The sequence below is a fragment of the Solanum verrucosum genome, unplaced genomic scaffold (genome assembly GCF_900185275.1).
Source record: "Solanum verrucosum unplaced genomic scaffold, falcon-dt-bn FXZP01000118.1, whole genome shotgun sequence".
Lineage (NCBI taxonomy): Eukaryota > Viridiplantae > Streptophyta > Magnoliopsida > Solanales > Solanaceae > Solanum > Solanum verrucosum.
This window is the reverse complement of record NW_026020568.1, coordinates 2,466,450-2,610,628: the sequence shown is the minus strand read 5'-3', so window position 1 is coordinate 2,610,628 and position 144,179 is coordinate 2,466,450. Positions and strand designations below refer to the sequence as shown.

Genomic DNA, 144,179 nt, shown 5'->3' with positions numbered 1-144,179 from the left:
CTTGATACAAGGACTCTTTAACTGTGTATCAACTATGTGAGCAAGGTATGCCCTACAACCTTGACGCATCAGCTTTATTGCCAAGGTCGCAGATATAATGCTAGATGTCAATGATCTTTCACCTTGTACAATGATGTGTGAAAAAGTAGGATCTTTAAAGGTCATATGCTTTGACCTACAATCTACCACTACATGATATTTATGAACCCAATCCATCCCGATAATAACATCAAAATCCTTGAAGGGCATTTCAATCAAATCAGTAGGGAATACCAGGTTTTGAATCACGAAGGAACAATCATGATAAATTCGATTACACACAACCTAATAACCCAAACGACTTTCAAGCAACACATCATAATTAAGTCTCATATATTTCACATTTTCAGGAAGAACAAGTGATGAACAAATATAAGAATGTATAGAACCAGGATCAAACAGTGTAAACACACATAAACCAAATAAGTGAAATTTACCGACAACCACGTCTTGTCCATCTTGCTCATCCTCCTGCCTTATAGCTTAAGTGTGTGCAGTAGCCCTTTGTCCACTAGCTTGATTAGCTCCACTTGTACTTGCTGCCTGGGTGTTTTTAGGTCTTGCACCTCTATTAGTTTGAGGAGGATTAATTGAAGGCTTATGAACTGAGCCTTCAGTTTTCAAGGAAGGAGCATTATTAGGATTAGGACAATCCTTCACTTTATGATCAAAGCTCCCACAACTGAAACATGCACCAAAAGCTTTCCTGGAAGTACCATAATGATTCTTTCCACATTGCGGACAAGTGGGAACACGAGGCTTGCCTTGGCCATAATTTGGAGTGCTAGCTGTAGAAAAATCTGATCAGTTTTGCTTTTGTTGTGGTGGCTTGTTATCACTGCCAGCCTTAGAGTTGTCAAACCTTCCCCTTTTTAATGGACCCCCAAAATCTAGTCTAGGCTTCCGGAATTTGTTTTCATTGCTATTGGCTTCTTCTTTATCAAGTCGCTCCCAAGTAAAAGCAGTAGACACTAACTTACAAAAGTTCTCATGTTGCAGGATCGCCACATTCTTTCTAATGAAATCATTTAAACCATCTTCAAATTTCCTGTACTTGTCTTTTTCCTCTTTAATAATACATCCAGCATAACGGGAGAGCCTTAGAAACGTCTGTTGTTACTCAACAATAGACATGCCTAGTTACCTTAAATTCAAAAACTCATTTCTCTTTGCATCACAATAAGTAAGTGGGACATACTTCATACGAAATTCCCTAAGAAAATCATCACAAGTAAGAACATGAGGTTTTACTTTGGCATTTGGAACACTTACCCATCAATCGTAAGCATCCTTTTGTAATAGTGAAATAACATACTTAAATTTGGCAACATCTGAACACTCTAACTGCTCAAATACCCTCTCCATGCGCTCCAGCCATTGTTCAGCATCTGTGGGATCCACGGTGCCTTTAAACTCCACTCCACCTATTTTTCTCATTTTCTCAAAGTTAATCACGTTGGGATCATTCATCGCTTTAGCCATGTGGTGGAATAATTCAGTCATTTGTTGAAAAGGAGGATTCATGGCTTGGGTACTACGACTCATGTGAGGATGTGAACACGCTCTTACACCCTGATGGTTTCCTACTTCAGACCCACTAGTGTGGGACACATACTGATTCGAGAAAGGTTCTCCAACCTTTTCTAGTGCATGAGGTTGGGAAACAGAGGCACCTGAACTTTCACGAGCAGCTTCCATAGGTCGGTCAGAAGAAGAGGCCATAACTTAATTCCTTCAAAAGGGAAGATCACATTGCATTAGGGACATGTACATGATGCATGTGCACTCTAATGTGACAAAATTTTTATAAACCATGTAAGTGAACAAATAATCCAAATAGAACTTTTTCGAATGCGAACAAGTATACAAGTAATTCACAGCAAAAGTCCTAGAACCACAAACCTAGGCTCTGATACCAATACTTGTAGCGACCCTTTCAAAAGGATACTACCACTTAAACAAGAAATCTAATTAAGTACTTGCGACATTTAAATGAGATTAACTAAGGCCATATTGATTATAATTTTGTAGAGGGATTAGGTTAAAAAAAAATAAAGTTAAGGATGTGCATCTTGTTCATTTAAACATTTATGTGATGTCAAAATTGATATGGCGCGAAATTTCAACTTATGACGGAAAAACCCTCCGAAAAATAATTTAAGCAAACAACCGACGAGCTTTTCATGCATGTATTATCCTCACTCTTAAGGATGAAATAACAAGAATATTACCCACTTCCGAGTACCCAAAATCATCCAGTTCATGCTTCACACAAATATTCTAAACAAATAGTAAATTTAGTATATTACAAGACTTGGGCTTACATACCCCAAAAGAACAATACATAGGGCCATACTTATATTACAATCCATGGTGACATGATCAAATTAGTCTTCAAAATTTCATGTAAATATACAACACATAGATCACGTACAAGTCCCAAGGTTTATACAAAATATAGATGCCTATATGCAAATGTGATCTTTCTTAAAGCTCTCAAAATCTCCATCTCCAATTGCCCACTTCACGCCTCCTCTCGATCAATCCCTACGATAGAAACAACTATCTCTAAGCATATAGCTTAGTGGTGCAAAAACTATAGGTTCGGAGCCCTCAGATTCACCAAGCTACCTTTCTCAAGTCATGGGCAGAATATATAATCAAACATAATAAATAAATCAAGTAAACAATATATCAAGAGTATCAAATTCGATATTTAAAGATCCAAATGTCAAGAACGTTCATAGCGCCATTCTCCAAGAGATTCAATAACAAGGCTCGCCCAATATGTACATCATGTCTTCACACCAAGCACAAACAAGTATCAAGAAGGGCCGACGCTCTGTATCAAGAAGGGTCAAAGCCCAATAATCAAGAGAACAAAGAACCATATTAAAAATGGCTTTCTAGTTCGTACTTAAAGTGGACAATTTCCATTCTTAAGACGAACTAAAAATCTAGAGTCAAGATGAAAAATGATATGAATCAAGAGGCATGCCAATAGTGACAAAGTCATAGCCACAAGAAGGACAAGGTCCCAACAAGAGTGTCAAGTGATCAAACAGTCCGTACAAGTGGGCGAGTTACACGAGTATCTTTAACATCTTAAAGGATACCAACACGACAATGCAAAGTGCCAAGAGGTAATCAAGGTACCAAGATAACTTTTAGATATACCAGAAAGTAAACAGAGTACAAGTACAAGTTTATACACAAACCTCAGTGCTTTAGCAAAGAAATAGTCCAACACAACTTCGCGAGTTCAGACCGTAGACCAACCAATGTTTCAAGGTCCTCAACTTGTTCACGAATATATACAACCTTAAAAATACAATTAAATAGCTTCTTTAATTCCTAGCAGCTCAATAATGTTGATGTAAAACAAGATTATCATCACAAGTAAGCTTAGCCTGTACAAATACGACTATGCTCCCAAAACAGTGATTCTGGCCAGCCTAGTACCTCATGTCGCAACTTAGATTTGAAAAGGAAAACGGCAAAACTAGACTTTACAACCTTCATGAAAGATGTAGCTACATCTCTTAAGGTTGCAAACAAACAAGAATCACCGCAAAATATATTCTGTACAACAAGATATATTCAAAACACTAACAGGGGTTCATACAGGATTTGAAATTCCAAAATCTGGACAGAACTTGTCCTATGTTGCGTCTCATATTTCGAATCCATAAAAGCTAAATTAGAGTTTTACATAAACATAAGACTTGTAGGTCTACGAATTAGCTTTTCAAATCATATTTATTCACTGTGAACTAAGTTTTAGAGACAGATATATGCATAAAATACCAAACACTACCCAGCTCCGAAACATATTTCGTCACTTACCAAAAGAAGTGCGTGTCTTCGAATTCCAGCCAAAAGGGCCTAGTTTTTCTCTTGTGATTTTGAAGAACAATCTGTTTAGCTAAGGTTCTAATGTTCTTAGACTTGAGGTAAACGAATTTAATTAAAGGAGGTGTGAAAATATATAGTTACAAAAGTGATACTTATCACATTTACAGATGTCACCAAAAGGGGCTGCCCAAACAAAAAGTTGGCTGCCTAAAAAACATACATATATACATATATGTATATCCTTCACCTCCCTTTAAAGTTATACATAATTTTAATTAGAATATTATGAAAACACCCCAATACAATACCGTAAATTACTATCACAACTTATGTTAAGCAAGTAAGCAATTCTCACAACATTTCAAGTTCCCAAAATGAGAGTAAAACATATTTTAATAATTAAGCTATGGTAAATCAACATGTGACTCTTGATTAATATTTAGGGATGTTACAGTGAGTATACTTGGGTTAATGCAATTGAAGATTTTAGTTAGAAAGTGTGTATAAAATTTGGGTTAGTCTTTTGGATCTGATTGATATAACTGGGTTGAGGTGTCATGTCGATGAAAAGGTTAACTCGTGGTGATGACAAGGGCTTACTGAGCATGATGGTAATACAAGTTAGTGATGTATTGTGATTGAGATGCAACTATAGAATACAGATTGTTGGTTAAATAAATTTTGTATGGTAATAATGACTTGTGAGTATCTATGGTTGCGATTTTCTACTATTTAGTGAGTAACGTGGTTGTATGGAAAGTTTTGAGAGATGTTGGGGCACGACTCGAATAGAATTTAAAGGAGCTGGAGTCATAATGAAGATGAAATAAAATTAATGGGATGAGTGTAGCCTTCGGAAAGAGGTGAGAGTAAGAATATTTTCTCCGGTTGCAAGGCCTTAAAAGGTATCTTCAATGGGATTTAGAATTGGGTTCAAAGATGCGTAATTTCATCTGTTTTGCTCTGGTTATGGTAATAGTGTGACATGTTCATCATATTGGTTAAAACGATTGAAAAAGACTTGAGAAAAGAGTGTACCTACGTTAAACTCGAGTGTGACGATAAGTTCTTTTGTGGTTTTGAGTTCAGTAATGAGTACTATTGAATTTTTAGCGAAGGATATGGTAAGATCTTTGAAGAGGAGATCAATGATAAGCTAAGATACATGAATTCCTAAAAATCTTCAAGGTATGAGCTAATGTTGATAGATAAGAGGATTGAGTTACACAATTGAATTTACAATTCAAATCTTTTTTTTGTCATTATACGTCTACATTTATGGTAATATGTTTTGTCAAGATATGGATTGGTAATATAAGAAATGATTGATTGCATCGGTATTGAGCATGTGAAAGAACTTATTCATGTTTTGGACATAAAGTTTGTTACTTTTATGTAGAAATTTTTTATTTTTTTTTCTTAATTTTTTTGGTCAAAACTATTATCTAAAAGTCAAAGATCAGAAGGAGGTTTATCTTTTTTTCAAGTCATGCTTATTAATGAGTTAGAAAAATTCTTTCAAATTTATATAGATTAACAATCTAAATCCTTTATAGTGTCTCGTATAATGTCACATCACTTACAAAATTACTGTTTTAAAATGTAATTTACTAAAGTTGTTTGACTTAGTTATTCGTTACATATTTTTTTCGTCAATTAAATTTTATCTTACTCTATAAAAACCTATTTATTAAAAAAAGATTATACTATTTATTTTGATAAGGCAAATCAATTTTAATAGGAATTTATTTTATTAAATAAATTTTATTAATTATATTTTGAAATTAAATTTGGTAACTATTACTATAAAAATAATTACTAGAGCTATTGGACTAAGTTATTCATTATATCTTTTTCGTATATTAAATTATATTTTACTCTATTAAAAAAATTATTCCAAAAATAAATTAGACTATTTATTTTGATATATAATACAAATATATTTTATTAGGAGTTTATTGGAATTTCCTTGATATTTGATTTTATCGATTCAAAATTAATAGAACTCATATTGCAATACTTAAATGAATAATTTTGCCTACTGATATATCCTCACAAAAATATAGTGACTAATGAATTTTGTGTTTGAGGAAGTTTTTGGGTGTGAAGCAATTGAAAAGGGTGTGAGTAGGAATGAAGTGGGAAATGGTGAAAACTGAAAAGAGCGGACAATGAGAGAGAAAAATCATACTGTTTTTCTTTGTATATTATTTATCTTTTTAATATGTAATTTCTGATGTGTCATAAAAAAGAATATAAGATATATAAAAAATAACGTTGGAATACCATGTGTAGTTGGTTGTATTATATACCCAATGATCAAGTGAGAAAGGAGTTTAAAATATTGTTCTTTATCGAACTTAAGTATTTATTTGACAAAATGATAAGTAAGAAGGTTCAATTAACAAACGGAACCAAATACAATAATTTTTCAAGTCATAACGCCCCTAAATATTCACAACTAACATTTTTGCTCTTGATAATGGGAGTGACCAAATTTCATGTCACCCTAAATAATCACGGTTGGAAAAATAAAAATTTCACCCAAAAATAAAATTCATGTTAAATAGCAATAATAAGAGAATAACAACAACATCAAATACTCTAATCAAATAAAAATATAATATCCAAACAAAGTAATAAATACCATTGCTTACAGCTTGATGGTGTTAAGAGACTGACCACACTTTCTAACTAAACAACATTCTTTTACGTCACACAACTCATCATAATATTATTCTCGCACTATTTTCTTATAGAGTATAAAAAATAATCTATAGATTACTCTTTATTGCTCTCTTTGATTTTTGGTGGAAATATTTTTTATAAATGAATAGAAGCTCTCAATTTATAGAAATGAAAATTAAAATGTCAATTTTTCTCTGTAATAATAATTAGTTGGTCGCTAATTTTCAACAAAGTAGATTTGCTTTCGTCAAAAGATGGTGCATTTTCTTCCTCATTAATAGGTATGGACCACACAACCCCGCCTAATCGATTTTCTCTATAACGTTTTTCACCTTCAAAATCTTTGATGGATGCTTGAGTTTTAAAAAATTGCTTCAGTAGCTCTTCATATCCTTTTCATATTTTCTTTGTGGAATTATAAAGAACCTTCCAATTGTTCTATCGTCGTAGAGTCTAAATTCTTAGACTCCTCAATAGCACACATCACACTATCAAATTTAGAATAAAAAGAGCAAAGGAGAAGATCTACCACACAGCCCGCAGCCCGCAACCCATTTACTTGTGGGTTGGGCCGACTGTTTTTTGGCCCACAAAAAAATGGGTCAGCTCGGCCTAGTCCGTCAAATTTTAAAGCCTGTATGGATTGGTCCGAATGGGATGGGCTAGCCCATATTGACATCTCTACAAAAAAATAGTTTGTAGATAACTCTCTGTTGCTCTCTCTAATTTTTGGTGTGTTTTTTTTTTTTAAAAATGAACAGAAGCTCTCAACTTATAGGAATGAAAAATGTCAAAAAAAATCTTGTATTAAATAACTGGTTGCCAATTTTCAACATAGAGTTCCACGAAATTTCTTGTAGAGTTCCACATAATTTCAGTGTCTACGGTCATGATGATGATAGTGGTAAATTTTTTGCACCCTATCTAATTACCACCACGGCACCACCAATTCAAATCTTTGTAAAAACAAAACTTTTTGTCACGACCCAAAATGAGTCGTGAATGGCACCCACACTTAATCTCCTAAGTGGGCGAACCAAGGAATCCGAACCCCAACATGTATCAATAATTCAACTACGAATAACAACAACAATAATAAGGAAGATCAAAACTTATTAAAGTAACCAATCAAATAAACCTCTAAAGTCTAACACTTATTATCCCCAAAATCTGAAAGTTATCAAATCAAGGACATCTTGTCTTCAAATACTAAGTCAGAATATTAAAGACACCAAAATAAATGAATAAAATAGTTTATGTCGAAAACTAAGGACATCATGCCATGACCAAAAGTATCCAACACGAGCTAGAATGAATAGCTCACCCTAGAACCTGATGTGCTAGAGACTGGCTAGAGATGAGGGCGAGTCAAAGTCACTGATACACTAGCTGCACTCCACAAAAAGAAAACAAAGAAAAACACAAGTAGGGCTCAGTATAGGGCAACATGTACTGAGTAGATATCATCGGCCAACCCAAAATAGAAACTAATATGTAATGAATAATAGTATAAAATCAACTATGACACTTAGCAGGTGGCAAGCAACAAACACATGAACCAGTGTCAACAACACTAAAGTAAGTACGTAATTAGTCAACAATATCAAGATCACACATGAGGACTCATGCCTCCAAACCAAACTAATTTGGGAATTGAGTTCTTTGAGATTGAGTACATTAAGTTAATTCAATATCTTTTTCCTTTAATGTTACCGTGTCGGAACATGACACTCCGATCCAATTATATCGTGTCAGAACATGACACTCCGATCCAATAATACCGTGTCGGAACGTGACACTCCGATCCAATTATATCGTGTTAGAACGTGACACTCCGATCCAATAATACCGTGTCGAAACGTGACACTCCGATCCAATTATACCGTGTCGGAACATGACTTGCGATCCAATAATATCATTAATTTATCATTTATTATCACCACTTTTCAATTCATTAAAAATATTTCATCAAGCCTTCTTTATTCAAGGCATTACTTCGATAGAGAGGGTTCAAGATTATAAATTCCACGGTCTCAGGATTTTAGACCAATCACAAACCACACAACCAAACTACACAATCACACAAGCAAGTACATAGAGAACTTCACAATATCATTCAATGCATATCAATCACTATTAAGAGTCTATCTATCAAATAGAATAAACCATAACCTACCTCCACCGAAGAACCGAAGTCAAGCAAGCTACTTCTCCAATACTTTTCCTTTCCTCAATGCCTCTGAACCTTTCCAATCTATCAAGTATATATGCATAATTTGTAAGTTAACGAGTCTATAAACACTTATATTATTCTATGTCTAAGCCTAGACCCAAAAACTCACCTAATTCTATAATCAATTTACTAAAGTTCAAACCTAATATAAGGGTAAGTCTTAATTCCTCCAATTGGCATAACTTTAACTATATTCGAATAATATAATATACCTAATATTTAATTACCTATCTCAATATATTAGAACTTACCTTATATTATGATAATAAAATAATATTAATTAAAAATGGAAGCTAACTGGTGATGAACAGTGGTGAACTACACTTCACTGGAGTATGTAGCCAACTTCAATATATTACTATATGATGGTTGTCACGACCCGAGAGCACCCCTTAGTCGTAACCGGCGTACTCGACCTCTCGGAGGTCTAATACAAGCCTCTTAGCATTCATTCATCGCATAAAACAAAAAAAAAACCATAATGAATTAAAAACTTTCTTTACAAGGAAGACATTTCATTAAAATAGTAAGCGGAAGACTTCTAGACTTTATACACTTATGTCTCAAACCATCTAATACTTTGAATACAACATTGGGATTTAGCCCATACAAAATTTAAGCAAATACTAGAATGACATAAAAAAAAGGACATATGGGGTATTGTCCTCGAATATATGAGGACTCACCAAGTCTTCATTTTCAACACTTAGAAACCTATCAAATAGCCATGACATGTCATCATCTCCAAATCCCTACACTTTAGTCCAAAAAGGGAAAGAAAGGGGTTAGTACAATTAAGTACTAAGTATGGAGACCATGCAAAAACATGACAAAAAGGACATTTTCAAGGAAGTAAATGCTTTCATATCATTTGATAAAACCTTTCCTTTATAAGTATAAGAGACATAATATAAGTCAACATTAACATATAAGACCATAGCCAACCATACATATACTCAACATATGTCCATATACAACCCATGCTTAACTTTAAAAGAACACATGTCATTTCATTACCATAGGACCTCTACCTAATATAATCTTAAGACACACTTGAGTGAGACAAGAAGTGACCGCCCATACAACCTCTTCAAGCACACTTAAGTGTTCCCCAAGATTATCTTAGATAAGGACATTTCCTTCACAACCTAACATCAATAGACCAACATTCTTTAAGAAACCATTTTGGAGACATTCAAGCACATAAGGGGACTTTCACATAATAGTCGTTAGACTTAGGGAACTCACTTTAGTATCTTCAAAGCCTACTCGTGCCATGTGTAGAAAACATCCCATACTACTACCTACACGTTGTAGAACCTATCCAATAACTAGAGTGCACATCCCACATTATGGGAATAGGCATTAACCGACATAGACCATGCGAGCTAGACATGGAATCCGGTGTCATAAAACCCTACACCGTGGAAGGTGTTCTACTTGCCAAGGGTAGAACTAGGACACATCCCATGTAGGCACATGGTTTAGGGGATATCCAAATATGTTCATTGTACTCTTGCCTCATACTCGGGAGAGCTACCATCTTAATCATATCCACTCGGTGCTTAGCCTTAGTTCCCATAAAGTAATTTCATTCACATGTATGTGCTAGAGAGGGCACCATCATTAGGTCTACCGACCCATAGCACATCTACCAAGAAGGGCACCACAAGGATCTACCGATCAAGGTTCATTAAGGATAGCTCATTAAATCCCCCTGGAAGGGTGCCTTAGGCCTACCAATTTTTCATTAACCCTAACTTAAGCCTACCGGTCCAAGGTTCATCATTTCACACATGAGAAGGGCTACCACCATTAGGTCTACCGATTTCATGGTTTTACATTTACTTAGGAAAGCTAGACTTATGAAAGGGCACCATTTCTTAGTTTTGCCGATTCAAGTCTTGGCCTAGAATTCCTCTTTTTGCATTTATAGAAAGGGCACCATTTCTTAGTTCTGCCCACTTCACACATTTATGCATTCAAGACTTTAAGTAACAAGGAGGGACACTTTAGTCTACCAACCAAGTCATAACATTTTCATTTAAGGATACTTCATAATCCAACATCATTTCATATATACATCATGAGAAGTCATACTTTAACTCACAATGCTATCCACTTTACATAGGATCATCACAAGATCACATAAAACTCATTCACATCATACCTTCACATAAAACTCATTCACATCATACCTTCACATATAGCTTCACATAAAACTCATTCTCATCATACCTTCACATATAGCTTCACATAAAACTCATTCACATCATACCTTCACATATAGCTTCATATAGGACTTTACATATAGCCTCATATAGGACTTTACATATAGACTCATATAGGACTTTACATATAGCCTCATATGTGTATAATAATACAACAATATAATAACATTTATATAATGCCCTTCATGGCCTCAATTCACAATAATACAACAAATAACCACCTCCACCAAAGGTGGATCAAACCAATCAATAGCAATTATATCAATACTAAGAGATTAAGCCATCTTACCATTCTCCAAAGCCATAACCAACATTACTCAATTCCCTACTAATTCAACATTATTCATAAAGTAGGTCAACTAATTACCATCCTTTCCAAGCCACCTTCACCATTCTCATGATCAAACAATTCACAATAGAAAGCATAGGTAATCCTGGTATTCAACTATACCATTTAAGCTAAGCATAAGCCCATAATCAACATGAAGACAAATTCACAATTTTTGCCCATTCAAGGCCAACATTCCACATCCTTCAATTCAATAAAGATTCTTAACAATTCACATATATAATACCATATATGAACAACCCATATCATACTAAACACAATTTTTATAATCATCTACTCAAAATCAATACACCCACTTTATGGTGAAATTTAGAGAATTTGGGAAAACATGGGTTCATGGGGATATCTTTCTAAACACCATTAATAATCATTAATAACAATGTAAATCATCATTTAAAACCTTTTTTATGCAAGAACCCATCCTAGAATCGAAATTAGGACTTTAGGATTTTTGAAGAACTTTGAAAATACTTTGAATTAGCTCTTTGATTGAAAAGGGATCAAAGATAAAGAGTCCCCATACCTTAATATTGAGAAAGCCCACAAAAATCGATGAAAGAAGCCTCCAATTGAAACCCTAATTCTTCACCCTTCTTCTTCCTTGAACTTGAAAGAAATATATGAAAGGAGATGGGTTTCTTTTTAATTCTAAGAGGAGTGACTTAAATGAAAGGAATTAAGTCATAAAAAGGTCTTATAGTTGCTAGGAAAAGAATAAAATAGCATAGGGTCAATTTTGGAAAAGGACTAAGGACCCATAAAGTCTTAACTTAAAAATTCTGCCCCTTCCCGTCTTAGTTCGCCCTTTTCTTCAGCCTGACAGTGCTTCAATATTTCGGGCATAACTTTTTACTCCAAGGTCGGAATTGGGCAAACTCAGTGGCGTTGGAAAGAGGACTCAAAGACCTTTAATTGGATAGGTAAAGGTCCACCTAATTCATTTTGAGCTAAAAGATATAACCATTTAAAGTTGACCCTTACAACTCACTAGTTCAAATGACTAGTTTCCGGACGTCACGGTCATTTCTCATCATTTCATCAAGTTCTCAACTCCAAAATCACATGTGAGGCTCTAGTTTCACTAGTTCGTTTTTAGGGTCGTTACAATGGTAATAACTAACTCAATTATTAATCATTAATTGGTCATTTTCTAATTCTTGTATAATAGTTGATATACCAATTATTCTTTTGTTGGCATAAAAATTTGGTATCTCTATTTTGCATATCTCTTCTTGTTGTCCGATGTCCTCGGGTATAATCATATCTTTAGTTAGTCCTATCTTGATAACCTGTATTGGAGGTTTTATTTCCTCGTATAATATCTCCGTTGGTGCTGTATAGAATTTTATATATAATAAATTTCCTTTTGTAACTCTTTTGAATGTGATGAATGTCTTGTGTAGTTCTGGTATTCCACTAACTTCTTCTCCGTCGTATGTGTATACGGTATTTAACAGTCCATAGTTGTAACATATTCTTACTAAATTAGCATTAGTTTTTGACCGTGCAATTAGCTTGTAATATCCTTGTAACTTTTGTGTCAAATAATCTTGGTTTGGTTCTTTTGTAGTTGATCTGGGGTTAAGGTTTAAATAAGTTTGGATTTTGTGTATATTTTCGATATAGGTTCGTGTGATGTAGTTATATGTCTTTTTCTCATTTTGGTTTTGAAAACTATCTGCGTATGTAGATGTTTGTGGTTCCATGGACATGTGTCTAGGTGTCCTTTGGGTAAATGGTTTTTCGAATAGCTGGTTTAAGTTCGCATTTTTATGTTGTTTATCACTAACTTGTTTGCTTGTACCTGCAGTTGTATTTAAACAAACATTATGGGTTTTAAGGAGTTTCCCATCGTCTCCTTTTAGCTCTGGGTTTTTTCCATCTTCCGATCGACGTAGCTCCGCATTTTTATAGTCATGCTGCTGACTAGCTTTAGACTTCAGATTATCTTCATTAGTCTTTAGCTTTTGTATCTCGTTGTCCAAACTATCCACTTTTGTACAAAGTGTAGTAATGGCTTTGAGTATCTTTTCAATTGTATCTTCTTCCTCAGTCTCAGTCTGAGTAGCTTTGTCGTAATAGGTAATCTGCAATAACATTCTTATCAGTTTTTATTACTTCAATTGTAAATGTAAAATTTAATATATTTAATACCAATCTCTTTATTTCTTTTGTTGTTACCGAATCTTGTATTTTTCTTGTTAACCATCATTTTACTTGTGTATTATCTGTTCTTATAATAAATTCGTAATATACAATATATGGTTCAAATGATAATAAACATTTATATACCGAATATAATTCTTTCCTATTTATTTCCCATCTTATTTCTGCATTAGTAAATGTTCTTGAATAATATCTACAATGATGTTCTATTTTTCCTTCTCCATACCTATATTTTAATACTCCTCCATAACTTTTTTCACTGGCGTCTAATTCTACCATATAAGTAAATTTTTTATTTTCATCTGGAAAATATAGTTTAGGTAGGTTCTTACATAATAATTTTATTTTTTGTATTTGTGTTTGGTCTTTCTTATCAAACTGGTATTCTACATCTTTCTTTAATTTTTGTTGTAATGGTTTTAAATTCTCTGCTAATTTTGGTACGTATTCTCTTACTTGATTTACTAGTCCTAGAAATAATTGTAATTTCTTTTTCGTATCTAGCTGTTCATTTGAGTTAATTATATTTTGTACTATATGTGTTTGCATTTTTATTCCATTTTTATCTATTTGTATTCCTAAGAATTCTATTTGGTTTTTCATTATGTCTGCTTTCTTTTTACTTAGACTTATGCCTGAATATTCTATAATATGTATGAATTTTTCTAATAATCTTATGTGTTCATCTTGATTTTTAGAATATAGTAATATATCATCAATATATCTACCTGGTGCATTTTATATCCAAATGGTAATACATTCTATTCATAGAATCTTTGTGGTACAGTGAATGCTGCTAGTTTTTTAGATTCTTCTTCTAGTTTTAAGTGATAAAATCCTAATTTACAATCAAATTTGCTAAAATAATTATATCCTTGTATTTGTCTTATCTTTAGTATTTTATTTGGTATCGGATAATTATATGTTTTAGTTTTTGCATTTAAATTTCTATAATCAATAACCATTATGCTTTTTCCTCTTTTTTGTTCACTATGTTTATTTACGATAAATGTCGGGCTTGTGTGCTTACTATTGCTTTCTTGTATATATCCTTTTTCTAGCAATTCATTTATATGTATCTTAAATTCGGTTAAATCATTAAAATTATACTTTAATGGTTTTTGGGTTATTATACTATTATTATCAATTAGCTCAATTTTTACTTTTGCTTTATGTTTTTCCCATCCTTGTAAAGGATCCTCACTATATAATAATTCTAATTTATCTTGGATTATTTTTATTTTATCTATAGAGAATATAATTAATTCTATTTTAGGGTCTTCTTCTTTTATATTTTCTAATTTTTGTGTATTTTTTTCACTTCCTTTTATCCATTCTGTTGTTTTTTATTTTTTATTATTTACTCTTTTTGCTCCTATTTTTTGTTTACACGGTGTTGTGAACCACCAGTGTGTTTTTGTTATTATATGTGGGTATAATTTTTCTAAAAATGGCATTCCTAATAACATATCTTTTGTAGTTAATTCAAAGTTATATATTTCCTCTATAGTTAATATCTTATCCCATATTTGTACTTTTATATTTTTTGGGCAGAACGCATAAGCGGCCCCTTGAACTTGTAAGGATTTTTCGTATAGACACCTTAACAAAGACTCCTTCCTATTGAACACTTAAACCACTCAAAAAGTGTACCTATCAAACACACTTGGCTGACTTGGCACTTATCGTGTGAGGCATTTGTTTTAAGGTGGAGCGCGTGACATTACACATCTCCTATGTGGAAAATCTAATCCTACGTGGTAATACACATCACAAAACACCCAACCCCACACCCAACCCCTCAGTCATTTCTCCTAATCCCCAAAACGTGTTCAAAAAAACCCTAGATATTCTTTCAAGATTCCCGCTCAATATGTGGTCGATTCAAGAAAGTTGATCAATAATCTTCATGTTTTCATCCTACGGCGTGGTCGATTCAATAAAATAATTCTTGTTGTTGTGTTTTAGGGCAGATTCGAGAAAGCAAGGAGATTTTGTGTTAAATCTTGTGAAGTAAGGTCATTTTCGAATCTTTATGACTATTGCTATCAAATTCCCCTTTAAATATAGCGTCTCTTTTGTATATTACTACAGTGATGATGTTTTGTACATATGTGAATAAAGTTTGAATTTTTTAGGGTTTCCTTGTCAGTAATTTGTCGGGTTTATTTGACTTTTTTTCTAGGGAATCTTATGAATATTATTATAGTAACTCGCTTTCACCATGGTGGTAAATTTGTGGAAGACACATCTGGTGGAGGTCTCACTTACATAGGGGAAAGTGAAGTGGACTATGTAGGTATCGATAAAGACCACTTTTCTTTAATGGAATTGCTTTTTTATACTAGAGATCTAGGGTATGTTACTGTGGGTGGGTTTTATTTTAAAGACCCTACAACCAATAACTTTGTCTTAGTGGATAACGATTTCAGCTTACTAAACCTTATAAAAGACCTAGGTGATGGTGACTTTTTGGACTTATATGTTCAACATGTTATAGATGAGGTAGAAATTATTAAAGATGGGGTCCTTACAGGTTATCTTTGTGGGCCAACAGTTGGTGAAATTATTAATGAGGATGGGGTAGAAAACTCACATAATATTAATGTGGATGAAGAGTTACAACAAAGAGCTGCCCAATCTGAGAATATTAGTGTTGAAGTTGGTGTTGATGAAAGGTTACAACAAGGAGCTACCCAATCTGAGAATATTAATGTTGAAGTTGGTGTAGATGATACATCAGATCTTGAAGGTGTTGAAACAAATTGGGATATTAGTGATGATTCACAAGAGTTTGCTATTCCAGATGATGATGACTCAGAGATTGATGAAGAGTTGAGAACTCTTAGAAATGAAAGAAGAACCAAATTGCAGAGGAAAAAACCTGATTCTACAGAGGAAATAATTCTTGGAGTAGCTGGTGTTGATAGAGGATTTGAAGACATTGGAAGGAACAAGGCTGCTAGGTATGTAGGAAGATTGGGGGGAGATGAGCAATATATTGATAGTTCAGAACTGGATAGTGATGACAGTAGGGATGAATTAGATCCTGAAGCTGTGGAAGGTGTTGATTTACCAGCTAGAAGAAAAAGTAAAAAGGTTAGATTTGATCCTGATTGTGTAGTTGCTATATTTGAGCTTGGTATGGTATTTGAAAATGCCATAGAATTTAGAAAGGCTGTTGCAGAGTATGCTGTGGAATATAAAGTCAGATTAAAATTGAGGCCTAATGAAAAACATAGAGTCAGAGTTAAATGTCAGCATAAGAAATGCAAATGGTTGTTGTATGCTAGTCTAGACAAAGACTCTGGTGACTTTATTGTTAAAAATTACTATCCTGTTCATCAGTGCCCTACCACAACCAAAAACAAGTTGTGTACATCTAACTTTATTGCGAATAAGTTTAGGGCCATAATAGTTTCTCAACCTTATATAAAGTTGTGGGAAATTCAAGAGTTGGTGAGGAAGACGACAGGATTGTATGTTGGAAGAACTCTTTGTTATCGGGCAAAAATTGATGATTCTCAAGGAGTTTATGGGTGATTGGAAGATGGAGTTTGCAAGGTTGTGTGATTATGCAGACATGATAAAACAGACTAATCCTGGTAGTTCATGTTGGGTGAGGACAGACATGGAATCTACTCCAGGAAAGAATATGTTTGTTTACTTTTATGTTTGTTTTGATGCATTAAAGAGAGGTTGGTTGGAAGGATGTAGAAAAATCATTGGTTTTGATGGATGCTTTCTGAAGGGTGCTTGCAAGGGTGAATTATTAGTTGCAATTGGTAGGAATGGAAATCAACAAATGTTTCCAATTGCTTTGGCAGTTGTTGATCAAGAAACAAAGCACAGTTGGAGGTTCTTCATCAACTTCTTGATACAAGATCTAAACTTAGGCACTGGACATGGATTGACTGTGATGTCTGATATGCAAAAGGTTAGTTTAATGTTCATTTTATTTAATTTTGATCTCATTGCCTATTTATTTAATTATTATTAGTCATAAATTTCAATTATTATGATATGTATGGTCTTGTAGCAGCCATAATGGAGTTGCTGCCAGATTGTGAGCAGAGGATGTGTGCTAGACACATCTGGTCCAATTGGCAGAAGAATTGGAGAGGAGAAGAAAGAAGAAAACAGTTCTGGAGATGTGCAAAATCAAGTTTTGAGGTAAAATTTCAAGATGAAATGGATAAACTTGATAAACTTGGTAATAAGATCTGTGGAGACTTGTTACATTATGAAAAAAAGACATGGTGTAAAGCATATTTTAAGGAGCATGCTAAGTGTGATGTTGTTGAGAATAATATGTGTGAGACATTTAATTCTTGGATATTAGCTGCTAGACATAAATCAATTATCACCATGTTAGAAGAAATTAGACATAAGATAATGGATAGAAATGTTGAGATGAGAAAATTTGTTGACACTTGGATATCAGACATTTCTCCTATGGCAAGTTTAGTACTTGAAGAAAACAAAGATTATGCTAGAGATTGTCAAGTTAGGTTCAATGGCCAATTTGGATATGAAATTTTAGATGGTCATTATAGGCATATTATTGATATCAGAAAGAAGACATGTACTTGTAGAACCTGGCAGTTGAGAGGCATACCATGTCAACATGCTATTTTGGCTTATCAGCATGCAGGCCAAGACCCTGAAGATCATGTTGTACATTGGTATAGAAAAGATACTTTCATGAAGGCATATAATTACTTTATCCAGCCAATACCTAACATGAAAATGTGGCCTCACACTAGTGATATAGTGATTGAGCCTCCTGAACCAAAGCAAATGCCTGGAAGACCACCAAAATGCAGAAGAAAGTCAAAGGTGAGCCAAGAAAGAAGTATGGAAAGTTGTCCAGAAGAGGTGTAAACATGACTTGCTCCAAGTGTCATCAACAAGGCCACAATAATAAAGCCTGCAAATATGTGGTAATACTCAAGCAAACCTTTAATTACTTCAATTAAATAGATAAAATGCAATACAATTTTTCTTCTTCTTATTTACACTATTAAGTCTTCTGAAATGGGTCAGCCTGGAAGCTCAAGCCAACCTGCTAGCTCAAGTCAGCCTCAAAGCTCAAGGCAACCTACAAGTTATAGCCAACCACCAAGCTCAAGTGTAGGTTCTAGCTAGCCACCAAGCTCAAGGCAACCAAGAAGCTGTAGCCAACCACCAAGCTCAGGCCAACCTGTAGGTTCTAGCCAGCCACCAACCTGGAGAACATCACAACATGTTAGCTCAAGCCAACAATCAACTTCTATCTGTGATGATACTTCAATTGTTAGAAGAGTTCAACAAGCTGGAAAAGGCAGGGGAAAAGGCAGGGGGAGAGGAGGTGATGATACTTCAACTGTTACAAGAGGGCAACAAGCAGGAAGAGGTAAGGGAAGAGAAGGAGCATCAACATCAACACGAGGAAACAAAAGGCCTAAGACTGTGGGATTTGGCATCTACACTGATGATCTAAGTGGCAGACAAACATTAAATGTAAGAGTATAACCAACTTCAATTATTTATAATCCACTTTTATAATAGGCACTTAGTTTAGTTTCTTGTATACAGCCTGGTACAACAGGTGAAAGAGTTGTTACTCCAGCTGTTTTCAAGTGTGCAACGCCAACAAATATTGATATTGGTTATAAGCCTCGTGGACTGAAATGGAAGGGTAAAGATGCTGTCACCACTCCACAATTACAACGCATGAGTAAGTCCAAAGGGGGTGGATCTGCAAACGTCTAGTGTAACAAGAGCAAGAACAGCTGGGTGTGACTACTATAATATGTTTTAGGTGTTTTTGATGTACACTTGGGGGTTGTTTTATTTGAATTTGTAATGCAAGCAGGAAATAATACTAAGACTGCTTTAATATGTTTTGTGATGTTTGTGATGTTTTTGATGTACACTATAACTAGTGGTTTAAATGTGGATATTTTCTTACAAGGAAATGCCAAGAATTTTTTGTCAATCATTCATGCTTGTTTGGAGCTTAATGTTATTGGTTGTTCACTTAGTATGGTTATTGTTCTTTGGAGGTGAAGAAAGCAAGGAAGAAGCTTGAATGTCACTTAAGGCATCTCTGTATCCTCTTTGCGACGTGGAGAGGAATTATAATTTGGCTCATGAAATCAAATTCCAGGCAGAGCACTCCGTTCCCTCTCCGCGAGGGATTCCTAAATTGATTCAACAAAGCAAGTTTGAGGCAGAACACTCTGTGGAGTGCCCACGTCGTTGAGATGAGCAATTGTGTGCGAATAGAAATTTAAAGATGCCTCCGCGTCGCGGAGATGAGCAATACGATAGATTAATGAACAACTTATCTCCATTCCTTCTTCCAAAATCAGTACAACAAAAACACAAGACTACTAATACAATCACTCTAAGACTACTAACATAAATATTTCCATATAGCAAAAATCACGAGTGCAATAACGCATATGATCCTGATTTTTCTTGCTTGCTTCCTCTCTTGTTCATAGGATTTGATTCTTTTCAATAGACCCCATATGATCTTTTTTGCTTGAGGTGGTATTTCATCATCGTACCATCGAAAATAATCGCATCCATATTTTCTCTACATAAATTATCAAAATAATTAAACTATAATTAGTGATTGACAACGATTTGTTTAACCAGATTAGAATAATGATAAAAAGCTTACCTTTGTGTTTTTGCAGCAAAAAAATCGACGTCCTGTATTAAGTTGTGTCCATGAAATTTTCAATTCAGCATTGACCCCACATCGACAGAACACATTTGCATCTGAAGAAGTTGAAATCGACAAATTGGACATTTCCTTCGCTGTGAAGAAGACGAATGAAGAACTTTTTTTTATCTCCACTGTAGCAGCAACAATGGTGAGATGTGGAGAAGAAAGAGATGAGAAATAAATAAGGGGAAGAATCTAGGGTTGGATAAATAAAAGGGGAAGATTTTGACCATATGTTAAAGTGTGCCAATCAGACACATCAGCTTTTTTTTTCTCACTTCACGCGCTCAAAAGGAGTGCCTCACACGATAAGTGCCAAGTCAGCCAGGTGTGTTTGATAGGTACACTTTTTGAGTGGTTTAAGTGTTCAATAGGAAGGAGTCCTTGTTAAGGTGTCTATACGAAAAATCCTTACAAGTTCAAGGGGCCGCTTATGCGTTCTGCCTATTTTTTGCCTTATATGTGATCATGCTTCCTTCATTATTAAATCTTGTTACTACTATCGGTGCTTTTAATTTTTCCCATTGATCTTTTGGTAAATAATTGTATTTACATATATTAGTTTCTGCTCCCGTATCTATCATTGGTGTATAATATCTGTTGTAATATCCCTCTATTATTATCTTTGCAAGTATGTATATTTTCATTCTAAGGTTCTTTTTATTATTACTCTTTTATTTTCATATTTATTGTTAACTGTTTGTCTTCTAGATTATATGGTTTTACTTGTTCTAGCCATTTAATTCTAAAATGATATTTTCATCTCCTTGGTATATTTTTAAATTTTATCACTATTGGTACTCCTCCAATGATTATTTCCTTTTCTGTAGTTTCTTCGATATAGATTAATGCTTTTGGTAATTCGGGGCATGATTGTTCAATAGTTATTATTTCATCTTCCGTCACTAATTCTCTTGTAATATAGTTTTCTTCTCGTCCTTTATCTATTAATATTAAATATTTTCGTTGTTCCATTATTCCCGTTGTGTAGTAATGATGTGGTTTTATTACTTCTTCCATTCATTTTTGTAGAGTTTTATCTATTCTTCTTGAGGTACTCATTTTTGATGAGATTTGTAGTATTTCACAGTTTATGTTTATTCTTTTTAATGTACTTAATCTTTCTTTTACTATTTCTAAATCATCTTCTATGTCAATCTCATTATAACTATAGTCATTCTTGTCTATGACTGTGACTATTCTTTCAAAAGGATCTTCTATTTTTATTTTTTTTATTTTATTTTTTGTTGTTATTTTATGTTCTGTTGTTAGAACATATAAGTTTTTACATCTAGCTGTAAATATTTTACTTCCTGGGCTAGTTCTATCCCTGACATTCTCCAATATAATACTAGTGATTTATCTATATTTCCGTCGTTTATTGCTACTGAGTAGTTAGCACTTATTATAAATTTAATTTTTTGGTATATGAGGTTACCTCTTACTGCACTTATTATACTTTTTTCTATGGGTTGTATAATTCTATCATCCGCTAAGTATATTTCTATGGATGTATCTATTCCTTCTCTAAAACATGCTTTTGTTAGTATTTTTGTTCCTCCTAAATGTACATATTTAATTGCATTTCTAGCCTTAATATCTTGTATTTCTTTATTTATTATTCGTTTATTTATTATTGGTATTTTGGCCTTTCCTTTAGTGTATTTGCAATCTATGATATGTTCTCTTTGACTTACTACATAATATTCTTATTTTTGTCGTTTAAACCAGTTTCTTATTGTTGGTATTTCAAATATTTTTGCTATGCTTAGGTCTAATTCTTTTCCTTTTATTTGTTGAAATATACTATTATCATATATTATTTTTTGTTCTAAAGATTCTTTGTCTTGATGTTCTTCTTTATTTATTATTTGTATATCTGCTTCAGTCATTTGTTATATTATAGAATTCATTGTCTGATTTTATTTCTATATCATTATCTATTTCATTTACTGATATTTCATATATGCTGTCTTCACTTTCTAATTCATAATCTATGTATTCTATTTGTGTATATATTTCATCGTCTATTATTATTTCTGATATTTGTTTTTTCTTTGGATTTTTAGATAATTTACAATCTCTAGCTATATGTCCTAATTTTCCACAATTATAACAAGTACATTCCGTTAGTTTTCTTTTTGGTCTATATGATCTTTTGGTTTTGTAATTTTTTACATTGTACCTTCTTCTTTGTTTTTTATATTTATATTTTGATCTATATTTTTAATTATATTTCTTTCTATTTTTATAATACCTATTCGTACAACCAAATTGAGGTGTTGTTTTATTTTTGTAACATGCCAAGTTTCTTACTAATACTTTTTCCATTTTTATTTCTTCTTTTTGTTTTCCAAATATTTCCATAAACCATCGTTGTAAGAATTTTATTCTAGCTCCTAAGGTATCTGTTAATCCTGCTTCATTCCAACTTTTTATTACTTTTGAATTAAAAGTTTCTGATAATTTTGTAAAATATAATTTTCTTATTTCTTTACTTTCGTCTATGCTATATGTTCCTTTATAATAGTATTCTCTAAATGCACATGTATATTCATCTATATAACACATGTTACATATTGCTAATTTTGTCATTAGATTCCTGTTTATGATTTTTTCTTTATTTTGTTCTTCTACTTTTGTTGTCGTACTACTAAATTCGTTTCTTATAGCTATCTCGTATTTATATAATATTTTCATAGTTGTTTTCGCTATCTCACCATCAAAATTTTTTATTACTTCTTAGAGTTTGTAAACTTTCATCTGATAAATTTTGTAGCCATAATTTTACTGTTACTATAAGTGTTCTTTTTATGTATCCTGGTGCCTCTGTTATTAGTATCTTGTTATCTATTAATTGTTTTGATATGTATCCCATCCATAATTGGATTGTTTTATTTATATCTGCTACATAGTCTAAATCTAAAAAATCATGTTGTCCAGTTATTGGTTTAGGCGTCCATTTTTTACTTAATCTTTTATCCCATGTAGTTTTTTCTTTATCATACTGTTCATAGTTTTCATTATAATATCTTGGATTAAAATTTTTAGGGTTTTTTACTCCTGATGTGCTAGGTTTTTCGTCCATGTCTACGTCTGTTGTATTTACTTCTAAATTTTTTGTATTATCTATGTTTGCTAAAAGTTCCGTATATGTTTCACTTGTTTCCGAATGTTGTTCTAGATTATCGTCGTTTATTTCATCAACTCTTATTTCGGGTAGATTATCTTGGCTATTTTCTTCTTTTTCTTCTAATTCATCTTGTAATTGCAATTTTTCTTTAAATTTAATTATCTCATTTGCTAATTTTGTTTTTTGTTCTTTTTCTTTTTGTTTAATTTCATACATTTCTTTTAATATTGCTAGCTCTTTTTCTAGCTCTATTATTTTAGTATTTTTTACTTCTTCTAATTGTTGTACTTCCTTGCTTGTTTTATTTTTTCAATTTCCATTTTTCTAATGATTTCTTCATTTTCTTTTGTTATTCTTATCATAACAGTTAAACTATCTTCTAGTTTTACCGTTTCTTTTTCTAACATTAAACTTAGATTGTTACCTATTTTCTTATATCTTCTTCCTAGATTGGAAAATATTATATTTATTTTTAATCTGTCATAGTTTTCGTATGTTTTTTCATCTATTGCATATTCTTCTTTATTCATTTATAAATTATGTTGTAATTTATATTCTAAGTTATTTATTTGTATTTCTAGATATAAAATAGTCTTTCTTTGTGCTATTATAGATTTTTTACAAATTTCTGTGAATATGTTATTATTAAGTCTATTCTGCCTATGTTCTAATTCTTGCCTTTTCGTTATAATTATTTCAGTAAGTTTTTCTTTATATTCATTATTCTCGCTATTCATTGTATCTTTAAATATTGAATATATTTATATTCTATTTTAGATATATTATTTATTAATTGATTTAATTTTTCATTATCAGTTTTTGTGATATTAAGTTGTTTATAGTCCAGATATAATTTGTTTAATTTTCTTCTCATTTTTCGTAATTTTCTACTAGTATGTTTCTTACCATGTTTCTTATTAACAATAGCTCTGATATCATTTTTCGTTGCGGAGTTGGTAACTGAGAAATTCATAGTGTAGTAGGTGGAAGTGTAGTATTTATATACTATTTAAGAAGAATTATTTTTGGTAGGTGAGGAATACTTTTGGTAGGTGAGGAGTTCATGTTTTTATGTTTTTACAATATTAATTTTTTCTAAAACTTTTATTGTAATATTCTTTGGCTAAGTGTTTTAATCTAGATATTTCTTTACTATTATTTATGAAATATTCTAGGTATAACATATCTTGGGTTCTTTGGTACATATATAAATTTTCTTCCATTAATTGTTCCAATAGTTTTATATATTCCATAGATTCTGTCCAATATTGTAAATATTCGTAGTTCATTTTAGTTTGAATTTATTTCTAAATCGTACCATTCTATTCTTTCGTAGTCAAAATCATGTAGATCTATTTCATACCATTGTTGGTTCAATATATCTTCTGATTCGTTATCATTAAATATTTTTTCCTATATGATTCTTCTTAATTCGATTATTTTTATATCTTTAAGTATATATAAGATTAAAGTTTCATAGTTTTTTATCATTTCATCATGAACGTATGTAGTCAATGTTCTTTATCACGCAGGTTTTTTATTTCAAATTATTCCTTCCTATCATATTCATAATTGATTAAATTCATATTAGATCATTATGAACTAGATTATCTGTTTATCATGTTCTCCTGTCACTACTAACATCGTACTTTAGCGGATACTTCCTTCTTAGTCGTACAATAATGCAAAGAACTCACATGAATGACTAACCACGTTTTCCATACAATTTTTAATACATCAACACTAACAAAAACAACCAACCAATATTATCTAATCACTGTAGTATCCATTCTTCTCAAATAACAATTTCCTACACCACATATTATAATCATTAACTTTCAATTATTGACCAATACTATGCCATAATTATTCCTCAATTATGTTACTGTCATTACCCAGACAAACCCACAACAATTTATCCCCACCATTGTCATATACAGAAGTTGTCATATCGTCCTTCTAATTCATTATCCAATTTGACCAATCATTACGTTCCTCAACTTTGCACCTTTCAATTCTTTAATATTTTTCCACTATTCATCATACAGACCCACTAACGATAATTAACCAATAATATACAATTAGAATTCTGGAAAATTTTCGGTGAAAGAGTTACCTGAAGCCGTCTTTCCAATCTTGCTCTATGATCGTGCGACTCTTTTGGTTTTCCTTTCTTCTGCACATTAATTATTAACCCTAATTATCATATGACTAATTATAAAAGAGGTAAAATTTGTTCACTATTAATTTAAGTGTTAATTCTTTAATCACCAACTAAATTAATTATTAAAACTACCCTACTAATTTAATAATATAGTTACGAATAGTCCAAAATACTCATTTAGAATCTATCGAAAGAGTCTTTTATGAAATAAAAAGTTCTAGTACTCAAAACAACCAATTGAGTCGTTACATTAGATACCAATTTACCCATCGTTCGTCCTCGAACGATCAAAATAAGGTGAGGGTAAGAAAGGATAGTTGTCTCAACAATTCCTTCAAAATATTAGTACCCAAGGTCTCATATAAAAAATATCAATCCAACCAATTAGAGATCTCTACACCTCCTCCCATACAATGCCTCAAATGGGGCCATGTCAATACTCTAATGATAAATGTTATTGTATGTAAACTCTACTAACAACAAAACTATTCCCAAGTGGACTCTTCAACTGACCGATTCTCCAACTAGACCTTAACACAACCGCCAGGACAAATATTATCTAACATAACCATGATAAAATCCTTAATCAATATTGGCTACAATCAGGAGTGAACCTGAACCAGCCACCACACACTCATAATGCACAAGCCATCATAGATCTCATCAAGATTACATCCTCACAACATAATATTTCCTCAAGCTTAAGCTATAAAAATATGATCTTTAGACATCAAGTAATCATGAAGGAGAATCGAACTCATCTGATCGAAAGATGGAAATGATCAAGTACCACCATCGAGTGATGCACCCAAGCATACAGAACCTCTAACAGCACTGTCGAAATGCTAGATTAGTAGCTATTATAGACAAACCTTAAGAATGACAAAACTAGACCCAATGGTCCTCACACTCAATCACACATAGCCAAAACATGATACCGATGATGAGATAAATCTTAAGTCTATCGAACAACTGTAAATTTTCATAGTAGCTCTCCTATAAATTCTCATAAACAAAGTTGTGCGTGATGAATCACTAGTATACTTCAACTATCCCAAGCAACATCAAATCTTCCATAACTGGAATGAACAAGTCTAACCAAATATGATGGCCACCCTAGATAGTCACTGCTTGCAATAAATTTTAAAGTGATAGAAAATAAATTGTAATCACAAGTAAAATATGAAGAAACATAACTTTATTGATAAATAGTGTGGGTTCCATTTTGTTCCTCCCTTGATTTGAGGATCGTTTGTGGCGTATTTCTCAAACTAGGATAATTAAAATTTGATCTTTTTATGAATATTTCATGAATTCGTGAAATATTTGAGATGCCTTTTAAGGAAATATAATACCCTTTATATAGACATAACTCGAATTGAACACATTTTTTAGAGTTTCATAAAATTTCAATGTCTACCGTCACCACTAACATTTTTGCTCTTGATGATAATAGCGGTCAAATTTCATGTGCATCCTATCTAATTTATCGGTTGCCAATGTTCAACATAGCAGATTTCTTTTTTTTTTTAAATTCGCACCTTTTAAAATTATCAGACAAAAGATGGTGCATTTTTTTCTCATTAATGGGTATAGACCCCGCAATCACCCCTACCAATTGTTAAAAACGACTTATTTTATGGCCCAAATATTTTTACTGTAGATGATGGGAGTTGGGACTTCTCAAATTTCTTGGCCACCTTAAATATTCACCACTAACATTTTTGCAGATAAGAGTTGGGACTAGTCAAATATAATGGCCACCCTAAATAGTCACTGCTGGCAAGTTGCAACAAATTTTAAAGTGACAGAAAATAAATTGCAATTACAAATAAAATATGAAGAAACATAATTTTATTGATAGATAGTGCAGGTTCAATTCTGTTCCTCTCTTGATTCGAGTTTGTGGCGTATTTCTCAAACTAGGATGATTTAAATTTAATCTTTTTATGAATATTCCATGAATTTGTGGAAAATTCGAGTACCCTTTATATAGGCATGAACTAGGGTTTAGGGTTGAATAGTGTCCAAAAATCCTAATTGGAATTGAACACACCATACAAAATCAGTGGCGGAGCCACCTTACATTCAGGGGTTCATCCGAACCTCCTTTGGTAGAAAATTATATTATTTGTACATGGTTAAAATAATTTTTTAGGTATATATAGTAGATGTCGAACCCCCTTCGGCTAATTCGTGTGTCTATTTTTTCAGATTTTTTAAAACTCCCTTCTTGAAAATCCTAGCTCTGTCACTGTGTAGAATCTCAACTCGAATTGAACACATCTGGTAAACCCACAAAATTTCAATGTCCACAGTCACCACTAACATTTTTTCTCTTGATGATGAGAGTAGTCAAATTTCATGTGCACCCTAACTAAAGTAAATCTTTATAAATAGGCTTGTGTCTGTGTGAAGTAGTAACTTAAACAAAACTTCTTTATGTAATTCACTTCTCTTACTTTCTACTACTGTTATCAAAACTTAATTAAGCATATTATTATGTCTTTAGTTTCTCTACTCCAAACTCTACAAAAACTAAGTTGAAAAAATGGATGGATTTGGTGGTGAGAGCGAAATTACACGTCGGAGTGACAATCATCATCCTACTGTTTGGGGAGACCATTTTCTTGCCTATGCTAATCTCTCGGTAAATTTGAATGACTAGTGTGTTCATGTTTTAATTTGATTTTATATTTTATGTGTCGCTGAGTAAAAAAAGAAAAAATTTACTCTTTCAAGGTACTTGAAAATATTTACGGGTAAGATCTTTTAAAATATGGGATTTGTAATTAGGTTATCTTCGAGACCATATAAAATTAAATATGACCTAATGTATTCCCCTACGACCTTAAAACTCTTAATTTTTTTAACATGTATTCAGTACTGTCGATAATATAAAAAATTGAATGCTTTTGTTTTCAGTTGAAACACTCTTGAGCCATATTCTGTTTGCAAATACTTATTGAAGCACAAAGAAATATATATCTATACAAAGTTATTTATTTACGCATATAGGGAGCCAATGAATGGGAAGAGAAGGAACACAAGGATCTAAAAGAAGAAGTGAGAAAAATGCTAGTGATTTCTCCTTCCAAATCTTTGCAAAAACTTGGACTTATAAACACAATCCAATTGCTTGGAGTGGCATACCATTTTGAACATGAGATTGAGGAATCATTGAGTGAAGTCTATAATGGTTATGAAGAATGGATTGGCGAATGTCATGACCTTCATGTTGTTGCTCTAAGCTTTCGATTACTTAGGCAACAAGGTTACTATGTCTCATCTGGTAAGTAATACATCATCCCATCCAATTTATGTGAACAAAGCTTGTTTGTAGATAAGAGTTTTTAACTTTTACACACTACCGTGTGAATACATATTTTGAAACAGATGTTTTCAGGAAGTTCACCGAAAACCAAGGAAATTATAATAAAGCATTGGTTAACGACATGCAAGGATTATTAAGCTTATACGAGGCAGCACAATTCAGAGTACATGATGAAGAAATTTTGGATGAAGCAATTAATTTCACCACCACTCATTTGAAGTTATTGTTGCCTAAATTGAGTAATTCTCTATCGATGCAAGTCAGCTATGCCCTAAAGTATCCAATAAACAAAACTATAGCCAGGGTAGCAACTAGAAAATACATATCGTTTTACCAAGAAGATAAATCATGTGATCAAGTGATATTAACTTTTGCAAAATTGGACTTCAATACATTGCAGAAGATGCATAAAAGGGAGCTATGTGATATCACAAGGTAACTAGCAAGATACACAATCAATAATATCACAACATTATTTTATTAAAAAAATATATTGTCCTTTGGATGGACTAAAAAGAAATGTTAGGAAAATAAACTGAAACGTAGATATAGTATATTTAATGTTTCCAAAAAAAAAAACATACTACCTTTCTATTGCATTTGTGATGAGAGTAAGTTCATGCAGTGTTCCATAGGTATCATAGATGTCATCAGTAATTGAAGCGAAACATAACACTTTGGCTAGTATAATCCTGGCAACATTATATTGGGGCTCAAAGTACACACCCAAAGACCAAAAGTACAACTCAACCACTCTGTCTCTTGCAAAAGGTAGTTCATTTACCAAGTTCAATTCTTTCCACCACCTAAAACGTAAAGTTAAATCTCAAAATCAATATAAAAAATCTATTTGTTTTTAATAAAACAGTGTTGTGATATTATTGATTGTGTATCTTGCTAGTTACCTTGTGATATCACATAGCTCCCTTTTATGCATCCTCTGCAATGTATTGAAGTCCAGTTTTGCAAAATTCAATAACACTTGATCACATGATTTATCTTCTTGATAAAACGATGTGTATTTTCTAGTTGCTACCCTGGCTATAATTTTGTTTATTGGATACTTTAGGGCATAGCTGACTTGCATAGATAGAGAATTACTCAATTTAGGCAACAATAACTTCAAATGAGAGTGGTGGTGAAATTAACGGCTTCATCCAAAATTTCTTCATCATGTACTCTGAATTGTGTTGCCTCGTACAAGCTTAATAATCCTTGCATGTCGTTAACCATTGCTTCATTATAATTTCCTTGGTCATCGGTGAACTTTCTAAAAACATCCGTTTCAAAATATGTATTCACACGCTAGTGTGTAAAAAGTTAAAAACTCTTATCTACAAACAAGCTTTGTTCACATAAATTGGATGGGATGACGTATTACTTACCAGATGAGACATAGTAACCTTGTTGCCTAAGTAATCGAAAGCTTAGAGCAACAACATGAAGGTCATGACTTTCACCAAATTCACCAATCCATTCTTCATAACAATTATTCATGTTACTCAATGATTCCTCAATCTCATGTTCAAATGGTATGCCATGATCTTAGGCATATTTATATACCTAAGTTGTCGATATTGGCCCATAAATTGATTAGATTGAAGAATGATCTTTAGTTACTAACTTGATTTTTGGTATAACTTGTGATGATTGTGCACTAACACACATGATTAGTTGTTTCAGGAGCCTTCGAAGGAATTGGAGTTGGAACGAAGAAAGAAGGAGCAAAGATGTGCAAGAAAATGGCTAAGGCAAAAACCACCAGTGGCTGGCGCACTGGTTAGTGCGGCGCGCCACTGGTGGAACGTCAGAGAGGATTGTGTGGCGCACTGAGAGGCGCGACACGCCAAGGAGGAGACGTTAGAATCAAGTTCAAGGCGCGTTGAGAGGTGCGACACACCCCCTTTTTCTGACTTTTCCAAGTTTTAAACATTAATTAGGATTCCTAATTTTAGTAGGATTTGTTCCCAACTTTTTCTACTATTATAAATAGATCCTTAGGGCTCCATAATTAAGGGGAAACGTTTTTTTAGTGTGCAAGAGAAAGAATTCAAGTTTGTAATCCTTTAACTCTTCTATTTTTCCGAATTTTGTATGAACATTTATCTATTATTGATTTCTAATAGCATGAGTAGCTAACCGCCCTAGTTCTGGGGCTGTAGCTATGAATTATGTGTTGAATGTTTGAGGCTTCATGAATTGATTTTCGGTTGTCAATCAAAATTACTTCTATATACTTGTTTTACTATTTTATGCTTGTGCACCATAAAATAAATCTAGTGTCTAATCTTAAAATCGAATGAGGAGGCATTAGATAGACCAGAGAATATAGAGAGCATTGGTCCACCCATTAGATTGAGGTGATTAGTGTTTAGGAATGACGCCCAGACGAACACCTTGCTTAGTTACGAAATAGGATGAAATATAAATGCTCGCCAGTTAGTTTATCTATCCCCGCTCAACGATGTAGTTAGATGGCTAACTGGGGTAGGCGGCGAGAGGCGAACCACTCGGACCATACTATCAACTCTATAAACCAGTAATTTGACAACTGAAGTGAATTCTAAGCCAATGATATGATGCATGATATTCAATGTATGATGCAGCCCTGGAATTGTTTTTAAACTTGCTTGAAACATATTAACTAAGTCGTTCACTATCGATTACTTTCATTTAATGCATAATTATTAGTAGTTACTTAACTAAATCATCAACTCTTGAAAATGTTATTTGGTTACTTTTAGTTGTAGCGTTAAGTGAATATAAGTTGATGATAAGTCCCTTGGGAACGATAACTCGTTTCTTAAATAATTTGTACTACTTGTGCGACCACGTACACTTGCGTGTATTTTGGGGAGCAACAAGTTTTTGGCGCCGCTGTCGGGGACTTAGAAATTGATTTATATTCAATCTTCTTAAGTCTACAATTAGTTTCTTCAGTTATTAATTTCTTGATCTTAGCTTGTTTCTTGCAGGCATTGAAATTTCAAGTCTGGCTCGGAAAGGTGATCTTGTAGAACCTTACAACGAACCTGAGAGAGTTTTGCGCCAGCGCAGGAAGATGGCAAATCAAGGACGACACGGAGAGTTAGGATTAGGTCCACTGGGTCACGTCGATGATGAAAATCCAGGCAATGCAGATAACCCAGAAAATATGAACGTCCAAGGAAATCGCAATAACGCAGAAAATCTGAATAATCAAGGAGTACCACATTTCATACCTGCAAGACCAGTTCGTGATGTGGCAGTCCCACTCACCGCAAATCTAGCATCCAGTATTAGAAAACCTCCACCAGGGGTAGATTTGAACTAAAGCAGAGCATTGTGCATATTCTCCATACTAATGGGCAATTCACTGGTCTCCCCCATGAGGACCCTCAAAGCCATCTTAGGAACTTCATAGAGATTACCAATACATACACCCCAATAAGAGTCTCATCGAATTATGTGAGGCTGACTTTGTTTCCATACTCGCTGCAAGGTGTTGGTTAGATTTTGAACCACCAAATTCCATCACTACTTGGGATGATCTAGCAAGGAAATTCCTTACTCGGTTCTACCCATCCAAGAAAACTGCCAAGCTGAGGGGGGAGATAATAAATTTTGTTCAAAAGCAGGGTGAGGACATGTACCAAGCATGGGCGCGCTTTAAACAAATGTTGAATGCTTGCCCGCACCACATGCAAACAAATGAGGTACTAGCTCACGCTTTCTTTGAGGGTTTAGATTACAATGCAAAAGGTATTCTTAATAGTGTAGCAGCTGGACAGACTTTAGCTATAACAAGTGAAGAGTTCTTCGACTTACTTGATAAACTGTCTGAAGGGAACCAATGGTATGAGGAGAAATGTGTAGAACCACAACCCAAAAAGCTGCAGAGATTTTAGATGTAGACCAAGCTACTGCCATAAATGCCAAGATAGATGCAATGCAACATAACTTGAACCTATAGTTTAAAAAGTTGGCTCTAAATCAAGCTCTGGTAAACATGGTACAATAGGCAGCCCGTTGGTGTGAGGTGTGTGGTGGTGGAAACCATGAAGCTGAGCAATGTGAGGAGAATCCGGATTCTGTAAATTATGTGGGTAATGCGCAAAGAGGCCAAGGCCAACAAAATTATGGTAATAGTTACAACCCTAGTTGGAGGAACCATCCTAACTTCTTATGGTGGGAAACCAAAACCAAAATCAGGCACAAGGGGTGAATCAATACCGTACCCAAGGGGTTGGGCAGCAGTACCAAAATCCCAACCAAAGTGTAAATCCTAGTGCACCAAAAGGAGGGATGACCAATGAAGAGCTATTCCAAAAGATCATGACTGAAATAGGGACCAAGTTAAGTGCTAGAATAGATAAGCAGGATGAGAACATCAGAAACATCCAAATGTCTCAAATGAGTTTGGAGAAACAAGTGGCTCAAGTAGCTAATTATTTGAACTTGCATCCCCAAGGTGGGCTGCCCGGTGATACTGAGCCCAATCCAAAGCAACTACATGCGGTAAGTACTAGAAGAGGGCTGCAATTACATGAACTAGCTCTAAAGAAGAGAGACACTGAGGTTAGCACCAAAGATAAGAAAGGGGAAGAGGTAGTAAAAAGCTCCAATGTTGAGGCTCTCATTCCTCAAAAGAAGTTACCGCCTCCATTTCCATAAAGGCTTAAAAAATAGAATGAAGATGAATTCTTCGGTAAGTTTCTTTCGCTCCTTAAACAGGTTCACATTAATCTACCTCTGGTTGACATTTTGCAGGGAATCCCGAAGTATGCTAAGTATATGACGGATATTGTGGCGAACAAAAAGCGGTTCACAAAGTATGAAACTGTAGCACTAACTGAGGAGTGCAGCTCCAGGATTCAAAACAAACTGCCCAAGAAGTTGAAAGATCCGGGGAGTTTCACTGTGCATATTACAATTGGGCAAAATATCCATGCCCGCGAACTGTGTGATTTAGGGGCAAGTATAAATCTGATGCCTTTGTCATTGTATCTAAAGCTTGGGTTAGGTAGTCCAAAAAGAACCACAGTTATTCTCTAACTCGCTGATAGATCTATTGCTAGGCCAGAGGGGGTGGTAGAAGATGTGTTAGTACAAGTATGTTCATTAATTTTTTTGGTAGATTTTGTGGTATTAGACTTCGAACCCGATTCTAAAGTTCCATTCATCTTGGGACGACCTTTCTTGGCTACAGGTAGGGCATTGATTGATGTAGCAGCTGGTCAACTAACTATGAGGGCACACGATAAGGTTGAGGTATTTGATGTTTACCGTGCTTTAAAATTACCTTTTATTTATGAAGAATCGTCTGCTATTACTGTGGTTGATTAAATAGGAATTGTATCTGAAGACCCGTTAGAAAGAGTGTTAGTGGGTCAAGAGTTAGAGGGAGATACTGAAGCTCAAGAGACTGAATCATGCTTAAATCTAGCAGTAGTAGAAACTCGTAGGACTCAAGTGGAGTCCTTAGATCGCGAGTTAGGTTCCCCGCCAAAACCATCAATTGAAGAGCCTCCTAAGTTGGAGCTAAAAGCCTTGTCGGCTCACCTAAGGTACGCTTATTTGGGTACTAATGAAACCTTGCCTGCTATACTTTCTACAGAATTGTCTAATATACAAGTTGAGGCGGCACTGAGAGTCTTGAAGCGGAGGAAGAAAGCAATTGGATGGCAGATGGCTGATATTCATGGGATTAGTCCGGCGTTATGTATGCACAAAATTTACATGGAAGATGATCACAAACCAAGTGCACAACATCAACGTCGTCTAAATCCTTTTATGAAATAAGTGGTAAGAAAGGAAGTGATAAAGTGGTTAGATGCTGAGATTGTTTACCCAATCTCTGATAGTAAGTGGGTAAGTCCGGTACAATGTGTTCCCAAGAAAGAAGGTATAATTGTGGTAAGGAATGAAAAGAATGAGCTAGTTCCTACTAGAATAGTGACTGGGTGGAAAATTTGTATGGATTACCGGAAAATTAATGATGCTACCCAGAAAGATCACTGCCCTGTTCCCTTTATTGATCAAATGCTTGACAGGTTAGCAGGGCAGGAGTACTATTGTTTCCTAGATGGCTATTCAGGTTACAACTAGATCTTGATTGCACCCGAGGATTAGGAAAAGACCACATTCACTTGTCCGTATGGTACATATGCTTTAAAACGCATGCCTTTTGGACTTTGCAATGCACCGGTGAATTTTCAAAGGTGTATGATGGCCATTTTTCATGATATGGTGGAAGACTTTGTAGAAGTGTTCATGGATGATTTCTCTGTCTTTGGGAAGTTTTTTGAGGTATGTCTCCAAAATCTTGATAGAGTACTGCTAGATGTGAAGACACTAACTTAGTTTTAAATTGGGATAAGTGTCATTTTTTAGTAAAAGAGGGAATAGTGTTGGGGCACAAAGTATCTAAATCTGGGTTGGAGGTTGATAAGGCTAAAGTAGAGGTTATTGAAAAATTGCCTCCTCCTATTTCTGAAAAAGGTGTGCATAATTTTCTTGGTCATGAAGGTTTTTATAGGCGATTCATCAAGGATTTTTCCAAGATAGCAAGACCCATGTGCAGCCTTCTGGAGAAAGAGGTGAAGTTTGACTTTGATGAGATGTGCTTGAAAGCTTTTGAGATGCTGAAGAGGAACTTAATTGAGGCTCCCATCTTAATTGCCCCTGATTGGGAATTACCATTTGAACTCATGTGTGATGCAAGCGATGTAGCAGTGGGTGCAGTGTTGGGACAAAGAAAGAATAAAGTGTTCCACTCAATCTATTATGCAAGCAAGACCCTTGACTCTACTCAAGCGAATTACACAGTGACTGGGAAGGAGATGATGGCCCTAGTGTTCACCTTCGACAAGTTCAGATCATATCTGGTAGGTCCTAAAGTGATTGTTTTTACTGACCATGTAGCTATTAGGTACATATTTAACAAGAAGGATGTTAAACCAAGGTTGATTCGGTGGATCTTGCTTCTCCAAGAATTTGACCTCGAAATCAAGGATAGGAAGGGTACGGAGAATCAAATAGCAGATCACTAATCTAGGTTGGAGGATTTTTCACATGTGAATGAAAGTGAGCAAATCCGAGAAGATTTTCCAGATGAACAATTAATGGCATTGGATATCTCTCAAGTGCCCTGGTATGCAAACATAGTGAATTTGATAGTAAGTGGTGATTATCCTCCGGGTGCTACCACCCAACAAAAGAAAAAACTTAACCATGATGCCAAGTTCTTCATTTATGATGAACCATTCTTGTTCAAACAAGGGGTAGACCGGGTAGTGAGAAGGTGCATCCTGGAATCTGAGGTTCACAAAGTGCTGGAAAGTTGTCATGCTAACCCATATGGAGGTCATCATGGAGGAGAGCACACTGCTCAGAAGGTACTACAATTTGGTTTCTTTTGGCCCTCGCTATTTAAAGATTATGTTGCTTTTGTGAAGGGTTGTGATAGATGCCAAAGGTTGGGTACTATTTCAAGACGACATGAGATGCCACTAAGTAACATTCTAGAGGTGGAAATTTTTTATGTGTGGGATATTGACTTTATTGGTCCTTTCCCACCATCAAGTGGAAATCAATACATTTTTGTGGCTGTGGATTATGTTAGCAAATGAGTTGAGGCGGTCGCTCTTCCTTCCAATGATTCAAGGGTGGTGATAAAGTTCATCAAGAATCAAATCTTTACTCACTTTGGCACTCCAAGGGTAATCATAAGTGACGGAGGTAAGCGTTTCATTAACCATCTTGTTAAGAACCTTCTTGCTAAGTATGGTATTCGTCATAAGGTTGCGATAACTTACCATCCTCAAACAAGTGACCAAGTAGAGGTGTCGAATAGAGAGGTAAAGCAAATTTTGCAGAAAACGGTGAATGCACAGAGGAAAGATTGGGATGAGAAGTTGGATGATGTGTTGTGGGCATATCAGACTGTGTACAAGACACCCATAGAGACTTCTCCCTATCACCTAGTATTTGGAAAAACATGTCACTTTTCGACGGAATTAGAGCATCAAACCTACTGGATGATTAAGAAGTTGAACTTGGACCCCGAGCTAGTCGGTAAAAAGAGAGTGAATCAACTGCATGAACTTGAGGAGTTTAGGCTCCATGCACATGAGAATGCCAAGTTGTACAAAGAAAAGACGAAGAGGTGGCATGACAAGCACATAATGGCTCGTACTTTCAATCCGGGAGACAAGGTATTACTCTTTAACTCTAGACTAAGGTTGTTCCTTGGAAAACTCAGGTCGAAGTGGAATGGTCCATTCGAAGTGATTAGAATGACATAACATGGGCAGTTGAACTTCAAGGTGAGACTAGCCCTACGTTCTTGGTCAATGGGCAAAGAGTGAAACACTATTTCGGTGAGGATTCGGATCGTGATCGGAAAGCTCTTGAGCTAAATGATAAATGATCCAAGTTGTGTCGTGCCGCGACGTTAAATCAAGCGCTACATGGGAGGGCAACCCATGAACAATATGTAATAGATAGGGAGTTCGTGTTTAAATTTTTTTATTGTTTTTGTTTTAGTTTTGCTTTAAATTCGTAGAATCTAGGAAGTTCTTTTAGTTCTTAGTTTTAGTTAAATAGGATTTTTCATTATTTGTAACTTAGCTTGTAAAAAAAAAAGAAAAAAAAAAGAAGATTAATAATTCTGGAGCCAGGTGCACTGGTTGGCGTGCCGCGCCTGGCATCGAACGTCACAGGAAACTTTCAGGCGCGCTGAGGGGCGTCCCGCGCCTGGCAATGCATGTCAGAACGCAATTTTCAGGCGCGCTGAGCAGCGCGTCGCCCCTTTGCCCAGATTTTTTTTCGGGTTTCGACTCAGATTTCACCCGACCCACCCCTTAAAACACCCATATCTCACATTCATCCCCTATTCTCTCTTCATCCCAACCGACCCAAACCCCTAAAATCCTCCAAACTCTTTCTTTTCCATTCTTCTTCCCTAATTCTTCTTCTTCCTCCCTCACTCTCCAAATTCCTTCATTCCCACACCTCCTCATTTTCTTAAAACTTTTCCTTCTTCCACCTCTCCACATTTCTTCCCTCTCTTTCTTAAACCACACTTTCAAATCTTCTCCCCTCACCACTACCCACCGCCAGCCGACCCCCCTCTCCCTTATTTTTTTTTCTAATTTTTTTTCATTTCTTCACAGGTGGTGATGGCCCCAACAACAAAAATTATGGCGGGTTCCAAGCGGAGTAGGAAAGGAGAAGCTTTCGGGTCCTCTAGTGGCCGGGAGCCTGCGCAAAATTTGGTAAGAAGGTTGTGCAAAGGTATGAATAGGAATGGTTCGAATGTCAACAGGAGGTGAAGTATATGGGCGACGAATTTGTCAATAAGGTAAGGTTGCAATCACAATTCCCTTATATCTATCGGTCTGTTAATAAGTTGGGTTTGAGGTTTATCTTTTAAAATCCGGGGGATTGCAATTTGACATTAGATAGAGAATTTTATGCTAATTGGCTAACTGAAACAAACTATAAAACTGTGCCTGTTAGGGGGAAAGATGTCAAGTTTTTTGCCCGAATTCTGAATGAGTTGTTAGGAACCCCGAATTGTGACCCAGATAAGTTTAATAACTTGAAGGATAAACCTCCTTATAGGGATATTCGACATACCTTATGTGGGGTTGATTCGACTGCTAGGTGGGAGAGGAGTAAGGATACTGGGAGGCATAATACCCTCTATTTTGCTAACTTTAATCAGGTTGCTAGGGTGTGGTTGAAGATAGTGTGCTATTGCCTGCCAAACATTTGACTGAGGTGAAGAGGGATAGGGTAGTTTTGGTCTACATGCTAATGAAGGGAATGCCCATTAAATGTTGGGGTAATCCTGAGGCAAAATATGATGAAATTTAGAAATAATTTGCGGTGTAGATTTTGTTACGGGGGGCTGATCACCTATTTTCTGAGGGCTGAGGGTATTAGAGAGGAAACAGTAGACATGACTGTTGCTTATCACCCGGATCTGACGGATAAGTTAGTGGATGTGACCCAAACAAAGGCGCTAGATACGTCTTATGGACCTATCTTGTCTACTCAAGAGAGGCAAGCCCATGATGACAGCGTCATGGCAAGAATGTTCGGTATGGTAGAGTTGTAGTTACGGATAGAGGGCATCTGGTTACTGACGAGGAGATGAAGACCTTGGCGGATCGCTGTCCGTTGATCGAGAGTGCATCCTTTCTATGTAGGTATGGTCCCACTTTTTTAGAGCCTTTGGATGATGATGGGCCTACTACTTAAGAGGCTATGGAGATAAGAAGGAGGCTGCTGATGCCGCTGGTGAAGCGAATGCCTTAATGGTGTTCGATGGCGGTGATGATGAGGCCTAGAGGCCCGAGGGAGTATTCTTAACTTTAATTGTGCACTGAGGACAGTGCTTATTTTTAAAGTGTGGGGTGGGTAATATGTCTATGTTGTATATAGTTGTTTGCTGCTTTATAGAGTCTAGTGTTAGTTTTTAGTTAAAAATTTTTATTTTGGGTTCCTCAGCGTTTGTTTTCCGTACTTTTGCTGAGGATTGTCCCTTTGAACCGACTAGGACTAGTTTATTGCTTTATTAAGTCTTAGAGTCATCATAGGAGTGACAGTTCCCAATGATGGATGGATGATGACCATCTTAAGGGAAAATTAGTCACATAGAAGAGTAGGATTGAGAAACCAACCTTGGTCTTTTGAAGCTATGTCTGAATAAGTAGCCAAACGTCATGGGTAGTCATATTTTAAAAAATGCAATAGATTGTTGACCTTGTAACTAGCGTGTACTCTTAAGTTTTGACTCAAATTAATATGAAAATGGGCTTAATTGTGTAGTGATACCATAATACAAGTTGAATAAGCATGCTAGTTGATATATCTTTATATGTGTCATGATACCATGTGTGGAAAGTGTTGATTGGTTCTTGCTTAACTTGATATCTAGTACTTGCCTTGTGTGTGTTGAATTAGTAGCTTGTATGACTTAGGGAATGTGATTGAGGCGTTACTTTGAAATAACCAATTCTTAACTCTACTTGTATGCCTACCATTGAAATCATCCCTAGTGAAGCCCCATTGAGCCTTTAGCCTTGTTTATTGATAAACCACATGATAAGCCGAAACATGTTTGTTGATACCAAACCTTTTTGATCCTATGAAAATCCTTAATGCACTATGTTAAAGAATAAGGGTTGAAAATTGTTGGTTGATATAGCTAAGGGTGAAATGCTACATTGTGTGGAAAAGAAAATTCTATTTTGGCCCTGGTCCCTAGTGACAATATGCACCTCAACAAAAATTGAGGGTGGCTAATTTAGAACTATGCTCAAAACATAGGCCCTGATCCTATCAAGGATAATGTGTACCTTACTCGGATGTTAAAATCTAGAGTTTGGATGGCTAGTGCAAAGGCATGAAAAAATAATAATAATAAAAATAAAAATAATATATATATATGATGAACAAGAAATAAAGGGAAAATGTGGAGCAACAAAGGGGGTACATAGTCATGAAGTATGTACTAGGAGGAAAGAAAAGTTATGAAAGAGATTGTTGGCTAAGTAATAACATGTGCATTAGGGAGGTTTAGTCACTGAAATGATCCCCAAATATTCGTTCCCTTACCTTAAGCCGACATTACAACCAAATGAAAGTCCTCTTGATTTCTTGAGAAATATAATGTGAAAGTAAGAATACACTATGGGCAAGCTTATGGTATGTTGAGGAAAGTAAGAATGTCTTTTGTGAGAGTGAGTTGTTTGTTTGAAAAATAGGCCTTGTTGATATTGCAAATTGCTTGAGTGAAAGGCTTTACTAAACAAGAACATGTGAGCGCATTCATGGCATGTGTAAGATTATCTAATTAATGTGTTTGTATGAGTTTGCATTAGCCCGGAAAAATAATAAAAGGGTCATTCTTTGAGCATGTGTTGTAACTTGGTGTAAATGTTGTGAAATGTTGCATCCATTGTGAACTACAAGATCATGATTTAAAATGTTTGGTTGATTTTAAGGTGGGTTGATAAGTCCAAGGATTTTCGAAAAAGAGTTGATAGTCTAGAGATTGTTTTAGGACAAACAAAAGTCTAAGTGTGGGGTGGTGATCTTAGGCATATTTATATGCCTAAGTTGTCGATATTGGCCCATAAATTGATTAGATTGAAGAATGATCTTTAGTTACTAACTTGATTTTTGGTATAATTTGTGATGACTGTGCACTAACACACATGATTAGTTGTTTCAGGAGCATTCGAAGGAATTGGAGTTGGAACGAAGAAAGAAGGAGCAAAGATATGCAAGAAAATGGCTAAGGCAAAAACCACCAATGGTTGGCGCACTGGTTGGCGCGGTGCGCCACTGGTGGAACGTCAGAGAGGATTGTGTGGCGCACTGAGAGGTGCGACGTGCCAAGGAAGAGACGTCAGAGTCAAGTTCAAGGCTGTAACAACTCACAATTTGAAATAACTAGGAAGAAGCTTATAATTGGAAATAGTTTTTTTTGAAAGAATTAAGTTCTGGAAATTTGGGTTAAGTTAGGAAAAGTGAGTTTTTGGTTGACTTCAAACGGCCATAACTTCTAGGCCAGGATGAGTTAGGGGCACTTTCAGATATGTTAGGAAAGCTCGTGGAATAATCTTTCCAACGCCGCCGAGTTTGTGCGATTCCGAATTCGTATGAGTGAGTTATACCCTTTGGAAGTTGGGTTGTTGGAATAAGGAAAGTTCAAACCGGATTTTAGAAGGGTAGTTTGGTCTTTTCCTTACCCTTTTATTTTAATTCGTTTTAGTGAATTAATTAAGGGTCAGAACTGAGTTAGTTCAGTTTACGCTTTTGGAAAAAGAGTTAGGGTTGTGAGAGAAGAGAAAAGAAGAGGAGAAAAGAGGAGAAGGAGCAAGGATCGTCAAGATCTTGAAGAATCGCTTGTGGATTTCATTAGGGGTGATCCCTACAAGGTATGTGAGATATTTTCGTGTTGGGTTAGTTCACCCACACACCAACTTGTTTCAATTCAACGATTTGGAGTTGTTTACATGTTAAGAAGTGAAGTTCTTGAAGAACAATTGTTCAAAATTCTTGTTGGTTGTGTTGTTGATGCTTGGGGTTGATTTGATTCATGTTTCTGGGCTGTTTTTCGAGTTAGATTGGTTGTGCATTAAGGGTACAATTGATCCTAAGTGTTTGGGGAAAGAACTAGGGAAGATTGGAGGGTTTAGAGATGAAAAACGAAGGAGAAAAGTTGGGGATTTTCTGGGCAAGGCTTGGGGCGCCGCGCCTGCCAGAGCGCCACAAAAGTTCCTCTGAACTTTGGCCTCTGACGCGTCGCACCAGCCAGAGCGCCTCAGAAGGTTCTCTGAATTTTGAGGGCTGGCACCTTGCGCCTCTCAGAGCGCCAGGGACGCCAGTTCTCCCCATTCGTTCCCCACCTTTTAGTACTTGTTCCTTAGCAATGTACCTATATTTCCAAGTTGATTCCAACACTCTAAGGTACATCTAAACATCATGAAATCATCCATAAACATGAGATCATGAACCTTGAATCCATAATCCAATTCAAGGAAAGTTAGGATCAGTTATATGTCAAGTCAAGAGCAGTTAGGATCAAAGTCAAGAAAAGTTAAGAGTCAAGTCTAAAAGTTAAGAGCAAGTCAAAGCAAAGTTTTAAAGTTTTCACAAGTCCTTAACAAATGTTTTAACCTTGTTTTAAGACTCAAGTTTCAAGTTAAGCAAATAGTAAAGAGTTGAGTTCATTTCTCAAAAGCTATTAGGGAACTAAGTATTCCCAAAGAAGTTTTTAAATGTTTTCACATTTAAATAAGAATAGAAACTGAGATTTCCAAAGAGCCTTCGAGCTAGTTTTCATAAAAGAGAAATAGCTTTCTAAATGAAGCAAGCAGGGAAATTGAGATTTCCAAGATAGCCTTTGAGCTATGTTTTTGAGCACTAATCTCAAATCACAGAAGAAGTATGTTTTTTTTAAACATAAAGAACTAGTATATTTTTGGGAGTAGTATTGAGCACCGATATGGGGATGCGAGTTCATATTAACTCAAGTCTCCATAAACCATGTAGCCATCATGGGTAGGAAATGGTCATACTTTTTAGATGAATCTTTTTCGCATAGACTAGTGGATCCACTTAGTGAGTTAGCTTCCTATATCATGGCAAGGTATTAGATGGGCCTCGACAGCGTGAGGCAAAGCGCTGTATCATCACTATAGTTCTTAGGTGATGGTTGTCGGTTAGAGAAACTCCCACAGCAGTAGTAGCATGGTTCCTCAAGGGGATCTGCTTAGTGTGAATGGGGGTATGGGACTTCATTCATGCATTGCACAAGTAGACTTTGAGAGGGAGCATGGTTTGTCTTTTTATGATATTATGATTATGAATTGACAACATGTTTTCAACAGCTTTTTCTTTATATTGCACTTGTTTTAAACTACTTTATAATGAAATGAGTTTATTTAAGTATTCAGGAGTTGAGAAGAGGTAAGGTAAGTGTTTCTTTCATAATCTCTTTTGAGCCTATGTTGTTCTAGAATTCCAACTCGCATACTCGTACATTCAATGTACTAATGTCAGTTGGCCTGCATCGTATTATGATGCAGACACATGTAACTAGGATCGGCATTCCGGTGCATCGTTGATCCAGTGAGCAGTTCAGAGTCTGTTAGTGGGCCTCTTTGCATATCGAAGGATCCCTTTTGTTTACTATTAGTATTAGATAGTTCATTAGGATGCCGTGGACTTTCCCGACATCCATCTCAGTTATTAGAGGCTTCATAGATAGACAATCAGTTAGTCATTTATATTTTTCCTTGTTATTGACTTATGTTCAGAGTTGTTTTGTCATTTTGGCTAAGTTAAATGTTTATTCTTAAAACATTATGATTTTCAGTTTGAACAGTTCAGTTTATTCTTTTAAAGTACATTTATAGTGTTTGATCATTATAAATATGCATATAGTCTACCGCTGAGTAAGTAAGCCAGGCCAAGGGTTCGCTTGGGGCCAACAATGGTCTTCGAGTACTGGCCATGTCTAGGGTGTAGGCTCTGGGCGTGACAAAGGCGCGCTGAGAGGCGCGACATACCCCCTTTTTCCGACTTTTCCAAGTTTTAAACATTAATTAGGATTCCTAATTTTAGTAGGATTTGTTCCCAACTTTTTCTACTATTATAAATAGATCCTTAGGGCTCCATAATTAAGGGGAAACGTTTTGTTTAGTGTGCAAGAGAAAGAATTCAAGTTTGTAATCCTTTAACTCTTCTATTTTTCCAAATTTTGTATGAACGTTTATCTATTATTGATTTGTAATAGCATGAGTAGCTAACCGCCCTAGTTCTGGGCTGTAGTTATGAATTATGTGTTGAATGTTTGAGGCTTTATATATTGATTTTCGGTTGTCAATCCAAATTACTTCTATATTCTTGTTTTACTATTTTATGCTTGCGCACCATAAAATAAATCTAGTGTCTAATCTTAAAATTGAACCAGGAGGGATTAGATAGACCAGAGAATATAGAGAGCATCGGTCCACCCATTAGATTGAGGTGATTAGTGTTCAGGAGTGACGCCCAGACGAACACCTTGCTTGGTTACGAAATAGGATGAAATATAAATGTTCGACAGTTAGTTTATCTATCCCCGCTCAACGTTGTAGTTAGATGGATAACTGGGGTAGGCGGCGAGAGGTGAACCACCCGGACCATACTATCAACCCTATAAACCAGTAATTTGACAACTGAAGTGAATTCTAAGCCAATGATACGATGCATGGTATTCAATATATGTTGCAACCTTGGAATTGTTTTTAAACTTGCTTGAAACATATTAACTAAGTCGTTCACTATCGGTTACTTTCATTTAGTGCATAATTATTAGTAGTTACTTAACTAAATCATCAACTCTTGAAAAGGTTATTTGGTTACTTTTAGTTGTAGCGTTAAGTGAATATAAGTTGATGATAAGTCCCTTGGGAACGATAACTCATTTCTTAAATAATCTGTACTACTTGTGTGACCACGTACACTTGCGTGTATTTTGGGGAGCAACATGCCACTCCAAGCAATTGGATTGTGTTGATAAGTTTAAGTTATTGAAAAGATTTGGAAGGAGAAATCCCTAGCATTTTTCTCACTTCTTCTTTTAGATCCTTGTGTTCCTTCTCTTTCCCATTCATTGTCTCCCTATACGCGTAAATTAATATATTTCTTATCCGTAAATATTTTCAAGTGACTTGAAAGTGTTGGAATTTTTTTTTACTCAGCCGACACATAAAACATAAACTCAAATTAAAACATGAACACATGCACTAGGCATTCAAATTTACCGAGAGATTAGCATAGGAAAGAAAATGATCTCCTCGAATAGAAGGATGATGATTGTCACTCCGACGTGTAATCTCTACCTCACCACCAAATTCATCCATTTTTTCAACTTAGTTTTTATAGAGTTTGGAGTAGAGAAACTAAAGGCGTGATAATTAAGGTTTGATAACAGTAGTAGAAAGTAAGAGAAGTGAATTATTACATGAATAAATTTTGTTCAATTTACTACTTCCTCTGTCCCTAATTACTTGTCCACTTTTGAATTGACATATTTATTAAGAAACATTTTAGTCTTATTAATAATGAAGTAGATGAATTAAAAACTTAATATTTTCAAGAAGTTCTACATTTTTCAAAGTAATTAATTGAGGGTATAATAGGTAAGAAAAAATTGTCCTTTTTTGATTTGTCAAAATGGACAAGTAATTAGGGACAACTAAAAAAGAAAAACACATTTGACCATTGACTGAATACATGTGGCACCAATATTGCTGACTTGGAATAATGGGTAATTCCACGCGTGTTAAGGCGAGTGAGTATAATATTGTGTATTAAACATCACTAAAAAAATGTTTAAAAAAAGAACCCCAAAAAATAGAAGAATGAGATGTCATCTTCTTTGTAGAGACGCCACTACCCCTCCATCCATCCAACCCAACCAAATTTCTTCTCCTCATTCCCTTCATTTCTTTCTTTTATGGATTCACCCACTATTTTCACTCCGTTCTTCTTCTTACTGCACCACCCCTAAATATTTTCACAAAAAAATCTTCTTTTGCGGCAAATCAAGACCACTTGTAGTCCTTTTCGTTTTCCACATTTCCACCCTAAAATATCAATTTCGTGAGTATTTTTTGAATTTTGTATGAGCTAATATGAAGGGTGAGAATGGGTTTTGAAAAGTTGGAAAAGTTCATTAATAAGCTTGATGAAGCTTCAAGAAAAATAAATGGGTTTTGTGATTTTTTTATGAAATAAATTCAAAATCGTAATGGAAATTCATTGGATTTGTTTTTGTGAATGTGAAATTAAAGTCAAATAGGTAAGAATTCCACCCATTTGACATGAATTTGGTGCTCAATTAGAGAGCAAATATGGAGAGTATTATGTTCAAAATTTTCAGAATATGAAAAAGTAGTTTTTTTTTTTTTTTGACATTTAATTTCTTATGTGTCATTAAGAATGACATAGAATTTCATGTGTAAACGGGTGTACTACACGCACACACATAGGATGAGAAAAGGGTTTAAAATATTGTCTATCAGTGAGTTTAAGAGTTCAGTTGACAAAGTCGTAAGTATAAGGGTGAAACTTACAAACGGAGCCAAATACAAAGGTATCCCAGGTCATTCCGTCAAAAAAAATGTGGACAAGTAATTAGGGACAAAGGGAGTACCACAAAGACATATGTCTATTTATAAAGATTTAAATTGGTAGTGGTGATTGTGGGGTCCATACCCATTAATGAGAAAGAATGCACCATCTTTTGAGAATTTTAAAAGGTGCGCAAATATTTTTCAAAAGAAATCTGCTATGTTGAAAATTGGCAACCGATAATTTAATACAAGATTTTTTTTTTGACATTTTTCATTCCTATAAATTGAGAGCTTTTGTTCATCATATCATATCATATATCATCATATATTATTATCAGTGGGAAGCTCTTAACCTCAAAGTTGGATTATAATTTTGCCCTTATCTTACCCCTAAAATAATTAAATACTAATTTCTATTTAATAAATTAAATATTAAGTAATAGTTATATTTTAAATTCATGCATCAACCAAGATCTTAATGCAAGCATATATTCATGTACCTCGACTTAATGCAAGATCTTAAAAGGTACGCAAATATTTACAGAGCTGCTTATTGGAGTAATAAATAAACATCCACAATTAAGTGTGAAAGAAATATAAGCATTCTAGATGATTACAATTTCTTTATTTTGTCCTTTTATTTGCTTTCATACTTTAATGGGATCAACAAACATCATAGAAATGACATCTTTTAAGTTATTTTTGGAAGAAGTATAAGCATCTTCATCTTTATAAAAGAATTCTGACGTCCTACTAAGGTTAAGCACTGGCATGAGCAAAACTCTTGGTACTGTTGTTGGTTTTAGGCATCGTTGATTCAAATCCTTCTAATTATTCTCTATTATTTTCCTCATCTCCATGTAAGCTTCTTCCTTTGTGGCATCATATTCATTCATGTAACAATCAATACCTGAAGCTACATCTCCTCTTTCTATTTCTCTCTGCATATCACATGAGCAATAACTATTAGACTAACAAGTACACAAGAGACGAGATTGCAAGAGAAATAAAAAGATAAAAAATAACAATAATATTTCCAGTGTGTTCCCATAAATAAAGCCTAAAAAGATGAATTGTACACAGATCTTACCCGTATCCTTACCTTTGATGGGATAGAGATGTGATTTTCTATAGAACCTTGGTTCAAGAAAAATAAAATTTAATAACTAAAATTTTAAGGATAACCAATACTATAAAAGCAATGACTATTGAATAATAATAATAATAATAATAATAATGATAATGATAATGATAATGATAATGATAATGATAATGATAACGATAATAATAATAATAATAATAATAATAATAATAAAAATAATAATGATAATGATAATGATAATGATAATGATAATGATAATAATAATAATAATAATAATAATAATAAACCAACGAAACAGGATCTCAGAAGACGGGCGGTAGTCCGCACGGTCATCTTTAATCTAGCTTGTTAACATCCGAATAATTCCGAATCTAAATACATACAAATTCTTAGATAATTAAATGACTGTATGGAAGGATCTAATCCTTTTACCCAAGCAAGGGGTCTGTCCAAATTTAAATACGTATTGTCAATGAGCCCATGTGTCTAGCAGTTCTAACCGGGTATGACACGCCCTTTTAACTTATTTTGCGGGCTAACACCACGGCTGGCTAAACGGAGTCACTTAGACAAAGCCATTAACTTGTTGTATTGAATCTGACTGTACCACCATCTCAGAACCAAGTCAAAAAATCATATATGAATTTATGCATATCTAAATAAAGTCTAGATCTTTCATCATAGATATAAAATTGAAGTTAGTTATCCGGCATAGATATAAGTCTTTAGCCGGACATAGTCACGGCTTAAATAGGAGGTTTATTAAAGAAATACGAAAGATAATTACGAGAGATTACCTTAGGAACAAACAGCACACAACTTTTATTCTCCGGCCAAAGTCCGGCAAACTCACAAATACTTCAAACTTTACAAAGTAGAGAGAAGAGAGAAAGTAGAGAGAAGAGTTGGTTTCTAAAACCTGCCTCTTTACAAAATAAAAGCCCTTATTTATAGAAAGATAAAGGCATCTAGGAATAGTAAAAAGGGTCCCTTATGTGGGGCCAAACAGTACATCCACTGTAAACAGTATTTCTACTGTTGGTAGTGCTTATCTTCACTGTAGATAGTGCTTTTGTCCACTAAACTTTATCTTTTAGCTTGGCCAAAAGTTTTTCAGCCTTTTTCAGTGCCTCTGTTGGTTCTTCTTCTTCAATTTGTTGAGCTTCGTGCATATCTTCACTAGTCTCACTACGCATTGAGGAGTCTGATTTTGCATAATGATTTAAATTTGAAAGAAGAGTCTTTTTTACCTCTTCTAGGTAATCCAAGATCATTTGATTTTGCTCTTCTTCCTCATGATTAGAAATCCTTCGAGTCATATGCTTTACCGAAGTTGAGTCATCAGTTACAATTCCTTTATTAAGAATCGATTTATATTCTTTAATAGTTGTTGTAATTTGATCCAACAGTTCTTGTCCATATATTGACTTTGTTTGCAGATCCTTTTTCATTAGTTTATCCCAGAAGTTATTATAATAAGTGCGATACAAACAGGGGATTTGTTCTTCAGTAAAATCCACCTCTGGAACCCATTTGTGGATCCATGGAATAGAAAATTCTATAAAGAAACATATCTATTCAATTTGTTGTAAATAAGAAATGTGCTCTTGATGATATAATCTGTTAAAATCTGGGGAAATCTTCACCCATTCTTTGTATAACTTAAGAAATGGTTCGGGCAATATTTTTATTGTCGGCCCGTGGTATGACCACCAGTTCAAAAACCAATTAGGTATAGGACTAGCAAATATCTTTGCACATACCTTTATAAACCATGTATGTTTATGTCTTTCATTGTTGTAACAGAGGACTTTATCAAAAGCCTGGATATAATCCCAATATGTGAAACTCACCTTCACATTGTTAAGACTAACTTGTCTTTCTGTCATTGAGGAAATACCCCAATCTTCAATGTGGCTAATCTGTTTAATAATCATTTTAGAGAAGTTATAAACATTCTCACCTGTATTGTATCCTGCGAAGTGTTGGAATTCAACACCAGTGCTTATCAGCAAAGTTTCATAATACTTCCGAGTTTTGTATGACTCACCTGGGAAGTATAGTCCATTAAGTAAGTACCTTTGGAATATCTTCCAAGGTTCTTCTCTCCTCTGTATATCAGAATTTTCTAAGAGAAATATCATTTCTCTATTTTCTACCTTTTCATAGGTTTTCATATCATCAATAGTATCTTCCCTGGCTATTGAAGCAAAAGTATTACTTTGCTTTTGGGTTATATATTCTTGTAATTGAGCATATAACGGATTATTTTCTGGAATATCTTCTAGATGTATTGATGAAGAGGTTTTCTCTTGTGTTTTTGAATTTAGTTTAACTAAACTCATTCCTCCTCTCTGTATAATAGGAGTGCTGGATGATGAAGAAGATCCATATGACGATCTTGATGAGACTGAGGATGATATTCCTCTGCCTCTGCCTCTACTCTTAGTCATCCAAGGGTGTTCCATTCTGCAAATGAAACAATGACTTTTAGACCCAATACGCGTCATAATAAGTGTTCGTTTCTTCTATTGATTGGAATAGATCTATCAACATTCCATCTATAATTTTCCAACAAATAAGTTCTTTTACATCTCGATTAAGAGGAAGAACCTTTAGAATAGTAATCAATCTTTTTTCAGTAAAAAACATAGAGATAGGAATATCATTATCTTTCTCTGAAAAACTACTATATTCACTCATTTTGAATGTATTCTCTTGATAAGAAGTCTGAGAGAGAGTTATCACTTCCTTTCTTATATAGAATCTCAAAATCAAAAGGTGCTAATTGTGCTTGCCGCCTTGCAAACATTAATTTTGACGCATCATGTTTAAAGTCTTTGTCAAACATATACTTGACTGATTGAGCATCTGTTTTTATCATGAATTTCTGGTTGTATAGATCATCCTGAAATTTTAAAACATATTTTACGATAGTTAGCATTTCATGAGCTACCGTTGCATATTTTCGTTGAGCATCGCTCCATTTTCCTGAATGAAATCGAATAAGGTATTCATGCTTATCATGTGGGTCAATTTGTTTTAGAATTCCACCATAACCCATATTGGACGCATCAGTCTCTACTATCTTAGGCCAAGCAGGGTTAGCAAGGGTTAAGCAAGGTAAAGACTTAACTCTTTCTTTGATTGCTTTAACAAGATTTGTAAGACTATCAGTCCAAGGTTTTTTATGCTCTCTTTTCAGCCTGTCGTATAACGGAGCTAGATCATGAGATAAGTTCTTGTAAAAGGGAGAAATATAATTTAAACTTCCCAAAAAATGTTGTAATTGCGTCCTATCAGTAATTATATCAGGAAACTTTGATGCGAATTCAATAGATCGCTGAGTGGGAGTAATCTTTCCCTGGCAAATTAGATGACCCAAGAACCTTACTTCAGTTTGAAAAAGACTCATCTTAGGTTTAGATATTACCAAACCATTTTGAATAACTATTTTCTTAAAACTATCCAAATGCTTGATATGCATTTCAAGAGTCTTTGAATAAACTAAAATATCATCAATATAAACTATAATGAAATCCAAATAAGGATTAAAAATATCATTCATGATCTTTTGAAATTTAGAAGGAGCTTTTTCAAACCAAATGGCATTACATTCCATTCGTATTGTCCAAACGGGACATTAAAAGCAGTTTTATACGAATGTTCTTTAAATATTTGAATCTGCCAATATCCTGATTTTAAATCAAATTTTGAAAATATATTGGCGTCATATAGTCTAGATAGTAAATCTCTTTTATTCGAAATAGGATATCTAATCCATTTTAAATATTTGTTTAAAGGTTTGTAATTTATAACTAACCTGGGGACACCACGTTCTTTCTCTGTTGCATTATTAACATAAAAGGCAGTACAAGACCAAGTTGATTTGGAAGGTTTTATCAAACCTTTTTGTAACAGATTATCAATCTCCTTTTTGCAGAATTCAACTAATTCGGAATTCATTTGGCAAGGACAAGATTTCGTAGGAATATTTTCCTCAGAGAAATCATCTTCATATGGAAGAGTTACAATGTGCTTTTTTCGATTCCAAAAAGCACTAGGATGATCGGCACAAATATCAATGGCCATTTCTTCAGAGATTATTTTAATCTTCTCATGTACTTTAGTAGCTTTCAAAGTATCAAATATATTCATACTAAAAATCTCAAGCTGTAGATAATTAATATGCTTTTGTTTCATTTCAATCAAAGCATTATTATCACGAGAAACAGGTTCAGTGATAAAAGTATAACTAATATTACGATCTTTATAAGTGGCTGAAAAACCTTTAGCATTTATATTGGTAAAGGGATAAATAGCATTTATAAAAGGAGTTCCTAAAATTATAGGAGGATATAACTGATTTTTTACCAAGAAAAAGAAGTGAGGAATACAAACTTTATTTTGGCAAATACGAGTGTTAGATAATTTATACTTTATATCTAAAGCATGCCCAGATGCTGATTTACCATATGAGTAGTTTTCTCAAAATATTCAGTAGGCACTACTCCATCCTGAATGCAACTTACATCAGCTCCACTATCAATCATGGCAATATTAGATATAGAAAAAGAATTATCAATTAAAATAGTACATTTAACATACCATTTATGAGCTGTAACAACTTGCATCATTCCTAAAAACATATTTTGTTTAGGGTCAATATTTATTGGATTAGCAAGAGTATTTTCTTCAGCTGGATCATCATCAACATTAGTTTTTCCTTTGCTATTGGTAGACTCAATTTGAGTAAGACGGTGATCACAAATAATATGATTTTGTTTAAGAAATTTAATTTCTTCTTTTAAATGTTCAATTTCTCCTTTTAAGTCATCAAAAGAAGAATCACGAACTACCATAGTTTGTTTAGATGAAAGTCTATTATGAACTTCAGACAAAGAATAGGGAGCAGAATAAACAAAATCATCTTTAACCTTTTTATCATTAGGAATGTTGTGTGCTGAAGAGCTAGTTTTACTAGTTGCTAACTGAATGATCTTTTCACGAAGAGTGTTATCAGTAACTTCTTTAAGAAGTTCTATAACATTGTCTGATGTTATGGTGAATAAGTTCATATCTTCGAACTGAGATTGTAGTTTATAAAACTCGCCATGTTCACAATTACAGATATCACCATGACATTTACAAGAATCATTTGAGTCCTGTTGTTCTTTGTTAGAAGACTCGGGTTGATCATCTTCCGTTGAATAACTTGCTTCAGACTCTTCGTAGTCTGACTCAGAACCAGAAGTATAAAGGAAACTATAAACCTTTTCTTGAATATCTTCATCTAGTTCCAAAGTTTTAAGCTTTTCTAGTTTACAATTTGGAGCTATATGCCCAAATTTCCCACACTTGTAGCACTTGATCTTATCAAGATCTCTTTTTGACCTATTCTTAGTAAATCTATGAGATTTACGATGAGCCTTACACTCTTCTCTTTCTTCTCTAGATCTTCTCCTAGATCTTCTTCTCCTTCGATGAGATCTATGGTGTTCAGACTTAGAAGTCTCATGTTTGGTACCTTTAGAAGCATCTGGTAACCAAATTGTGTACAAAAATCTCCTAATTGAGATTTCTCTCTTAGCTTGTCCATTTTAAGTTGTCTAGAGAGTTTTAACTCATTGCACAAATTTATGCCTTCCTGAGTACAGGCTCCAATAAACTTTCCATAAGTATAATTGCTATAAGGAATAATCCCTTGAGAGTCTCTCAGAGTTTTCTCAACTCTTTCAGCAAATAAAGGTGGTAAGCCATCTATGAATTTGGCTTTCTAAAATTCTAATCCATTTTCGGGAAGTTCCATTACCCGACTTAAATAAGTATCTTTATACCATCTAAACTCACCTAAATGCCTACATCTTAAGACATTAAGTAGAGATCTGACGGTTTCATACTGATTAGTAAATCTACCACTAAAATGTTCTAGGATGGTTAAGACTAAGGTATACACAACGTCTTCTCTATTTTTGACTAAGGCAAATCCTAAGTTATCAACTCCTTCATTGGCAGCTTTAGCATTTATAACCGCTACTTTCGCCTCCATAGTCATATAGTTGTCCCACCAGCCTCTTAGTTGACCAGTAAAACCTGCAATGATCATCTTGCAAATAGTCCTATCAGTGTTATTAACACTTTTGCATATAGTAGCATACCTGAGCATTCTATGAACCAAGATTGTTAACTGCCTATCTGTTAACCCGTCTAGATTCCATTCATAAATCTCACTTCCACTATAAGAAGTGTTAGTTTGACTCCAATCTCTTTCTTCTTTAAGAACATCTTGCGGTGTGGGCCTAGGGTAGTAGTAGGTTTGCATATTAGGTTTTCTAGCATAACCACTATTCTTTTTAGGATACCCACGAAGTTTATTAACTTCCATCTCCACTTGTCCTTTAAAATCGAAAGTGGTTTCCATTTCATCTACAAAATCTTCAGCAATACTTATAGGTTTTGCACTTGCACCAAATTCTGAAAACTTCTTATCAAAAAGGCTTTCAAGATCATGAAGAGATCTGAGAATGAAATCTTGTATCTCAGGAGGCCTTTGAATAGGAACGTCAGGCTGTTTTGACGTAGATGTTATATCAGCAACTGGCTTCGCAGCTTTCAATTTATCATCAATTTGAGTTATCAAAGTAATAAGTTTATCTAACTTATTATCAAGAGAACAAATATGTTCGCCAATGACTTTAACATAAAGACCCAAATAATTATTTTGAGAAATAATTCGATTAATCTCATTGATACTTACTGCAGCAACCTCGTTTTCAATAAAGCTTTGAAATGCAGTAAAGGTTATACCTGTATTATTCGATAAAATGAACGGAGCTTGAGGAGGATAAATAGATTTAATAATATTACCTGTTTCATCTTTATACGATCGTTCAAGAACATTGATGAATAAAGGTAAGTAAGTGGTTATAAACCAGGGTACAAAAAACATAATATGATTATGCAGAGCACAAGTTTCATAAAACTCTTGAGAAATATTATTTAAATCATCTTCACTATAGGTGTCGAAAAACCAAGTTTTAAACCTGTCCCATTTTTTATCTGAAAATTCGTTTTGAATATATTTTCTTGCCAGTGAACCTGGACTAAAATCAATTTGGTGTTTAGTCATCATCAACTATCATTAGGATTAAATTCCATTTCGAAAACAGAAGGAATATCCTTATCAGAAACATCAGATGATTTATCATTTGTTTGAACAATATTTAAACAAGGATCAATTTTAATCTTTTGTTTTTCTGCAGATATAACTGTCGATAGAGTATGTAAAGAAGCAGCGCGATTTCTGGCTAGACCATAACAAGGTTCTATAGGAAAAATATGTTGGATAGCCAATCATCTATCGAAAGCAAAAAAATGTCTATTATAAGGAATACTTTTATCATCAAACTGCATACATATTTTTCCATCTGAATTTTGACTGATATGAGAATATTTAGAATTAGTGACGGCGTTTGCCAAATGTTCTGGGGGTATAACAGAATCTAAAATCCAAGTAGTAGGAAAGTTATTTTCTTCCCACTTTATAGGTCTTCTAGTAGTGACCTTAGATTTGGCGAAATTAGTTTCTACCAAAATAGTTTGATCAGATGTATCATATAATTTACATCTAGGATTCAAAGTAGCGAGTAATTTAAAATAGATCCTATAAGATAAACAAATTAACTCAGAACCAACTGCATAATTATAACCATGCGTTTTAACATTCAAAGTCAAAGCATCTAATATATTAGAATTTTTTAAGGATAATTGCAGATATGGTTGAGCATTAAAATAAACAGGACCATAAGCCACTGTGGATTCTATCGAACCCATTAAAGATAATAATAATAATAATAATAATAATAATAAGGGATAATTTCAAATATAAACAATAAAGTAATTAGTTTAAAACAAATATAGCCATGTTTTATTTACCAAAAAAAAATAGTCAAAAATTATAGGAAGTATATACTGGCTTTCCAAAAGTCTTAGAAAATATATATTGTCTATACAATATAGTGTATCTATATATGAGCTATACACTAACTATACATTATGATACACTCAAAAAAACTAAATATAGCTTAGTTATACGTGAAGTATACACTAAATACACATGAACTATACACTGATTTTTAATTTCGATCAACTCAAAATCACCTCTAAATAGTCTCATATTTAGAAAAAAACTAATATAGCTTAGCTATACGTGAAGTATACACTAAATACACATGAACTATACACTGATTTTAATCTCGATCAACTTAAAATCACCTCTAAATAATCTCATATTTAGATATGAAATCATCTCGATGTTTCGAGTCATACTATATATAATTCGCTCGAAACGTTTCACCTTTAAGATTCGTTAAATTTTAAAGAAAAAGGATTGGGCGAATAATCATATACCTCATCTGATACAATATCATTTAACAATCTTCCAATGATAGAGGAAGCAACAAGAATTGGAGGTTCAGTTGTAATCCATGTGAATGCCTCTTTGGTTGCTTCATCGCCCATGCCTAACCAAGAAGTTGTAGCAAGATTTGAGATAGAGCTACTTTGAATTCCATTCTTCATATACTCTTCCTCCATTCTGGGGACTGTGTTCCCATAATACCATTTTGCCTCTTGAAAATAAGCTCTCACCAACTTTTTCATCTGAAATTAATTAATTAATTATTCTCTCTCTTTAAAAATGAATGACACATAAAATGGGACAGAGCTGCATAAGCGGAGTCAGGATGAGGAGTTTGGGTACGATTCTGAAAAAAAAGATTGGTCTTTTAGTCATTTTATTTAACATTTTCGGAAAGACCACCTATTTGTTTGTTTACCGGGTTGAGCACAAAATCATAAATAAGCTCTACCAAGGATTGCCAAGCATTTGGTTCGGACATTTTTAAAAAAAAGCATCAACTCTAACGTGAAAAGCATTTTCATAACCCCTTTCTTCCCTACTAAAAACTCCTTAATTTATTTGTTGGATTATTAGGAGTAATAATTAATATCTATCACATAATTACCTCACTAATAGCAAAGTTGACTCGAAATGACTTGTTCTCCTTGGCCAACTCTTTCTCCACTTCATTGTAAAAATCTAGGAGAGCAGTGTAAAAAAGTTTCGTATACGGCGCTAGCTTTTCTGCAGCGTCGATGTTCCACCAATTGTATAAGTAAAAGAGATTAACTTTTATCTACGGATGATAGTAGTGAATAAGAAAATTATAGTATCGATTTATATTTAGAAATACATATTCCTCTTAATATAGCCACATATTGTATACGCATTAGGTGGCGTCATTAATAAAATTCTTACTTACACATCATTACATGGAACAAATCTTGTAAGTGCTACTCTCACAAATATTGAAAAGATATATAGTTTAATAAAGGAAGAAATGTTTTTAAATTTTGTGTCTATAAATTTATCATAATATATGTATGGTTATAATATTTTGAAACTTATAATATTAAATATTACATAATACTTGCGTGGCTTTCTCATTGAGGATAAAATAAAAATTTAAAGTAAATTGTAACGACATGTTCCCGTCGTTATAGAAAAGCCAATGGGGAAAAAATTGGGTCAAGAAAACTTTTGAGTAGTAACATTGGATTTCCCAACCTAGTCCAAATTTGGATGAAATCAGAGTCGTTAAGGTGTAGGGAAATCTGGTAACAGTTGGGTAACTTATTTATGATTTTGATTACAAGAGTGGTTAGATAAATCGTTAAGGAATCTGTACGACATTACGAAATTGAATACGGGTGAGTAAAATTCCTGAATCGATCTTAGTGTGAACAGTAATTTCTGAGCATCGTTGGTTAAAGGTGTGTTGTGAAATGGGGGTCTTGGAATTATTAAAATAGCTCACTGGTTCTGTGCAAGCCGCTGGGGCGGGATTACTGCCGCCAGGGCGGGGCCGCTGTAGCGGGGTGAGGACCGTTGTGGCAGGTCCGACGTGACTTAAGGTCGTAAATAAGCCCCAAAATATTTTTACTCTGCATTTTTTGACTTTGAGAGCTAAGGAACGACCGTAGACGAGTTCTTGACCATTTTTCACTATTCTTGAGGCTAAAGGTAAGGTTTTAACTCCCTAAATCCATTTTTCGATCCGTAAAAGGTAGTTTTTTGGGTAATTATCACTGGGGAAATGTTTTGATCTGAAGTTAATGGTGGAAAAATTCCTAATTTGGGTATGGGGATCAAGGTTTGACCTAGGGTTGGTATTATTGATTATGATCCGCGTAATTGGGTCTTGATTGTTGATCCTAGCGTATAAATTGTTGTTTGTAGACCTAGAGCAAGCGGAATGAATCTGGAAAGGGAAGATTCGAGTGCCATAGGGGATTCAAGCTTGGATTCAAGGTAGGTGATGGTTGTGATTTCATGTTGGTGTGATATATGTTTGTAATTTCTTCATTATAATGCATGTATGTATGTGAATGTTGCATTATTGATCACCATAATCATAAATGAGGATAATTGAATAATTGTATGCCATGAATCACGTCTTGTTGTATGATTGTGAGAATATACATTGTGATTGTGATTGTGGTTTGTTGAATGGATCGAGTGTTACGTTTCGACATACTAATTTGGATCAGTTGCTACGTTCCAGCATAAATATGGGATCGATTGCCATGTTCCAGCATAAACATTGGATCAGGTACCATGAATCGGTACACTAACAGTTTGGGTTTGGGTTCCATGAGAGTGTCATTGAATTGGGTTCCGTGAGAGGATCATTGAATTGTGTTGTGTATCTACTTGTGATGTTTACGTTCATATCTAATGATGATTGATATTGGAAGACTGTATGTTGTTCTAAATTGATAACCAATGACTTGATATAACTGTGATATTTAAGAATTGTGAAATTGTAAAATTGTTCGTAAATGTATGTGTATTATTGAGAACGTAGGATGCTACATTGATCCTGAAAAGATGACTAATATTGTATATGTTCGGTAAATGCCTGTTTTATAATGTTGTGGTTACTTGCATGTGTTTCATTTATTGGGATAGTCGTGTGATCCTACCAGTACATTGTGGTTGTGTACTGATACTGCACTCGCATGTTCTTTGTTGAGTACAGGGCATCTTCAGGTGGCTATTGATAGACCTCAGTTAGGTGATTGTTAAGCATGATTGGATTCAAGGGTGAGCCAGTTCTTTCAGGCTGTCATGGATCTTTCTTGTTTAAGTCCATTATTTTCGGACTCAGACTATTTGTTTAAGGTGTTTGTTTAGTTTTGTGGTTGTACCCCTTTTATTTAGACTTGTCGTTAGTAGAGTTTTGGTACATTTACTTTCAGATTCTAGGGGTTGTTCTTCCGCACTAGTTTGGTTAGTTGTTGTTAAAACCTTGGAGTTTATGGGGACTCCACTTTTATTGTCATTTAAACATGCTTCTGTATCTTTAAATGCGTCGTAGTATTCGGTTAAGTTATGTAATTGGGTCGTAGTAGTGGTTCTCCCACCGGAGGGTTAGTGTGGGTGACAAAGTTGGTATCAGAACCTTAAATTCGTTGATCTCATTGTACCAAAACGTGTCTAGTAGAGTCTTGTGGAACGATATGAAGACGTCCATACTTTTTTTCGAGAGGCTATATGACTTTAGGAAAAACTCACTTTTCTCTACTCCTTCGTGCTATGACTTGAATCTAATTAGTATTTGGGTGATACAAATTGGTATCTTTCCTCTTTTACTCTATGGTCCGAACTAGAGCAACAACAGCGGTAACACCATCACTAGTAAGAAAGGATGTGTATAGACTACCGACAGTTGAATAGGATCACCATTCAGAAGAAATATATATTGCCTCGGATAGATGACCTTTTTGACCAACTGCAAGGTGCATCGGTTTTTCTCTAAGATTGATTTAAGGTATGTTATCCTCAGTTAAAGATTGAGGCGGTTAAGAATAAGGTTCGACCCAGTTCTATGATTAAAAAATTAGCAGTTTTGTGGGGCTCGCTAGCTACTATTGTCGCTTGTGGTATGAGTTGAGTCCAATTGGTATCTCCTGATTTCCAATTGGTATCTCAACGAAGTGAACTACACGTCGTAGTCTCGGCTGAAGAGACACAAGCAAGTTAATTGGAACTGAGAAGGTTCCAATTAGTATCTGGCCTTAGGGACGGTATAAGGCATAGATGATCAATAATGGTCGTCTATGGAACAAACTAATTAAAGAATTAGGACTTGTCTGCAAGTTGTACCTGCTTGAGTGTCGTGAAACCTGTTGTGAAAAAAAAGTCATCACGATATTAGGTGCAAGGGTCTAGATAAATTACGATGTGGTTCGTAAGCGAGAAATCTGGACGTGCGGTGTGACCAACTGATAATCGTGTGAGTCTGGGTGTATCCTGAGGATATGTGTGTGGTAGTGTTGAAACGATCTAAAAGGATTCTAAAGTGCATACTTCGTTGGGTTGACCGGGGGGTAGACAATGATTGTCCTAGCTAAAGGTATTTTCTTAAATGCCTAGTTATAGTTGGGGAATCTAAGGGAAATATAGAAAAGAGAAGAACCCCAGAAATTGTGGGCATGGGTTCTGTTTTCGTCAGGGCCACTGGTGCGGGATTTCTCCCGTTAGAGAGGGACAGGGCGAGACAGAATCTCAGCCCTAGTCATAATTATAGACCCCAAATTGTACCCGAACTAACCCTCGCGATCTAATTCAATTTTCAGCAATCGAATATAAGTTATAAATTGTGGAGAACCTGGGCATATGAGGAGGAAATCAGCGAGTCGTAGAGGCCGGGGAAATGGTAATGTAGGTAGATGAGTAGTGCAACCAGACGAGGAGGTTACCCGTCAAGATGACATGGCTCAGTTCTATGCCTTCCGGGCAAGACCGATGCTGAGGTGTCTGATGCAGTGGTCACAAGTACTATGCTTGTTTGTGACTAGATGACTAATGTGTTGTTTGATCCGGGTTCTACTCATTCTTATGTGTCTATTTAGTTTGTCTTGGGATTGATGTGGTTTGTGATATTTTTGATGCCCCTATCTATGTTTCTACCCCAGTTGAAGAGTCAGTCATAGTAACCTTTGTATATCGTGTTTGTCCTGTTGTGTTTAGGGATTTTCAAACTTGGGTTGATATAATGTTAGGCATGACTTAGTTGTCCCCCTGTTATACCATGCTTAATTGTAATACTAAGTCGATAACTCTAATCCCCGATACGAAAAGATTAGAGTGGGAAGGGGTGTACAAGCCTAAGCTAGCTAAGATCATATCCTCCATTCGGGCTAGAAAACTGGTAGGGCAGGGTTGTTTGGCTTATTTGGCTCATGTTTGGGATGTTGAGGTTGAGTCTCCCTCTATTAACTCTATTCCTGTGGTGTCTGAGTGTTAAGGAAATGTTTCCTACGGATTTGCTTGGTATGCCTCGGGATAGAGATTAGATTTCTGCATTGACTTGGAAATTGGCAGTCTCCCCATTTTCATCCCTCCGTATTGTATGGCTCCGAAAGAATTAAGAGAGCTTAAGGCTCGAATCCAAAGGCTACTTGATAAAGGTTTCATCCGTCCTAGTGCTTCACTGTGGGGTGCTACTATCTTGTTTGTTAAGAAGAAAGAGGGTAGTATGAGGGCTGGTGATTTTATCTGAAGCCATAAGGGAGTGGATTGATACCAGAATGACAAGCTTATGGATAAGGAAGGTCCCAATGAGTATACTTGGGTGAAGGAAATTAAAGTATTTTAGTAAGAAAATGCGTATAAATTAGGTTAGTCCTCTGAATTTAATGAGTATACATGAGTTTGAGGTGTCATGTTGTTGAAAAGGTTGACTTCGTAGTGATAGTTAAGGATGACGGAGCGTAATGGTAATAAGAGTCGTGATGGATTGTGATGAGATGCAACTATATAATAAGATTGTTGGTCAAACGAAGTTTGTATAGTAATTACAACTTACGAGTACCTAAGGTTGTGGTTTTCTGATATTTGGTGAGTAACATGGTTGTATGGAAAGTTCTAAGAGATGGTGGGACACCACTCGAATAGAATTTAAAAGAGCTAGAGTTATAATGAAGAAAAATATAGTGGAATGTAGTACAACCTTTAGAGAGAAGCTAGAGCAAGAATGTTTTATTTGATTGCAAAGGCTGAAGAGATATCTTCAGAGGGGTAAAGAATTGGGTTCAGAGATGCGTGATTTCATTTGTTTTGTTATGGTTATGGTAATAGTGTCACAAGTTCATCAAATTGGTTGACAACTATTGGAAAAGACTTGAGAAAGGAGTGTACATACATTAGCTCGAAAGTGATGATAAGTGCTATGTTTTGTTTTTGAGTTTAGTAAGGAGTACGATGAAATTTTTAGCGAAGGATATTGTAAGATCGTTGCAGATGCGATCAATGATAAACAAAGATCCATGAATTCATAAAATCTTCAAGATACAAGCAAATGTTGATAGATAAGAGGATTGTGTTATACGGTTGAGTCGTAAAGTTTATTACTTTTGATTGTTATATCTAAGAAAGGTTTTCATTTAAAAAAGTGTTGGTTTATAATGAGGTAAATGGTCAGAGTGTTTATGATGGTTGTTAGTATTGTGAGTATATTACACTAGTTATGATCACGTGTGTTTTCGCTTTTGTGGGTGGATCCCTAGTGGTGGATCAGGAGTACCAAATCCTGCGATGTTCTCTTGGTTGAGTGGGAAGATTGGGAAGATTTGGTGTTGCGCCGTAATCTTTCTATATGTAGAAAAATCACTTTTTGAAATGTTCTAAGTATAAAACAATTTAAGAAAAATACTTAGAAAAGAGTCGCCACTTAATTTTTTAAAGAAATTAAGAAAACTTATAATTTTCAAAGATTTAAACAGAAAAAATCATTTGAAAATACCAAAGAGGGTTCAGGGTTCAATTTACACTTCGAGAAGGTTTTAGGCATTCGAAGTGTCCGCTAACACGCGGTTGACCTGCGACTTGACTAAAATGATTTTTTGACTAATTGTTTAGAAAATGATTTAACACAAAATAACAATTCACAATAGTTGATTAACTTTAAGAAAATAAATAATGACGCATTTTTATTTCATTATTTATTTTATTTTTTTTTAAGAAAAAGGACCTAAATATGAAACAATTGAAATCAAACTGCATGTGAATAAAGTTTTAATAAAACTAGATTAATTAAAATTCATGTAATTCATATTTGAAACAATACGTTAAACCCATTTAATAAATTAAACATGAAAAACCATTTTTTATTAATTAGCTAACCCTTTTTAAGAAAATGACTAAGTGGGCGTATATATATATATTTGTGTGTATATATATATATTTAATTGAAAATGTTTTGACTAGCACTTTTAGAGTTTCTTTGAGGAAATACGTTAACTCACAACAATTTTAAAATGAAATAAAAAGGTGATTAAATGAAAAAGCTTAAAAATATTATTTTTTAATAACAAAAAGTTTAACTTAATTAAAATGTATAATTTGACCGACATATTTGATTGATATAATGAGTGAACATTAAAACATGAAATATTAAAATTAAACCAACACAAAGAACTAACTCATCTTTTGGGGAATTTAATTAAGTTAATTAATAATTCTAAAATTAGAGTTAAGAGACAAACAATAAATAATCGCAAATAAATAATTAAAGAGTAAGAGAGAAATTAAATTTGGGCCTTTTGGGCCTATCTCGTTGGGATTTTTGGACTTTTGCCCAATCCCGTTTTTGGTATACACTGGCTGTATATCAGTGTATATCAGCGTGTATATCAGCGTTTTTTACGCATTTCTTGCTTCCGAACACCTGTATACTGCCCGGCCCTGTATTTTTCACGTTTTTGACCTGTATTTTTAATGTATAATGCTGTATATTGGTGTATACAAGCCGGATTTCGGCTTATTTTATATCCACGTTCTCTGTTTTCCAGCCTTGTGCTGCGGCTTTCTTTGCCCGGCTGACTCGGACTATAAAAATAAAAATTGAGCCTTTATGGCTCATTTTGAAATGCAAAGGAGGAGGCTTGAGTTCGATCAAACTCTCATAGTGCTCGCAAATAAAGAGAAAGTAAAGAAGTTAGCAAGATCATTCAAGTTTAAACCATATTGACTAAATTAAGTATAGACCCAAATGAAATTCCACCACAAAGATACAATCTTGAACACGAAATATGCAAATATTAGACTAGATACAATTGACGAATTTACCGACCGGATTCAAAGCAAACAAACCACCAAACATGAACTCAAGCCCTAACACATTTTAAGCTTTAATGAAACTACTTGTTAGAGATTAGAATGGAAATTATACACGCCATATGTATATATAAACTTTTTAAAAGAAAAACTAATAATGAGAAAGTAAAACTCATACTTTGTATAAACAAAACATTGAGGATAGCTACGGTAATACACAAGTAATCAAAACTTTACATTTTAGTATGTGCACACCTAATATGCATAATATTTTGATCAAGCAAAAACATAAAATGAATATACCCTTTTATCAACTAAAACAGGGGAAAGGAGGGAAAATAATTTTGTGCCTCTTGCGAATAAATAAGCATTCTTTTGTCAGCGCCGATCCATTCAACAACCTTCGGTTATTTTAAAACTCACATATATTTACAAGCATATCGATAACGATGAACCAACAAACATTCAGCTGCATTTTATGTCCAACTAACAAATATCCATTTAGATTCAGGCGTATACCTTTTTTGGGGCAGCGAAGCAAAGGCAGTAACGAGCTAGCCACAAAGACGATTCCACCACCAAACGAGATCACAAGGATTCTTATGAACGAACAAGGAAACCACACTATAGTCGCACTAATCTCTCCTCGATTTCGAATGTATTTTGTATGTATTTTTGCCGTTTTTCTTGAGTTCTCTTTCTTTTTTCTTCTTTTTTTTTTTTCGTTCCCCTCCCCATCCCCCCAAAATCAAGAACAAGTAGATGATATTTATAGAAAGGGAATTAGGGGAGAAGGGTAGAGTTGGAATTCCGAAATTCAACTCTCAATTTGAATTTTCTTCAGTCCAAAGATGGGAAAAAGCTGTCTATTGCTCCAAATTTCAACCAATATCCCTCAAAATCCGGATGAAAGATCAAAGGGACTGAAGGGGCTGCTGGAACGGTCTCTTTCTCGCGATTTCCGCCGAGGAGGACTGCACGTGAAGAGGAAGAGGGGCTGGTATGGGCAGTGGGGTCACGTTTGGTGCTGCTCTGCGCTGAAGTTGCGTGATTTTCGGGTGTTGCAGGGTGTGGGTCGTCTGGTTTCTGCTGGAGGAGGTGAAGTTGGGGCGGTTCTGGGTTTCTTTTGCTGAGGAAGAAGAAAATGGGTAAAAGGGGTCATGTGGGTTTATTTGGTATTGTTGTTGTTTATCTTGGGAATGGGCTGGAATGTTGTAATTGTTGATTATATTTGGGGCTGGAAATGGGCTGTTGGGCCGTTTCTGGTTGCTGGAAATGCTGTTGTATTAAATTGGGCCATTTTCCAAATGGCCCAAATAGGTAAGGGGTTAAGTTTTTTTTTTTTTTTTTTTTTTTTATATTTTATTTTTTTAATATTGGATTTAATTTAGGTGAATTAACATTAATTAATTATCGAGTTTCTTAATCTTAATAAAATAAAAATAATTAAGTCGGTCATAAAATAATTAGTTTAATTACAAATTAGTGAACTCGAAATTAAATTAACAAATATCTAACTAAAAATGTAAAATCTTTTTGTGATAATTTTCAAATATTTATAAAATACGTGATTGTAAAAAATACACACATTCATTATTAAATTTATTAAATTATTGAATTTATAAAAATACTCTAAAATAACTTGAAAGTATTTTGGATTTTATAAAATTCATTAATTCAAAATTACGACCCTTACTACTAATGAAGTATTTAAAATATAAAATCTTTTCGAGATGAATTTTGAATATTCGTAAAATGCATTAATTATGTACATAACTAAATAAAACATACATATTATTAAAATGACAAAGCTATTTAAAATAATTTGCAAACTACGTTTATTTTATTTTATTTTTGAAATTTTATAAAATAATTCTTTTAAATTGTTCGAAATTGAAGAAACTCGATGATTAATTTATGTTGTGGAGGGTCAAAATTGGGTGTCAACATTTGGTTATTTCAAATGACATTATTGGTGTTGTCTTAGAGTTGTTAAAGTATTTCAGTGGTTTTACATGTACCACATTGATTATGAAATCTTATAGAAGAGCTACCATGCATAATTATGGTTGTCCGACAATCTAATAATTCATCTTGTCGTCGAGGTCATGTATCGATTATTATGTGTGGTTGAATATGGGGATCATTGAATCCAATTCTAATGTTCTTAAGAGGTGATCTATAATTACTAAATCTAGCATTTCGATAGTGTTGTTAGAGGGTTTGTATGCTTGGACATATCCCTCGATGGGTATCTGATTTCTAAAAGACTAAACTTTTATAACTTAAGCTCATGGTAATTTAGGTTGTGAGATGGAGATGTTGATAAGAACTATTATTGTTTGGATATTATAAGTGTGTGTTGGTTGGTTCATGTTCACCTCTAATTGTGACAAGTTTTGATTTAAGATTTTATCATGGTTATGTGAGAAAGGATTCGTCCTAATGTTGTGTCAAAGTCCTTGATAGCATGTGGCAAACATGTGGAGGATCAAACTTGGGTGGTTATTGGAATAACTTTATTGTTAGTTAAGTGTACATACAACAATAATTATCACTCGAGTATTGTGATGACTTCATTGAGGCATTGTATAGGAGGATGTGTAGGTGTTCAACTGGTTGGTTTGAGGTTGAAGATGTGAAACCTTTGAGAGTTGATTTGGTGAAAGATGTTCAGGGTAAGGTGAGAAGTATTCAATCTAAGCTTCTAGCAGCCCAACGTCGACATAAAAAGTATGTGGGACAAGTATCCTAGTTATTCAACGATTCAGATACTACTGTATTCTTGCTTTAGCCCTTTTCTCCTAATTTGTCACTTGGGCACTAGTGATGGGTAAATTGGTATCTATTGTAACGACCTGTTCCCGTCGTTATAGAAAAGCCAATGAGGAAAGAATTGGGGCCAGAAAACTTTCAAGTAGTAACTTTGGATTTCCCAACCTAATCCAGATTTGGACGAAATTAGAGTCGTTAAGGTGTAGGGAAATTTGGTAACAATCGGGTGATTTATTTATGATTTTGATTACATGAGTGGTTAGATAAGTCGTTAAGGAATCTATACGACCTTACACAATTGAATTCAGGTGAGTAGAACTCCCAGAATTGATCTTAGCGTGAGTGGTATTTTCTGAGCGTCGTTGGGTAAAGGTGTGTTGTGAAATGAGGGTCTTGGAGTTATTAAAATAGCTCACTGGTTCCGTGCAAGCCACTGGGGCAAGATTTCTGCCGCTAGGGCGGAGCCGTTGTAGAGGGGTGAGAACTGTTGTGGCGGGTTCGACGTAACTTAAGGTCGTAAATAAACCCCAAAATGTCTTTATTCTGCACTTTTCTACTTTGAGAACTAAGGAACGACCCCAGACGAGTTCTTGGCCATTTTTCACCATTCTTACGGCTAAAGGTAAGGTTTTAACTCCCTGAATCCATTTTTTGATCCGTAGAACTTAGTTTCTTGGGTAATTATCATTGGGGAAATGTTTTGATCTGAAGTTAATGGTGGAAAAAGCTCTAATTTGGGTATAGGGATCAAGGTTTGACCTAGGGTTGATATTATTGATTATGATTCGAGTAATTGGGTTTTGATTGTTAATCCTTGTGTATAAATTGTTGTTTGTAGACCTAGAACAAGCGGTAGGTGATGTTTATAATTGCTTTATTATAATGTATGTGTATGTATGTGAATGTTGCATTATTGATCACCATAATCGTAAATGAGGATAATTGAATAATTGTATGCCATGAATCACCTCTTGTTGTATGATTGTGAGAATATACATTATGATTGTGATTGTGGTTTATTGAATGGATCGGGTGTTAAGTTTCGACACACTAACTTGGATCGGTTACCACGTTCCGACATAAATATGGGATCGGTTGCCACATTTCGGCATAAATATGGGATCGGTTGCCACGTTTCGGCATAAATATGGGATCGGTTGCCACGTTCCGGCATAAACATTGGATCGGATACCACAAACCAGTACACTAATAGTTTGGGTTTGGGTTCCATGAGAGGACCATTGAATTGGGTTCCGTGAGAGGACCATTGAATTGCATTGTGTATTTACTTATGATGATTACGTTCATATCTAATAATGATTGATATTGGAAGATTGTATGTTGCTCTAAATTGATAACGAATAACTTGATATAACTGTGATATTTGAGAATTGTGAAACTATACGTTGTTCGTAAATGTATGTGTATTATTGAGAATGTGGGATGCTACATTGATCTTGAAAATATGACTAATATTGTATATGTTCGGTATATGTCTGTTTTATAATGTTATGGTTACTTGCATGTGTTTCACTTATTGGGATAGCCGCATGATCCTACCAGTACATTGTGGTTGTATACTGACATTGCACTCGCTTGTTCTTTGTTGAATATAGGGCATCTTCAGGCGGCTATTGATAGAGTTCAGTTAGGTGAATGTTGAGTGTGATTAGATTCAAGGGTAAGCCAGTTCTTTCAGGCTGTCGTGGATCTTTCTTGTTTAAGTCCACTCTTTTCGGACTCAAACTATTTATTTAAGGCGTTTATTTAGTTTTGGGGTTTTACCCCTTGTTCTTAGACTTGTCGTTAGTAGAGTTTTGGTACATTGACTTTCAGGTTGTAGGGGTTGTTCTTCCATATTAGTTTGGTTAGTTGTTTGTTAAAACCCTGAAGTTTATGGGGACTCTATTTTTATTGTCATTTAAACCTGCTTCTGAATCTTTAAATGCGTAGTATTCGGTTAAGTTATGTAATTGGGTTGTAGTAGTGGTTCTCCCACCGGAGGGTTAGTGTGAGTGTCAATCACGATGGTCTGGTTTGTGACATAAATTCTTCTGAATTAATTAGTAGGAGTTTGATCATAGGATTTGAGACTCAAATTTGAAGATTTTAATTTATAATTTCGTATATATTTTGAATTGATGATATATTATTGTATACCATCATTAATTTTTTTCTAAATAACGATAAATCTCTCTTTCCTAATAAACTAGAAAATATTTTTATTTCGTAATATTTTTCAAATTGAAATTGAATAAGCATTTGCTGATGTATTATTTGGTTTTAAAGTTAAATTGAAAAATGCATTTGCTAATATATCTAATTTCTAATGAATGATTCAAAGTTATGATCTAAAACATGTTCAAATGGGATCTTAAAATATGGTCCTTTGGATGGACTAAAAAAAATGTTAGGAAAATAAACTGAAATGAAGCTATAGTATTATAATTAATATTACCAAAAAAAACATACCTTTCTATTGCGTTTGTAAGGAGAGTAAGTTCATGCAGTGTTCCATAAGTATCATAGATGTCAGCAGTAATTGACACGAAGCATAACATTTTGGTTAGTATTTTCCTGGCAACATTATATTGTGGCTCAAAGTACACACCCAAAGACCAAAAGTACAACTCAATCACTCTATCTCTTGCAAAAGGTAATTCATTTGCCAAGTCCAATTCTTTCCACCACCTAAAATGTTAAGTTAAATCTCAAAATCTATATTTTTTTAATAAAATAATGTTGTGATATTATTGATTGTGTAGCTTGCTAGTTACCTTGTGATATCACATAGCTCCCTTTTATGCATCTTCTGCAATGTATTGAAGTCCAATTTTGCAAAAGTTAATATCACTTGATCACATGATTTATCTTCTTGGTAAAACGATATGTATTTTCTAGTTGCTACCCTAGCTATAGTTTTGTTTGTTGGATACTTTAGGGCATAGCTGACTTGCATCGATAGAGAATTACTCAGTTTAGGCAACAATAACTTCAAATGAGTGGTGGTGAAATTAATTGCTTCATCCAAAATTTCTTCATCATATACTCTGAATTGTGCTGCCTTGTACAAGCTTAATAATCCTTGCATGTCGTTAAACAATGCTTTATTATAATTTTCTTGGTCATCGATGAACTTCCTAAAAACATTTGTTTCAAAATATGTATACGCACGCTAGTGTGTAAAAATTGAAAACTCTTATCTACAAACAAACTTTGTTCACATAGTAACCTTGTTGCCTAAGTAATCGAAAGCTTAGAGCAACAACATGAAGGTCATGACTTTCACCAAATTCACCAATCCATTCTTCATAACCATTATATATTTTACTCAATGATTCCCCAATCTCATGTTCAAAATGGTATGCCACTCCAAGCAATTGGATTGTGTTTATAAGTCCAAGTTTTTGCAAAGATTTGGAAGGAGAAATCACTAGCATTTTTCTCACTTCTTCTTTTAGATCCTTGTGTTCCTTTTCTTTCCATTCATTGGCTCCCTATACGCGTAAATAAATAACTTTGTATAGATATATATATATTTCTTTGTGCTTCAATAAGTATTTGCAAACAGAATATGGATCTAGAGTGTTTCAACTGAAAACAAAAGCATTCAATTTTTTATATTATCGACTGTACTGAACACATGTTAAAAATATTAAGAGTTTTAAGGTCGTAGGGGAATACATTAGGTCATATTTATTTTATATGTTCTCGAAGATAACCTAACAAATCCCATATTTTAAAGATCTCACCCGTAAATCTTTTCAAGTAACTTGAAAATGTAATTTTCTTTTTTTACTCAGCGACACATAAAATATAAATCAAATTAAATCATCAACACACTAGGCATTCAAATTTACCGAGAGATTAGCATACGCAAGAAAATGGTCTCCCCAAACAGTAGGATGATGATTGTCACTTTGACGTGTAATTTCACTCTCACCACCAAATCCATCCATTTTTTCTAACTTTGTTTTTGTAGAGTTTGGAGTAGAGAAACTAAAGACGTAATAATATGCTTAATTAAGGTTTCATAACAGTAGTAGAAAGTAAGAGAAGTGAATTACATAAAGAAGTTTTATTTAAGTTACTACTTCACACAGACATAAGCCTATTTATAAAGATTTAATTTAGTTAGGGTGCACATGAAATTTGACTACTCTCATCATCAAGAGCAAAAATGTTAGTGGTGACTGTGGACACTGAAATTTTGTGGGTTTACCAGATGTGTTCAATTCGAGTTGGGATTCTACACAATGATGGAGCTAGGATTTTCGAGAAGGGAGTTCATAAAAATCTGAAAAAATAGACACACGAATTAGCCAAAGGGTGTTCGGCATCTACTATATATACCTAAAAAATTATTTTAACCATGTACAAATAATATAATTTTATGCCGAAGGGGGTTCGGATGAACCCCTGAATGTAAGGTGGCTCCGCCACTGATTTGCTTGGTGTGTTCAATTCTAATTAGGATTTTTGGACACTATTCAACCCTAAACCCTAGTGCATGCCTATATAAAGGGTACTCGAATATTCCACAAATTCATGAAATATTCATAAAAAGATCAAATTTAAATCATCCTAGTTTAGAAATACGCCACAAACGACCTTCGAATCAAGAGAGGAACAAAATTGAAGCACTATCTATCAATAAAATTATGTTTCTTTATATTTTATGTGTGATTGTAATTTATTTTCTGTCACTTTAAAATTTGTTGCATGTTGCAACTTGCAAGCAGTGACTATTTAGGGTGGCCATTATATTTGACTAAGTCTCAATTCTTATCGTCAAGAGCAAAAATGTTAGTGGTGAATATTTAAGGTGGCCAAGAAATTTGATAAGTCCCAACTCCCATCATCTACAGTACAAAAATGTTAGCGGTGAATATTTAAGGTGGCCAAGAAATTTGATAAGTCCCAACTCCCATCATCTACAGTAAAAATATTTGGGCCATCATCTGATGATAGGACTAAACATTGTCCGATGATCCCTTTCAAGCTCCGATGAAATTATTCCTTTAATTGATTGATTTGGACTCGGATTACTAATATATATCATTCGGTCATTTGGAAAAATTATCTAAATACAAATCTTATTTTATTATTATCTCTGAAATATACACTTGATTGTATATGGTATGTGTATGTTGTGTATATGTATATGTATGTATGTATATTATATGTATAAATATGTATATTATATTCATTAGTATGTATATATACATTGACGCACACATGATTTTCATTCAGGGGGTTTGAATATAAAAAGTAAAAATGTGAAAAGGGTGACTAAAAAGAGCGGGGCGAAAGACAAGATTAATTTTACCTCGTTTTGTCATGTTCTATTTAACATATTTTTTCCTACTTATGTCTTGCTTCATTGAGCCTTTTAAAAAATCTATTGTGATTTTAGGGGAAAAAATACAATAGCTATTTTTGAGTTGTAGCAAGACTTCTTTTCAAAAGTTAAAAACATAACTTTCTCCAAAAGCACTTTTGAAATTTTTTACTCTACAGATAATATTTAAACTCAAATTAGACCATGAAAACATAAGTCTATTTATAAAGATTTAGAGTCTAATATTGCTATTGGGAGACCAGAAACACTTATTTTGAAAAATCATGTGTTTGGCAATTAGTAAAAGTGCTTTTAAATAGAAGTAAAAACAGTTTTTCTGTTATTGGAAAGAAGTTAAAAATATCTGCTTCTTAAAAAAAAAACATAAGCAAAAAATTATTTTTCTCAAGACATATACATATTTACCAATATATTTTTATTAATTATCATATCTCATAAGTTTGGTTAAATTTCATTTAAGAATTTTATTTTTTATAATAAATTTTACATTTTATTTTACGTTTATATATTATTATTTTATATTTTACATATTATTTTATGTATATTTTTACAGAATTAGAAAAAAAAGATAATAAAAATATTTCTGTAAGGTTAGAAAAAAGAGGGAAAATAACAATTAAAGATTTTAACCCTCCCAAAAAAAGGCATAATATTGATTAAAAATTTAAAATGTACATTTTAATTTAATTAAAATAAAAGTTTAATTAACTTTTTTTATTATAGATATTTAAAGTACTTTCTCTCTACAAAATAATCTTAATACTAAAAATACATTAATAGTTATTGTTTTTTTCGTAATTTGACTCTCAAAAACACTTTTTAAAAAAGATCAGTCAAACACATTTTGCCTATTAAAAAACACTTTTCAAATATATTAGACAAACACAAATTATTATTTTTCAAAAATGCTTTTCTAAAAAATTATATTTAAAAAATAATTTTTAAAATAAGTCATTTTTAACAATAATGCTCTTAAATTGGTAGGGGTGATTGCGGGGTCTATACCCATTAATGAAAATTGGCAACCGATAAATTAGATAGGGTGCACATGAAATCTGACCACTAATATCATCAAGAGCAAAAATGTTAGTGGTCACGGTAGACATTGAAATTTTATGAAACTCTAAAAGATGTGTTCAATTTGAGTTATGTCTATATAAAGGGTATTATATTTTTTTAAAAGGCATCTCAAATATTTCACGAATTCATGAAATACTCATAAAAAGATCAAATTTTAATCATCCTAGTTTGAGAAATACGCCACAAACGATCCTCAAATCAAGGGAGGAACAAAATTGAACCCGCACTATTTATCAATAAAGTTATGTTTCTTCATATTTTATTTGTGATTGCAATTTATTTTCTATCACTTTAAAATTTGTTGCAAGCAATGACTATCTAGGGTGGCCATCATATTTGGTTAGACTTGTTCATTCCAGTTATGGAAGATTTGATGTTGCTTGGGATAGTTGAAGTATACTAGTGATTCATCACGCACAACTTTGTTTATGAGAATTTATAGGAGAGCTACTATGAAAATTTACAGTTGTTGGGTTGCGGGCTGCGGGCTATGCCGGGCCAGCCCACTTATTAAATTATAAATTATAATTTAGAAATATTATCATCGATAAAACAATATTACATGGTATTAATGTACTACTTGTTAATCAAATCCACAAATAAAATTATCTTTATAATATTTATAAGTTTGTTTTCAAGTAAAAGTATAAATGTCTAAATAGAAATATTAACTTAATTGTTTTGTAATTATCACAATAAAACACAAAAAATATGACAATATTTTATCTATAGAAAAAAAATTGAACTCCTTAAAAAAATTCATGAAACTTATGGCGTAACTAACACTTCATGAAACTTATGGCATATCCAACACCAAAACATCATCTTCATCAAATATATCTGAATAAACTTTAAACAGAATTTGAGTTTGGACTCTTGTTATTTTTAATATTATATTATATTTTTATTTCTCCCATGGGCCGGCCCTACCTATATTTCTCAAGCCCCACAAATCAGCAGGCTTATCCAGGCCGGGCTAAAAAAATATTTTCTTAAATGGGCTCCAAAAATCTTAGTCTAGTCCTATTAAATCACAGATTAGGCCAGGCCGGCCCAACGGGCCTAGCCCATATTAACGGCTCTAATTTTCTGTAATCGGTAAGAAAATGATGTGGGAATAATATTGTATTTCTTTGTTCCTTTTTATTTGTTCAATTTTTCTTTTTTATCTATGCTTTTTTACTTGTTATTTTGACAAAGTAAGATAGAATAATTTTTTTTCCCTATTATACCCTCAATTTATTAATATCAAATTAATGTCTTTAAAAAATATAGCTAGTAAAGATCTTTGGGATCCTATCAATTAATAGAGATAAAAATGGTAAACTCACTATACCAATCAATATTTTCTTGATAGGTGTGTTAAGTCAAAATTTGACAAGTAAAAAGGGACCGAGGGAGTAATAAGTTATGTGAAATAAAAGAATGTTGTTTATTTAGAAAGTGTGGTAGTTTCTTGATACCATCAAGTTATAATCAGTGACATTAATTACTCCCTCTATACAACAATAGTTGTCCACTATGTTACTTTAGGATGTCCAACAATACTTGTCCACTTTATGAAATCAATGAGAAATAATAATTTACTATTCTTTCAATTCCTCCGTCTTAAGAGAGATAATTATGAAAAATGATGTCTACGCATGAAAGTTATTTTTGACTCTCAAGATATATATTGGGGACATTATAGACAAATGGTATATACAAAATTCACTACTAAGGAAATTGTCCCAAAATACATCATTAAAAACAAGGAAGTAAGATCAATAGGCCCTCACGCTCATTCATCAGTGTTTAGATGTGTTTGGATGATGACATGGTTGAGAAAGCGATTGATGCAACCATCTCAAAGAAAGGGAGATTTTGTAAAGTTTTCTACAAGGAATTGATAATGTGCAGAGGGTAAAATTTTAAACTTTAATTAAAGGCTGATTCTAAAGTTTTAAAAATGAAAGAATCTGAATACATTTTGAATTTTTGTTCAAGAGTGATAATTGTTTTGAATCAACCAAGAAGGCATGTGTGGTAGATCTTCTCCTTTGCTCTTTTTAATCTAAATTTGATAGTGTGATGTGTGCTATTGAGGAGTCTAAGAATTTAGACTCTACGACGATAGAACAATTGGAAGGTTCTTTATAATTCCACAAAGAAAATATGAAAAGGATAAGAAGAGCTACTGAAGCAACTTTTTAAAACTCAAGCATCCATCAAAGATTTGAAGGTGAAAAATGTTATAGAGAAAATCGATTAGGCAAGGTTGTGCGGTCCATACCTATTAATGAGGAATAAAATGCACCATCTTTTGACGAAAGCAAATCTACTCTGTTGAAAATTAGCGACCAACTAATTATTATTATAGAGAAAAATTGGCATTATAATTTCCATTTCTATAAATTGAGAGCTTCTGTTCATTTATTAAAAAAAATTCCACTAAAAATCAAAGAGAGCAATAAAGAGTAATCTATAGATTATTTTTTATAGTCTATAAGAAAATAGTGCGAGAATAATATTATGGTGAGTTGTGTGACATAAAAGAATGTTGTTTAGTTAGAAAGTGTGGTTAGTCTCTTGACACCATCAAGCTGTAAGCAGTGGTATTAATTACTTTGTTTGGATATTATATTTTTATTTGATTAGAGTATTTGATGTTGTTATTCTCTTATTATTGCTATTTAACATGAATTTTATTTTTGGGTGAAATTTTTATTTTTCCAACCGTGATTATTTAGGGTGACATGAAATTTGGTCACTCCCATTATCAAGAGCAAAAATGTTAGTTGTGAATATTTAGGGGCGTTATGACTTGAAAAATTATTGTATTTGGTTTCGTTTGTTAATTGAACCTTCTTACTTATCATTTTGTCAAATAAACACTTAAACTCGATAAAGAACAATGTTTTAAACTCCTTTCTCACTTGATCATTGGGTATATAATACAACCAACTACACGTGGTATTCCAACGTTATTTTTTTATATATCATATATTTTTTTATGACACATCAGAAATTATATATTAAAAAGATAAATAATATACAAAGAAAAAAAGTATGATTTTTATCTCTCTCTCATTGTCCGCTCTTTTCAGTTTTCACCATTTCCCACTTCATTCCTACTCACACCCTTTTCAATTTCTTCACACCCAAAAACTTCCTCAAACACAAAATTCATCAACCACTATTTTTTTGGGGATGTATCAGTAGGCAAAATTATTCATTTAACTATTGTAATATGAGTTCTATTAATTTTGAATCGATAAAATCAAATATCAAGGAAATTCCAATAAACTCCTAATAAAAAAAATATTTTTATTATATATCAAAAATAAATAGTCTAATTTATTTTTGGAATAATTTTTTTTAATAGAGTAAAATATAATTTAATATACGAAAAAGATATAATGAATAACTTAGTCCAATAGCTCTAGTAATTATTTTTATAGTAATAGTTACCAAATTTAAATTCAAAATATAATTAATAAAATTTATTTAATAAAATAAATTCCCATTAAAGTTGATTTGCCTTATCAAAATAAATAGTATAATATTTTTTTAATAAATAGGTTTTTATAGAGTAAAATAAAATTTAATTGACGAAAAAAAGATGTAACGAATAACTAAGTCAAACAACTTTAGTAATTATATTTTAAAACAATAATTTTGTAAGTGATGTGACATTACACGAGACACTATAAATGATTTAGATTGTTATTAATCTATATAAATTTGAAAGAATTTTTCTAACTCATTAATAAGCATGACTTGAAAAAAAAGATAAACCTTTTTTGATCTTTGACTTTTAGATAATAGTTTTGACCAACAAAATTAAGAAAAAAAAATTTAAAAAAAAATTCTACATTATAAATAGGGCTAGTTTCAAAAAAAATAAAAAAAATAAAAAAAAATATATATATATAAAATAAATAATAATAATAATAATAATAATAATAATAATAATAAAGTAATTAACTTACCATATATAGACATATTTTATGTAGATTCTTACAAAAAAGGGTGGCGTTGGCGTCAGCATGATGTCAACAAATGAATAAAAATAGATATATATCATTTTAAAATAAAAAAGGGGTATGACAGTAATGAGACATTAAAGGGTAACTATTTCAAGGGAGGTTTCATAGACCGTTTAAGTCTCCATGGTTCCGTGAAACACTTCACCGGCTGTGAAACTTTACCTACCCGACAGGGCTTCACTAAAATGGTATAACATTTTAATCCAAACTAGAAATGAGGCAAACTTGGTGGCGCTGGAAAGAGGAATCAAAGACCTTTAACTTAATAGGTCCGGGGCCACCTAGTTCATTATGTGCTGAGAGATATGATTGTTTGAAGTTGACCCAAAACTTAAAAACTGATGTGTGACTTGTACGGACCCCTAAACGGATCATAAGCCACCACGAGCCGCCTAGGGTCCCGTCTAGGTGACCCCCACCTTGGCAGCCTTGGACGGTTGGCCACCATGCCTTAAACGGGTCGTGGACCCCTTAACAGAGACATTTTTTAATCAAACTATTAACAACGAACATTTATGGACTTAACAAAAATATTATTTTTAAAGAAATATTTTTCTTGTTTCTTTTCTTTTGAAATTCCTTTAACTAATAAAAAAGTAAAGTTTAATTATTTTTTCTTCTTACTTTCTTTTTATCAATTATTCTCTATTATTTTCCTTATCTCCATGTAAGCTTCTTCCTTTGTGGCATCATATTCATTCATGTAACATTCAATACCAGAAGCTACATCTCCTCTTTCTATTTCTCTCTATCACATGAGCAACAACCATTAGACTAACAAGTACACAAGAGCCGAGATTGCAAGAGAAATAAAAATATAAAAAATAATATTAATATTCACTTTTAATACATATGTCAGATTTATCATAGTATTGCTATAAACAGTAATAAATAAAAAAGTATCGCTAAAATCAGTAATTATTTTTTAAATAAGCCCTCACCAACTTTTTCATCTGAAATTAATTTATTAATTATTCTCTCTCTTTATAAATGAATGACTCATAAAATGGGACATAGCTTTTTTTGGTTTCCCACCCGGTGTCCGGAGTCCACATTGGAGCTCCAACTAAATCCGGATCGCGCTTTGCAGGGCCCATTCGGGGGTGGCGCTCCCAACAGGATTTTCTCCATACCCAGAGCTCGAACCCGAGACCTCTGGTTAAGGGTGAAACACTCTCAACAGTGCACCACAAACCGTGTTGGTAAATGGCACAAAGCTGCATAAGTGGAGTCAGGATGAGGAGTTTGGGGGTTTTAAACGATTCTGGAAAAAAAAGATTGGTCGTACAGTTGTTTTGTTTAACATTTCTAGAAAGACCACCTATTTATTCGTTTACCGGGTTCAGCACGAAATCATAAATAAGCTCAATCAATGATTGCCAAGCATTTGGTTAGGACACTTTTTTTGAAAAAAAGCATCAACTCTAACGTGCAAAACATTTTCATAACCCCTTTCTTCCCTACTAAAAACTCCTTAATTTATTTGTTGGATTATTAGGAGTAATAATTAATATCTATCACATAATTACCTCACTAATAGCAAAGTTGACTCGAAATGACTTGTTCTCCTTTGCCAACTCTTTCTCCACTTCATTGTAAAAATCTAGGAGAGCAGTGTAAAAGAGTTTCATATATGGCGTTAGCTTTTCTGCAACGTTGATGTTCCACCTATTGTATATATAAAAGAGATTAACTTTTATCTACCGATGATAGTAGTGAATAAGAAAATTATATCGTCGATTTATTTCTAGAAATACATATTCCTTTTAATATATCCATATATTGTATACGCATTAGGTGGAGTCATTAATAAAATTCTTACTTACACATTATTAAATGGAACAAATCTTGTAAGCGCTACTCTAACAAATGTTGAAAAGATATTTAGTTTAATAAAAGAAGAAATTTTTTTAAATTTTGTGTCTATAAATATATCATAATATATGTATGGTTATAATATTTTGAAACTTATAATTTTAAATATTTCATAATACTTGCATGGCTTTCTCATTGAGGATAAAATAAAAAGTTAAAGTAAATTCTTCAGAATTAATTAGTAGGAGTTTGATCATAGGATTTGAGACTCAAATTTGAAGATTTTAATTTATAATCTCGTATATATTTTGAATTGATGATATATTATTGTATACCATCATTAGTTTTTTTTTCTAAATAACAATAAAACTCTCTTTCCTAATAAACTAGAAAATATTATTATTTTGTAATATTTTTCAAATTGAAATTGAATAAGCATTTGCTAATGTATTATTTGGTTTTAAAGTTAAATTGAAAAAAGCATTTGCTAAAATATCTAAATTCTAATGAATGATTCAAAGTTATGATCTAAAACATGTTCAAATGGGCTCTTAAACTATTGTCCTTTGGATGGGATGACGTATTACTTACCAGATGAGACATAGTAACTTTGTTGCCTAAATAATCGAAAGCTTAGAGCAACAACATGAAGGTCATGACTTTCACCAATCCATTCTTCATAACCATTATAGATTTCACTCAATGATTACTCAATCTCATGTTCAAAATGGTATGCCACTCCAAGCAATTGGATTGTGTTTATAAGTCCAAGCTTTTGCAAAGATTTGGAAGGAGAAATCACTAGCATTTTTCTCACTTCTTTTAGATCCTTGTGTTCCTTCTCTTCCCATTCATTGTCTCCCTATACGCGTAAATAAATAACTTTGTATATATATATATATATATTTGTGCTTCAATAAGTATTTGCAAACAGAATATGGATCAAGAGTATTTCAACTGAAAACAAAAGCATTCAATTTTTTATATTATCGACAGTACTGAACACATGTTAAAAATATTAAGAATTTTAAGGCTGTAGGGGAATACATTAGGTCATATTTATTTTTATATGTTCTCGAAGATAACTTAACAAATCCCATATTTTAAAAGGTCTTACCCGTAAATAATTTCTAGTAACTTGAAAGTGTAATTTTTTTTTTCTTTTACTCAGCGACACATAAAATATAAAATCAAACTAAAACATGGACACACTAGGCATTGATCAAATTTACCGAGAGATTAGCATAGGCAAGAAAATGGTCTCCTCAAAAAGTAGGATGATGATTGTCATGACTCCGACGTGTAATTTCGCTCTCACCACCAAATCCATCCATTTTTTCTAACTTAGTTTTTGTAGAGTTTGGAGTAGAGAAACTAAAGACGTAATAATATGCTTAATTAAGGTTTCATAACAGTAGTAGAAAGTAAGAGAAGTGAATTACATAAAGAAGTTTTTTTTAAGTTACTACTTCACACAGACATAAGCCTATTTATAAAGATTTAATTTAGTTAGGGTGCACATGAAATTCTACTACTCTCATCATCAAGAGCAAAAATTTTAGTGGTGACTGTGGACATTGAAATTTTGTGGGTTTACCAGATGTGTTCAATTTGAGTTGAGATTCTACAAAGTGACGGAGCTAGGATTTTCAAGAAGGGAGTTTATAAAATCTGAAAAAATAGACACACGAATTAGCCGAAGGGGGTTCGACTTTTGCTATATACACCTAAAAAATTATTTTAACCATGTACAAATAATATAATTTTCTACCAAAGGGGGGTTCGGATGAACCCCTGAATGTAAGGTGGCTCCGCCACTATTTTGCATGGTGTGTTCAATTCCAATTAGGATTTTTGGATACTATTCAACCCTAAACCCTGGTTCATGCCTATATAAAGGGTACTCGAATATTCCACAAATTCATAGAATATTCATAAAAAGATCAAATTTAAATCATCCTAGTTTGAGAAATACGCCACAAATGACCCTCGAATCAAGGGAAGAACAGAATTGAACCCGCACTATCTATCAATAAAATTATATTTCTTCATATTTTATTTGTTATTACAATTTATTTTCTATCACTTTAAAATTTATTGCAAACAGTGACTATTTAGGATGGCCATTATATTTGACAAGTCCCAACACTTATCGTCAAGAGCAAAAATATTAGTGGTGAATCCGATGATAGGACTAAACATGGTCTTGGATGATCCCTTTCAAGCTCCGATGAAATTGTTCCTTTGATTGATTTGGACTCGGATTACTAATATATATCATACGGTGATTTGAAAAAATTATCTAAATACAGATCTTATTTTAATATAACCTCTAAAATATACATTTGATTGTATATGGTATGTGTATGTTGTGTATATGTATATGTATGTATGTATATTATATATATATAAATATGTATATTATATGCATTAGTATGTATATATACAGTGACGCACACATGGTTTTCATTCAGGGGTTCGAATATTAAAAGTAAAAATGTGAAAAGGATGACTAAAAGGAGCGGGGCGAAAGACAAGATTAATTTTAACTCATATAACATATTTTTTCCTACTTATGTTTTGCTTTATTGAGCCTTTTTCAAATCTATTGTGCTTTCAGGAAAAAAATACAATAATTATTTTTGAGTTGTAGCAAAACTTCTTAACATTACTTTCTCCAAAAGCACTTTTGAGAATTTTTACTCTACACATAAAATTTAAACTCAAATTAGACCATGAAAACATATGTCTATTTATAAAGATTTAGAGCCTGTTTGACATTGCTGTTGGGAGACCAGAAATACTTATTTTGAGAAAATAAAACTTTTATTGAAAAATCATGTATTTGGCAATTAGTAAAAATGCTTTTAAATAGAAGTAGTAACAGTTTTTCTGTTGTTAGGAAGAAGTTAAAAATATCTGCTTCTTAAAAAAAAGCAAAAACTTATTTTTCTGAAGTCTAAAATATTCCTTTCATATATACATATTTACCAATGTATTCTTATTAATTAACATATCTCATAAGTTTGGTTAAATTTCATTTAAGAAATTTACTTTTTATAGTGAATTTTATTTTTTATTTTACGTTTATATATTATTATTTTATATTTTACATATTATTTTATGTATAATTTTACAGAATTAGAAAAAGAAGATAATAACAATATTTTTGTAAGGTTAGAAAAAAGAGAGAACAATAACAATCAAAGATTTTAACCCTCATAAAAAAGGTACTTCCTCCGTTTCACAAATAATGATCTAGTTTGACTTGACACGGAGTTTAAGAAAATAAAAAAGACCTTTGAATCATGTGGTCCTAATAAATTAATGTTATGTCAAACGTACAAAATTGTCCTTTAATCTTGTGGCCTTAAACATGCCACGTGGAAAACTGAAATTTAAATGTTACCAAAAAAAGAAAGAGGTCATTTTTTTAAAACAGACTAAAAAGGAAATTAAAGGAGGTCATTCTTTTTGAAACGGAGGGAGTATAATAGAGTGTATTACAAACTCTGTGGTGATCACAAAATACCTAGTTCTCTCTAGCTCGTATTTTCTTCATGCTTGTTAGTTAGTAGAGGTTTGTTACCGCATTAGGATTAGTAAGGTAAGACCTAGCCCCTCTTGCTTGTACTTATCCCTATTGAGATTTTTATTTCTAATAAAAGGCCGCTAGACACTTTGTCTAGTGGTAAATTTGCCCCCAAAAAAAACCCTCATAAAAAAGGTTTAATATTGATTGATAATTTAAAATGTACATTTTAATTTAATAAAAATAAAAATTTAATTAACTTTTTTATAATAGATATTTAAAATAGTTTTTCTCTATAAAATAATCTTAATATTAAAGGTACATTAATAATTATTTTTTTTAGTAAGTTGACTATCAAAAAACACTTTTACAAAAAGATCAGTCAAACACATTTTGCCTATTAAAAAACACTTTTCAAATATATTAACCAAACACAAATTATTATTATTCAAAAACACTTTTCTAAAAAGTCATTTTAAAAAAGATAATTCTAATAATAAGTCATTTTTAACGATAATGCTCTTAAATTGGTAGGGGTGATTGTGGGGTCTATACCCATTAATGAGAAAGAAAAATGCACCATCTTTCGTCTGATAATTTTAAAATGTGCCCAAATTATTTTCAAAATAAATCTGCTATGTTGAAAATTGGCAACCGGTAAATTAGTTAGGGTGCACATGAAATTTGACTACTATCATCATCAAGAGTAAAAATGTTAGTGATGACGGTAGATATTGAAATTTTGTGGGATTCTATAAGATGTGTTCAATTCGAATTTATAAAGGGTACTATATTCCCTTAAAAGACATCTCGAATATCTTACAAATTTTCATGAAATATTCATAAAAAAAATTAAATTTAAATCATCCTAATTTGAGAAATACGACACAAACGACCCTCGAATCAAAAGAGGAACAAAACTGAACTTGCACTATTTATCAATAAAGTTATGTTTCTTCATACTTTATTTATAATTGCAATTTATTTTTTATCACTTTAAAATTTGTTATCAGCCGTGACTATTTAGGGTGGCCATTATATTTGACAAGTCCCAATTCTTATCGTCAAGAGCAAAAATGCTAGTGGTGAATATTTAAGGTGGCCAAGAAATTTGATAAGTCTCAACTCCCATCATCAACAGTAAATATGTTAGTGATGAATATTTAAAATGCCCGTACAAAGTCCCATCATCAACGGTAATTATGTTAGTGATGAATATTTAGAATGGTTGTACGTAAAATTTGATAAGTCCCAACTCCCATCATCAAAAATTTTACTCAGTCGATACATAAAATTTAAACTTAAATTAAAACGTGAATACACTAGGTATTCAAATTTACTGAGAGATTAACATAGACAAGAAAATAGTTTCCCCAAATAGTAGAATGATGATTGTCACTCTGACATGTAATTTCCCTCTCGCTACCAAATCCATCCATTTTTTCAACTTAGTTTTTGTAGAGTTTGGAGTAGAGAAACTAAAGACGTAATAATATGCTTAATTAAGGTTTGATAACAGTAGTGGAAAGTAAGAGAACTGAATTACATAAAGAAGTTTTTGTTTAAGTTACTACTTCACACAGACATAAGCCTATTTATAAAGATTTAAATTAGTTAGGTGCACATGAAATTTGACCACTATCATCATCAAGAGCAAAAATATTGGTGGTGACGGTAGACAATGAAATTTGTGGGACTCTACAAGATATGCTCAATTCGAGTTGGGATTCTATAAGGTGTGTTCAATCCAATTAGGATTTTTGGAGGCTACTCAACCCTAAATCCTAGTTCATGCTTATATAAAGGATATTCCCTTAAAAGGCATCTCAAATATTCATAAAAAGATCAAATTCAAATCATTCTAATTTGAGAAATACATAAATTTCTGACGAGAGAAGAATCAAGGAATTAAGGAAAAAAATTGTACCCGCACTATTTATCAATAAAGTTATGTTTCTTCATATTTTATTTGTGATTGAAATTTATTTTCTGTTACTTTAAAATTTGTTGCAAACGATGACTATTTAGGGTGATCATTATATTTGACAAGTCCCAACTCTTATCGTCAAGAGCAAAAATGTTAGTGGTCTATTGTGTTTTTAGGAAAAAAAAATGCAAAAGTAATTGTTGAGTTGTAGTAAAACTTTTTTTCAAAAGTTGAAAACAAAACTTTCTCCAAAAGCACTTTTGAAAATTTTTACTCAATCGATACATAAAATTTAAATTATGAAAACATGACTTGGCATTCGAATTTACCGAGAGATGAGCATAGGCAAGAAAATGATCTTCCCATACAGTTGGATGGTGATTTTTCACTCCGACTTGTAATCTTCGCCTCACCATCAAATCCATCCATTTTTCAAAAATGCTTTCGTAGTGTTTGGAATAGAGAAACTAAACACGTAATAATATGCTTAAGGTTTTATAACACTAGTAGAAATTAAGAGAAGTGAATTACTTAACGAAATTTTGTTCAAGTTACTACTTCACACAGACATAAGTCTGTTTATAAAGATTTAGAACCTGTTTGATAGTATTGTTGGAAGACTAGAAATACTTATTTTGAGAAAATAATATTTTTACTGAAAATTTATGTATTTGATAAAGCAGTAAAAGTGCTTTTAAATAAAAGCAAAAATAGATATTTTGCGGTTGGGAAAAAGTTAAATGCTTTTAAATAGAAGCAAAAATAGTTTTTATGTCGTTGGAAAGAAGTTAAAAATATCTGCTTTTTAAAAAAAGCAGGCAGAAACAAAAATATTTTTCTCAAGACTAAAACATTTCTTCCATATATACATATTTACCAATATACTCTTATTAATTAATTAACATATCCCATAAATTTGATTAAATTTCATTTAATTTCTTTTTTATAATACATTTATATTTGATTTTACGTTTATATATTATTATTTTATATTTTAGATATTATTTTATGTTTAATTTTTCAGAATTAGGAAAAAAGATAATAATTTTGTTTTGTAAGGTTAGAAAAAAGAGAAATAAAATAACAATTAAAGATTTCAACCCTCTTAAAAAGGTATAAAATTGATTGAAAATTTAATTATGTACATTTTAATTTTAAAAAAATAAAAGTTTAATTATTTTTTTATAATAGATATTTAAAGTAGTTTCTCTTTATAGAATAATCTTAATATTAAAAGTACATTAATAATTATTATTTTTTCGTAATTTGACTTTTAAAAGCACTTTTTTTAAAAAGATGAGGCAAATATATTTGCTTATGAAAAATATTTTCAAATGTATTATCTAAACACAAATTATTATTTTTTCCAAATACTTTTTGAAAAGTCATTTTAAAAAGTATTTTTAAAATAAGTCATTTTTAACTGTATTGCTCTTAAATTGGTAGTGGTGATTGTTGGGTCCATAGCCATTAATGAGAGAAAAAAATGCACGATCTTTTGTCTGATAATTTTAAATGGTGTTGGTTAGACTTATGACAGCTAGGATTAGAGCAGTTCTCAAGATAACTATTCTAGAAGCAGTTAGAAGGTTAGAAAGTTGTTAGAGTTAGTTAGCACAGTAACTTTTTCCTTTATACAGACATACCAATGTAAATATGCTTTTTTAGATGCTTTCAACTTAATGAGAATGAGTTCTCCTTCTTTCATAATTCTTTCTGTATCTTCTTCATGATCCTTTTGCATCTTCTCGATGGTGATTACTCCATAAGTTTACATGGTATCATAGCTAAAGTGTTCGAGCAGGAGTTCATCAATTTGTGGTTATTCAGCTTGTGGTTGTTCAACTTTGAAGTGATTTTTTGTTGATTTGCTTATTACTGTTTCTTTTAGAGCTTCGATCTGTAATCCATGGTGATTGATGAGTCCAGTGATGCAGCAGTTGTCCCACCCCATTCAATCAAGATTGATCATCCCATGTATCTGCATCCATCAGATACCTCAGGTAGCTCTTTGGTTTCAATTTAGCTAACTGGTCCTGAAAATTATGCCATCTGGAGTAGATCTATGCGTGTTGCTTTACTGGGAAAAAGTAAGCTTGGTTTGTTGATGGGAAGCATACCAGAGACACATTTCCTTCATCTCTTCATGATCTATGGGAGAAGTGTAATGCCATTGTTCTCTCATGGATCATCAATTCAATCATGAAAGAGCTCTTGAGCAGCGTGATTTATGCCTCAAATGCATCAAATGTTTGGATTGATCTAAAGAAAAGGTTCGATAAGGTTAATGGATCTCGAATTCATTTTTTGCACAAGGAGATTCACTCTATGTCACAAGGTACACTCACTGTTTCCAATTACTTCTCTAGACTGTGTGAATGCTGGGATGAATTCGACGCCATAATGCCTTGCACAAGTTGTAACTGTCCTGAATCTAGGAATTACATGCAACATATTGATTATCAACATTTACTTCAGTTTCTCGCTGATCTAAATGAGTCATATTCCCCAGTAGGAGTCAAATTCTTATGATGATTCATACTCCCTCTATCAATCAAGCTTATTCTATGGTGATCTCAGAGGAGAGCCAAAGGTCTCTTGGAAAATCAGTACAAAACCTTGATATTAATGAAGGAGATACTTTTTATACGAGCAAAGGAAATTTTAAGCCTAATTCCGGAGAATGAAGGGTGCAATTTAGGCCAACTTCTAGTCATGGGCATACTGGGCACACGAGGTCTGGCTACTACACATGTTCAAGCTCTGACTCTAGGTCAGGCAACTCAGGCAAGACCTCAAGCTCTAGCTCTAAACACAGAAAAAATAGTCATCTATAGTGTGATTATTGTCACTACATTGGTCATACTAGCGATCGATACTACCAGCTGCATGGATATCCTCCAGATTTTAGACAAAACTCAAGGAAGAAGTTTAACTCACACTCAGTTTCATCATCAGGATATGGAAATGCTGTCAGATATATCTCTGGTAATGCATTGGGTGTAACTTCCTCCAAACCTACAGGTGCTTATGTACAACAGTCTAGATCTTCTCAGATCTCTCATCCTAGTGCTCCACACTTTACTCCTGAGTAATACAATCAAATTATGCATATGTTTGGACAAAATAGTAAGACTAGTGGTACTGCTCTATCTGCAGGTATGGTTAATCCCTCTAACCAATGGATAGTAGACACAGGATCAACCAATCATATGGTTAGTGATCATAGTCTACTATCCAACACTAGATCTCTTCTTAATACAGGCAAAGGTAATGGTATGCTACCTACTGGAAACACAGCTAAAGTGAGTCACTTAGGTTCCTCTACAGTTTTGGGAAGACACGACATACATCATGTGATGTATATACCCGAGGTTCAACATAACTTGCTATCTGTGTCAAAACTTACCAAGGAATTGAACTGCTCAGTCCATTTCTATCCTGATTTTTGTACTTTTTAGGATCTCTTCAGTGGAAGGGTGAAGGGGACTGGTAAACATGTCCAAGGTTTGCATGCAGTGAATTCTCCATGCCTGAATGCAGGACATGTCAAGCCTTAATGCATCAAGACTAGGTGTCATTTCTTAGTAGAGAAGTCTAAAAATAATATAGGCATAGATCTATGGCATAAAAGATTGGGCCATGCTCCCTTAATACTTTGAAGAAGTTGAAGAATTTGAATTGCTATGTTGACAATGTAAACTTTGATCACAAACATTATAGTGTGTGCCCTTTGGCTAAGCAAACAATAATTACTTTTCCTCTGAGTACTTCACAGTTTGATGCTTGCTTTCATATTATTCATGGTGATGTATGGGGTCCCTATAGGGTACCTACTTATGATGGGAAGAAGTATTTTTTAACCTTGGTGGATGATTATTCTAGGTATACCTGGATATTTCTGTTAAATTCCAAGCCAGAGGTTATTGTTGCCTTGACTGATTTCTTGCTAATGATAAAAAATGTCCATTCTGCAGTCATTAAGATTTTGAGAACTGACAATGGTTGTGAGTTTTTTAACTCTTAAGTTTCCAGCTTACTCAGATCCATAGGGATATTGCATCATAGTTCATGTGTCTATACTCCTCAACAAAATGGAATTGTTGAGAGAAGACATAGGTACATTTTAGACACTGCTCGAGCCATCAGATTTCAGGCCAGTGTTCCTCTCAGGTTTTGGAGGGATTGTGTGGCTACTGCAGTATACTTGATCAACAGGTTGCCCTTTCATATTCTTCATGGTAAAGTACCAGTTGAGGTTCTCTCTAAGAACTCACCAGATTTATCTCACTTGAAAGTCTTTGGTTGTCTGGTAAATTTGTACCTAGGGTTGTTCCAGCTGTTTTCCTTGGTTACTCCTAAACTCAAAAAGGCTACAAGATGTATCTCCTTCAGGAAAAAAACATTTACTACTAGTCGAGATCTCGTGTTTAAGGAAGATGTATTTCCCTTCAAACACTTGTCTAATTCATTTCCTCCTGTATTTTCTGCTCCTTTATGTTCCACTCAATACTGTCCAGCTGATCCTATATATGTTCCTCATGATCATGATTCCTCTCTAAGGGAAGATATAATTCACTACAAAAGGAACCCCAATTATCAACAAAAAAATTCGTTGGTAAATTGATCAAATTGGTTGGCAAATTGAGTAACCAATCAAATGCCAACTTATATTAATCCGTTGCTAAAAGGCTCGTCGGTAAATATTACCAACTGATTTTAATTTGTTGGTAAACTTACCAACCAAAAATCAGTTGGTAAACACCCAAAGATGTTACAAAATTTTGAAACATCGCCCTGAAATTTCCGTTGGTAAATTCACCAACTATTTTTTGGTTAGTATATCATTAGTACCTTTACTAAAGAATTGAAAATGAGTTAGTAAATTATTTTTCTTCATTATTCGATTTCGTTGATAATTATAGTAACAAATGTCTGATAGTAAACTTTTCCAGATACATTGGTAATTGGTTGGCAATTTTAGTAACTGAAAATTTATGTTGGTAATTTACCAATAAATTTTAAAATACTTTTTTTGTTATTTCCCATCCGGTGTTCGGTACCCACATTAGAGCCTGACTAAATCCGGATTCACGTCGGGCAGTCCCACATTGGGGGCTAAATCGCTCCCTAACAAAGACGACTCCGTACCCAAGAGGAATCGAACCCGAGACCTCTTGGTTAAGGATGGAGGAGTACTTACCACTCCAGCACAACTCTTGTTGGTAATAAATTTTAAATACGTTAGTCTGATTATTTGTTTTTATAATAAATTTACTAATTGATTGTTAGTTTGTTGTTTGTTGGTAATATATCATTCAAGTTCAATGTTAGGTTTGTAATTGATTGACAATATGTTCAAAATATTATTAACTAAATGATTATTCAAAGTAAAATATTTATTAATTTATTGCATTTAAAAATCTAAGAGCACGAATATAAATCCAAAAATATTAATATCAGTTTTATAAATCATTTGAATGAAACAATGCAAAATCTATGATAACAAGTTAAATTAATATCAATATGACACATATCATTATATCAAAAATTCTAATTTGAGCACGTTACCAAAAATATTGACCAAATCTAAATTTTGGCCAAAACTTAAAAGTTAAAATGCCTAACAACACAAACTAAACATGGAAGCCTCAAAACTTGAACCAACCATCCTACTAGGTATAAAAATTACCTTCCGAAGCTAATCGCGCTGACGGAATTCTCATCAGAGCACGTTTACGAAAAATGTTAAGCAAAGTCAAATTTTGGCCAAAAGTTAAAAGTTAAAACGCCTAACGTTACAAACTAAATATGAAAACCTCAAAATCCGAAAATGACCTTCCAAAGCTAACCGCGTTGGCGAAATTCAAATTTGAGCATGTTTCCCAAAAAAATTGACCTAATTCAAATTTTAGATAAAAGTTAAAACGCTTAACGATACAAACTGAAAATAAAAGTCTCAAAACCCGAACAAACCATCCTATGAGATCAAAATTGAACTTATATGGCTAACTGCGGTGACAAAACTTCTATTCGAGCATGATTACCAAAAATATTGACCAAAGTGAAATTTTGGCCAAAACTTAAAAGTTAAAATGCCTAACGGCACAAACTAAAAAACGGAAGCCTCAAAACCCGAACCCTCTATCTTATTACATCAAAAATGACCTTCCCCATCTAACTGCACTGATGAAATTCTCATCTGAGCACGTTTATCAAATTTATTGACTGAAGTTAAATTTTGGCCAAAATTTATAAGTTAAAACACCTAACGGCACACACTAAAAATGAATGCCTCAAAACTCGAACCAACCATCCTATTAGATATAAAATGACCTTTGGAGTTAATTACGCTGACGAAATTCTCATCTGAGCACGTTCACAAATATAGTGACCAAAGTCAAATTTTGGCCAAAACATAAGATTTAAAACACGTAAAGGCACAAACAAAAATCGGAAGCCTCAAAACTTGAACCACCTTCCCGTTGGATAAAAATGACCTTTCGAAGCTAATGACACTAACAGAGTTCTAATCTGAGCACGTTTACCAAAAATATTGACCAAAGTCAAATTTTGGCTAAAATTAAAAGTTAATACGCCTAACGACACAAACTGAATATGAAACCCTCGACACTAGACATTGATTTACCAAAAAAATTAACTTCTATTGGTAAATTTACCAACTATTCAAATATAAGTTAGTAATTAATAATTTACCAATAAATTTTATCACAGTTGGTAATAGTTACTATTCAACTAAACATTCATATGTAATATTACCAACTAATAATTAATATGTTGGTAAATTTTACCAACGGATTAATGAACGGTTGGTATATTACCAACTATTTTAATGATGTTAGTAATTTACTAACTACAATCTTTAATCGTCGGCAAAATTTCCAACTAATTGGATATTGGTTGGCAAGTTTACCAACAAATTACATTTCGTTACTAATTTACCAACACATTTATATTTGGTTGGTAAATTTAGCAACACAATCTTGCCGTTGGTAAATGTTTGGTTAGTAATTCATTGGTAATATGTTAATAAATTATACAAAAAAATTTTTGTCATATTTACCAATCAACTAGATGAGCGTTGCCCGTGCTATGCACGGGCCCAACGTTTAAAATTTTATCATAATTTTACTTCTGTTTGATATCTGGGGTCCATCAGTGTTCCAAGAGAGTAGAAGGGGTTGCAATACACAAAATTCAACAATACCAAAACAACTCACTTTACTCTTGAATCTAGCCATAGCTACACAATAATAGGGAAAAACTAAAAATAACAATCAAAACATCGAAAACTCTAACTTTATCTGGGATTCAGTGATTTTCCCCAGTAGAGTTAAAAGGAGTTTGCAACAAAACATAAAATTATACAGTAGCAAGACAATACATTTCACCAAGATTCCTTAACCAAGATGAAAATCCCCTTCAATACTAAAATGTCATTTTGGAATTAGTTCCATACATACGAATACATGTTAGCCATAAAACATTGTGGCTACTTTCCATGTACATTTCGATTTCAAACAATACCGTATTTATAATGGATAAACACATTATAGCTGCCACATTTGTTCATTATATATTCAGTGAGATACTTACATAGTTTAACATTTTCTTATGTGGGAGTGCTAATTACATACATTTACATAGCATTTTAAATTAGACAAAAACAGATGCATCTTTCATGCTTGGATTTTCTGGATCATCTTTGATCAAATCACCTGTTACATTAAAATTGACGGATTAAATTAGACAAAAACAGATGCATCTTTCATGCTTGGATTTTCTGAATCATCTTTGATCAAAATCACCTGTTACATTAAAATTGAGGGATTAAATGTCACAGAATCACATAATTTAAACAACATAGAATGAGCATGATGAGAAATAGTGAAACAAAAAAACAAAGCCAAATGTTTAGAACTTAAAGCATGAATTACAAATGTATGAAATGAGATCTAAGTTAAAGATTAATATTATAGTAAAAGATTGGAAAAAAACAGTTAAGAAAGCATAGTGACAATATGACCAAACAAACTGGAACAAAGCTCAATAGGCTTAAAAAATGACAATACTCATCTAAGATTTTAACCCATATAGGCGAAGAAAATCTTGTTAATTCATAAGATACAACTCAAACTATATTATATATAAGACAAAAGGAGCATTATTCATAAAGAAATTGATTCAAAATTGTGACGGTAATGTCAAAGGATTAATCAATCTGGACAAAAAATTATGAATTTTTTTTAATTTAGTTTAAACTTGTGTTGGAGAAATTTAGTTCAAGAGATTCACATGTAGATCTTGAGCAGATACTATATGGACATATGATCGCGACTGTAAGAATCTCAAGTATCGATCAATACCTAGATCCACCACATATTCCCTGAAGATCTGAAGTTGCAATCCCTATTGGTTCGATTTCAGAGTTACAAGGCCGGGAACATTCAGATGACTGTTATTATGAAGCTGTGTAACCAACTCTCAGATCACTTTGCTTCTTACTTTTATGGTATCGTTGAATAGCCACACCGGAGAACAGACTTAGCCCAATTAATTATTTTAATTGTTAATTGATTCATAGATATAACTGACATGCAGCATTTTGTATCAAAAAACAAACGCTATATAAGTAGTACGCAATTTTACATACGCCGTAAATTTTGTTATAAAAGATAAATTTTTAACTAACCTGCTATTATAGGAGAAAATATTTTCAATTTCTGCAAAAGAACAGGAACATAAGGCATCCACATAGCAACATCAAAAGCTTGCAAACACGGCATACACTGGCAGCAACAAAAGAGTGCAAAAAATGACTGTTTCGAGAATCACAACAAAAGTGTTTCAACTGCAATTCAAAATAATCAAAGATAATGTGTCTAGACACTGAATTGAATTCAAAGAAAATAAACACAAAGAGAAGTAAATCCTATTTATGTTAGTCAATTGGAAAGATGAACTTTTAAACACTGTACAAAATAATTGAAATACCTTTTAATTCTTTTTCATGGGAGGATTTTTCATTTCCATGCTTGGATATTCTTTTTCCCCTGAACTAAGATGTTCAATTGTGCGCTTTTTCGCATCTGTAATATTGATTGTCATAGATGCCATTGATTTATGAATCACATCTTGTTTCTCCAAGTAAGACAAAAGGGATAATTTTTGCATTGCATCCAATTTTTTTGTGAATAGCCTTTTTATTTGAATGTTAAATATCTTGCCGTTCAATTCATCTTCCACATTTTGGAGGGATAATGTTTCTTTCTGGAAAAATGGAAAAGAATGATTAATAATACAAAATCATTAATAGTTTATATATTATATATATAATAATAAGAAATAAAGTGAACATACAAATAGAAAGAGATTCGATATTTTTACCATAAAAGAAGATGTTCAACAACAATATCATATGCAACGATCATGAATTTTCAAATAAAAAAAAGTGGATGAGGAAAGAAAAGTGAATCACAAAAAAGATACTAAGTTTCTTTTTAAAGGAAAATCAATATCTCTATGTTTATGTATTTACATCTGAACTCAAATTCAATATTAAAGGTCTTTCAACTAATCAGAGCCACACATGTAGCACTTCTAAAACGGTGATGCCTATTGTGGTAGGTGCGCATGACAGCTTAGGCATAAAGTTCTCAGCCAATGGGTAACTATGTGAGATGTTATAAAGAAAGTTAACTGTAAACAGACAACAAAAAGTATAAGTTGGGTGATTCACGAGATATTTGTCTATTGAAGGTAAGTTTCCATTTCCTCATCATTTATAACATTCTATGCTATTTGATAAGGAACTGACGAGATATTGTTGGAAAGCGGTGAGCTGAAGTTCTTCCTACTATAAAGGTCTTCACAACTTACATTATACAAAATGAATCTTTATTACAAATTTTCTTATGCTAGAATTCTAAGCCTATAGAGCTATAGTATCCTTTTCAAGTTAAGGAAGTTATATGTTCACTTAGTTGAAATTCTTACAAGTTAGATAGTATATTTTTTACATAATTAAAGAAAGTAATTGGCCATAATTTAATTACATATATACATATATGATTAGTAATCTAAAAATAAGTAACTGATAATTACATATTATCACACGCAAGATAAGATTATAGCCTACTTTATAATGTAGGGTAGATATTTTTAGGATTACTACTTGCGATGTTATTATGTGCATTTAATTTAGACAGTAGTGAGTTAGAACATTTCATTGTAGATTCCTTTAATTGTTACAAGCCAGCAGCAGAGTTTATAAGAAAATACAAAATCAAAACAGGTTTTTTGTGATTATTTGGTGAGCCAAAAGTAATATGTACCTTGACGAAGCAAATTTCATAAATTTCTTCTGAAGTGAGGTGCAACATTTTCTCTGCAATTTCATCTGAAATAATAGCTGTTGCAAAACCGCTGTTGTCCTTAATAGTAACTTCAAATTGACATCTGTTTTGATAATTAATGAAAATATTTTAAAATAATGGTTAGTTAAGACATTTATTTCTTTGAACAAACAAAATAAATAATCTTAATTAGTTATTATTAATTAATTTTGTAGAAGAGCAAATATACCTAGGAATAAGATGTGTGGATCGGTGACAGCTTGTGCAGTATATTTCCCTTCGCACATTATATCTCGTGAACAATTGCTTACAATTTGAGCATGCCAACACACTAAAGCGTTGATCCTTACTTGCAAGGGACAATTCAGCCTCAACATTAAATACTTGTCCCTTCAAATTGAATATACCAAATATTATTTTTTACTGGGAAATAAAAAAAAAATTAAAAATAGAATAATATAGTTGTTGTTCTCACTGGAGGTTGTGCCTGGATGTTAGCCACAGATATAACTTCATCCTCAAATGGAATCAACATAATAGAGCCTATTGGAGTTGTACTTTTCATCTTATAAGAAACAAGCTTTGTTTCAATTGTTTTGATCCTATAAACAAGTAAAAATACAAAAAATTATTAATATTAGCTCATCCAAAATAAAAGAAATAAAAGTGAAATTTCAAAACTTTGTGATTGTAAGATTAAAGATGTTTTTTATATCTCAAAATATTCTGAAATTTCGATGCATTAAATAAAAATGTATATTACCACGTCCTTAACTCAGCAGCTTGGGGATATGGAGGATTGATTTCAATTGTTGTATTGAATTTGCTCGTCAAACCAACAAATCTATTCGACGTTCCTATGTGCATTTGAATATGTCATTTTAGCTTTCATCATGTCATCTATTTTTCAATAAAGGAAAAAATAAATTTATTTGCACTTTTACCTGAGGATGATTTCCCAACTTTCCTAGCAAGAATGATCGGGTAATCATGAAGTTGGTTGAAAAGTTTAACTCCCTCATGATCAATAAAATCCTCCCAAAGTGTCAGTTTTGTTGGTTTTTTCCTGCATATGTTTTGAAGGATGTTTTCAAACATTAAAGTTGCAGAAGATATGTGATATTGTAAAAACATTATAAATAATAAAATTCAAATCTGATTATTATCAACAATACCAGCATTTTTGTGCTATAAAAGTCAAAATATAAGATTCATGAACAAAGAAAAGAGTCGAGTTGAACAGCGAAATTGATGAACTTTTTAATCTATCAAAGTACTACAGGTATTCAAAGTGATTGAAAATTGAGATTCACAGACACTTAGTCTCACTGATTGGGGATTGTGAAGAAAATGATGAGATGATATTTGTCTATGATTACATAGCTAATGGGTCATTGAGAGAGAACCTTTACAAGCTCAATAAGCTACCCTTATGATGGAAGCAAAGGTTGGATATTTGTATTGGTGCAGTTAGAGGTCTTTACTATCTTCACACAGGTGCAAGGTACACTATCATCTATAGGGATGTGAAAACTTCGAAACTTTCATGGTTATGGTATTTTTACAGAAGCTAGTGGAATGAAGAAGATGAACAAGAAATAACATAAAAAGCAAATAAGAGACACATAGATACAACTATTAGAAAGATAATTTCAGATTATGTTTTTTAATATTATTATTTCTTTAAAACAGAGACATCATTATCATATCTTATCATTTTGTTTTGGCCCATCTAAAATATCTTTTTCTCTGCAAGAAAATCTACACTTGATGTTATCTTTATATATTAATTATAATAATTCTATGTTAAATATAACCTTCAGTATATAAAGTCATATGAAAGCTGTATATATTTTGGAATTTTGTATTATTATTAGCATCACATCAATTGAGTAACAGTACACACTACTACAAAAAAATTGTAACCTTTTGAATTAATCTTAAAACACTATCAACCAAAAAGAATCTTTCTTTGAAAACAACTAATAAGATATGAAGATAAATGACAAGAGTAATATTGTATATATACTTACAGCTTGTCTATGATAATAAACTGTTGAATTAGTTTTCCAGTTACAGTCTTTGTTGAAGGACTATTCAATCACATTACTTTAACAAAAGAGAGGGAAAGATGCACAAACAAACCAAAAAAAAAAGAAGAAAGAAGAAAAGACAATCTTCGCAAAAATAAACAAGAACAGTCCTAAAACTACAATTAAACTCTGAAAAAGTAGTAACCATTTGGAGAAGACGACTACAAAGACAAACTATCAACCAAAAAGAACCTTTCTTTGAAAACAAGTAATAAGATATGAAGATAAATGACAAGAGTGATATTCTGTATATACTTACAGCTTGTCCATGACAATAAACTCTTGAATTCGTTTTCCAGTTGTAGTTTTTGTTGAAGGACTGCCATTAATGACAATGGCGAGTACATCTTGCATTAAACAAAAATAAAGAAAGAATAATTAGATCATGAGAAATATTCTATTGTAGTAACAATGGATTTTATGTGAATAATAAGAATAATTAAATAAATTTATAAATACCAAATTCAAATTCTTTGGGTTGATACTCAAAAGTGTCAAATGTGGTAAGAGTTAGTCGTGTTGGTGGTGGTAATGGATCCTGTGGAGGTTTGACCTCTTCAACTGGTTCAACAATGGTGTTTTTATCAAGTGTCCAAATGAATTTGTTAAGTGAATTTTCATATCCAAGAGGTGGTACTTTCACATGTGCAACAGATACCAAGTAAGTCTTGAAAGGAGCAAATTCTTTTTCAAAATATGTTATATCAGTACTGTAAATAGTGGCCTGAACTTGATTCTCCTGTAAAAGAATTTGTAAAAAGTTTGATTAGTTGTGTAAAATTTAAAAGTTATTTTATTATTTTTCATATTATTAAAGTAAAAATATAAAATAATGGATTATTTAGTTAACTGAAGTAAAGTTACGATTTTAAAATCAATAATAAATTAATAAAAATAAATACCTCTTCATCTTGCAGAATTAAGACTTGGTATTTTGTGGTTTTATCTTTGTTGTCCCTTGGTCGACTTTTATCAACAACTTGGACTTTACATGTCCAATCTTTAGTATCGGGAGTGATCATATTGATGGTATATCTTTCCGCCATGTTGAACTATCTGCAATTAAAATACATTATAAGAGGATAAGCTAAAGGTAAATGTATAATGAAAGCAATATTATAATATAGATAAATATAAGGAAGTTGTATATGGGATTTACCATTGTAAATTAAAGCACAAAGTTCAAGAAAAGGCCTTTTCAATGATTTCATTGTAGACAACATTATATGTCGAATGATCATCATTTTCGTCAATTATAGGTGGTCTAATTAATACTTTGACATTGTGAGAACTTGTAGCTCTTGATAAAGCAACATACAATTGTCCATGAGAGAAGACAGGTTCGCGTAAATATATACCAACAAAATCTAATGTCTGTCCTTGAGCTTTATTTATAGTCATGGCAAAACATAATCGTACAGGAAATTGTGTTCTCTTAAAAGGAAGAGGCAATTTTTCATCTTCTGAAGTCATGAGTGGTATTCGTGGAATAAATACATGTGTATTTTTAAAATCACCGCTAGATATTGTTGCACTAATAACATGAGGTTTAAAATCATTACATATTAAGCGTGTCACATTGCATAAACCTTCACAAGGATTTAAATTTCTTAATAACATAATCGGACAATTTTTCTTCAAAGTTAATTTGTATGGAGGTAAACCAGTAGGATTTAAAGTGTGTAAGAAATCTTCATATTCACTTTGATCTTTTGGATCAATAGTTTCATCTATAGCAATATACACTTTTTCAGTGTTTGGAAATTGAGAGATCAACATGTCATTTATTTCATCAACAAAATCATTTTTAGTTGTTAGAATAGCACGAGAAGTAATAAACGAAGTTTTTGTACAACATGTGTATAAATCAGGATAAGTATTTCTAAAGAGAAGATTTAGAGATTCTTTTTCAGAAGTAAAAGGAATTATGAGGGAATGAGGAATTTGAATTTTTCCATGGTCATTTGTTTTTTCTTTTCCATCACCAATTCTCATTAAATATTCACAAAATTCAGGATCTTTAGTTGCACGCATATTCTTCGATAACTGTAATTTTTCAAGTTGATTCCAAATTTCAGAACACAATAAGCTTTCACGAATAAAATCTTCTTTTTTTCCACTACGAACAACCGGAAGAGTTTGTCTGAAATCACCACTAAAAACAACTATTTTACCACCAAATAACATATTTGTTTCCATTAGATCTCTTAAAAGTAAGTCAAATGCTTCAACCATTTTCTTTTTTGCCATTGAAATTTCATCCCACACAATTAATCGTGCATCTCGTATTAAAGATGCTAGTGAACTTTGTTTACTAATATTGCAAGTAAAATTTTCATTGACATCAATAGGAATTTTAAATCGAGAATGAGCAGTTCGACCTCCGGGAAGAAGTGAAGCTGCAACACCAGAACTTGCAGTTGCTAAAGCTATAAATCCCTTGTGTCTTATTGTAGCTAATAAAGCACGATATAAAAAACTTTTACCAGTTCCACCAGGACCATCAATATAGAATGCTCCAAATTTATTTGACAATACTCTATCAAGAATAATATCGTAAGCTTTTCTCTGTTCAGTGTTTAATTTATTTTGTAATAATAAATCTTCCTCACTAACAATGATATTTCTTTCGTAATGAACTTCTTTAGCTTCTCTTGCTGTTGATGTAGGTTTGATATATTCTGAAATTAGTTCAAATTCATTAATGTCACGACCCATCGAATGAAGAACATCATTAATGCAATTTAATACTTTATAACGTATTTCTCTTACATTTAAGTTCAAACTTTTTTTGAAATCTTCAGACATTGGGCTTTCAAATCTTTCCCATAATTCTCTAGGATTTGTTGGATTACAATAAATCAATAACATAGCAAATAATTGTCTTAAACTGGATGGCATTTGATAACTTGCAGCTTCAGTCATGCATTCTACCAAATTATTATCACAAAGTAATAGTTCTCTTTTTTCTGCAGCTTCCCTAAATGAATTATATTGTACTCCATTTACAGTTCTGAGATCTTCATATGATTTTGGCCCTCTTACGTTCATTAAAAGAAGTCTAAGATAGTATCTTTCTCCCTCGGTTGGATGACATGTCACTACACGTCCAATAACATGACCTCTTTTGCGACGTGTTCACATTTTATCTGTTGTTGACCATACAAAATGTTCTGGAAATTCACGATATAATAAATTTAGATCCATAGCTTCTTTGTTTGATTTATTCATTAAAAAAAATTCAGTCAACATTGTTTTTCTTATCATGGGATTACTTGCAATTTTATTAATATTGTCGGTACTTTTGAAGGAAACAAGTTGTTGTCCATCAAGATGTAGTTGTAGATGATATACACTTGGACTCATTTCACTAATAGGAAAAGCGAATATTCTCCATGAAGCTTCAGGTGGTGATACCCACCTAGCAGATTGATATTCTTTTATTTCATCTATCTCTAGGTTTACATCATTAGTCTGTATATGAAATGCTATTTTATCATGTCCTTTGCAAATGTATTTATAAATGTACTTAACAACTTTTATATCCGAACAAATCTCTACATTTATATGACAGTTGAATTTACAAAGTAAATATGGATTGTAAGGTACAACCCATGAGTTATCAAGAAAGTGTCCTCTAATTTTCACACTTTTTCCTGTATTTCGTCTTCTATAAATTGGGTATGAATTTTTTCCTTTAGTTGTTTGTTCTACAAACTCTTTAGGATACTTACTTTTACAACGTCCTTTTTTTTTCATACAAGAATTTGTTGGATTCAACTTACCACAAGGACCATGCATCATGTGTTGTGTAACAAGTGAATATAAATAGGGATATATATTTTCATCTGGTATTTCAGCACATACAAATCGATCATATGCTTCTGGAGTTAGTAATTTGTAATTCTCATTTAGTATAATAAGAAAGTGAGCATAGGGAAGCCCTCGTTTTTGAAATTCTATTGTATACATAAATGCTGCAACTTTACCAAATATATGCCTTTTCATTATATCATTTTTCAATTCTTCTATTTTTGCCCTAAACACTCTACTAACCAGATCAGGCCTATTTTGTACCTCATCAGTCGATATAAGTTTTTCTTCTATTTCGGGCCAAGAAGGATTACATGTTATAGTCAAAAATATATCAGGTTTTCCAAAACGTTGTACTAATGCAATAGCATCCATATACCGTCTACGCATATCTCTTGGACCTCCAGTAAAGCTAAGTGGAAGTATGCGTTGTTTTCCTATATGTGAAGTTTCTCTTTCCCCCTTACGTAAAACATCCAAAATTCCGTCTAACACATCAGTTCTAATTAAATCTTGATTAAAAGAAGCAAAGTCTAATCGTTGGCTTTCAATTTTTATCCATTCATCTACTACATATTGTTGGAATAATCTTCCTGCATGCAAGACTATATTTTCATCATCTCTTATTTGGAGTTTGTAACAATAATATTCACGACAAGAAATAGTGTCTCGTTTGTGCTTTTCTTTTAGCATAACTTCGGCTTCCATGTTAAGCAGTCCATCTATTGAACACATATTTTTTATACTTGGTAGTTGTTCTTGTTCGCAATATATTTGTGTTGATGTTCTTGAAGAACATTTAATTTTCTTAATACCACAGTGCCATCCACCTTGACCATATGGAAATAGCAATGGATATTGCAATGGGTCATAACAACCGTAATAATAATTTACCAATTGACTTTTATCACTTTTTGTATATATTCGAATATGTGGTGGAGTAGAATTAGTAATATCTTGTTCTACCCATATTCCTGCAACTTCTGATACTGTTGGTAAGTTATATATACGCTGATCTAAGCCAGAATCACACTTAAGTGCAATATAAAAATCAGATAATTGTGGAACATCTATTAAAGACTTTAAAAACATAGAGTATGGATTAATTTTTAGTATTTCCATCAAAGTTCTCACAACATACTCATTTAATTTATTTGAACATGCCATTCGATTTTGTAATTCATTTTGACTATCAAAAAAATATAACTGCAGATTTTTTCCTTTTTTATTGGTAGGAATCAAGTCATTGATGAAATGATACATCTGACCTTGAACCCGAAAAGTATAAATACCATTATTTCTTTTTGCTAATTCTTTGTCATAAGTTACTCCAAGAGATGTGAAAGCAAATATATTATTGTACGTTCTAATGTAAGTTCTAAAATGTTTTGATAGCTCTGTATTGTCCAGATAAAGGTTCTTTAATTCTATTGGAATCTCATGTGAAGTTAATTGAACAGAACCATTGCTACAACAAAATGCAGGCGGTTCATATTCAAATTTTTTGGCTTTACAAAATTGACAATTTGATACTTCTTTTAATTTGATATAATTCATTTCTGATGGCATAGTACTACCTATTTCTGATAGGAGCAACATGGGTTTTCTCATAATAAGATTAGAACTTTGTGCAACAGAAACAATGGTGGAATTAGAAGATGATGCAGTAGGTAAATCATTATTCATTGAACTTTCAGATAAGTTATGTTTTCTTATTTCAGCTCTCTTTGCTCGACGACGTGCTAGAAGAATCTTTTTTTCCTCAGGTGGCATCAATTTGTATAATTCGCGTCTCCTAGCATCTCTATCCGCATTTGATTTTTGAAAAACATGCACATTTTTATGATTTATATTAGAAATAATGGTGGAATTAGAAGATGATGCAGTAGCCAAATCATTATTCATTGAACTTTCCGATAAGTTATGTTTTCTCATTTCAACTCTCTTTGCTCGGCGACGTGCCAGAAGAATCTCTTTTTCTTCAGGTGGCATCAATCTGTATAATTCGCGTCTCCTAGCATTTCTATCCGCATTTGATTTTTTTAAAGCATGCACATTTTTATGGTTTCTATTACTTGACATATTTGGGATCTAAATGATTTTACACAAAACAATTATCTGATAAATAATAGTAAGAATTTTTGATAAATAATAGTAATAATTTTAAAGAAGGGATTAGTACTTACCACACACTAAGAGAGAAGTGAAACACAGGAGCGAACAAATATCGTAAGGAAGTGAAAATTCTGTAAAGTTAATAGTTCAAACCATATATTAAATTTAATATAATAGACATGTATAAAGGTTGATTTAAAATATTGTAGAAGAGACTATGGAATGAAAATAGTAACAAACAACATATAGTTTTTTTTCATTGAAGTCTCAAAAATTGATAAGTAGATAATACAAACAAAAATTAATAAAGATGAAGCGATTCAGGTTTAATGTTATAAACTTATTAGTATATTAAAAAAGGTAAGAAAACTACTGTGATAAATTTGAAGATAATAATGGGCCCTACATTTATAGAAGTCCGTGTGTTTTGTTTTACTCTTCCAATGTGTGGATAGCCACGTGGCCTTAACAATATGCTAGAATACATTATAGCACCCTCATAAGCTACCTAGCAACACTACTACAGATTTCCTAATACTCCAGTTGTTATAGATAATCAAATACAACTTTAGAATGGATAAAAACATTAAAATTTTATTTAGTGGCTATTTTTTCCGCTGCACTCTACATTTCCACTGAATATCAGATCTAACAAAGGAGACATATAAATTGGGTATCAAAGATAGCCACGTGGCCTTAACAATATGCTAGAATACATTATAGCACCCTCATAAGCTACCTAGCAACACTACTGCAGATTTCCTAATACTCCAGTTGTTATAGATAATCAAATACAACTTTAGAATGGATAAAAACATTAAAATTTTATTTAGTGGCTATTTTTTCCGCTGCACTCTACATTTCCACTGAATATCAGATCTAACAAAGGAGACATATAAATTGGGTACAAAGAGAAAATAGGATTAAGTAATCGATTTCTACACAAACAAGTCAAAATTAAGTAATCGATTTCTACGCAAACAAGTCAAAATACATATATAAATTGTGGTCTAGAAGTTGAGAATACTCAATTTATGAAAAAAAATATATATACGAAAGAAGAGAACTGAAGATTTAAAAAAAAAAAAAAACAATCATAAGAGAAAAAGACACTTACCGGAGAAGATATGGAGACAACACTGAAGAGTGAGCAGTGATGGGAAGAGAGGAGGTCTCTTTACTTGTGTCTAAAGTGTAATTCTAGAAAATTCCTTTTAAGCTACCTAGCAACACTACTGCAGATTTCCTAATACTCCAGTTGTTATAGATAATCAAATACAACTTTAGAATGGATAAAAACATTAAAGTTTTATTTAGTGGCTATTTTTTCCGCTGCACTCTACATTTCTACTGAATATCAGATCTAATAAAGGAGACATATAAACTGGGTATCAAAGAGAAAATAGGAATAAATAATCGATTTCTACACAAACAAGTCAAAATACATATATAAATTGTGGTCTAGAAGTTGAGAAATACTCAATTTATGAAGAAAAAAAAAAGACACTTACCGGTGAAGATATGGAGACAACACTGAAGAAGTGAAGAGTGAGCAGTGATGGGAAGAGAGGAGGTCTCTTTATTTGTGTCTAAAGTGTAATTCTAGAAAATTCCTTTTTATAGTTACATAGCTAGATATTATTTAGTAGTAAAAGACTCATTTACCCTTGGTTGTCTTTGGGCTTATCTTTCTAGAAAATTCCTATTTAGTGTGTGGATGATGGAGTAAAAGACTCATTTATCCTTGGTTGTCTTTGGGCTTATCTTTCTAGAAAATTCCTATGTAGTGTGTGGATGATGGATAGGTAGATATTATATTATTTTTAGTAGTAAAAGACTCTTTTACCCTTGGTCGTCCGGTCGTCTTCACATTTCTATATAGTAGTAATATATACTTCGTTGGTAATATTACCAACAAAAGGTGTGCGTTAGTAATATTTCAGTTGGTAATCCATTGATAGAATGTTGCTAAATTTGGCGCCATTTTTCCCGCCGTATTTACCAACTAAAATACTTAGTTAGTAAGATTTTGGTTGGTAATCTGTTAGAATTTTGTTGTTAAGTTTTAAAATATAATTTAGTTAGAAATAAGTTGGTAATCTGTTAGTAGAATACTAACCAACTTAAGTTGTTAGTAAAATCTATTGGCAATTTGGGGTTTTTTTTGTAGTGGTTGATTCTTCACTACCTGAAATACCCGAGTTCACCTCATTATCTGAAGTACTCCTATGCCCGTGTCTCTACCAGTTGAACCATTTAGAAAGTCCTATAGGACTCCCAAACCTCCTATTTGGATGAAGGCTATATTTCTCCCACAAGAATAAAGGCCTCATGTATTTTTCCTATCTCCAATTATGTGGCCTATGATCAGATCTCTCCTTATTACATATCAGCATTGGCAGCTTACTCAGCTGTTTTGAAGCCTACTTCCTACTCTGAAGTTGCTACAGATCCTAAATGGATTGCTGCCATGCAGTCTGAGATTGATGCTCTGCTGGATAATCACACATGAAGTATAGTTGATCTTCCTTCTGGCAAGTCTCCAATTGGGTGTAAGTGGGTGTACAAAATTAAGCACAAAGCTAATGAAGAGGTTGAAAGTTATAAGGCAAGGCTGGTAGCTAAAGAGTTTAGTCAGAAAGAATGGCTAGACTACACAAATACTTTCTCTCATGTTTCTAAGATAGTGATTATCCGGTCTGTTGTGGCTATATGCATTCCTCCAAGGTGATCTTTTTGAAGAAGTATATATGCAGATTCCTCATGGGTTTGGCAGCCATAGGGGGAATGATAAAGTGTGTAGACTACACAAATCCCTTTATGGTCTAAGAAACTTAATGAGGCCTTACTACAACTTGGTTTCAAACAAAGTCATTTTGACTATTCATTATTTACCAAAAAGACTGGAATTCATCTAGTTGTGGTCTTAGTATATGATCTATTGGTAACTGGTAGTTGTCCTGAGTTGATTCTACAGACAAGAAATGATCTCAAGTTGAAGTTTAAAATGAAAGACTTGGGCCAGTTGAAGTTCTTTTTGGGCATGGAGTTTTCTAGATCACAAAAGGGGATCCATATAAGCCAAATGAAGTATGTACTGGAGTTGATATCAGAAATGAGGCTTAGAGGTGCTAAAACTGCTAGCACACCTCTAGAAACCAATGTCAAGCTGACCTCTTTTGAGTATGACAATCATGTAAATGAGGAAAAAAATGGAACCTAGTGATCAGCTATTAGATGATGCTGGTCCATATCAGAGACAAATTGGAAGACTCTTATATCTAACAATGACAAGAGTGGACATATCTTATGTTATGCAGGTGTTGAGTCAGTTTATGCACAAGCCTAAACAATCTCATATAGAGGCAGCTCTAAGGGTGGTCAGATATGTCAAAGCTTAACCATGTCTCTCGGACTGTTAATGCCTTCATTAAGCTCAGGCAAACTAGCTTATTGTGACTCTGACTGGGGTGGATGTCTTGAGTCCAGGAGATCAGTTACAGGGTACACTGTGAAGTTTGGTGATGCCTTAGTATCTTGGAAGTCCAAGAAATAGGAGACAGTAGCAAGGAGCTCTGCAGAGGCTGAGTTCAGAGCCATGGCTTCTACAATTACTGAAATAACCTGGCTGGAAGGGTTGTACAAAGAGCTAGGAGTTAACATTAAGCAGCATGTACATTTGTTCTGTGATAGCAAAGATGCAATCCAAATTGCTACTAATTCAATATTTCATGAAAGAATCAAATACATTGACATTGACTGTCATTTTGTAAGAGAAAAACTTGTTCAAGGGCTGATTCAAACACTGCATGTATCGACAAAGGAATAACTAGCTAATGTGCTCACAAAGGGCTTAAGAAGACTGCCACATGAATACTTAGTTTCCAAGCTGGGATTGTAGAACTTGTTTCAACCATCATCTTGATGAGGGGTGTTGGTTAGACTTATGATAGCTAGGATTAGAGCAGTTCTCAAGATAATTATTCTTGAAGCAGTTAGAAGGTTAGAAAGTTGTTAGAGTTAGTTAGCACAGTAACTTTCCTTTATATAGACATAGCAATGTAAAGATACTTTTTTAATGCTTTCAGCTTAATGAGAATGAGTTCTCTTTCTTCCATAATTCTCTCTGTATCTTCTTCTTTCTGATCCTTTTGCATCTTCTCGATGGTGATTATTCCATAAGTTTACAGTGCGCAATTTATTTTTTTCAAAAGAAATATGTTATGTTGAAAATTGGCAACCGGTTATTTAATACAAGATTTTTTTTTTGACATTTTTCATTCCTATAAATTGAGAGAGAGCAACAGAGAGTTATCCACAAACTATATTTTCTGTAATTGGTAAGAAAATAATGTGGAAATAATATTGTATTTCTTTGTTCCTTTATATTTGTTCAATTTTTTATTTATTTATTTATCATTTTTTTACTTGTTATTTTGACAAATTAAGAAAGAATAACTTTTTTTTTACCTATTATATCCCCAATTTATTAATATTAAATTAATGTCTTAAAAAAATATAGTTAGTAAAGATCTTTGGGATCCTCTCAATTAATAGGGATAAAATGATAAACTCACTATAACAATCAATATTTTCTTGATAGGTGTGTCAAGTCAAAATTTGACAAGTAAAAAGGGACCGAGGGAGTAATAAGTTATGTGAAATAAAAGAATGTTGTTTATTTAGAAAGTGTGGTAGTTTCTTGATACCATCAAGTTATAATCACTGATATTAATTACTCCCTCTGTATAATAATAGTTGTCCACTATGTTATTTTAAGATGTCCAACAATACTTGTCCACTTTGAGAAATCAATGAATAATTTTACATTTACTTCCTAATTTACCCTTATCATTAATTATAGTCATTTCTTCATTATATTTTTCAAGACATTACATTTATTATATTCAAAGGGTGATATAGTAAAATTTCCCTGTTATTTTTAGTTTCTTAAGAAGTGTGCAAAGTCAATAGTGGACAAGTATTGTTGGACAGAGGGAGTATTTTGCTTGGGTATTATATTTTTATTCCGTTAAAATATTTGATGATATTATTATTCTCTTATTATTGCTATTTAATGTGGATATTATTCTTGGATGAGATTATTATTTACCATTATTAGAATCATGAGAAATAATAGTTTACTATTCTTTCAATTCCTCGGTCTTAGGAGAGATAATTATGAAAAATGATGTCTATGCATGAAAGTCATTTTTGACTATCAAGATATTAGGGACATTATAGACAAATGGTATATACAAAATTCACTACTGAGGAAATTGTCCCAAAATGCATCATTAAAGACAAATGAAGAAACCAAATCCATATCATTATTGTAGAAAGACAATAAAGGTTGTGGATTAAAGTTGATTGATTCCTAAGTTGCCTTCATTCACTCGTCTTGCTACTTCGGAACTGTTCAGATCAATAGGCCCTCACGCTCATCCATCAGTTTTAGATGTGTTTGGATGATGGCATGGTTGAGAAAGTGGTTGATGCAACCACCTCCAAGAAAGGGAGATTTTGTAAAATTTTCTACAAGGAATTGATAATGTGAAGAAGATAAAACTTTAAAGACTGATTTTGAAGTTTTAAAAATAAAAGAATCTGAATATATTTTGAATTTTTGTTCAAGAGCGATAGCTATTTTTAATCAACAGGTATGGGGAGGAAATAGATGATTTGTGTGTGGTAGGTCTTCTCCTTTGCTCTTGTTAACCTAAATTTGGGTGAAATTACTATTTTTCCAACCATGATTATTTAGGGTGACATGAAATTCTATCACTCCCACTATTAAGAGCAAAAATGTTGGTGGTGAATATTTAGGAGGCGGTATGACTTGAAAAATCATTATATTTGGTTCCATTTGTCAATTGGACCTTTCTACTTATCATTTTGTCAAATAAATACTTAAACTCGATAAAACACAATATTTTAAACTCCTATCTCACTTGATCATTGGGCATATAATACAACTAACTATACGTGATATTCAGCGTTATTTTTTTACACATCATATATTTTTTATGATACATCAGAAATTATATATTAAAAAATAAATAGTATAAAAAAAAAGTATGATTTCTCTCTCTCATTATCTGCTCTTTTCAATTTTCATTAACCACTATTTTTTGGTAGGCAAAAATTTTCATTTAACTATTGCAATATGAGTTCTATTTATTTTGAATCCAATAAACTCAAATATCAAGGAAATTCCAATAAACTCCTAATAAAATTAATTTGTCTTATCAAAATAAATACTCTAATTTTTTTTTGGAATAGATAATTTTTGATAGAGTAAAATATAATCTAATTGACGAAAAAAGATATAACGAATAACTTAGTCAAATAGCTCTAGTAATTATTTTTTTAGTAATAGTTGCCAAATTTAAATTCAAAATATAATTAATAAAATAAATTCCGATTAAAATTGATTTGTCTTATCAAAATAAATAGTATAATCTTTCTTTCATAAACAACTTTTTATAGAGTAAAATAAAATCTAATTGACGAAAAAAAGATATAACAAATAACTAAGTCAAACAGCTTTACTAAAAAAAATTTAAATAATAATTTTGTAAGTGATATGGCATTACACAAGACACTATAAAAAGATTTAGATTGTCAATATATATAAATTTAAAAGAATTTTTCTAACTCATCATCATATTAATAAGCATGACTTGAAAATAGATAAACCTTCTTATGAACTTTGACTTTTAGATAATAGTTTTGACCAACAAAATAAAGGAATTTTTTATAATGAAAAAAATCTACATTTTAAATAGGGCTAGTTTGGAATATCTCTCTCTCTATATATATATTTTTTCTATTATATAGAAACATGAAGAGGAGGACGACCAACGGCAAATCCATAAATAAGCAAAATGTATAGCTTAATAGCAATTGTACTTTGTGCATGGGAAGAACTGAAATTCCAGAAAAATCACCCAAATTCTAGCATATTCTTGAGGCCACATGGCTATCCACACATTGGAAGAGTAAAACAAATCACATGGACTTCTATAAATGTAGAGCCTATTATTGTCTTCAAAGTTATCACAGTAGTTTTCTTACTTTCCCCTCCATTTTATATTAATTTAATTTTTGAGATGTTTCACATCCTTTAAGAAAAGTAGATTAAGACATAAATTGAACGTAGTTTTTCATTTTTATCCTTGTTAATTATTGTCAAATTTATAATTAAAATAACTAAATATTAATTAATCACTAATTCCAATACTAACTAATGAAGGGTAAAATTAGAAGAACACTCTAAAAGTAATCTTGAAAATTGAACAACTAAGTTAATATAAAAAATGAAAAATACCTCAAAAATTAAATTAATATGGAATGGAGAGAGTAATAAGTTAATAACATTCAAAAATCATATAGAGTACCTTTTTTCTTTTTCTTAAAGTAGTGTAACATCCAATCTACTCAATTGTTGTATTTTGTTATTCCTTCTCAAATTCATAAATAATTTATATTCATCATATTTACGAAAATCAATTAATTTCATATAAAAGGCTATTATATATATAAATATATACACTAGACACAACATTCCGTATTAGCAAAACATAACATAATAGATATATATATTTCTATTTTTCTATTATATAGAAATGTGAAGACGACCGGACGACCAATGGCAAATTAGCAATTATGTTATTATGCAAGGGTAAAATGGTAATTATGCATGATTGATATTTTAGCAAATCAAGCTTTCTTTTGCTTTCCATTCCAGATCCTTCTAGATCTCTTTCCTCTACTTGCATATATAATTTACAATTGCTAAGACCCAAGAGACAAAGTGCTCATTCATCTTCTTCAAATCTCTTCTTCTCCTGATGATGGTGCAAAGCTTATGGGTTACGAGCTAAATCAATTGTACTATTAAAGCTTCATTTGGTAATTGTACAAGTCTTTTTGTACTTTGTGGGGGTGATAAAAGGTTTTTTGATTATCTCATCTATTGCTATTTATTTTCAAGTCAATAAATTTAATAAAGAAGATTGTTTCAAAAAGTATAACTTTGATGCCCTGTTATTTTGTGTGCCAAATTGTGACATAAGTTATTGTTCCTAAGAAGAATCCATAACCTATATTAATTCTTGGCTAATAAAATAATGATTCCCAAGAAGAAATTGTCGATCTAGCAGAGATTGTTCTGTTCTTAGAAGTGTCATTTGAGCTTCATCTATCTTGATTGTTGTCTAATAAATATAATGAATTGGAGAGGTCTGCCAAATCATGTAGATAGTAACTCTTTTGGCCATTATTTTTCTAAATAAAACCTCCAATTCAAAATTCTCAATTTTACTACCAATTTGTATGTTAATGTGAGTTGCATAATAAATGAATCCACGGGCAAAAATTCGTTTCTCATTCATTAAATTTCTTTTAGGCTTGCCCACTCACGTGACCTTAAAACATCCTCCTTCTTCAAAGCAGAGATATTGGCTCTTGCTGAAGCAGAATAGCCCTTCAATTTGTAAAAGCTTAGTAGCTCAGTTGGTTTTTGTTGACTACCTGAACTCCGCCTTGTTGGTGACGGTTTGATTCTCCACATTGTAATCCCCTTCGCATTTTCCCTTTCCCTACCCCTACCACTACCTCTACCCCCAATTTTAACCCAAAAAAAAGAAGAAGGAATAATAGCCTTCAATTCTTCTTATTCACTTTGAAGAATATTTTAACGCTATCTATACTTATATTTCTTACAATTTTCATTTTTCAATTTCACTGTTGAATTTCTTTGAGTGTTGTTGTTCCATGATGAAATTTCTCTACCTATGACGAGACGGGAAAAAAATAAAATTTGGCTTGAAGAAAATTCCTTTGTAGATTTGATACGATTTCCTTGTTATTTTTAATGTCATTGTTGACAGAAAGTTCCAATCTAACTTTTCCTTTCTGCCAATTAAGTTGAAAGCAGAGAAACATATACTTTACATACAGTTTCCTTGCCATTTTCAGCTTCTCTTAACAGTTGATTTTTGCTCTCTTTGTAGGCGTTGTCGATTCAACAAACACTTAAAACTTGCGATCCTTATGATTGTGAACTGAGAAATATATAGAATTGGATCCAGGTGTATTCTGTCATATTTTTCTGAAAAACAATAGCAAGGTACTTTTTTTCCTTGTTCCTTTTAAGTATAATTTTTTTCTTTATTCCTCTTATGATATTAATATTTTAGAAGTTCACAGAGGTCCATTTACAGTTTAGGCTATTTACGCTTTAAACAATTGTTTAAATATGTCACAGATGAAGTCCTATTTGAGAAATAGAAGTTGAACATTTGGAAAGTACCATATCAATCTATTCCAAATGGTTCTATTGTCCATTGTTTTGATTCTTGGGAAGCAAAACGAATACGATTAAAGAAAGTAAAAGCTAAAATATTGAATAGGAAAACATAACTAAAAGATGTGGCATAGTATTTTGTTCTCAAAAACAATTGTCTGCCACAATTATAAATGGCCAGCTTAAGTTGTGTGGAATAAGCACGACATCTACTGTACCCTATATTTTCAAACACAATTGGCATGTAGGAGAAAGTCTTACCATGTGACCTGAATAAATTATTGTCTAATAGCTGCCAGTGTTTTTCTTGACTTGTAAGAGTAGAAGTTACTTTGTTATTTGGGACCAAGGAATTGTTTGTCCTTCACTGAATTAGTTGAGCTATAAAAAAGAGTATTTATGAATTTTATTAAATTTTAATAAGCGGTTGGTGAACGCCAAGAGAATCCTCATGTTCTAGGGGTTTGGTTTAACAGTAAATGTTGTGCTATGTGGAACACAAAGATGTGCTAGCTGTATCACAAGTTTAAAACTTGACTGTTAGACCAAATTTTACATTTAAGTGAAGAACAACAGTGATAAATCCATTATCTTGAAAATATTTTGGTCATAAAAAATATTTGACGAGAGAGTCAACAAGATCATGTTGTTAGGAAAATGTTCCAAGAGTCTGTCTTCTTTTGCTACTCGCTATTCTTTTCCTGTTTCGATGTTTCATTTATCTCTTCATATGAGTTTTAAAAACTTTTTCCTTGGAGATTTTCATTCTTCAGTCCTCCAATGTCGTATCTACATGTTTTATAGAGTTGCTTTTATATATTCCTCACCCTCGATTTGAAATACCAAGTGTTAGTCACTCTTAATTTTATGCTGATCTGAGATCTCCATGTTGAACATCAAATTTTTACTTGTTTTGTTCATAGATTTTCCAATTGCACCACACTTTAAAATCATTTGAATTTTATCAAATTTTAAATTATGTTATATCTAGCTCTGAAGTTTTATGGAAGAAAATCATTTAGGTACAGAACACATGGGACAGTAAAATCAATTTTTTTTTATAGTTTTGACAGAGACCAAATGGAGAATTGAGATTCTGCACTCCTCTTGTGAACCATTGCGGAAGGCAAGGGTACTACCAAAAGAGAATCGTTAACCTCGGAGCCAATTTTTCAAGACCATTCCTTGTAGTAATTTTATGTCAATATGGTTAGTGAATTAAATATTGATTATTTTGAGGCAATATTGTTTACTTCAACTATTTTTTTTTCTTATATCTTTGAGTTTGTTTACCTACTTAAATTCTTATATAGGTTTTCTACTAATTTTTAGTAAAGATTAAGTTCAAGAGAATGTAACATAATGAAAAATTGTTGTAATTTGACGTCGAACTTACTGCTTCCCTTTTAGCTATATCTTACCTCTTGTGCCATTGTGATTGCAATCACTGCCTAATATAAGAAGAAAGTGATGGTAAATAGTCAATATATGGTCATTTGATGCAAGAATGTATGCAGAAGCTTAGGCAGAGTGTGTACTGTGCGTTGGAAGGGTTGCACCTAGCCGTTAAGTTGGGTAGGTTTTATTTAAGAAGAATAGTTTCATGTTGCTCAGTTTAGTCCAATAGGTTTTAAAGTTGTTTCTATTATTATCAAAATTCCCCGATATGTTTGAGGATTGAATACTTTAGGTCCAATTGCTGGCCACTTATGTTTTGTACTATCCAGCAAGAATGTTGGACTATTTAAGTATTGTATTTGTCCTTGTTGAATTGAAGCAGAGAATTGTTTAGCTAAATAGAGCATAGCTTGTTTCTTACTCTTTTCCTTTTCCTTTCTTCCTTTTCTTAGCTTCTTACTCTTCCATTATTGTCTTATTACTTTTCAATGTTGTCCTTAGCTTAATTGTATCATCATTCTTAATTGTATGATTTGTATCCACAAGTCATTTTGAATCGTGAAATGATTATCAGTTAAGAACAAATTTTAGAGAGGATTTAGTTAGCATGCTTATGAAGTCGTAAAGTCTTAAACCTTTCCTATCATAAAAAAGTTATGGTCGCTTTTTGGGAGTTTTAAGGGAGATTTGATTTGTCTATATTTGATCCTTCAATTTCTTATGTTTATCTCTTATGTCTATTATAATTATTAAAGTGTTCATGTGATATATGCAGATGGAAGGCCTTGGATTGTGTAGCTCTTAGAAAGAGTTGTGTCATTCTTCAAGGATCACAAAGGTTCGATTTACTTAATAAAATCTTTTTTTTAATTATTTGCTATACTATGTAATTTTTATATCTATTTGTCACGGTTGTTGCCTTTTTAGGGGGCTATTGGTTTGAGTTAAATGACAATCATCATGTTAATAAAAAAATTCTCTCGGAATTACTTTGATAAATTATTTTAGAAGGTCATTTTATTCTTGAAATACCAATGATTGTGAGATGGATTCTTTCTCCTAAATTCTAATGATGTGTATATTGATCAATGACATCATATGGGCACAACTTAGATTTCTACTACGACAGTATAATTTAAAAGTTAAAGCCCTACCTTCTTTTACCAAGTAATGTTATTGCAAGATTTTACACTCTCAAAGCTGACATACTACATGATCTTCTTCTTCATTGAAGGTTTGGTGTTAGATATGTCAAATAAATATATATTTCAGTTCAACAACAACCATGATAGTAAGTGCGATATTGTTGTGTTGGAAAATGCGGATGCGAATGTATAATATTTAGATTGTTTGATTCTTCAAAATTAATTTTTGTATCTTATTTGTTGGTTATCTAGATTCTACAGAGTTGATTTAAATATAGAGTTGAGCAAGATCACGATTCTTCCAATCATTATAGTTAAAAATGTTGATTGAAGTAATTTTATTTCCTTTTTTCTCTCGATATCTCTTATTATTGTTATAATGGTTCTACAAAAAAAATGAGTTCGATGACAAACATATAGTATTCGAAATTGACGTAAAAGTACTATAAATCACAATAATTAACAATTTTTTAAAAATACATATAAAAAAATCACTTGACTCCAAAAAATCTATCAATGCCACATAAATTGAGACATGAGAAGTAACATATATTATTTGAAAATTATGTTAAGAAGATACTATAAATTACAAAAATTAACAATTTAATATGTTTAAAAAACATAAAAAGGTTTACATGATATAACATAAATTAAGACACAAAAATTAGCATATATTGGGCCCCGTGTAACAAAATATTGACTCTTGAAAAATCTACTGCTTGTTCATTACTAATGTTTAAAAATAGTATTAAAAAATTATCGCACTCAAAATTCTATTAATGTCACATAAATTAGGATAGAAAAAATAACATTTATTATTTAAAGTTTATATAAAAAGTACTACAATTATTGTAATTATTGAATTCAAATATTGAAAAATCATATAAAAAATGATTAACTTTCTAAATTCTATTGTGCCACATAAATTAAGATAAAAGAAGAAACATATGTTATTTATAAAAATGATGTTAAAAGCACAATAGTACTATAAGTCACAATAATTAACAACTTAATTTTAAAAAAATAATATATACAACAATTAGCTGCCTCTTCAAATTCCATTTGCATCACATTAATTGACCATTAATTCTCCATTTTTTTCCTTTTAATTTTGTCTTACATTTCTTTTTTAGCCTATTATATATTTGAAAATTACAGTAATAATACTTTAAATCACAATAATTAATAAGTTTAAATATTTAAAATTAATATAAAAAAATCATTTGACTTCCAAAATTCTATGTGTGACACATAAAATGGGTTTAGAGGAAATGATATTTATTATTTGACAATGACGTAAAAAGTATATAAATCACAATAATTAATAACTTCGAAATTTAAAAGACATAAACAAAATTGGCTAACTTTCGAAATTATATCAATACCACATAAATTGGGACATGAGAAGTAAAAAAAATTAGTTAAAAATTACATAAAAGGTACTACAAATTACAATAATTAACAATTTAAAATATTAAAGACATAAAAATGATTACTCTTTGAAATTATATCTATGCCACATAAATTGGGAGAACGAAATAATATATATTACTTCAAAATCGCTTAAAAAATTATAAATCACAGTAATTAATAACTTAAAATATTTTTAAAAATCATATAAAATTTTGAATAACTTCTCAAGTTTCAACATGCCTACTTGTAGCCAGGGGTAGTTTGGCAATTTAAAATTTTCTTTTTAAAAAAATTATCTTTTATTTGTTTTTGGAATAACACTTTTGAAGTACTACTGATGAAGTTATTCAGGCTAATAGGTTTGTTGTTTTAGGTTTGGATGATGGATGATAGACACAAGTGATAAATGTATTCATTTTTCTAGGGGCAAAATGTAGACAAACACATTGTTTGTGCTCCTTTTATTTGTGTGAAATTCAAAGTTAATTCTCACTTAGATGGATACAAATAGTGGTGATGGGGTTACTGGTTCTTACCTATGAAGTATGCTCATGAAGCTATGGCTGCAATAAATTTTATGGGAAGAGTTGGGCACGTGTAATTTTGAAGATTGTTGCCTATGTTAAAAAGAATGTCTATGCTTTTATGTTCTCTATGATTTTAGACATTTATTATAGCAAACAAACAAGGAACTAAAAGTCAAGTCCTGACCGAATGACAACACCATTGCTGGTGCAAAACATTAGTATTACTTGGCCTAAAATGTTGGGCCCGTGCTTAGCACGGGTGCCACTCATCTAGTTATTATTATATAGAAGAGTGAAGCCAACCAACGACCAGTGGCAAAACGGAAAATAAATCAAACATAGAAGGGCAAATATCAGTGGCACAACGGATATTAAATCAAAAATACAATGGCAAATTATAACTTCTATACTAATGAAGAGTGAAGCCAACCAACGACCAGTGGCAAAACGGAAAATAAATCAAACATAGAAGGGCAAATATCAGTGGCACAACGGATATTAAATCAAAAATACAATGGCAAATTATAACTTCTATACTAATATATAGAAATATATATATATTGATATCTGTGCACTCCTGGTCAAAGGAAGGTTGTATTTTTCTTTTTTTATATGACCAAGGGTAGTTTTGTCAAACAAAAAATATTTCAAGCTTAGTTTTAAGTGTACATTGTGCATAAAGTATTAAAATTTCCAAAAAAACCAACCAAAATTTATGTAATTCCCAATGAATCCATCACTAAGTCAATAGTTGTGGATTTTAATGGGCACACGTGTACCAATACATTGGGAGGAGTAAAAGAAATCATTGCAAAGTTACATGGACCCCATTTATTGATTTACTTCAAAACCATGTACATTCAAGCTGATAAATTTTTTTAAAAATTCTTTTTTATTTTTGAATGTATAATTTTTAATGAGATTTTTTCATACCAAAAATTCAAATTTGAGGGCATTTAATCATTTCCTTTCTTAGTGTGGTTTGATCATGAAAAAATACTGTTTATTTTATTTAAAAAATTTATAGTTGAAGTCATGTTTGGTTAAATTTTATGCAAAAAATATTTAGAATTTAAATATACTTTTTTCTAAAGGCATAATATATAAATATGTCATTTAATTTGTTTCATCTAACATGTCCTTCAATTTTAGATATCCATAAGTAGACACATAAACTTGTATAGAATTGAACAAGTTGACACTTGTGTCCTACTTGACGTCCTATGTGACAATATAATTCACGTCCTATGCGATATTTTATGTGGCTCCCACGTGTGTTATTCCCCGTAGGACGCGTGTGTCTACTTCTTCAACTTTATAAAATTTTAAGTGCTTACTTGTGCACTCCCTAAGTTGAATGTCATAGATGTCAGACGAAGTCAAGTTAAAAGATATATTTATATATTATGTTTTTCTAAATATGGTTTATATTCCTCAGTTTCTAAAAATTACTTGACTAATATACCTGAGACGTACAACCAAATTGCAATAAAAAAAAGTAATATCTCAAAATAGATAGTTGTATAATGTCATAGATTAGATCTCATATAAGAACTACCACATACTATAACAAAAAAATATCACTTTATTTAAAATTTTTGAAGTTGAACTTGTGTCAAGCTATTGATTTTGCAAATTATATTTGATTATTTGAATGTGTTTTTTTTTTAAAATAAATAAACTAATATGAAATATAATTCAAATGGGGCCATTTTTATAAGAATAAAGAATTTGTGATAAATTTTAAAAAGGATAATATAGTTAGGGGCTGTTTGGTTATTGGTTAGACTTACGCAGTTTTTAGTAATGCATGGTTTAGTTATGTAGGATTTAGTTATGTGGTATTAATTATGTTGGTGTTAATTATGCAAATATTAGTTATGTAGGTATTACTTAGTTATGTAGAGATTACAATACATAAATTATTAATTATTGAATATATTATTTACAAATAAATAAGCAAGCAAATAGTATAATTTCCAAAAAAAAATAAAAATAGAAAGAAATCTTCTCTATACTTAAGTGGGAATTCTATTTATTTTTTCTCTCTCTATTTTTTTTTTAATGTTTAAAGCTTATAAAAATAAAATACCATAAATATATTTCAAGTAGATTATAAAATCCTATTTTATATAATGTAAATTTCTATCAAGATGCTGCATGTATTGTTTGTACATTTTTAGTATACCAAATATATGAGTTATATATAAATTTATATTCCAAATAAAAAAACAATACATAATAATTAAATATGTGGAATATATTTAGTAATATATGGTGATAATATATGATTAGCATATGCGTTGTCAAAATTATACATTCCGATTCATCATATTAATAAAATATTTATATTTTGATTTCAAATGAAAACAAATAAAAAATTGTTCGTATACAAAAGAAATAAGAAACAAAAATAGCTAGGAAAATAGAATAGTTATGTAAAGTTTTTTCTAGAGTTTTCAATATAAAAAGGTAATAGGGATAAATGTGTAGTTTTTTTAATACATGTATAACTAATACCCTCATAACTTATTCCATCTTTTATCATGCATAATTTATACATAGATTCCCTCATAAGTTATGTAGGTATCAATTATGTAGGATTACAAAAAATGTAACCATACACCGTATAGAATTAATACAAGAATAACTTTTATACAATATTGAGAAACGTATCAACCAAACATGGTAAGTCATGTTGGCTTTTCTACCTAATAGGAAAATAGAATAGTTATGTAAAGTTTTTTCTAGAGTTTTCAATATAAAAAGGTAATAGGGATAAATGTGTAGTTTTTTTAATACATGTATAACTAATATCCTCATAACTTATTCCATCTTTTATCATGTATAATTTATACATAGATTCCCTCATAAGTTATGTAGGTATCAATTATGTAGGATTACAAAAAATGTAACCATACACCGTAAAGAATTAATACAAGAATAACTTTTATACAATATTGAGAAACGTATCAACCAAACATGGTAAGTCATGTTGGCTTTTCTACCTAATACAAAATTTCTACCAAATATAGTAAAACATATACAACTTTTTATATATGAGAAAAAAATGCATCTTATACGGTAACCAAACGGCCCCTTAAAGTATTAACAAGGTTTTGAATGTTTTTTCAAATTTCAAATACAACTTTAAGTTATATTTGTAATTTTCATAATCAGATGTTGATTTTCAAATAAAGTGAAATAAAAAGATTATCTATTTCTTTGTGTTAATTTATTTTTCATATCTATTAAAAATAAATAATTAAAAATAATTTTATTATCTTAAAATAAGATATAATTTTATTTTATTTTTCATGTTTATACTACTCTAAATGTGAAAAGAATATCATCAAATTAACTGTTTAATTATGTTTGACATTATGTTAAAATAACCATTGGTGCATATTATATTGTATTGTTAATTAAGACAATTTAAATAAGTTACAAGTTATGATTTGATAAAAATATATGTTTATATATATATATATATAATTAACTGTTTAATTATGTTTGACATTATGTTAAAATAACCATTGGTGCATATTATATTGTATTGTTAATTAAGACAATTTAAATAAGTTACAAGTTATGATTTGATAAAAATATATGTTTATATATATATATATATATATATATATATATAATTATTATTATTATTGTTATTAATATAAAGTGTGATTTTATTATCATTTACTATCGTTTTTATTAGAAAATATTAATGATAATTTTTCTTTTCAAAAATTAATTAAATACCTCTTAAATTTGTAATATTGGGCCCGTTAACGGGCCCTTTCATATCTAGTTTCTATTAAAAATGTGATGAAGAGGACGACCAAGGGTAGTTCTGTAAATTAATAAAAATTTCAGCTTCAAGAAGTTGTACAATATGCAGAAAAAATGTTAAATTTCTGAAAAAAATCATTCAATTTGTAAGCTGAAATGGCCACGTGATTTCCACCCATTGAAAAAGTTGAAAAGATCCTGTGTACCGTCTAAAAATGTGGGCCAAGGGCCCAAGTCTGTTTTCAAATGGTTGTCAGCGGTCACCCTTGTCATAAGAGTTTTTCTCAAAAATTAACATTTAATATCATATATATTTTCTGTGAGTTGCTACTCCTTTCCTTTAATTCATAATATAACTAACGTGAGTATAGAACTATTTTTTCTCTAATACAATAAATATAAATATACAATGAAATTAGTGGGATAAAAACAAATACTAAATAAAAAATTATTTGTTTGTTCTATTTTCACTTGACATAAATTAATTAAAAAAGAGTAAAGAAGACATTTCAATTTTATAGTCTTAAATCAAAAATATATTATACTCTTTAATCTTGTGGTATTAAAATGTAACGTAAAAAATTAAAATTAAAAAATTACTAAAAAAAGACATGTTTTAAGAAATAAACTAAAAAAAATGTAAGAGAAACAAATTGAAATTGACTAAGTAGTATATTGATTTAAGATGAAAGAATAAAAAGTAATTTATTAAATTATAAATTTTAATTCATTATTTAATAGAGCATAAAAAGTACCACGACAAATTAGAGTAAAATTGGTTATAATTATACAAAACAAAAACATCCAAACATTTTTTTCTAAAATGCCAAGTGTATCCCAATATTGTGATATTTAATGTGGATTCCATATTTTTCAATCATAATTATTCTTAAATATATGGAGTAATAATTAGTCTCATTTCAATGGTATATTAGTATAAATTTTTATTCCATTTATGATGTCAATTTTTTCTCCAAATTTACTCTATTTTATCATGTTTACTAAAAATGACTATTTTTATTTAAATAGTACACCTTTTTTTTAAAAATCAAAATATAAATCAATAATTAGTTATTATTATTCTTGATTAGTTGATCTTTATATAATCATGCGTATTTGAAAGTTTATGATTATAAATATTTATTTATAAAAAGAATATAGATATATGTGATATATCAATGTGACAACTTAATATATTTTAATATTTTATTTATGAACTATGATTTGCTCATATATAAAGATTGTATGAAAATTGAAAAATTATAATAGTTTACACGATTCAAGCCTGATTTGCTTTAAATTAAAAATATTTTTATAAAGTATTAATGGAAGAAAACATCTTGATCATACATGTGTTTACTTTTCTTTCAGTAATTGATCATATTCAACACAATCATTAATCTATAGCCAATCATATATCAAAAGTTTATCATTTTCAATACAAAACATAGGTAACCGTCCTTTGTATGAATTTCATATATGATTTAATTTAGAATAAATAAATAGCAGAGTTTTGAGACATTTAGTGGACGGTGGATAATGTTTAATGAAGTTGTTAAACACATTAGTTTTCAGATTATTCTTATTCTAAATATTCACTGCCAAAGCAAACAGAGGAGACTGACAAACCACATCACTTCTTTATTCTCTTAAGGACTATCATAACAATGACATACGGAGCAATGCAAAAGAAAAAAAAATTGGCTCAAATTTATTCCTACTTCAATTTCAATTGTGAACACATGTAATATACAAATAAATTGGACAATACTCACAAAGACTATACAAGTATGTACTTCCTATTATGTATATTTTTTAGGCATATATATATATATATGCATGATCAAAGACTTTACCGATCTAACATGCTTACGATTCGGACAAAATTAATGAACATAATAACCCTAGAGCAGTTGCTATCCTTATAGATCTTAACAAATTAGTGAAGTCCTCTATGAAAGCTATCCTCGACTTCTCTATGCTCGCAATGCCACTACTAAAAGCACTATATTTTAACTATTATTTGTACATAAAATTAGAATATGACTTAAGAATGACATGAACAAAGGTCTTTAGCAAACAATACTATCCAGGTAAAAGAATGTTGACAGTAAAAGACTACGCACAAAAGGGCATGTGACATGATTATTTCAGCAAGTTCTTTTACCTACTAACACATTAGTTTTCAGATCATTCTTTCTCTAAATATTCACCGTCAAAGCAAACAAAGGAGACTGACAAATCACATCACCCTTTTCTTCTCTTAAGCACTATCAAAAAAGTGTGAATTACATGGGGATTTTCCTGGGAATTAGTATGAAAATTTGTAGGAAACTTATTTTTCTACAAATTTTCATACTAATCCCCGGAAAAATTCCCATGTAATTTACACTTTTCTTGTAGTAAAGGACTATCATAACGACGACATACAGAGCAATGAAAACAAAATTTCGGCTCAAATTTGTTCATGTTTCAATTTCAACTGTAAACATATGTAAGACACAAACAAATTGGGACAATACTCACAAAGACTTTTCAAGTACGTATTTCCTATTATGTATATTGCTTAGGCATATATAAGTATGATGAAAGACTTTATCGATAGAACATGTGTGTGATTCAGACAAGATTATTGAGAGTATCGTAATTGAGCATAAGAGAAATTCTAATGACATACTTATCATGACATTTGTACTTCGAAATTTTTTATGTATTTATAAAAATAGTTTGACAATATTATTATAGATTAACCCCTTTTTATTGTATAGCAACAATATTTGTTTATGATAATCAAACTATAAAAGAAAAGAAGTCGTAATTATTCTTTTAAAATCATACACACGGGCATTTCATAGCTAGTATATATATATATATATAAATTTTAAGGCAATCCAATAATTCATAAGTTCCTTACTTCCTTTTCCGAACCAATTAACCTTGTCCCCTCCCACTGGCCCCAATTTTCACCTTTTTATATACAGTTTATGTAAATCATTCAAAGAGTAAAACATTACTTTAAAAGGTTTTAAATTAAACGTAATTACATAAATAAAAAAGCATTGTATACCTCACCTGCGTTGATGGAATAGGATATTGCTCCCTCCATTTCAAAATAAATGGTATATTTTCAAGCTAAAAATATTGCAGTACTTATTTTTAAAGGGAGAAAGTATTTCATTATATCAATATCTTGGGGAATCCTTACCAATGACTAGCTAGGTTTTTAAGTTAAGTTATAAAGTTGTATAAAATATTTTCTTAATATTATAGTAAGAATTTCGATGAATATATTGTGAAACAACATTATATTGATGCAAGTAACTCCATTTGTAATTGCAAACAACCAATAAAAAAAACTATAATTCATTAATTCTAGAGAACTGCAATTCCTTTTATTCCATTCTCTTGATCATATTCTCTATTATTTTCCTAATCTCTAAGTTTGCTTCTTCTTTTGTGACGCGATATTCATTCATGTAACATTCAACACCTGTTACATCTCCTCTTTTTGTTTCTCTCTGCATATCCATAAGAGCAACAATCATTAGACAATTATAATCATATACACAAGAACCAAAATCTCTATGTAAACTAAATCCAGTCGAATGCCTCGTCGGTTGCTTCATCGCCCAGACCTAACAAAGAAGCAGTAGCAAGATATGGCATATAGCCTAATTCATGAGGGGAGGATTGTCAAAGTCCATATAAGAAGAACCATCGATGTGAGAATGTTTTTCATCCTTCAACACTTCACAAATTATTACATGCCAAAATAAAAGTTGTAAGCTTACTCACTCTGTTTCGTTAATTTAATAAACATACTACCTTTCAATTGCGTTTGTGAGGAGAGTAAGTTCATGTAATGTTCCATATTAGGTATCATAGATGTCGTCGGTAATTGAAACGAAACATAACACTTTGGTTAGTATAATCCTCGCAACCTTATATTGGGGCTCAAAGTACACACCCAAAGACCACAAGTACAACTCAACCACTCTGTCTCTAGCAAAAGCTAATTCATTTGCCAAGTCCAATTCTTTCCACCACCTAAAGTGTAAAGTTAAATGTGAAAATCAATATAAAAAATCTATATTTTTATTTTAATAAATAGTGTTGTGATATTATTGATTGTGTATCTTGCTAGTTACCTTGTGATATCACATAGCTCCCTTTTATACATCTTCTGCAATGTATTGAAGTCCAATTTTGCAAAATTTAATAACACTTGATCACATGATTTATCTTCTTGGTAAAATGATATGTATTTTCTAGTTGCTACCCTGTCTATAGTTTTGTTGATTGGATACTTTAGGGCGTTGCTCACTTGTATCGAGAGAGAATTACTCAATTTAGGCAACATTAACTTCAAATGAGTGGTGCTGAAATTAACTGCTTCATCCAAAATTTCTTCATCATGTACTCTGAATTGTGCCGCCTCGTACAAACTTAATAATCCTTGCATGTCGTTAACCAATGCTCTATTATAGTTTCCTTGGTCATCGGTGAACTTCCTGAAAACATCTGTTTTAAACCAAAAGTGTTAAAAGCTTCTTTTGTTTTTTAAGTGTTGTATCTAGTCAGCTAATGTCACATAAATTAGATTGGATGGCGTATTACTTACCGGATGAGACATAGTAACCTTGCTGCCTAAGTAATCGAAAGCTTAAAGCAACAGCATGAAGGTTACTACATTCACCAATCCATTCTTCATAACCATAATAGATTTCACTCAATGATTCCTCAATCTCATGATCAAAATGGTACGTCACTCCAAGCAATTGGATTGTGTTGATAAGTTCAAGTTTTTGCAAAGATTTGGAAGGAGAAATCACTAGCATTTTTCTCACTTCTTCTTTTAGATCCTTATGTTCCTTCTCTTCCCATTCATTGTCTCCCTATACGCGTAAATAAATAACTTTGTTTAGATAAATATTTCTTTGTGCTTCAAAAATTATTTGCAAACAGAATATGGATCAAGAGTGTTTCAACTGAAAACAAATGGACAAAAGCATAGACAGTACTGTCACAGTGTTAGTCGCAAGGGAATACATGTTTTCATTATAAGGTCATATTTATTTTCATATGTTGTCCCAGATCACCTTATCTTAATTATTTTCAAGATTACAAATCTCATATTTTTCAAAAGGCTTACTTGTAAATATTTTTGAGTGACTTGAAAGTGTAAAAAAACAGAATTTTACTCAGCCAACAGATAAAACATAAACTCAAATTAAAACATGAACACACTGGGCAATCAAATTTACTGAGAGATAAGCGTAAGCAAGAAAATGGTCTCCCCAAACAGTTGGATGATGATTGTCACTCCGACGTATAATCTTCGCCTCACCACCAAATCCGTCCATTTTTCTTTTATTTTCTTGTTAACTGAGTTTGGATTAATAGAGAAACTAAAGACGTAATAATATGCTTAAGGTTTGATAACAGCTGGCCTTTCTCAACTGGAAGCTCAAAATGGTAGGAAAACTACTGAACAAGTATTTCCTTTAATACATGTTTTCATTATAAGGTCATATTTATTTTCTAATTTATCTAATATGGTCGAAGTATACCTAACATATATACTCGATTATACATGGTGCGTGTATATTGTGTATATTTATGTATATTGGTATGTATAAATATGTATGTATATGTATATTTCTATTAATATAAAATATACATTATATATACATTGTGTATATATATATTGTAAACTACATGATCCAAAGATATTCGGATGTAACTTTCTCTTCTCTCTTTTATGGGTTTCTTAGGTAAATGTACCACTTTAGGGGGATCTTTTTATAAGAAATAAATAAGAAACAATTAAGAGAAAATTATTGAAGTCACAATCTTATCTATTTAACTCTAAATAAGTAGAAAATACATATTTATTATTTTTTTCTCTTTTTGCAAATTTAAAAAAAATTGTATCTAAATTATGACTTTTTTAAAAATTGTTTTAAAATTATTGAAACAAACCTCAATGAAAACAGTGTTCAGTTACTCATTGATACCACTAGAGTATGCTATATTTTGATGGTATCAAGGAGGAAGAAGCAGTCCTTCAATCAAGATGTTGCTCAGTTACACGTTGATACCATAAGAATATATTCATATGATGTAATATACGGTGATGGTATCACAGAGGAAAAAAAGGTGGGCGTTGGCGTTAGCATAATGTCAGCACATGAATAAAAATAGATATATGTCATTTTAAAATAAAAAAGGGTATGAAAGTAATGAGGCATTAAAGGGTAAATATTTTAAGGGAGGTTTCACGGACCGTTTAAGTTTCCACGGTCCGTGAAACACTTCACCGGCCGTGAAGCTTCACCTACCCGACAGGGCTTCACTAAAATGGGCATAACATTTTAATCCAAACTCGAAATGAGTCAAACTTGGTGGCGTTGGAAAGAGAACTCAAAAACGTTTAATTTAATAGGTATGGGACCACCTAGTTCATTATGTATTGAGAGATGTGATCGTTTGAAGTTGACCAAAACCTAAAAACTTATGTGTGACTTGTACGGACCCCTAAACGGATCGTACAAGCCACCACGGGCCGTCTAGGATCCAGTCTAGGTGACCCCACCTTGTCAGCCTTGGACGGTTGACCACCATGCCCTAAACGGGCCGTGGACCCTAAACGGACCGTTTAGGGTGTCGTGAAGGGTCCAGGGTCCATTTTGGGTTTGTGAACTTGCTTGTTACTCCTCTTTAGCCCTTTTCAAAGCCCGAAGTGTTACATGAACAATTCGAATTTTAAGAATAGAGTTGCGAGGTGTTATATAATGATTCGGGTTGTAGCTTAGAAATTTTCGGGGTGTTACAAATTTCGACCAAGTAATTCTCACTATAAAAGCAATCCCAATTATAAACAAACAAAAATCGGTGGTAAATTAATCGAAGTGGTTGGCAAATTGAGTTATCAACCAAATACCAACTAATATTAATCTGTTGCTAAAAGGCTTGTTGGCTTAAAAATATTTTATTTGTGTAATAATAGAGACATTTTTTAACCAAACTATTAACAACGAACATTTATGAACTTAACAAAATTATTATTTTTAAAGAAATATTTTTCTTGTTTCTTTTCTTTCGAAATTCCTTTAATTAACTAATAAAAAAGTGGAAGTTTATTTTTTTCTTCTTAATTTCTTTTTATCAATAACGAAAGACTTTAAAGTAAATGCACAAGAGAAAAGTATTTAGAGAGACATTGATATATTGCTCAACTTCAAAGTGATGTATAAATGAACAGAAATGACTTTCTATTTATAGAAGAACAAAAGTTGCATGCAATGTTGTTTACAAAACTGTTTATTGGAGTAGCAAATAAACATCCACAATTAAGTGCAAAAGAAATATAAGCATTGTAGAGGATTACAATTTCTTTATTCCATTTTCTTTATTTTGTCCTTCAATTTGCTTTCATACTTTAATGGGATCAACAAGCACCATAGAAATGACGTCTTTTAAGTTATTTTTGGAAGAAGTATAAGCATCTTCATCTTTATAAAAGAATTCTGACGTCCTAATAAGGTTAAGCACTGTCATGAGCAAAACTCTTGGTACTGTTGTTGGTTTTAGGCATTGTTGATTCAAATCCTTCCAATTATTCTCTATTATTTTCCTCATCTCCATGTAAGCTTCTTCCTTTGTGGCATCATATTCATTCATGTAACATTCAATACCAGAAGCTACATCTCCTCTTTCCATTTCTCTCTGCGTATCACTTGAGCAACAACCATTAGACAAACAAGTACACGAGAGCCGAGATTGCAAGAGAAATAAAAAGATAAAAAATAACAATAATATTTCTAGTGTGTTCTCATAAATAAAGCCTAAAAAAATGAATTGTACACATATCTTACCCTTGCCCTTACCTTTGAAGGAATAGACATGTGATTTTCTATAGAACATCCACTCAAGAAACGAATTATATTAATAACTAAAATAGTAAGGATAACCAATACTATAAAAGTAATAACTGATGAATAATAATAATAATAATAATAAGAAGAAGAAGATATAATTTCAAATATAAAAAATAAAGTAATTAATTTATAACAAATATGGCCATGTTTTATTTACATAAAAAATAGCCAAAAATTATAGAAAGTATATACTGACTATACACTATAGCTTGCCAAAAGTCATAGAAAATAGGAAAACTTACATAAATATACAATATTAAGAAAATATTTACCATTTATAGCAATAACATTTTTTTCACTTGATCACTATGAATACATTTATAATACAGTTTTAATACATCTTACAGAGAACAATTTGTAAAACACATATAATACAAGTTTTATTGATGGATAATATATTTTATCACACATTTTAATACAATGTGTCAATTTCTTACCAAACAAGCATAATATAGTTTAAAACATTTATAATACATATATATTGCATACATAATTTACTTTTAATACATATGTCAGATTTATCATAGTATTGCTATATATGGTAATAAATAAAAAAGTATCGCTAAAATCAGTAATTATTTATTAAAAGGTAACTCATCCACGTAATTTTTTCCTAGACAATATATATTGGTTATACAATACAGTGTATCTATGCATGAGCTATACACTGACTATGCATTATGATACACATAAAAACTAAATATAGCTTAGCTATGCATGAAGTATACATTAATTTTTACTCTCAATCAACTCGAAATCACCTCTAAACAATTCCAAATTTTAGATATGAAATCATCTTGATGTTTCGAGTTATATTATATAAAATAATACGAGTAAATAACTGTTGTAAAAATAGAGAAGATGCGAGAATTTATATACCTCATGTGATACAATATCATTCAACAATCTTGCAATAATAGAGGAAGCGATGAGAATTGGAGGTTCAGTTGTAATCCATTTGAATGCCTCTTTGGTTGCTTCATCGCCCATGCCTAACCAAGAAGCAGCAGTAAGATTTGGGATAACGCTAGTTTCAATTCCATTCTTCATATACTCCTCCATTCTGGGGATTGTGTTCCCATGAAACCATTCCGCCTCTTGTAAATAAGCTCCCACCAACTTTTTCATCTGAAATTAATTATTTAATTAATTAATTATTCTCTCTCTTTAAAAATGAATGACACATGAAATGAGAGAGAGCCGCATAAGCGGAGTCATGATTAGGAGTTTGGGGATTCTAAATTTTAAGACATTTAAGTAAACGCATCAACTCTAGCGTGAAAAACATTTTCATAACAGTTGAAGAAGAAGGAAGCTGACGATTGGAACATGTCAAAGAAACGGGTCCAACGAAGTTGACTGACGTGTCTACAACAAAGTGTTGAAGATGAAGGAAGCTGATGATTGGAATGTGTCAAAGGAACAAGTCCAACAAAGCTGACTGACAAGTTTACAGCACTGCTGTAAAATTAGAGTTGCACTAGGATTAGACTACTTATATTAATTAAGATTATATTACAACTAGGATTAGATTACAATTAGGATTATAGTACAACTAGGATTAGATTATTTATAATTGTTTTATTATTATAGAAGTAATAGGTATTGTAGTAGGACTCTAAGTATCGTTAACTTAGGACTCTACAATTCTCTCCCTATATAAGGAGTATGTACTTAACATTATTTTTCATCAATACAATCCTTGATTTCTCTAATCCTAGATGTGAGATTTCTACATGGTATCAGAGAATAAAAGCTCTTCCGCTCTCTGAGTATTGATAAAAAAAAAACAACCACACGTTAAATTACAATGACCACTTCTACCAAAACTATGTCGACCTCCTCACTTCACCAACTCATTGCCGCTTGCTCCATTAAACTTAAGCCAACAAACTACCTCATAGGGAGGACACAAATATTCCAATTGATTCAGGTGATGAAACTAACGTATCTCATCTATGAACCAATTAAAAGTAGTTGTTCCAGTGGACAAACTGCTAGGGAAGTTGTAGTTGTTAAGAAGGATGCAAAAGATAGTGGCATCATTGATGATTGGAAGGAGAAATATGTGTTGCTAAGGAGTTGGATCTCAGACACCTTGACAGAAGAAAACATGTACCTAATTGTGGGCTGCTCAACTGCTAAGGAGATGTGAGAATGCTTGGAAAAATCTTATATTCAAGCAACAAAAATAATTAATTTTGCTAGAGGTTTAGGTCTCAAATACAAGACCTTTGTCATATTAGGTAAGGGATCATATTTCACCCTTCATCAATTTATTTATGCTCTCACGAATTTTGATGTAAGGGAAGATGAAGAAAATGTGCCACAACAAAACCATAACATGGTATTATCTGTTCAAAAAGGTAGGGGAAGAGGAAACAACAACATTAACTCCAGAGAAACAGGTTTCAAGCTTGTTAGACAGGGAACAGGTTCTCAGAACAGTCAATATGGACCAGGTTCTCTGAACAATAAAAGTTTTCAAAGTGAAAATAAAGAGAAGAATAGTATTGATTCATGTCAAATATGTTATAGGAATAATCATATTGTTCTTAAGTGTTTTTACTGGTGGAACTACTCGTATCAATCTGCAGATGAACTATCACAGGCAACGACTAGATATCACATTCATACCAAAGCATCGACAAAACAAGATTTTGCTGGGTATTCAAAGTTTTTTTTTGTTGGGTATTCAAAGCAAGCTAGGAGTAATCGTTCTTCTACTCACTAGCTTGAGGGAAAGTATTGAAGAAGAAGGAAGTTAATGATTGGAACATGTCAAAGGAACAGGTCCAACGTAGCTGACTGACGTGTTTATAATGAAGTGTTGAAGATGAAGAAAGATGATAATTGGAACATGTCAAAGGAACAGGTCCAACGAAGCTGACTGACGAGTTTACAACACTGATGTAGAATTAGAGTCGCACTAGGATTAGACTACTTATATTAATTAGGATTATATTACGACTAGGATTAGATTACGATTAGGATTATAGTACAACTAGGATTAGATTATTTATAATTGTTTTATTATTATAGTAGTAATAAGTATTGTAGTAGGACTCTACAATTCTCTCTTTATATAAGGAGTATGTACTTAACATTATTTTTCATCAATACAATCCTTGATTTCTCTAATCCTAGACGTGAGATTTCTTAATCCTAGAAGTGAGATTTCTACAATAACCACTTCCTTCTCACTTAGTCATTAATTAGTTTTGTCAGGGGTTCACAAAGTTAATATATACATTTGTATTTATTTATTTTTTTAATACAAATATAGGGTCAACCGGTCAAGTTAAGAACTATTGGATTTGTCTGAACCCACACTTAGCTCCGCCCTTGAACTAATAGAAAGTTGGATTATTAGGAGTAATAATTAATATGTATCACATAATTACTTACCTCACTAATAGGGAAGTTGACTCGAAAGGACTTGTTCTCCTTTGCCAACTCATTCTCCACTTCTTTGTAAAGATGTAGGAGAGCAGTGTAAAAGATTTTCATATATGGCGCTAGATTTTCTGCAGCATCGATGTTCCACCTATTGTATACGCAAAATATAGGTGGTGTCATTACTTACACATTATTACATGGAACAAATTGGACGAGGCTCTTCTCCAGTGCTGATCTCTTCAGTTTTTCACAGTGCTATCCTATATAATTGACACGTGTCAATTTGATTTTTTAATGGACCAGATTAATTTCTTGACCAAATATCATTAACCATGGTTATTACTAATTCTCTCTCTTCCCATTCCTTTCTCAGTCATCACAAAACACTTCTTTCCCTTCCAAAACTCTCCAAATAACAGAGCAATTAAACATCATTCGTGGAAATCAAACAACTGAAAATTTAAATCAGATCAATAATTTTAAATCAGAATATTTTTTTCCATTTACATATGAACAAATAGGGAAAGTCTGAAAAGAGAAAGACTGAAATGGAGTGAGTATCCCCAATTAAAGATTACAGCTATAAATACCAAAAGAGAAGAAGAAACCCAAAGAATCCAATGGAGGTTTTTTTTTAAAAAAAAAAAGTATATGAGAACATATTTTCCCACCCACTTTTCATGCCCTCTCCAAGTCCTTTAGTTGGCCTTTGTAGAAACTCCAAATTGAAAAAAATTAATGTTACTTAAAAGACGACGGAGTTTTGTGAATCACCATTGTCACCAAACCAAGCTTCAAAGTAGTCTCATTGGTTGAATTTTTAAAATTTTATAACACTATCCTTTGAATTTTGTCTTCTTATATCATAGTGTGAAAATAATGGGAAGAAAAAGCAATTTTGTTGTTAGCAATCTTCATATTTTTGCTAACAAAGAAAATTCTTTGTTGATTAAGGAAAGGTTTGTTGCATAATTAAATTGACAGAGAAAAGAAAGAGAGGAGAGAGAAGAGAGGAAGAGAACTAGTAATAACTATGGTTAATGATATTTGGTCAAGAAAATTAATCTGGTCCATCAAAAATAAAATGAACACGTGTCAACTGTACAAGATAGCACTGAGAGAAATTGGAGAGATCAGCACTAGAGAGGAGCCGCCTCCAAACAAGTAAGCGCTACTCTCACAAAAATTGAAAAGATTAGTTTAATAAAGGAAGAAATATTTTCAAATTTTGTGTGTATAAATATGTTATAATATATGTATGGTTATAATATTTTGAAACTTATAATTTTAAATATTTCATAATACCTCTTCTGAATTTAGTAGGAGTTTAATCATAGGATTTGAGACTCAACTTTGAAGATTTTAATTTATAACCTTGTATATATTTTGAATTGATGATATATTATTGTATACCATCATTAATTTTTTTTCTAAATAACGATAAAATTTTCTTTCCTAATAAACTAGAAAATATTTTTATTTGGGTAAATCACATAAATATGCTATATTAAAGAAATATTTACTATCTATGTCAATATAATTTTTCTAACTAAATATAACAATTTTTTGGAATTAAGAAACTGTACAGTCGCTTGCCTCTTTCTACCCTTTTTCCATCTTCCTTCGCCTTTTTTTTTTATTCTTCTTCTTTGTCTCTTTTTCTATCATTATTATCTTCCTCCGCTTTTTTCTTTCTTTTTTGTAAAAAAAATTATTCTTCTTCTTCTTTGAAATTTTCATATAAATAACTATCTTCAAATCAATTTTTGCCCATATTTCATTATTTTTACCCAAAAATACGACGGAAAAAAAAATGAAAAGATGAAAATTTGTTCAAAATCATAATTTCAAGCAAAAATTTTTAATCTGTAAACTTATAGCAACAAGAGTTCACCATTAATGGTCATTATAAAGCTTCAAATTTTGAATTCATTAATTGAAATTTTACGAATTTGTGATTAGCTTGGATAGATTGTTCCTACAAATAATTGAAAATGTTGTTTGAAATTTATATCTCAATTTTAAGAGGGCTTGGTTAAGTTTATAATTGATTTTAGGAGAAATATTAGATTGAAACTCGAAAAAGGTGAAGTTTATGGAACTGTATGACAATTGTATTAAAGTTGTATTAGATATGTTTCATAATTGTATTAAAATTATATTAAAATCATGAACAATACATTTATAATACATATTACAAACTTCACTCTTTTTTGGTGGTATCAACCAAAATAATATAAGTAACACATTCATAATACATTTATAATATAGGAACAATACATTTGTAATACATATTGCAAACGCCGCTTTTTTTCTTAGTGATACAAATCAAAATAATTTATAAGATATATATAATACATGTTTTCTTCATGAATAGTACATTATAATACATATTGCACACTTCACTCCTTTCTTAGTGATACCAACAAGAATAATTTAGGTAACACACTAATAATACCTTTATAAGACACACACATTACATTTTAATACATATTGCAACCGTCACTCATTTTCTTAGTGATAAATTAAAATAATTTATAAGACACATATAATATAAGTTTTATTCATAAGCAATCCATTAATAATACATATTGCAACCATCACTTATTTTCTTAGTGATACAAATCAAATAATTTATAAGACACATATAAGTTTTATTCATGAACAATACATTTTTAATACATATTGCAAACTTTACTCTCTTCTTAATGATACCAACCAAATGATTTACGTAACACACTTATAATACATGCACACTACATTTTTAATACATATTGCAAACATCACTCATGTTTTTAGTGATACAAACCAAAATAATTTATAAGATACATATAATACATGTTTTATTCATGAATAATACAAGTTTGATTCACTCTATAGATTATTATCTTGTTTTTCATTAGTAATGTTTTTTTTTATTCTTAATTTTCTCTTCTAATTCAACTTTAATATTGTGTAATACACTTTTAATGCAAATTTAATTCATTTTGTAGTTTATTATTTGTTACTATTAGCGTACGTGTTTAATTCATTATTGATATAAGTTTAATTCACTCTATAGGTCATTGTCTGGTGTTTCATTAGTTAAATTTTTTATCCATGCTTAATTCTCTCTTCTAATTCAACTTTAATATTTGTGTAATACACTTTTAATACAAATTAATTCATTTTACAGTTTATTGGCTGATTTATTATGATTAAATTACTTGTTTAATTTATTATTGATACAAGTTTATTCATTTTACAAATCTCAGAATGCTCTTTCGTTTGCTACATTTTGCATGCGTGTTTAATTCACTTCTAATTCAACTTTAATATGTGTGCAATACATTTTTAATTCAAGTTTAATTCATTTGGCAGTTTATTATGTTTCTTCATTTGTTACGATTAGATTACTTTCTACTCTTTCGTTTGCGATTAGCTAGTTTGGATAGGTTGTTCCTACGAATAATCGAAAATATCGTTTGAAGTTTATATCTCAATTTCAAGAGGGTTTGGTTAAGTTTAGAATTGATTTTAGGATAAATATTAGATTGAAACTCGAAAAGGATGAAGTTTACGGAACTATATCGCGTTTGTATTAAAGTTGTATTAGATATGTTTCATAATTGTATTAAAATCATGAATAATACATCCTACATTTATAATACATATTGCAAACTTCACTCCCTTTTAATGATATCAACTAAAGTAATTTAGGTAACACACTTATAATACATGCACAATACATTTTAATACATATTGCAAACATCACTCACGTTCTTAGTGATACAAACCAAAAAATATTTATAAGACACATATAATACATGTTTTATTCATGAATAATATAAGTTTAATTCAGTTTATAGATTATTGTCTTGTCTTTCATTAGTTACATTTTTCATTCATTCTTGATTCTCTTTTCTAATTCAACTTTAATATTGTGTAATACAATTTTAATGCACATTTATTTTGTACTTTTTTGGTTGATTTGTTACTATTAGATTACTTGTTTAATTCATTATTGATACAAGTTTAATTCACTCTACAGACCGTTGTTGGTCTTTCATTAGTTACGTTTTTTATGCATGCTTAATTCTCTTTGTCACGCCACGAGCCTACACCCTGGGCGGGACCGGCACCCGGAGACCATTTCTGGCCCCAAGCGAACCCTTGGCCTGGCTTTCTTAACTCAACGGAAACCTAACCCAACAGAATAACTCAATGCAATGCAATATATATTACAAAACAACTTAACTTATAAAATATGGCCATAAAGGCAACTCGAATCTCAAAATAGAATATTTACATATATATATAGATGAGAGACTCAATACTAACTGACTGACTGTCTGTCTATGAAGCCTCTAAAATACTGAGATGGATGTTGGGACAGACCCCGCAACATCCTAATAAAACAAAAACTAAGAACACAAAATAATTGAGTCCTCCGGAATGCAAGGAGGCTCACCATTGACTCTGGAGTGCTCAGCTGGATCAACGACATGCAGGATGCTGATATGGGGTACCTGAATCTGCATCATCAAACGATGCAGGCCAACTAGCATTAGTACATGGAATGTACGAGTATGCGAGCTGGAAAACTAAGCAACAAAGGCTAGAAGGAAATTTGGAAGAAACTGAATAGCTTACCTGGCTCAACTCAACTCAACCTGACTGACTTCTTTCAATATAAGGCAATTTAAAACAAGTGCAATATAAAGAAAGATTGTTTAAAACATGCTATAAACTCTGTGTGTATGCAAAGATACAATAAGCCTGAAATGTATATAGAAATACAATGAACTGATGTATATAAAAATACAATAATATCTGTGAATGAAAATACAATAACTGTTGTGGGAGTTTCTCTAACTGACAACCATCACATGAGAGCTATAGTGATGATACAGCGATCGACCTCACGCTGCCAGAGCATCTTATACCCGGCCAAAGGTATAAGACCTGAACTGCCTAATGGATCCACTAGTCTAATATGAAAAGGATTCATCTAAAAAGTATGATCCTTTTCTACCCATGGTGGCTAACATGGTTCTATGGGGGCTGTGGGTTCTTTGAACGCTCCCCCAATTCGGTGCTCGATACTACTCCCAAAAATGTACTGGCTCTTATGTTTTTAAAACATATTTAATATGCTGATTGAGATAATTACTCAAAAAAAAAACTATCCCGAAGGCTCTTTTGGAAATCTCAGTTTCCAACCTTGTTTAAATGTAAAGACATTTCTTTAAAACTTCTTTGGAAATACATAGTTCCCTAATAACTTTGAGAAAATGAACTCAACTTTAAACTCTTGACTCTTTACTCTTTACTTGACTTGCAACTTGAGCGTTAGAATGAAGTTAAAACGTTCAATAAAGACTCTTGAAAAGCTTGGAGGACTTGCTTGAACTAACTTCTTAACTTCTAAGCTTGACTTCTAATTTCACTTGACTTCTAACTCGACTTGACTTGGAAACTAACTTCACTTGAATTGGAAACTAACTTCACTTGACTTGGATTATGAATTCAAGGGTAATGATTTGTGTTTGGAAAGACCCCATGATGATTAGGAATAATTTAGGACAGCTAGACTTAAGAAAAATTTCAAAATTTAATTCTGAAAACATAACAGATTCTGTTCACAGAGGGAACAAATCTGTGACGCAGACTTGCTTCAGGCAAGCTGCCCAACTTTTCTCCTTCATGTTGCCAACTCTAAACCCTCTCAACCTCAAAGGTTCTTTTCCCAAACACTTGGGGTCATAAACCCCTCAACATACAGTGGATTCCACTCAAAAAATGCAACCAGATCCTGTCCCAAATCAGCAAGAACTTCAACAACACAACCAACAACTTCAACAACCAAAATAAATCTTTTCTTGGAATTAAAAACGAGTAGGTGTGGGGGGGGGGGGTGGTATGAACCAACCAACACTAAGGATCATAAAATCCCTCAATATATAATAGATTTCAGCTCAAGAACACAACCAAATCATGTCCCACAACCAACAATAACTTCCGCAACACAACTAACAACATCAACAACAACTAACAACTTCAACAACAAATCCAATCTTTTCTCAAATAATAAAATGAGCTTGGTGTGTGGGGGAAAGGATCAACCCACACTAAAGAACTCACATACCTTGATAGGGATCACCCCCGACGAAATTCCACGACGGAAACTTGTTGATCTCCTCTTTCTCCTCTTCTTCTCTTCTTCTTCTCTTCTTCACTCTCAAGAACCCTAACTTTCTCTCTTTTAAAATGGAACAAAAATGATCCACAAACAGCCTAACACAACAATATAACCTCAAAAGAAATGATTTGTGAAAAGACCAAAATGCCCTTAAATTTCCGGACGGACTCCCTGCCAACTGCCCCAACTTTCAAAGGGCATAACTCGCTCATAAAAACTCGGAATCGAGAAAACTCGGTAGCGTTAGAAAGATCGTTTCACAAGCTTCACAACTATAACTGGAACTACTCCTAACTCATCCTGAGCTAGGAGTTACGACTACTCAAAGTTGGCCAAAAACTCACTGATTTCCACACTTAGCCAAATTTCCAGATTTTTGAACTTAGCCAAATTTCCAGATTCTGGACTTAGCCCAATTTTCCAGATTCTGAATTCCTTTCATTATTTTCCAAAAATGACTATTTCAAATTTCAAGCTTTTCCATAGTTATTTCAAATTGCCGGATGTTACACTCTTTTCTAATTCAACTTTAATACTAGTGTAATACACTTTTAATACAAGTTTAATTCATTTTGCATTTTATTGGTTGATTTGTTACAATTTGATTACTTGTTTAATTCATTATTGATACAAGTTTTATTCAGTTTACGGATCATAGAATGCTCTTTCGTTTGCTATATTTTGCATTCATGTTTAATTCTCATCTAATTCAACTTTAATATGTGTGTAATACATTTTAAATTCAAGTTTAATTCATTTTGCAGTTTATTATATCTCTTCATTTGTTACGATTAGATTACTTGTCCAATTAATTATTGATACAAATTTTATTCCGTCTACAAATTATTGACTACTATACGAAAGAAAGTAGAGAGAGAAAGAAAGGGAGAAAGAACAATAGAAAGAGAGGGAGAAAGAGCAGCATAAAGGAAGAAAGGAGAAAGAACAATGTACAGAAAGAAAGAAATGGAGAAAGAATAACAGAAAGAAAGAAGGAAATGGATAAAGAGCGAGAAAGAGAGACAAATTTGAAAAGGCTAGAGACAAAAAAAAAGAAAAGAGGCAAGACAGAAAGATAAATATAATAAAATACATAGTATTGTTAGATATTGCTATAAATGGTAATAATTAAATAATATATTTAAAATAAGTAATTATTTTTTAAAAGGGATCCACTCAAGTAATTAATCCTTTTTATTTCGTAAGTAATATTTTTGAAATTGAAATTGAATAAGCATTTGGGCCCTTAAAATATTGTCATTTGGATGGACTAAAAAGAAATGTTAGGAAAATAAACTGAAACGTAGATATATTATAATTAATGTTTCCACCTAGACCAAAAGTAATCTACGTTAAGTGGAAACCTCCGGTAAAGGGCTTTAAATTAAACACAGACGGGCGACGGGCTCATCCATTGGCAATCCTGGTAAGGGAGGAAAACATGTGGAATAATTAGAGACACAACAGGTAAATGGATTGTGGAATTCATGGGTAACCTAGCCTTATCAAACAACATCAAGGCGGAACTCTGGGCACTCTTACAGGGGTTACGTCTTGCAAAACAAAACAATCTAGTGCCATTAGAGGTCAATGTGGACTGTGAGGAAATCATTAATTTTATCTCTCCCTTGTGTGTTTTAAAGAAAGTTGAGGCAGACAAAGTTGGGACGCTTTTTGTTAAGCTGAAAAGGCCAAGTTTATCATCAGATAGTTGTAATAGTACTAGTAATAACCCCTGCTATAGCAGACATGTAAATCTGCCACTGCTCTGTACTGATACATATTAGTTATTAATAATATAATCTTGTTTATCAAAAAAAAAAAATACCTTTCTATAGCATTTGTGAGGAGAGTAAGTTCATGCAGTGTTCCATAGGTATCATAGATGTCATCAGTAGTAATTGAAACGAAACATAACACTTTGGCTAGTATAATCCTGGCAACCTTATTTTGAGGCTCAAAGTACACACCCAAAGACCAAAAGTACAACTCAACCACTCTGTCTCTTGTAAAAGGTAGTTCATTTGCCAAGTTCAATTCTTTCCACCACCTAAAATGTAAAGTTAAATCTCAAAATCAATAATGTTTTTAAAAAATAAAAATAAAAAAATTCAGTGTAGTGATATTATTGATTGTGTATCTTGCTAGTTACCTTGTGATATCACATAGCTCCCTTTTATGCATCTTCTGCAATGTATTGAAGTCCAGTTTTGCAAAATTCAATAACACTTGATCACATGATTTATCTTCTTGATAAAACGATAGGTATTTTCTAGTTGCTACCCTAGCTATAGTTTTGTTGATTGGATACTTTAGGGCATAGCTGACTTGCATCGATAGAGAATTACTCAATTTAGGCAACAATAACTTCAAATGAGTGGTGGCGAAATTAACGGCTTCATCCAAAATTTCTTCATCATGTACTCTGAATTGTGTTGCCTCGTACAAGCTTAATAATCCTTGCATGTCTTTAACCATTGCTTTATTATAATTTCCTTGGTCATCGGTGAACTTCCTAAAAACATCTGTTTCAAAATATGTACTCACACGCTAGTGTGTAAAAGTTAAAAAACTCTTATCTACAAACAAGCTTTGTCAGATTGTATCACATAAATTAGATGGAATGACGTATTACTTACCATATGAGACATAGTAACCTTGTTGCCTAAGTAATCGAAAGCTTAGAGCAACAGCATGAAGGTCATGACTTTCAGCAAATTCACCAATCCATTCTTCATAACCATTATAGATGTTACTCAATGATTCCTCAATCTCATGTTCAAAATGGTATGCCACTCCAAGCAATTGTATTGTGTTGATAAGTTCAAGTTTTTGCAAAGATTTGGAAGGAGAAATCACTAGCATTTTTCTCACTTCTTCTTTTAGATCCTTGTGTTCCTTCTCTTCCCATTCATTGTCTCCCTATGCGTGTAAATAAATATATTTCTTATCCGTAAATATTTTCAAGTGACTTGAAACTTGAAAGTGTTGAAAAAAATATATTTACTCAGCCGACACATAAAACATAAACTCAAATTAAAACATGTACTAGGCATTCAAATTTACCAAGAGATTAGCATAGGCAAGAAAATGATCTCCCCAAACAGTAGGATGATGATTGTCACTCCGACGTGTAATCTCCACCTCACCACCAAATTCATCCATTTTTTTCAACTTAGTTTTTATAGAGTTTGGAGTAGAGAGAAACTAAAGACGTGATAATATGCTTAATTAAGGTTCGATAACAGTAGTAGAAAGTAAGAGAAGTGAATTACATAAATAAATATTTTTGTTCAATTTACTTCACACAGAATGTCTATTTATAAAGATTTAAATTGATAGTGGTGATTGTGGGGTCCATACCATCTTTTGAGAATCTATATATATATATATACACTAGATAATTTAAGGCCCGTGATACGGGCCCAATATAATTTTACATATTTTATTGGAAAATTACAAAATTTACAACTTATGATATCATAATCCACTCTCGGATACATCCTTATTCCCTATCGGATACATTTATCCCCTCTCGGATACATACCTATCTCCTCTCAGATACATCCTTTCCATAGAGTAATCTATCATTTGCAATGTATCGGAAAATCAAGGAATGTATTCGTAAACAATGAAACATTCGAGATTTTTGTAATTGAGGAAATTTCCGAAATAGGATGTAATTAGCCTCCAAAGATATGAGATTTTTGTACTTTATACTCTCTTTTTTTCTTCAGTAAACAACTTCAATATATCACTTAATAATCTATTTCAAATGCTCATACGACATAAATGCGTCGTTTACAACCCAAATTGAGAAAGTTGAATTTTGAAAAATTCTATGCAACAAGGAAATAGAGAATTGTGTTAGATTATGAGTTAAAACATATCGTGTTCGAGGAATATATCAAATGTTGATGTCTTTAAAAGAGTTCATCGATCTACATATATTTTGCAAGTGGTATCTATTTTTCACTATGTTATTATCTTTTTTTGTAATATTTGCACCATAAGCTTTGCATCTGATAAAATACTAATCATTGATCAATCAATTAGTAAAGATCGATTCAAAGTCTTTTAAATCTCTATTGGTTCAACTTTAGTATACTGTGTTTGTAGTTTGCTTTGTCGATGAATTTTGTGATACATTTTATTATTGTCTTCGATAAATAGAAATACTTCTATTTATTTTGATTTTAATATTGAAAGTACTAATAAAAATTGATTTCTAACTCCACAACAATAAAAACAATCAGGAAATCAACTTTATTTCTATATACAATAACAATTATCGTAATATTATATTCTAAATATTAAAATTATTTATTAAAAAAACTATTTCTAACTCCACACCAATAAAAACAATCATGAAAGCAATTTTTTTCTATATACAATAACAATTATCATAATGTTATATTCTAAATTACATTAATAAATTTTTTTGATACTACACTCTTAATATCATGCCGTAAAAGAAAACTTTGAATCTTACCCCGACAAAATAACCAATATACTTGTTTTTCTTTTTCAGATTGTTTTTTCCTAATTTATTTAGTTTTTTTGTTCCTCTATATTTTTCAACAAAATCCTTTTCTATTGACTTTGTATTTTGTCGTTCTTCTTTATTTTTTAACTACTCATTTTTCTTTAATTTGTATTTTAATATTCCTTAGAATTTGAATGTTAAACTTTCTCCTTGTCAATTTTTCTCTATTAAATAGTTTATTATATTATATTAAGAAAATATCCTTTATAGAAATGAAAAAAAAAAAAAATTTAATCTTTCGATGAATACATTATCAAATCATTAATTTCTTGATAGTCAAACATTTTTTATTTTTTTAGTCACAAAATTTGATATTTTCTTCAAATTAATTAAAAAATATTGATACGTCATTTTAAAGACTATTTCAATGATCAAAATACAATTTTAGTGGTCATATTATGTAACATAATATTAAAAATATGTTTGCACAATATCTTTTAAAGTATTTTTAGGAACAAAATATTAACTATTCAAACACATTTTATTTTAAATTAGTTCAAAATTTTCTTTCTAAAATATGTCAAAACAAGCTTAGCATTTATTATTGTTTGTAAGAAGTTAACTAATAGAAATTCTTCATTTTAACAAAATTACAAAAATATCTTTATGGGTCCATAACAAAAGTAAAGACATACAATATATGAATTCTTCTAGATTTTCATTTTGATCACTAATTACACAATTATTATTTTACCCTTAAATGATGTTAAAATTACTAAAATGCCATTGATCGTCCTTCTCATGGCTCTTCTATATAATAGATAGAAATGTTAATTGTCATAATGAAACAACATGAAAATTATAATATATAATTTACTTATAGTTGAAAATTACTTATGAAAAAATAGAATACAAACTATACATTTAAATAAGTTATGTCATATACATATTAGTGTAAAGAAATTTCACTCTATAAATTTATTTACTTATTATAATATGTAATTTATTTTATTATGAAAATTTACAAATTTGATGTTTTATGAAAAATTGGTATGAATATTTTTATGTGACCTCATAGTATGAAGTTCTTTACTTTATGATAATAGAAGAATATTACTTAAAATAAATTATAATATCTTAATATAAAAATGTGGTGGGTCCATATTAAATGTCACATCATTAGGATATACATGACATTTAGAAAAATATATTTGGTTGTACTATCATTATAAATCTATTACCACTTTTTTGATGCCATAACATAGAAACAAACATTCTAGAATTTTTATGAAATGACAAATTTGTCCTTGGTCGTCCTCAACTTGACTCTTTTATATATATATATATATATATATATATATAAAGCTGGATATAGAAAAGGTGATGTGACACCTCTCTAACTAGCATTATTTTTCACATTTTCTAATTAAATTAAAATTAAAAAATTAACTATATTCTACCTTACTTGATCAGAATAAAGTCATTTAATTCAAATCATCAGCATGTCTTTTGTTTTCCATAATTAATTACTATTATTTAATTAGCTGATGGTTTAGATTTGGTAAAAGGAATATTTAATTAGCTGACGGTTTAGATTTGGTAAAAGGAATCTCCATCTTTATTTTGATAGTGCAAATTTCATTTGGTAGGAAAAAGAAGTTTACTCAAATGAGAAGAGAACGAAGTTGGGAAAAGAAATATGAGAAAAACATTTTTGTATACTGAAAGTTGGGAGATGGAATCTGAAGCAGTCCAAGGTGATGGGTTAAGTTCTTCTACTAGTACTATAAATTTCATTGAATTGTTATTTCTTTCTTTTGAATTTTCCTCATGTTTTTTGAAGGTCATGTGTATTT

At 32.0% G+C, this 144,179-nt stretch overlaps 2 protein-coding genes, 1 long non-coding RNA gene and 2 pseudogenes across 3 annotated transcripts; 2 read left to right on the top strand and 3 right to left on the bottom strand.

Annotated features, from left to right (window-relative positions):
- Positions 1 to 17,111: 17,111 nt before the first annotated feature.
- LOC125810473 (uncharacterized) lies at positions 17,112 to 18,445 on the top strand. The gene is made up of 2 exons (XM_049489944.1): positions 17,112 to 17,498; positions 17,636 to 18,445. The coding sequence occupies exons 1-2, from the start codon at positions 17,112 to 17,114 to the stop codon at positions 18,443 to 18,445; spliced, it is 1,197 nt and encodes a 398-aa protein (XP_049345901.1).
- Positions 18,446 to 47,184: 28,739 nt separating this feature from the next.
- On the bottom strand, positions 47,185 to 70,556 carry LOC125810472 (sesquiterpene synthase 15b-like; annotated as a pseudogene).
- A 7,145-nt stretch (positions 70,557 to 77,701) lies between these two features.
- LOC125810471 (sesquiterpene synthase 15b-like) lies at positions 77,702 to 125,680 on the bottom strand (annotated as a pseudogene).
- LOC125810593 (uncharacterized) lies at positions 110,503 to 113,209 on the top strand. The gene is made up of 3 exons (XR_007441876.1): positions 110,503 to 110,652; positions 111,756 to 111,871; positions 113,113 to 113,209. It is a non-coding gene; the product is annotated as an uncharacterized LOC125810593 (long non-coding RNA).
- Positions 125,681 to 127,751: 2,071 nt separating the features above from the next.
- LOC125810470 (sesquiterpene synthase 15b-like) lies at positions 127,752 to 141,002 on the bottom strand. The gene is made up of 7 exons (XM_049489942.1): positions 140,904 to 141,002; positions 140,477 to 140,759; positions 139,990 to 140,362; positions 139,666 to 139,887; positions 131,666 to 131,804; positions 129,137 to 129,385; positions 127,752 to 128,045 (listed from the first exon to the last, which is right to left on the bottom strand). Exons 1-7 carry the CDS (start codon positions 141,000 to 141,002, stop codon positions 127,752 to 127,754), a joined length of 1,659 nt encoding a protein of 552 aa, XP_049345899.1.
- Positions 141,003 to 144,179: the final 3,177 nt, after the last annotated feature.

Coding starts and splice junctions, on each gene's coding strand:
- LOC125810470 (XM_049489942.1), bottom strand. CDS start 141,002: ATGGATGAATTTGGTGGTGAGGTGGAGATTACACGTCGGAGTGACAAT. Junction 131,805..139,665: donor CTCACAAATGCTATAGAAAG/GTATTTTTTTTT, acceptor CGTATACAATAG/GTGGAACATCGATGCTGCAG. Junction 128,046..129,136: donor ATGATATTGTATCACATGAG/GTATATAAATTC, acceptor AGTGATACGCAG/AGAGAAATGGAAAGAGGAGA.
- LOC125810473 (XM_049489944.1), top strand. CDS start 17,112: ATGGAGTTTGCAAGGTTGTGTGATTATGCAGACATGATAAAACAGACT. Junction 17,499..17,635: donor TGATGTCTGATATGCAAAAG/GTTAGTTTAATG, acceptor GATTGTGAGCAG/AGGATGTGTGCTAGACACAT.